At 37.8% G+C, this 144,179-nt stretch overlaps 3 protein-coding genes across 5 annotated transcripts in view; 1 reads left to right on the plus strand and 2 right to left on the minus strand.

Annotated features, from left to right (window-relative positions):
* The first annotated feature begins 43,670 nt into the window (after positions 1–43,670).
* On the plus strand, positions 43,671–74,127 carry Polr2I (RNA polymerase II subunit RpII15). 2 transcript variants are annotated; one of them, XR_011017527.1, is made up of 6 exons: positions 43,671–43,972; positions 44,123–44,177; positions 47,298–47,371; positions 47,463–47,589; positions 49,984–50,239; positions 73,715–74,127. XR_011017527.1 is itself a non-coding variant. In XM_067135318.2 (5 exons), the coding sequence occupies exons 1-5, from the start codon at positions 43,899–43,901 to the stop codon at positions 50,044–50,046; spliced, it is 393 nt and encodes a 130-aa protein (XP_066991419.1). In that variant the 5' UTR covers positions 43,671–43,898; the 3' UTR covers positions 50,047–54,567. The 2 variants fall into 2 exon arrangements, 1 of the variants encoding a protein (XP_066991419.1); XM_067135318.2 differs by lacking the exon at positions 73,715–74,127 and having other exon boundaries at positions 49,984–54,567.
* An 800-nt stretch (positions 74,128–74,927) lies between these two features.
* Positions 74,928–108,837, minus strand: LOC136856996 (AP-5 complex subunit mu-1). Of its 2 annotated transcripts, XM_067135319.2 has the most exons (11): positions 108,678–108,837; positions 108,477–108,595; positions 108,192–108,384; positions 94,817–94,895; positions 94,583–94,705; positions 93,921–94,001; positions 90,113–90,391; positions 87,900–88,253; positions 79,596–79,692; positions 75,305–75,456; positions 74,928–75,214 (listed from the first exon to the last, which is right to left on the minus strand). In XM_067135319.2, the coding sequence occupies exons 1-10, from the start codon at positions 108,734–108,736 to the stop codon at positions 75,347–75,349; spliced, it is 1,494 nt and encodes a 497-aa protein (XP_066991420.2). In that variant the 5' UTR covers positions 108,737–108,837; the 3' UTR covers positions 74,928–75,214; positions 75,305–75,346. The 2 variants fall into 2 exon arrangements, with proteins under 2 accessions (XP_066991420.2, XP_066991421.2); XM_067135320.2 differs by lacking the exon at positions 87,900–88,253.
* Positions 108,838–134,457: 25,620 nt separating this feature from the next.
* Positions 134,458–144,179, minus strand: part of LOC136874474 (anoctamin-5-like) — a 190,700-nt gene continuing 180,978 nt past the window's right edge. The window contains exons 18-20 of the mRNA XM_067148135.2: positions 136,561–136,666; positions 136,262–136,443; positions 134,458–134,766 (exon numbers count right to left, since the gene is read on the minus strand). Coding sequence (XP_067004236.2) covers positions 134,458–134,766; positions 136,262–136,443; positions 136,561–136,666 — 597 coding nt within the window. The remainder of the gene's footprint in view (positions 134,767–136,261; positions 136,444–136,560; positions 136,667–144,179) is intronic.

The following is a 144,179-nucleotide window of genomic DNA, read 5'->3' on the forward strand; positions in this document are numbered from 1 at the left end:
AGTCTCAATCTCAGACAGTTTCCCCTGATTTTGATTCTGAAGACTCCTCTCTGATTGAAGAATGGATGGTTCCTGAAGATGCAAATGAACATCTGCAGCCTGTAACCATTACCAGTATTTCTCCATCAACTAGCAGCACTCCATCCACTAGTGGAGTAACTACTATAAAAAGAAAGAGGGACAGAGACACAACCGCGCAAGAAACAGAAATTCTTAACAAAGTACACAATATTCTTGAGAATGTAAGAAAAACTAAAGAAGTAAAAATGACTTGGATGTCCTAGGAGAACTAGTTTCCATATCACTGAAAAGTATAAAAAAACAGGAAATTGGTTTTGAAAGCTAAAAAGCAGATTTCAGAAGTATTGCTCTCCTTACAGGAAGAGGACATACACGAAAGAGAATTGTCAAAAATAACACATTCTTACAAGTAAGATTTTCGTTTTATAGTATATCACTTTTACAATTTGGACTAAAATTCGTTAAAATCACACATCCAAGCAACATTTTCTCGGTTTTGTAATCATAAAAGTGTACATTTTTACACTATGTACAGTAGGCATATCAGATTCCCATTGCCATGGGACAAATCCAGCAGTATTGAAATATCTTTGAAGTGTATCCCTTATTTCACGAGCTTCATCTCCTGATGTGTGTACACCAACTTTAGATCTATCAATCCTCATAAGACCATTGTTCCATTCTCCTGGAGTAATGACACATGTATCTGTATCTTCCATTTCCAACTGTCCCATTTACTTGTTACTGCATGTTTCCAATAAAAAATTATGCAGTGCACATGCAGACAATGTTATTAATTCTACAGTTTCAACTGGAAGTTCCATTTTTTCATTAAAATTCTGAAATGGTTGGACAATATTCCAAATGCGTCTTCGGACGTTCTTCTTGCCCTGCTTAAACGATAATTGAATACTTTCTGTTGTTTAGTAAGATTGCTCTTGTACGGTTTCATGGTATGTTCATGCAATGGGAAGGCATCATCTGCAACTTGCAGTTTCAGTTCCAGGTAATATTTCTGGAGGAGGAAATTTTTTGTGTTGTGGGTAACAATGTAGTAAAGCGGACTGTTCTTGAATACACCTCCATCATTTATCCTGCCATTACAACCAACATCCACAAAATATATATCTGTACTGTGCATCTACAAGTGCAAGTAATTATAGAAATAAGAGCCCATACTTCTCGGTGGTCGGAATTCTACATGCTTTCCATCTAAAGCACCAAGACAATTCGGAAAGTTTCATAATTCTTCAAACCGCCGTGATATTTGCCTCCATTCGTTTTCTGTTGATGGGAACTAGAGAAAAAACATAATATTACCATACAAATATCAGGTAACCACATAAAATGTAACTTAAAGCATACTAAAATGTAATTAAAAATACGGGCATACATTCATGTACGTTTCCTTCAAGCTGTGGTAAATTGCTGCGCACGTCTCGGGAATAATTTTAGAGATTGTACTTACAGAAATTGGAAATGAAAACATTAAATTCCTGTAGCACTCTCCTGTTGCTAAAAAGCAGAGAGTAAGTACCAACCTATAAAGATAATCATACAATCAATGGCGAGGTTATGTTTCAAGAATACACGGTTCAATCACTCAGAATTTTCTGGCACTTACCTCCGTGAAGCAGAAATACTTTTACGCATGGCTGTATTTTGCTTCGTGAGTTTGGGCGTAACTAACTGTAGCAGTTTGTTGAAAGCCTGTTCATTCATCCTCAAAAAGCTCTTGTAGGAATCAGTGTCCTCTGTCCTCAGCTCATCATTCAGGAAACTGTAATTCATGTCCACCTTCGTCTCGCCGTAATATCCACGGTTTTGTTCACCATCTTCTATTCTTCCAGCGTAATTTACTTCTTCGGCGGCGTCGCAAAATTACCACAGAAATAACAGCTTGTACGGCAGCAACCACCGACTCGATTTCATTATCAGCCATTTTCCTGACAGAATATGTACCATTTAAGGTATCATGCATTCATGTGCTACTGACAGAAGGCATACCAGTACATTGTACAATAAATGGTAACAACAGATTGCGCCAGTTCTGGCGCAAGAAATGTCTCCATCTGCGCAGGGCTTTACAGAAGAATGCTGAAGGTGAGATCGATAGATCGAATCACGAACGAAGAGATGCTGAATCGAACTGGTGAGAGGAGATCGATTTGGCTACATTTGACACGAAGAAAAGATAGAATGATAGGGCACATCTTAAGATACCCAGGACTTCTTCAATTAGTTTTTGAGGGAAGTGTAGGCGGTATTAACGGTAAAGGGTTGGCTATAGTAGGGCCCACGAGAGTTAAAGTCTGATGTATAGCGCCACCGGCGAGAAAAAGTTGACTAACGCTGCTGGAAAATGTTCTGTTGCTTTGGCAACAAAAACAGAGATGCCACATTTAGGAACGCTATCGCCACGTGGGTTGGCTTGCTCTCAGTCGCTTTTGTGATATTCGGTGTGATACTGTGTTAGCTGTGTTAGTTGTTGCTGCTTTATGTAATTATTGACATGTTTGTTTCCTGAATATTATTTTCGTTATTTTTTTTGTAAGTTAATCAGTGGCTAGTTGTACAATTCTATTCTCTGTTTGATATGCACATTTGTTGAGGTTATAGTCAGATTAGTGCATATGAAATCTAGTATTTATCGGCAATGACGTGTTCTGTCATAAATGCCAGAATTATTAACACGAGCTTAGGAACGGGTCAAAGTTTATTGAATTGCATTAGGCCAACATAGTTGATTAAATATTCAGCCTGTATGAAAGGCTGATATGCCGCAGTTTGAGTTAACTATGACAACGCAGCGTACTTCGTAGCTACTGCTTTCGCCGCTCAAATGTCAGACTTCAACTCTTGTGGGCTCAGCTGTAATGTGTAAATATGACAAGCAGATTAGAGCAGATGTAGGATGCAGTAGTTACGTAGAAATTAAGAGGTTAGCACGGGATAGGTTGGCATGGAGGGCTGCGTCAAACCAGTCCATGGACTGATTACTCAAACAACAACAAGAATTTTAGATACATAAAAGAGCAATGGTAATTTTACGTGATATTTATCTAGGAATGTAAGATGCCTACAGCCAGTAGCGAGCATTGAGAGTAGCCTAGTTATTCGGCACCTGCCAAAAGGAATAAAAATAACCTAATTAAATTTGTATATCAAGTAAATTTAGAAATCCTCAAATATATTTACCAATTTCAACGAACGTTGAAACCTTTATGTTCATTTCGTTTTGCCGAGTGTTATGTGCCGATTTCGGATGAGTGTTTTCAGCTGTGTTGTCCGCGGGACAGTGTCGTCGTAGTCACTCGCCGCTCGCCTGTGAAGCTGTGAGCTATTTTGCTTCAACTTTGGCCCTGCGTGCGGTGCTTATGGGCTCCGCAACGAGCATATTGCTCCCTTTCATGGCCAGTACATTTCACAGGCTGGCGCATGCTGTGTAATTTGTATACGTAGCTGCTCGCCGTGAGATATTCCCTGGTAGGCATTACTTGAAGCGCTTTTGGTGGCAAAGTAACTGTAGATATAGTGTTTATTTCAACAGAGTGAAGAATACTTAGGTTGATATTGTTAGATAATGACAGAACTTCGTTGCATCACTCAAGATTAGTTTTACAAATATTCCAGCTCTCGCGATAATCAGCTGTTTCTGCGCTGTTGCCAGGCGCTCACATATGAACTGGGATCAGAATTGAACTTCGATTCGTTGATCTTAGATCGCGAGTCGCGTTGAGCTGTGCGAATCTGTTTTCCTTCGTATTCTGTGTGCCGAAAGAAAGAAAGAGAGAATGACTGAAATGAAGCAGAAAAAAGGACCGTTCTAATTTTTCCGAGGAGTACAAGGATGCCCTAGTTAAAATCGTACCGGGCGAGTTGGCCGTGCGGTTAGGGGCGAATAGCTGTGAGCTTGAAGCCGTGAGATAATAGGTTCGAGCCCCAATATCTGCAGCCCAGAAGACGGTTTTCCGTGGTTTCCCATTTTCACACCAAGCAAATGCTGGTGCTGTACTTTAATTAAGGCCACGGCTGCTTCCTTCCCACTCCTAGACCTTTCATATCCCATCGTTGGCATAAGACCTGTCTGTGTTGGTGCGACGTAAAGCCAATTCTAAAAAAATACGAGGTAACGTCACTCCAAGACCCATACTGAGACAAGGGAATCGTCTTTACACAACCCCAAATGTTCTTTCTATTGCTGACGTGGTTGCTTTATGGGCTCGATTATAAGCTCGCTCTGCAGCTTTTTCAGCATGGAGTACTGGAGTTAGCAGGGAACGACGACACCGATAGCCATTGTCTCCCAGGAGTATGCCTTCTGAAATGTCTCATGTTTCGAACTGAACATGCACTCGTAAATTGCTATCGTGAGCAGATTTTTTGGTTTGTTTCTTGAGCCATCTTGCTGCGATATTTAGGGGCCTGAGCCGAGCATCACAAATAACTTGAACATTTAACGAAAACCATCCATGGCAATTTCTACAAACTTCTGCGTTATCACCCTCAGGAGATATTATAAGTATATGGGTACTATCTATAGCGCCTAGAACACCAGGGAAGTGGTGTACATAGAAAAAATCACGCATGATTTTCCTCACGTCAATTTGTTCGGAAGGCATTTTGATAAAACCGTCTTTCAGCGTAGCAATAAGATTAAATACACGATGAATGGCTCTGCAAAGTGTCGCTGCGTCTACAAGCAGTAAATCACCAACGACTAGCTGAAAACTGCCTGTGACAAGGAATCTCAAAGTTAGTAATAACATGTGCATTGGATTGGAGACAAAGGTTTGTTTCTCTTGGTAGGTTTAACTAGAATATCAAGCAACCTAAGTTTTAGCTGTTTCACGGTATCTTTTACCAAGCGATTCCTCAGTTTAAAATTTTTATAACTCGATTCTGTCATTGGATTTCCTCTTTCACAGAACACACGGGGAGCCCGACGAAATTAATCATTTTCATCATCAGAAGATATATCCGAGAAATCAGAGTAATCAGACATCTGTAAAATACGAACGAGATAAGATAATAACGTAAGCAATTTATCAAGGTTTTGTTATAGAATTATTGCATTACACTGCAATAAAAGAAGCGTAATATTGCCTATATACGGACAACAACTACAGCTAGCAATGTATGAGGTTAGACTTCAGTGTATTTTTTACCATTTATCGTAACAACATAGGTAATATTTTATTAACAATCAGCTGTTCTTGTATCTCAAGTAGAAAACAACTCATTGAACTAAGATCAAGGAGTTTGAGCCGATAAATTTTTGCAGTCAAAGTGGATCTTAGTCCAGTGCGAAGTGATCTCAGATTAACGTATACACAATACAGATGTCGGATTTTTGCGTGAACCAGGATCAATTTCGTCTCTGATCTAAAATCAAACGGTTTATACAATCGGCCCTTAGTGCATGCAGTTTCCAAGTTTTCAGTTTGTTTTTAGTATTTTGACTGCAGTCTGATAAGCTGAACTCTCTTTAGGTTAAAATATTTTCTTGCGGAGAGAAAGGACTTGCAAATATTTATTTTCAGTTCTACCAGTTGCACAAATAGAAACTAAAACCAATTGCTGTGAAATGTTCATCCTTCGTAACGTGCTTTCAGCTGGCAAGTCGCCAACTTGTTTACAAATTTTTCAGCCAAGATTCTTATGTTTTACCATCAACCATTCGTACTTACTGCAACATTCCAAATTTTTTCCCAAATCCCAGCATTCGGGTATATCTTCTGTCACTCTGTTACTCGCGAAAGACATGCCGCTTTTCAATGCAAACGACACAACAAATGACATACCGTATTCAAGAAATTTGGAAGGCACCCGTATCACATCAGACAAAAGCAAGCGATCGTAAGTACCTATGTTAAATGTACAGCCAATATATGGCACTAAAATAGTTATTTTTTGCCTAGATGAATAAAATTTATTTCAATAAGGCAGCAATTACAAAGTTTTAGTCGAGTAGATAACACTATGCAACAGGGAAAAAACTTTTTTCACAAAAGTAGGTGTACTTCATGTATTTCTGCCTCCTGAATTTAAAAATGATACTGAAAATATCGTATCACCCACAGTTTTGGCACAAGCCGTCTACGGTACTTTGTTAATAATGATATCACATATTGAAGTAGTACATATGAAGACATGAATGAGTGCAAGAACTAGATAATGACCACATTTAGCGAAAATTGGCTTTTATTACTATTTGTAGCCATAACTGCCCTCTATCAGCTACTATGGGAGTTGATTTCAGAAAGTACATATTTTTCTCGCTAGATGGCCTTTAAGTTTCAACTGGTTCCTTTCTGAGTGCAAGACTTGGATAATAATCGGATTTATCCATCCAGTTCTTGATCTCAGTTGCCCTCTTGTTGAAGAAGAGTAAGGAAGATGGCTGTATTCAGTGAGTTATTGAGTGCTGCAAAGGCAAGCTTAAATTCAGAGGTAGGTGCCATTAAGAGCTGTACTTTAGTGCGAAATGTATAGAATGTATATTACAGAATATTCAGTTTAATGTTACATTGTATTAAATAACAGTATTTTAGACCTAAATATTATATTCAAATAAATGTGGAAGTTTGAAGCCTTGCTTTTATAAATGATTGCCTTTTTTAGATACCGCTACCGAGCTCTACCGATTCTTCTCCTGTAAAGAGTAAGAAAAGTACAAGAAAAGAAGATAACTGGCAACAAATGTTAGGAAACGAAATATTTTGTAGGGGGAAGAATATATATCAACAACATGTAAACTTGTGCCTGCAAAGACAGTTACTACAGATTGTTTTTGTAAGTGGAAATGTACAGCTTAGTTCTCAAAAGATATTAAAGAACAAATTCTTAGGAATTTCAACGAAATAAGTGATAAGAATGTCACAGGATGCATATCTCAAGGGCTTAATAACCTCACATAATATTCAAAGGTAAGCTTTAAATAAAAGTTTTAGGTATATATTTTGTAGGAGCATTGAACACACAACAATGCAATATATTTTTGATGTAGAAGGCACTCTGATCTCAGCATGAAGTGGAGAAGGAAGAAGAAGCTTGCTGCAAGAAACAATGAATCTGAGAGTGAAGATTAGGATGAAGAAATAAATGTAGAAGTCAAAAATAGAGCTTAATCATTTATATACAAGGTAAGTTTCAAAAAACAATAGCATAAATGAAATTAAATAGGCTTGTTTTGTTTTATTATTATTGTTACCGTGGTTTGGTGGATCAGCAGAGGTGAAAGAAGGTGCCGGGGTGAATGGGTCTAACTGCAAAATTAAAGTTAATTTAAAACTGTAACAAGGTTATATTTTTCGCCCTTTTAAAAGAAACAACAAGTAGCAACAAAACTTAAAAACTTCTAACTAGTTGAGGTAACAATGGTACCTAGCTTAGAAAAATCCAAGATTTCAACTTTTAACACACTTTGGGAACAAGTCCCTAGTTTTACAACTTTTGAACATCCCACCTTACAGAGGAGCATGTCAAGCCTCCTAGAGGCACATTTCCAATACTTAAAAGAGCTGACCCGCTCTCAGTTTTTCAATCCTATTAAAGGCAATACCAGGCTTAGGCACAACTTACACAAAATGAAACGGGGGTATCTTGTACCCAACCTACTGGGCTTTAATAGAAAAAGAACAGGTTAAGTAAATGGCCCAAAGTACAAAAATGAATGGAGGCGTGTACTTGCACTCCTACACATACATTCTTAAAACCTAAGAGGCACTAGGCCGATGAAACAGGGGCTATTCTCAGACTATGGAGGTGACTCGTATAATGAATAAATTTGAAACATTAAGGAAGAGTAGAAAATCAGTTACCAAAACGTAGTCACCTCGAATCAAAATGAAGGGGAGCTCGAGACGGTAAAGCACTCTCTATCCCCGATTTACAGTTAAAGATATATGTTTTAACATAAGCCGGCACAAATTTACATTTTTAGAAAGGTAGGTTACATTGTAAAAGTTTCGGACCTTTCCCGCGGGTTAAACTGCTGAGGTAGCAAGAAATAAAGATGTTGAACGGCCATTACCTTACAGAAGAGCAGCTGCCTGATGACACAGGCGCTTCCCACCACCTGCTACACGTCCATACACTAGGTTAGATGTTAATGAAGTGGCCGAGAGACAAGAAAATCAGCAGTTTTTGTACCCTCGGGGAAGGTTCGAGAACTTTCATGAATAATTAAGGCACACCCACAGGTTTTTATTGGGTAGCTTAAGTTACACATCAAAATCGAAGAAGGACACGATTGGTCAAAAATTAATTACAGAAATTCTGGATTGGCTAAGTTCAAAACTGGCGGAAAGGAAGATTAATATTGCCAACCCACAAATGAAAGAAGGAAAGTTAGTAAGGACAAAAACTTATGAATACGAAATTTCTTCAAACGAAGTTCCTTCACTTCGCATCAGGGTGCATGATCATAGTTTTTTGTAGAGACATCTATGAGAGAATGTCCACACTTCTTGATAAATAGTAAACAAAAACATGTCGAAATTCACACAGTGACATCTTCAGAGGAAAGGTTTAAGTAGATCCAGTTTTAAGTTCACTGTTTCTCCTGTAGAGGAGTACTTTAAGGCGGAAAATTCAAATGTGCGGCGTAGAGGTGTACCACCTGGTACAATTATTATTATTATTATTATTATTATTATTATTATTATTATTATTATTATTATTATTATTATTATTATTATCTTTTCTACATCGAGTTGAGCCTCTATGGACTGCGTGGTAACAACTTTATTTTGTTGTTGTTGTTGTTTGAGTCATCAGTCCATAGATTGGTTTGATGCAGCCCTCCATGCCACCATATGCTGCGCTAACCTTTTCATTTCTACGTAACTATTGCATCCTACATCTACTCTAATCTGCTTGTCATATTCATACCTTGGTCTACCCCTACCGCTCTTACCACCTACACTTCCTTCAAAAACCAACTGAACAAGTCCTGGGTGTCTTAAGATGTGTCCTATCATTCTATCTCTTCTTCTCGTCAAATTTAGCCAAATCGATCTCCTCTCACCAATTCTATTCAATATCTCTTCATTCGTGATTCGATCTATCCATCTCACCTTCAGCATTCTTCTGTAACACCACATTTCAAAAGCTTCTATTCTCTTTCTGAGCTAGTTATCGTCCATGTTTCACTTCCATACAATGCCACGCTCCACACGAAAGTCTTCAAAAAAATATTTCTAATTCCGATATCAATGTTTGAAGTGAGCAAATTTCTTTTCTTAAGAAAGCTCTTCCTTGCTTGTGTTAGTCTGCATTTTATGTCCTCCATACTTCTGCCATCGTTAGTTATTTTACTACCACTTCCTTTAAGACTTCATTTCCTAATCTAATATTTCCTAAATCACCTGCCTTCGTTCGTCTGCACTCCATTACTTTTGTTTTGGACTTATTTATTTTCATCTTGTACTCCTTACCCAAGACTTCATCCATACCATTCAGCAACTTCCCGAGATCTTCTGCAGTCTCAGATAAAATAACAATATCATCGGGAAATCTCAAGGTTTTGACTTCTTCTCCTTGGACTGTGATAACCCTTTCCAAATTTCTCTTTGATTTCCTTTACTGCCTGTTCTATGTAAACATCATTTTAGTGTCTCTTTTTCATGTTCCGGCTTTGACTTCCTGCCAGTATCTTCTGAGCACAGCAACGAATGCGTGTTTAGCCTCTTCAGACAAAGGTCCTTTCCGTCTTCTACTTATTACTGTATTATACTTATTTGTTATTATTTCGTTTTAGGTCTGTATTGCTGCTTCAGAATTCATTCTGTACAAGGCAGGATTCTGCAATCTGCATGGTATAAAGAAGGGTTGATTGGAAAATCTAGCTCAGCACAAACGAGTGACCATTACTTCAACAGATAAACATGGTAAGCATGATACTAGACCAAATAAAGTACAGAATGACATTATACGGCAGATTGTTGAACATATTCAAAGTTTTCCTGCACGATCCACTCACTACTCAAGAAACGCAACCAAGAAGGAGTATTTAAATGCTGACTTGAGTGTAAATAAAATGCATATGCTGTACCGCTATCTGCAGACATTTGAACCTGAAGCTTTTCTAGCCATGGAAAGTGGAAGTACGATTAAACCTAAAGTGACTTATGAATTTTACACACATTCAGTACTAAATTCAACCTTTCCTTTGGCTTTCCCCGATCAGACACTTGTGAAATATGTGACAGCTTAAAATTAAAATTAGACAAAGAAGAAAATGAAGATACATTAAGAGCATTAGAGGCTGAAAGGAATTTACATCTTGTCAAAGCACAGACGTTCTACGATGATCTGAAGAAAACTACTTTGCTCGCCCAGAGGGATGAATCCGTCGAGTCATTATGCTTTGATTTTCAGCAAAACCTACCAGTTCCTGTATTGACAACAGGAGAAATATTTTACATGCGGCAAGTGTGGGTGTATAATATGGGATTATATTCTTGTTCAACTGGAGAATCCAAAATATATATGTATGACGAAACTATAAGGGGTCCAATGAAGCTGTATCTATTTTAAACCATTATGTAGAGAACTACATTCCTCATTAAATTAAAACTGCACATTTTTACTCACAACTGTGCAGGACAAAACAAGGTTATTTTAATGGCTCAGAAAAGTGCACTAGCGGCTTCCGGCAGATTTGTAAAAATATATCACCATTTTCCAGAACGTGTACATTCGTTCATGCCCTGTGATCGTACCTTCGCACAGATTGAGAAGCTAAAACGCAAGAAAGAGTATGAGTGTGTCCCTCAGGGATGGTACGATATTGTTTCATCCGCTTCCCAAAAATTTACTGTGGTGAATGTATACCAGGACATGGTATTCAATTTTAACCATCACTTGGTTTGTTCAAGACGAAACGTACTCCAATATTACATCCCGCCAAGTTCTACCAAGCTCCATTGCCTATGAATAACAAGAAGTACAGAAATGTGATGAAATTGACACAGAAGTATATTCCTCCTGTACGCATGTAATGGTATTCCGATCTCAGATGTGAACGCGAGGATGAAGAATATGGCTCTGAAAGTGAGGCATCACACCACGAGTTCTTAAAAACTCTTTTCAACCATATTTTACTCAATAGGCCTACTTATTATGTATGTCATGTACTGGCCTTTCAAAACTAAATATTTCATCATTAAAACATTAATTAAAACATGTAATGGCATTCATTTTCCAATCTATTCCCGATTTTACATTCCTTAAAACATCTGAGTGCATGAAATGGATAATTCCATCACACATTTTCACGTTGTTCATTATTTCTAAATCGAGTAGAGGGTTAAAAATTGGAACAGTATTGCATATTTACATATACTTTCACATTAAACTAGAACATTTAATGAATTATAGGACTCATAGTTTTAATTTCTTTTTCTCGTTTTTCTCAGAACTTAACCTTTGGTGATTAGCTAGTTCTTGCATTCAGGTCTATATATATGTCACACGAATCATGCTGTTTAAACCAACAACATATAGAAATATGCACACAGTGAACAGATGCATACAGAGAATGTGGTAAAATATGCACTAACGTAATTCATCCCGTGCCTTCTTAGTTGTCATGGCGTGGCCCCTGCTTTTCCTCTTATGGGGCATCTCTGTGTGCTCACGGTGAAGCATCCAGCAGTAGTCGCCCATCATGCGAACATCCCAAGTTCCCTGGCATCGTCATTTTATGTCCTTTATATCCTGATGGAACCTTTCACCCAGTTCCTCACTTACAGCACCCAGGTTTGGAGGAAAAAAAACAAGGTGAGATTGTAAAAAAATGCAACTTCAAACTCATTGAACATTCCAGCATTTTCAACTTCGTCAGCATGTTCTCCACTATGTCGACATACTCTGGGCTGTGATTGTTTCCCAGGAAGATTTGAACCACACACTTAAAGGCAGTCTATGCTTCTCGCTCCACGGCATTCATTGAGTTAAGGAAATCTTGATCTAGCATTACTTTCCGAATATCGGGACCGTTGAACACATCCTCATTCAGCTTAGCATCTGACAGTTTGGGGAACTTGTTACATAGATATTTTAAAAACAGTCGCCACACCTAGGTAATGCTTTGAAAAACTGCTTCATTATCTCCAGTTTGAGGTGCAGAGGTGGCAAGAGTATTCTGTCTCTTTCTACTAGAGGGTCACACTTGATATTTTTGTCCTCTGGAACCAATTCTAACCTTCGGGCCTACTGCTTTTAATCGCAATGTTTGTCACGAGCACGACTGTCCATTCACAGATGAAACAAGGAAAATTGGTATATCCGGTCTGTTGTCCTAGAAGCATACTCAACACTTACAAATCGCCACACACCATCCAATTGTGATTCTCATAATGAATGGTAGTAAGAAGCACCTTCATGTTGCCGTATGTTTCCTTCAGGTGCACAGAGTGGCCGACATGTATTGAGGCACGCATGTTACCATTGTGCAGCAGAACTGCCCTCAGGCTTCTTTTAGATGAATAAATGAACAGTCTCCAATCACCGGGTGCGTACGGAATGTTGAACTGACCCTTCAAATCTTCTACATCACTGCAGTACACTAACACTCATTTTCTTATATTTTTTTATATTAACACCTAGGTACTTACAATGATCCCCAAAAGGAACTTTCACCCCATCAACGCAGAAATTAAAACTGAGAGGATTTTTCCTATTTGTGAAACTCACAACCTGACTTTTAACCCCGTTTATCATCATACCATTGCCCACCGTCCATCTCACAACACTATCGAGGTCACCCTGCAGCTGCTCACAATCTTGTAACATATTTATTACTCTGTAGAGAATAACATAATCTGCAAACAGCCTTATCTCTGATTCCACTTCTTTACACATATCATTGATATATATATATATAAGAAAACATAAAGGTCCAATAATACTGCCTTGAGAAATTCCCATTTTAATTATTACTGGGTCAGATAAAGCTTCGCATACTCTGATTCTCTGAGTTCTATTTTCTAGAAATATAGCAACCCATTCAGTCACTCTTTTTTCTAGCCTAATAGCACTCATTTTTTCCAGTATTCTTCCATGCCCAACCCTATCAAATGTCTTAGATAGGTCAATCGCAATACAGTCCATTTGGCCTCCTGAATCCAGGATATCTGCTATATCTTGGTGAAATCTTACAAGCTGAGCTTCAGTGGAATAACCTTTCCTAAAATCAAACTGCCTTCTGTCAAACCAGTCATTTATTTCGCAAACATGTCTAATATAATCAGAAAGAATGCTTTCCCAAAGTTTACATACAATGCATGTCAAACTGACTGTCCTGTAATTTTCAGCTTTATGTCTATCACCCTTTCCTTTATACACAGGGGCTACCATAGCAACTCTCCATTCATTTGGTATAGCTCCTTCAACCAAACAATAATCAAATAAGTATTTCAGATATGGTACTATATCCCTACCCATTGCCTTTAGTGTATCCCCAGAAAACTTATCAATTCCAGCTGTTCTTCTAGTTTTCAACTTTTGTATCTTACTGTAAATGTCATTGTTATCATAGGTAAATTTTAATATTTCTTTAGTATTACATCCCCTATCTGGACATTATCCTTGTAACCAACAATCTTTACATACTGCTGAATGATTACTTCTGCCTTTTGAGGATCCTCGCATACACACTCCCCTTGTTCATTATTGATTCCTGCAATGACCTTCTTTGAACCTGTTTCTGCCTTAAAGTACCTATACATACCCTTCCATTTTTCACTAAAATTTGTATGACCACCAATTATGCTTGCCATCATGTTATCCTTAGCTGACTTCATTGCTAGATTCGATTTTCTATAAGTTCCTTCTCCTTAATTCCATAACCATTTCTGACTCTATTTCGTTCCAACCTGCACCTCCTCCTTACTATCTTTACTTCTCTGTTATTATATAGTGGATCCTTACCATTCCTTACCACCTTTAAAAGTACAAACCTATTTTTATATTCCTCAACAATTGCTTTATACCCATCCCAGAGTCTGTTTACATTTTTATTTACTATTTTCCAGCGATCATAGTTACATTTAAAAAACTCCCTCATGCCTGTTTTATCAGCCATATGGTAATGCCTAATAGTCCTAATTTTGATACCTTCCTTTCTTTCACATTTATTTTTAATTACCACAAAAACAGCTTCGTGATCACTAATACCTTCTATTACTTCGGTTTCTATATAGAGCTCATCTGGTTTTATCAGCACCACATCCAAAATATTCTTCCCTCTAGTTGGTTCCATCACTTTCTGAATCAGCTGCCCTTCCCATATTAACTTATTTGCCATTTATTGTTCATGCTTCCTGTCATTTTCATTACCTTCCCAATTGACATTTGGTAAATTGAGATCACCCGCTACTATCACATTCCTTTCCAAATCATTTCCAACATAGCTGATTATCTTATAAAATAATTCTGAATCAGCGTCAGCGCTACCCTTTCCTGGTCTGTACACTCCAAAGGCATCAAGTTGCCTATTTTTAAAGAAGAGCCTTACACCCAGAATTTCATGTTTTTTGTCCTTAACTTTTTCGTAGCTTAAAAATTCCTTTTTCACCAGAATGAATACTCCCCCTTCTACCATTCCTATCCTATCTCTACGATACACACTCCAGTTCCGTGAAAATATTTCTGCACCCATTATATCATTTCTCAGCCATGATTCAACTCCTACTACAATATCTGGTATCTATTAAATTACTTAATTCGATTCCTTTGTTTGCAATGCTTCTACAGTTGAGCACTAACATTGTTATGACATCCTACTTGATTTCCAGTTCCCTGTTCGCTTAACACCGCTCCCTAGGCCACCCCGTTTCCCTGAATGTATCTGCCTATAACCCTTCTAAACAAGTTTCCTAACTTATATGTACCACTGCGGTTTAAGTGAAGGCCATCTAGGCGTAGATCCCTGTCTCCTACCCTCCCATTAGGATCTAGAAATCTCACTCCCAGTTTTCCACATATCCACTCCATTGTCTCATTTAAATCCCTCATCACCTTCTAGTCAGTATCCCTCGTACACAGTATTCCACTGATAACAGTCTTCCTTAAAGTTCATCCGTGCTGCATTTACCAGATTCCACACATCCCCAACTATGTTGGTACTTATACCTGCTTGCCTTACGTTTGTTAGTACCAACGTGAAATACTACCACCTTCAACTTTCCCTTATCCTTCTCTTCTACTTTCGTCAACATCTGCCTCAGCCTAATTCCTGGATAATACTCTACCCTGGTTCCCTTTCCTGCACACACTTTCCCCAATAATGTCTAACGATGGAATCCCCCATGACCAGAGCCTCAACCCTACCCACCTCATTTGATCCCCTGCCCTCCTTGTCAGCCCTATCATCTGTCACTGCTGCGGAAGCTACTTCCTCCTCCCTTTTCTCCCTCCCATGACCCTGTTCCACCTGTCCTTTCCTTTCCACTACACTGTATTTCCCTTTCCTACCTTTTCCCTTCCTCCTACTTCCACACAACTCAGCAACAGTTCCCTGTTCCTCATCTTCTCTTGGTTGTCCTACCTGCAGTGACTCATACCGATTTCTAACAGACACCCATCCTGAATTCTGATCCTGAAAGTACTTAGCCTGCAAACTCCTTCCCCTTAAAACTTTAGACCACCTGTCTTCTACAATTCCCCCATTTCCTTCCCATCCCTCCTTTACACCTACTGTATCCTGTACATTATTTGAGGGAGGCCTACTTTCCTTCCTGTCCTCTGAGAGAATACTAATTATCTCCATCAAACTCTCCAACCCCCCCTCATACTCCTTAATGCCTGGTCACACCCACAGTTCATACAGTTGCACTGCTTAGCCATTATTTACGGAATAATGGGAAGAAAAGGAAAAAATAAAATAACTTATTCTGTGCAAATAAAAATGAGAAAAATATTGCGTGAATGTCAAGTCCCTTTTTCTATAAAATGTAACGGACGTTCCGGGTGCCAAGAAATGTATTTCACGCAGTCTTGACACTATGAGCTCTGCTTTATCCTTTGACAGTCCCAGATCACAGACTAAATCATTTAGATCTGGCTGAGTGAACAGAAGAGGGGCCTCATCCTTCTCCTGCACGGCATCAATGTCATCACTGTCATCCGTATCTAGTGTCTGCGGAGGCTGTGGTATAGGTAAATCCGGGCCATGTGGAATAGGACGAATAGCTGAGCGAATGTTGTTCGGATACTCAACAGTCTTCTTGTTTTTCTTGTTGAAATCGGTTACCTTACAAGAGCAGAAGTAGCAGTCTTCGGTATGATCCTGTTGCTCTCGCCAGACCATAGAAATGCCAAATCGTAATGACTTCTTCTTTCCTGCCACCCACCGTCGTATATCTTCTACACACACAATGCACATGACCTGTGGAGCCCATGGTTAATCGATGTCGCCGAGTTTCACCCCGAAATAAGCATTGTAGACCTTTTTCACGAAAGTCCTTTTTCACCACATATATTACAAAAACTGTTAGGATAGTTTACACAACCTCGGCTAGACATTCTGCACTAAGACTAGCCCGTACTTCCTTCCACAACCACAACACAGTAACGGAAAGGCAGCGTCATTTGCAACGTGACAATTCGCTACGTACCACTAGGAGCGCAAGTGTTGAACAGTTGAAAGTGATGTATCGCTTCTGAGCTTCATATGGTATTTTCGTGTCTGTTATAACAAACACTAAAACCTCCTATGAAGCTCGGAATATTATTATAATACCATTAAATTGCATTACCATTAATTACAAATTTATGCGATTTGTGCAAAAACTGTGGGTGATACGATGTTTTCGGTATAATTTTCGAATTCAGGCGGTCGAAATACATAAAGAATGCCTACATTTTCGAAAAAAGTTTTTGTGACCTTAAAATTTGTTGCATAGGTAGTGTAATAATATGGCCTAATGTTTCGATTCTGCTGCTTAGTGAAAGACCGACTCCCATCCTCAGACCGGAATATAAAAAAACATGGCGGCCGAAGAAGCCGGATTGCTGGTATTGGCTGACACGAAAATGTCACATACATATTATATAAACGGCGGTAAATTTACACGATAAATATAACAACATAAGGAAAATCACTTTTACACGTATGAAAACGCTTCGCCAACAAGAATCGCATATATTCTACTAGAAAAGAGACCAACAAGCTGATTATTTAGAAATTTCAATTCGTCAAATAACGCTCTTTCTTAGATTTCACTTCGCTGTATAGATGAAAATACATGGTAAAACTGTTAAAATGATACTTCTAACATAATCTTGAATGTTTCAAAATAAATTAAGGAACGAAATTCCCCGATTTATTCGCTCTCATGAGAACTGTGAATCAAAATTCGTTGCCTTAGTTTTGAAGTGGTAGACAATTTCTTAAATTCAGCACCCAACGAATAGGAAGTACACCCGAAATAATATAATTGGTTTTACGACCCACTGACTAAATTTGTTACGGTTTTTGAAGATGTCGATGTACCGAAACTTAGTCCTGTAGTAGTTCTTTTACATGCCAGTAAATCTACCGGCACGAGTCTGACGTATTTGAGCACCTTCATATACCACCGGACTGAGCCAGGATCGAATCTGCCAAGTTGGGGTCAGAAGGCCAGCGCCTTAACCGTCTGAGACACTCAGCCCAGGTACAGCCGATATGATAATGTTAACCCAATGAACGGCCATGGTAATGTTAACATAATGTTGGTATATGGCACAACAGCACTTCACACAATGATAGTAATCTTAGTAATGAAACATTCAGACACTAAATATACACTGACTGACAGAGCAAATGCAACACCAGAAGGAGTGGTCAGAACTTTATGACAATTGCAGGGTAGACTGACGTCACTGAGGTATGCTCATGCTGTGAAATGCGCCGCTGTGCTGCGCACGTAGCGAACGATAAATGGGACACGGCGTTGGCGAATGGCCCACTTCGTACCGTGATTTCTCAGCCGACAGTCATTGTAGAACGTGTTGTCGTGTGCCACAGGACACGTGTATAGCTAAGAATGCCAGGCCGCCGTCAACGGAAGCATTTCCAGCAGACAGACGACTTTACGAGGGGTATGGTGATCGGGCTGAGAAGGGCAGGTTGGTCGCTTCGTCAAATCGCAGCCGATACCCATAGGGATGTGTCCACGGTGCAGCGCCTGTGGCGAAGATGGTTGGCGCAGGGACATGTGGCACGTGCGAGGGGTCCAGGCGCAGCCCGAGTGACGTCAGCACGCGAGGATCGGCGCATCCGCCGCCAAGCGGTGGCAGCCCCGCACGCCACGTCAACCGCCATTCTTCAGCATGTGCAAGACACCCTGGCTGTTCCAATATCGACCAGAACAATTTCCCGTCGATTGGTTGAAGGAGGCCTGCACTCCCGCCGTCCGCTCAGAAGACTACCATTGACTCCACAGCATAGACGTGCACGCCTGGCATGGTGCCGGGCTAGAGCGACTTGGATGAGGGAATGGCGGAACGTCGTGTTCTCCGATGAGTCACGCTTCTGTTCTGTCAGTGATAGTCACCGCAGACGCGTGTGTCGTTGGCGTGGAGAAAGGTCAAATCCGGCCGTAACTGTGGAGCGCCCTACCGCTAGACAACGCGGCATCATGGTTTGGGGCGCTATTCCGTATGATTCCACGTCACCTCTAGTGCGTATTCAAGGCACGTTAAATGCCCACCGCTACGTGCAGCATGTGCTGCGGTCGGTGGCACTCCCGTACCTTCAGGGGCTGCCCAATGCTCTGTTTCAGCAGGATAATGCCCGCCCACACACTGCTCGCATCTCCCAACAGGCTCTACGAGGTGTACAGATGCTTCCGTGGCCAGCGTACTCTCCGGATCTCTCACCAATCGAACACGTGTGGGGATCTCATTGGACGCCGTTTGCAAACTCTGCCCCAGCCTCGTACGGACGAACAACTGTGGCAAATGGTTGACAGAGAATGGAGAACCATCCCTCAGGACACCATCCGCACTCTTATTGACTCTGTACCTCGACGTGTTTCTGCGTGCATCGCCGCTCGCGGTGGTCCTACATCCTACTGAGTCGATGCCGTGCGCATTGTGTAACCTGCATATCGGTTTGAAATAAACATCAATTATTCGTCTGTGCCGTCTCTGTTTTTCCCCCAACTTTCATCCCTTTCGAACCACTCCTCCTTGGTGTTGCATTTGCTCTGTCAGTCAGTGTATAATAGGTTTTTAGTCATTAAATAACACGAGTGCAAAATCGCTATTGACTTAACATTGATATTTAACTACATGCACGAGCTTCAGTTCGGCGCAGTCTGCTTGATAACAGATAACCAGAGCATGAATCGGAATGTGCTGGTAGTGTAAAACCCTACGTTACAAACCCAGCTAATCCCTCTAAGTCACTATTTCTTCTGTGTAGCCGTATACAGATTGCTCCAACTGTCACGCTTATAAGTTTTGTTATACTCCAAGATCCAGCCAAACACTTCCGCAGGCAAAGCACAGATTATTGTAAAATAAACCTGCATCTAAATCACTCGACACTTTGAAGCACATAGACACGGACGGAATAACACAATATCAATATTCTATCTAAAATTATATTTTTCGAGGAACGCGAATAGTTTGGAAGTAGAGAAACAGCTTCCCTAACCTCAGACTTTTCTCAAAATGATGTATGCACGCTACAGTTTTGTCATGGGCTTCAAAATAATCACGATGTATATTCCTAATCCATTTCTGTCTTAATGTTCTATTCCGAAGGAAACTTAAGAATAGTTGTATGAGAGGCATTGCCATACTTCGACTAAAACCTGGTCCACCTAGTGCACTTATGTTCTTTAATGGGTAAAAACACGATAAAAACAAGCATATTCTCACATTACCGTAAAAAAGGCAACTCCCTTGAGTTATAATACTGACCAGGAAAACTAGTAGAAAGAGCCAGCTGTACTTCAACTAGAAAATGAAACTCAGGAAGGTAAGGAATTTCTAGTTACCCAAGTGCAACAGTCAAGTTTTAGGGAGGAAGAGGGTAGAGATTGCTCTTGGTAAACTGTCAGAGGGTAGTAAATAAACAATTAAAATTCAGTACATTGACGGTATCTTATGAGACTGATGTGGTGATAGGAGTTGAATCGTGGTTGAGAGAAGTGGTGGATAATAGAGAAGTATTTCCAGAAGGGTATACAGTCTATCGTAGAGACCAAGGAGATAAAATGGGAGGGGGGTGTTTATTCTGGTGAAGGAAACTTATTGTTCACATGAATGGTTTACTGATGCAAGGGATGAAATATCAGGGATTAGTTTGTGATAATATGAAGGAGGTGCGAATTTTAGGAACATATTGGCCTGGAAGAAGGAAAGAGACATGGAAATATTTGAAAAAATAATAGATTATACTCATAAAAACAATAATAATGTAATGGTAATAATTGGAGGAGATCTAGGCCCGGTTTCATCAACACATGTTAAATATATACTAACAAGTAGTTAGTTAATACGGAGTTAAAATTTTAACATCTTGCTAGGTTTCTTGCGTTTCATCAAACTTTTCTTGTGACATGTTTCTCCCAATGTTGTGAACTGGTGCGAATCAAGGAGGCAGTGGTACGAACATGCTGTTTTACAGCGCGCTCCGATGCGCTTTTGTTTGCGTACAGCTGTAAAATATGGCGCGAGAAGTGAAACGGAATCGTAGTTCTAGTTTTTCCTCCTTCGTAAAAGAGTTTTAATTGAATTAGTTAGTAAATGTATATAAGTTATTGAGTGCAAGCGCACGGATGGCATGACGATAAAACAAAAGGACGAGGGGCGTGGGAGAAAGTCCGCGATGGTTTCAATGGGGTTAACAGATACCTTTTAGCGGGTATCCACTGCCACCTAACAAAATCACTTCGTTAATTGTCCAACTTCAAACTGTGCTCCGATAAGGGAGTTATTAAATATTGTATTGTCGTGTGCAAAACCAAACCACCTAGCAAATATATCCCTGATTTGGAGGTTAGGCTCATTAATCACCTGAACATTAACAGAGAAATATCCCTTCCGATTACGATATATTTCAGCCCAATTGCCTCCAGGTGATTGGATTCTTTCATGTGTCTAATCTATTGCACCTAGAACAAACACTAGGAAAACGCCTTATTTCATAGAAGTCGCGGATAATTTGCTGACGCTCTTCTACTGACGGGAATGTAATGTTATATGCCTCCTCCTCATGGCTGCTATTGCTGCAGAGACTCGTCAAACAACTCTACTAACAGTGGCTTCAGAAATTCCAGCATTGTCTCCGACCATTATGTGAAAATAACCAGTAGCAAAAAATCGTAATATTATCAGTACCTGCAACATTGGAGAAAGAGGTTAAGTTTCTCTTCGTAGGATATTCTAACCTCACTCGAATTTCGTCAACAACCTTAGCAACGACTATTTTCGATAACCTGTATCTATGAAGAAATTCCGCATCCGTCAAATTTTCAAAAGTCATTACGTCGCTGAATTCTTCTTCGATCAGGATTGTTTTGTAAAAGATCTAAATAGAGCAATTCCGCACCGAAAGCGAGATTCACAGCAGCCACTTTGGAACAGGTTGCTAAATGCTAATGTTAGCCATTTAACATTGGAAACGACTGATGTTAACTTTAATAAGCAGTTTGTTAATGTTAACAGTTGTTGATGAAATGCACATTTTCTTAAATCGTATGTTAAAATGATTTAACACCTTGTTTTTTCGCTAGGGGCTTTACGTCGCACCGACACAGATAGGTCTTATGGCGACGATGGGATAGGAAAGGCTTAGGAGTTGGAAGGAAGCGGCCCTGGCCTTAATTAAGGTACAGCCCCAGCATTTGCCTGGTGTGAAAATGGGAAACTACGGAAAACCATTTTCAGGGCTGCCGATAGTGGGATTCGAACCTACTATCTCCCGGATGCAAGCTCACAGCCGCGCAGCCTCTACGCGCACGGCCAACTCGCCCGGTAACACCTTGTTAAGTACTAACATGTGTTGATGAAACCGGGCCCTAAACTTGCCTGAAGTTGAATGGAATGGAGCTGCAAGTGAAGCCCATGAACAGAAACTGGCAATTAAGTTAATTTGGGAGGGAGGATATACACAAGTAGTGCAAGAACCAACTCTTCTCAATAACTTACTAGATGTATTGTTGGTTAAACCATGGGAAATTGTTGATAATACTGAGGTAATTGAAGGGATACGTGACCATAAGACTGTAGTAATGGATATAGGACTGGTGCTAAAAAGGCTTAATAACAGTGTCACACAAGATACGAAATTGTACAGAAAAACTAAAGTTGAAGAATTCAGAATTCACAATTCAGTTGATGGATAAGTGAAGGGAGTAAAGTGGATACACTTTGGGCGAACTTCAAAGGAATTATTTGGGAAGGATGGAAGAGATTTGTATCTCAGGAAGAGTAAAATGATCTCAGACCTTTATTATACAAAGAAAATAACGAAATGAAAAAGAAAATGTAGAATTGTAAACAGGAAAATCAAAGCAGGTAGGGAGAATAGAGAAACTAGAAAACAGCTCATAACGGAACTTAATAGAGTGAAGAAGGAAGCAAAATAGAATTACATGAATGGCATACTTCATCAGGGTATTGACCTTAAAGGCAACTGGAAAAAGCCATATTCATATATTAGGAATCAAAAGGGAAAAGGAATCCAAATTCCCACAGTGGTGGGAGAAGGGGGTGAACATTTTGTAACAGATGATGAGAAAGCAAATCTATTTAGTAGGGAATTCAGAGATTCAGTAGAAGATTGTCAGGAGTTCGAAACCGAATCAGAAGATAGAGTGGGAGAGACACATAGGGAAACAAGAAGCTTCTCATTCACAAATGAAGATATTTTCATAGAAATCCAGCTGCTTCAGCAAGGAAAAGCAGCAGGAAGTAATCAAATTACTAGGGAGGTATTAAAGACAACGAGGTGGTACATAGTGCCTTATTTAATATTTCTCTTTAATTTAATAGAGCACACAATTTGTGTATATAAATCAATTACATGTCATTTAAACATAAGTCTACTATAGGCCTATTTCTCTTAGAGCATTCCACAACATGGTAACGAGTACAAGTCAAATTACACAGTGCACACACACACAACTATCGTCCGGTTCATGAAAGATCCTAGTTTTGCAGGGAGTCCGGTGCCTTGGGTTCTACCTGAGATTTGTTCTCGCCCACAACTGTCGCTGCGGTGACATCAGTGATACTGACGGTATGCTAAATGATAGTTTCCTTGCAGTAGTAAGTCGGACCCACTTCGGTGGCATATCAAACGCATCAATGCGTAAAATTTCTCTTTGACTATGTCATAAATAACAGTGTAATACTAAAGGAATCGAAGGAATCTATAATAATACCAGTTTATAAAGGAAAGGGTGATAAAAGGAAACGAGAGAACTACAGACCAATCAACCTGACCAGTATAGTTTGTAAAATACTGGAAAGTTTAATATTAAGGTACATCAGAGGGATATGTGAGGATAGAAATTGGTTCACGAGGAGCCAGTATGGATTTAGAAAGAAATTTTCTTGTGAGGCACAACTGGTGGGATTTCAGCAGGACATATCAGATCAGTTAGATTCAGTAGGCCAGTTAGATTGCATAGCCACAGATCTTTCGAAAGCCTTTGATAGAGTGGAACATGGAATATTATTAAAGGAACTGGAGGGAATAGGATTGGACGTAAGGGCTACTTACACGTTGGATAAAAACATTTCTAAATTCAAGGGTTCAGAAAGTCAAAGTAGGAAATAATATATCGCAGGAAAGGAAAGTTTCGAAGGGAATTGCACACGGTAGTGTAATCGGTCCGTTACTTTTCTTAATATACACAAATAATTTAGAGAATATTATAACATCAAATATCAGATTATATGCAGATGACATAATTGTTTATAGAGAAATAAATAACATTGGGGATCGTTCAGAATTACAAAGGGACCTTGGGAGTATCCAACAATGGGTTGAAGAAAATAATATGAAGGTTAATGGAGGCAAATCAACTGTTACAACATTTACAAATCGGAGTTTTAAAACTGAATTTCAATATACTTTGGATGAGGTAGTTATCCCTAAAGATGGCAAGTGCAAGTAATTAGGTGTGAGATTTGAAAGAATAATTTTCACTGGAAGGGTCATGTTGATGACATTGTTGGGAAAGCATACAGATCGTTATATGTCATAATGAGGCTACTTAAAGGATGCGACAGAGAATTAAAAGAAAAGTTACTTAAGTATGGTTCGTCCATTATTGGAATATGTAAACAGTGTTTGGGATCCTCACCAAGATTACCTAATAAAAGGAATAGATAGTGTGCAGAGGAAAGCAGCAAAATTTGTAACAGGGGATTTCAGAAGAAAAATTAGTGTACCAGAAATGTTAGAGGAACTTGGGCGGGAAACTTTAAGTAAGGGAAGGGAGAAAACTAGACTTATAGGATTATATAGAGCCTATACAGGACAAGAAGCATGAGGAGATATCCGTGAGAGGCTTCAGTTGGAAAATATGTATATCGGCAGGACTGACCACAAGTATAAAATTAGAAGAAATTTTAGCAGAAGCGACTGGGGTAAATTTTCATTCATTGGGAAGGGCGAGTCGGTCTTGCTAAGTGCAGAGTTGCCGACATAGAGATACTGATTCGATTGTTCGATTTAATCGAAAATTACTCCAATCTTTCCCGGTTATTGAGAACAACACGTTGACGCAAGACCTACTACAATATATATATACAAGACCGGCTACAATATATCAGACCGTAATATCAAAACCAAGATGGTGGACGTCGTGGGCGCAGTAGCTGCCGACTGATGAAGGTTAGGGTAGCACGCAATAACTTCATTTCGACGATAAACCAACTCACGATTTTCGGAGATGTCGGAATTTCGTCCCAAAGGAGTTCTTTTACCTGCCAGTAAATTTACCGACACGAGGCTGACGTATATGAGCACCTTCAAATACTACCGGACTGAGCCGGGATCAAACCCGCCAAGTTGGGGTCAGAAGGCCAGAGCTTCAACCGCCTGAGCCACTCAGCCCGGCGTCACATTAAATTACTTGTGCTGATACCACTGAAAGAGCTACACAATATCTGGTTCAATCCGCCAGAAATTAAGAAAAGATCACGTACATATTTTGCAAACGGTGGTAGGTAATTTAACATGATAAATGTAACATCATAAGGAAAATCACTGTTGCACCTATGAAAACGCTTCGCGAACAAGTACTCATCGCGTATGATCAACTAGAATCACGCATATTCTGCTAGAATAGATGGACAGCCCCACAGCAAAAGAGAAGAACAAGCTGATTATTTCGAAATATCACTTAGTCAAATAACGTTTTCTCTTAGATTACACTTCGCTGGATAGATGGAAATACATTATAAAACTGTTAAAATGATATTTATAACATCATTTTGAATGTTTAAAAATAATTTAAGGTGCGAAATTCCTCGATTTATTCACTCTCATAAGAACTATGAAACATAACGTGTTGTCTTAGTTTCGCATTGGTGGACAATTTCTAATGTTCAGCATTCGATGAAAATGAAGAAAATGAAAATGATGAAAATGATGAAGTACACCCGAAATGATTATGCCAGCCCAATGAACAGCCCCGGTGATGTTAAGCCTTCCTTACTGGAAACTCTTATATCATATGTTGACATATGATATAGTAGCACTTCCAACCATGGTGGTAAACTTATCAATGAAGCGTTCAGACACGAAATATACAATAGGATTTTCCCCATTGAAGAACATGAGTAAAACAACTCTATTGACTCTAAACAATGATGTCTTTAACCTACATGGACGAGGTACAATTTGGTGCAGACTGCTTGATAACAGATATCCACAGCATGAATCGGAAGGTATTGGTACAATAAAACCCCTGAGTTACAAATAAAGCTAATACCTGCAACCCCCCCTGTGGGTGGGGGCGGTAGAATAACATCCACGGTATCCCCTGCCTGTCGTAACAGGCGACTAAAAGGGGCCCCAGGGGCTATGAACTCTGGAGCGTCGACGGGGCCCTCAGCTGTGTCCTGGCATTGCTTCCACTTACTTGTGCCAGGCTCCTCGCTTTTGTCTATGATATCCGGCCTCCCTTGGTCAACATTTGTTCTTTTCTGACCCCGATGGTATTACGTATGGATGCCTAGGAAGTCTTTTTTTGATTTTCATGCCCTTCGTAGCCCTTGTCTTCCTTCGGCCGATGCCTTCATTTTTCGAAGTGTCGGATACCTTCCATTCTTTCTCTGTAATTAATGTTATATAGAGGATGGTTGTGCCTAGTTGTATTTCCTCTTAAAACAATAATCACCACCACCACCATCCCTGCAAGTCACTATTTATTTTGTGTAACAGTATTCAGATTGCTCCATCTATCACACTATAAGTTTTGTCATACACCAAGATCTAGCCAAATGTTTCCGCAGGCAAGCACAGATTCTTTCAAAATACAATTGCATCTAAATCACACGACACTTTGAAGCACATAGACACTGAAGGAACATCACCATATCAATTATCAATATCTAAATGAATTGTTTTTTCGAGTAATACGAATAGGTCAACCATTTAGAATTAGAAAAAATAGTCTTCCTTAATCTCAGACTTACTCTCAGATGACATATGCACACTACTGTTTTGTAGAAATATTCACGATGTATGTTCCTAATCCACTTCTCTCTTAATGTTTTATTCCTTAGAGAACTTAAGAATAGATGTATGAGAGGCATTGCCATAAGTTAGTTCGATTTAAATTCGGTTCACAACACGATCAAAACTAATATATTCTCACATGACTGCGTATAATTCCAGATCCTAGTGACCAGTGACCCATATAAATACACTCACACACTTATATTCTACATAGAAACTAATACTTATCGTCAACTTACATGAAATTACTCCGAGAAAACTAAAACGAATAGGCTCACCGTTATCGGTTGGAAAGAGATCTTCCCTAACCACAAATTTTGGTTACACACATACCTAGTACGATAGTTTGGTCTTTGACTTCCAAATTTTCCCGGTGAATATTCCTGTTATGTTCTGAACACGCTACTAAATATACTTATCCAGTACTTAACATTACTTTATTAGGAAAATGCATTTGTCACAGCATTGCGTAACTATTCACTACAAAGAATGTTCCAATGAGAAGAACAGCTGTTCTCTCCAGAGAGTATACATCTCTGTGTTGTTACGCTGTTGTTACTAGCGCACTCACTGTATTATTTTTAAATACACTATAGTCTCCCCCACTTAGAAATGTGTTATACACTGAATTTTAAATAAACACTTTGAAGCTGTGAACTTATCAGATAAGAAATATAGACGAATTAAAAAAAAAGGGAAAACCAGATAACCTATTGAATTTTGAAAAAGGTACTTCACTTCTCACAGAACAGTTGAGCTGAGTTGGTTCACAAAACAAAATCACGGAACCGCACAGGCAGTCGAGTATGTCTTGATGATCTGCGGACACGTACATTTGTTGGAACATCGGTATTCTGTCGTAGTGTCTCTGTCGTATCTGGGGTTGATGGATTTTCTACTGGAACAGCTGGATCTTGGCGTGGTGATACTGTTAAATCAGAATTAACCGAGACATGGCATTCTGGAGCTCTAGGTACGTCGTATGACTGGGCTGGTTCAAATGTAACTGATTTAGGTTGAATGAGTGTCCCACGCATTTGGTCAATATGGCGTTTCAGTGTCCTTCCTGATTCGTCCAAAATAACTAGGTAGTGTCGCTGACCATACTTCTTTACAACCTTTCCAAATTTCCAAGTGTACTTGTTATTGCAAAAGAAGCGCACCTGGACTCTCTCCCCCACATGAAACGATCGTCCTGGTTTGGCTACCGATAATGAAGGTTGAGGTCGGGTAGGGAAGAAAGCATCAAGGCGAATCCTCATTTTTCGGTTCAGGTATAACTCTGCTGGTGACTTTCCACATGCAAGGGGTGTAGCACGGTATCGAAACAGAATCTTTTGTATTTTCTCGTATATTGGGACATTATCATCAGAGGCAGTACGGAGACGATTCTTCAATATTTGAACATGTCGTTCTGCTAAGCCGTTAGTGGCTGGGTGACCAGGTGCAATGAATTTTTGAAAAATTCCATTTGTTGAGCAATAGGTGCGAAATTCATTGCTTTGAAAAATGGCTGCATTATCTGAGACAATGCTTGCAGGAAATCCATGAGAAGCAAATATACGGTTTAGCAACATGATTGTGGAGGTACTTGTTGGCGAATCTCGTAAAATTTGCACTTCTGCCCATTTCGATTTGGCGTCCACACAAATCAGAAAGTTGCAGTTCTCAAAAGGTCCTGCATAATCAATATGCACTCTTTCCCAGTTCTCTTTTGGTTCGTCCCATGGATGCACTGGTGATTTTGGTGGATTTGCTCTTGTCAATGCACATGTTTGACATCCTTTTACTAGGCGTTCAATGTCTCGATCAATTCCAGGCCAATAGACGTAGCGACGGGCCAGCTGTTTCATCTTCATGATGCCCAAATGAGTTTCGTGAAGTTCATTTAAAACCTGATCTCTTAGTCTGGAAGGGATAACAACCCTATCTTGTCTAAACAGCACACCATCATTCAGAGTATATTCTGAAACCATCCGTTCATTCTGTAAATCAAAAACAAGTTTACTCAGTTCATGATCTTTACGTGTTTCGTCCTGGATGGTGCGAAATGTGATTCGTTCGCTTGAAATTTGAAAAATTAGGTGCGTAAATAACTGGTTAACTTCATCCCCAATGGAGATGTCTGTTGAAGAATGGACTTGCTGTAGGGAAGCCCGCGATAAACAGTCAACATTTTGGTTCTCTGCACCCTTCTTAAATTGAACTGTGTAATCGAATCCCGACAAGAACGAAGCATATCGTAGTAGACGAGCAGATGTCATCTGTGGTAGAGCTTTGTTTTGCTGAAAAATACGAGTTAGCGGTTCATTGTCTGTCACTAGTGTAAAGTGCCTGCCAAAAACATAGGCGTAAAAGTGGTTGACAGCAAACATTATTGCCAAAGCCTCCCTGTCTAGTTGGCTATAGTTCTGTTCTGATACAGTCAGTGATCGTGATGCATACGCAATCGGCCTTTCTTCTCCATCAATTAGATGGCTAAGGACAGCGGCAACACCTGTTGGACTTGCATCTGACGTCAGAACTATTGGTAATTTTGGATCATAGGGCGTTAAGACCCTATCGCTACACAACTCTGCTTTTAACTTGAGGAATGCGGTTTCACATTCCGAAGTCCATATGTAACGTTGGCCTTTACGGAGCAGGAGCCGTAATGGATATGACATGGTGGAGAAATCTGGTATAAACCTGGAGTAGTAGGTGATTAGTCCCAAAAATCTGCGTAGTTCATCAACGCTTGTAGGATGAGGCATGTCATTAACAGCTCTTTTTCTGGGGACTTACTAATGGTATTATGCTGGATAACATGGCCCAAATATTCAATTCTCTCTTCAAAGAAAGAACACTTAGCTCGGTTGATATGCAGATCAAAATCAGATAATCTCTTCAGACATAACCGCAAATTGTGTGTGCACTCCTCCAGAGTTGATCCATGTACGATTAAGTCGTCAAAATAGGCTTCTGTTTTTGGAAGTCCCCTGAGGATTTGTGAAATGATTCGGTTAAATTCGGATGGCGCTGTTTTAATTCCGAAACTTAGACGATTCATTCTATATGTTCCACGATGTGTAGATATAGTCTGGATTGTAGCACTTTCATCATCAACTACCAAGTGTAGAAATGCTTTGAACAAGTCCAGTTTACAAAAATATTTGGAATCACGTAGGCTGTTCAACACATTATCAATTCGCCTTATGGGGTAATTTGCAGCAACAAGTTTCTCATTTACACCACATTTGTAATCAACACATAATCTAACTCCTCCATCTGGCTTGGGAATGACGACCAACGGTGACCCCCAATCACTTGATGATACAGGAGATATGACACCAGCTGCTTCTAGTGAGTCCAGCTCCCTTTCAACTCGTTCACGAAGTGCATAGGGAACATCCCGTCCTCGTCGCCAACTGTTATGTTCTGAACACGCTACTAAATATACTTATCCAGTACTTAACATTACTTTATTAGGAAAATGCATTTGTCACAGCATTGCGTAACTATTCACTACAAAGAATGTTCCAATAAGAAGAACAGCTGTTCTCTCCAGAGAGTATACATCTCTGTGTTGTTACGCTGTTGTTACTAGCGCACTCACTGTATTATTTTTAAATACACTATAATTCCTTATCCATTTCTCCTGTAGAGATCTATCTCCAGGGAATTTAAAAGCTTCAGCAACGGTATAATTAGATCTACAACCACGAACGCAGCAGGAACGACCCATTTTGTGCTATGTTACAGCACGACAATATAAACGCTATTATACATAAAAAATACCATCATATAAATTTCTAACAAAACACCGTACTGATAAACCGTTATAGATTTCTATTTTACCAAACATATGCTTTATACTTCAATAACTCGATCAAAGTAACACTCTTTAACAGAATGTAAACACAGATATGAACCAACCACATGTCTCAAATGCTCGCCCACGAAGTCGCCATTTTCCTCCTAATCGATAGTAACATTAAGGTCTGATATTATTGTAGTCGGTCTTGATATATATGCAGCTATCGATATGAGCTAAAATGGCGCCCCGATCGGTTTGCTCAAATGTAAACATGAGCATGTGCGAAGCATTTGTTTAGTTCTTTCTATTGGTTTGGTTTGATTAGGAAACGTTATTGTAGTGATGTTTTTATTGAAATTTTGGTTTTAAAACTATTTTGATATATTAGGAGGTGTCGATCGTGTTGCATGCCTGGGTGCAATTCATATTACAGCAGATGCACTTACATTCAGATCAAGTGTACTTAATGCATCGTGACGATTTCGAAGTTACAAGTAATTTATTAGGGTGCATTAAAACACTCGACGATAAATTTGTCAATAGAGAGGATGTGTTCCGTGTACTTGATGAGCTGGTTTTTTCGGATAAGGCCAAAATTCTGTGTTGGTGCCAATTCTTATTCGTTTATGAATTACTATACCTTTTGAGGATTTTAATAGTGCGGTTATAAAAAGTGATAAAGCTATTTATTTATCAGTGAGTGTAGATTATATTCTCTTTGTTAAATTAGAGGACAGGGTATCAACTGATCACTTACAGTACTTATTTATGTTGCCAACGATTTGGGTGTTAAAGTGCTTTATACGAAGATGCATATGCTACCAGAGAGCTTCAAACTGATTCTCCTATTGATTATCTGAAATGAAACAGATGTAGCAGTTTGGTGAATCATTATTAGAATAATTGTTATGAGAGAATTGAAATTCGCGACAAGGTTATGTTTCTAACAAATTTCTTGAACGAGGTAGGCTTTTATATTTAAAAACGTATGGGAATGGAAATGTCATTCAAATTAAATGTATTTCTAAAACAAGTATTGATTTATAGGAAGAAGAATTATGGTCTGCAAAAATTTACCATGGGTTCCCCTACTATGTCTACACCAATTAGACAAATTCCCAACTTCTTTGAAATCACAAAGAAAGACTAGGTAGACGATTGATACGTAATCTGCCACTTGGACGACAGCCCTAAATTCAGATCATCGGTGATTGATTAATTAATTGACTGAATTGAAACGCATCAAATATTCCCCCAGGATTGTAATTTTAGAATGCAATCCTATATTACCTATTTCCTTTACCATAGTAGTTCATACAAATTATTTATATTTTGAATTATCTGCATATTGCTAATCAACATATAGGGTACATCTAGATAGCATTGGTCTATTACCCAAGGTAAAGTATTCTGTTCGTTATTATTGACAGCTTAGCAATTCAATACGATAATCAAACTGTTATGTTTACGTATCACAGGCATGTTTACATTGAACCGATGCGTCGGCCATGTTGTTTCTCTATTAAGGTCTGATATTATTGTAGATGGTCTGGGTTGACGCCAGCTGATCGATTCATTTTCTTTGAGCCAACCAACGAGCTAAAAAAAAAGTGACTGGTGACAGACGAGCGTAATTCTAGGTGTACATTCGCAACGTTTAAATAGTGTTTGAGTTTTCACATAATCCATACAGTGAATGATATATATCCAAAAAGTGTCCCTTCTCAACAGATTGTGTTGTCCATAGTGCATAGCAAGAAAGGAGTGAATTGTGAAGGAAAATTTAATATTTGCTTGCCCCGCTGGGAGACGCCATTTTGGTCAGTGAAATTTTTTAATAGCGAATAACAACTCAATTTTCTTCCAATGAATACTTATCTCATTGGCTCCTGCTGACGTATAGAAATTAAACAGTACATAATAACAGCTTAACTATAATATACACATCGACTGATTCGGGTAGGATTATGCATTTCAATATCTAACAACCTAAGATTAATTAGTTCATTCATCTTTCTTATCTTTAAATTCCAAGCGTCATGTCGGCCAATTCGGACAACGAACCAATCTCAACAAACAAAAACGAATCAAATTGTGGTGCATGCAATAAAATATTTGAATCTTAATGTAATGCTATTCAGTGTGAAGGCCCTTGTAACAAATGGTATCACAAAGATTGTGCGAAAATCACGAACGGAGAATTTGAAATTATGAAAAGAGCAAAGTGTAAACTCACTTGGCTTTGTGACGTCTGCAAACCAGAACTTTTAGATTTTAAAGAGAAAAATAATCCGCTCAATGAAATGAATGAGAAAATAGAAAATATATTGTCCTTTCTTTTTACAGACATGACAACAATAATTGAAAAGACTGTTGAAAAACTTCTAAATCAAAAACAAAAATCAACAATTATAAATGAAGGCCCTAAAAGGCCAGCTCCTACAATTCCTACAATTCCTATCCAACAAATAACTAGCGCCACACAAAATCATGTCCCTCAGAACTCTAAACAAGATACTACTACATCTGCTCATCAAGATTTAAACAGAAAAACGGGAGAAGGAAGAGACTATACAGAAGCATTGAGAAGAAGTGAGATCCCGCGATACCCCAAGGCAACAATAGGCACAATGAAATCAACCGAAGGGGAACTTCAGGCTGGAGCTAAACATGCTTGGCTGTATGTCGGCAAGGTACATCATGATACAACTAAAGAGAAAATAGAACGCCATTTACACAAGCAAGGAATTACCACTGTAATTGAATGTGAAGAATTTGCTAACTAAAGGTTACCATAAGGCATTCCGCATAGGAATATTATTTACAGATCTTGCAAACGTGGAAAAGGCGGAATTCTGGTCCAGAGGTGTCCTTATAAGGCGGTATCGATTTCGACGCTCAACAGAGGCACGCTTTGATTTTTAATCTACTTTTGTGGAATGTCGAAGGTCTAAAAATCTCCTCAAATTGATACCTGACAACTCATTAACAAGACAAGGTGTACTAATTTTTACGGAAACCTTCTTAACAGACGACATGGGTCTTCAAGGATTCTATGCATCTCATGTACTTGCAAAACAAAGAGAAATAGGCAGACCGTCAGGTGGTGTCTCCTGCTATTACAAACCACGTTTCGGAAAATTCAAGAAGTTTTCAATAATGAAAATATTATAATAATACGCTCGGATCTGATTACAATAGCAGGCCTATACCTGCCACCCGATACTCCCATAGAAGACGTTATAGAAACTATAATGGAAATAAAAACAAAAATGGATACATCAAGAAATATAATAATAGCTGGTGTTTTCAACTGCAGAATAGGTATTCAGAATCAGAGAAAAGAGATTCTTTTGCAGACAATGGATGAAGAAATTTTCAAGCTAATCAATAAGCCAGAAGATAACAACCTATTTTGCATTTATTCGAATAGTGTATACCAATTTTATGCACGTTTGTGCGCTCTTTCCTTAATAATAATAGTACAATAGACATTATATTTTACAGAGGTCAACGGATGAAAATCAATTATCCCGTTCAGAAAACATTGTCCAGTATCAGTAAGAGTGGAAAACATATCTTCTGCGAAATAAATTACCCAGCCACATCATTCTGGCACAAGAAAACTAGATGAAACGAAGCTCGCTGCAGCCCTGGATCAAGTGAGTACTATCGAACATCACTTGAGAAATAATGAACTAGACGCAGCGGCTAAGACACTGGAAAATATCATTCTAGATGCAGTTATTCCATATAAAGAGAGGAAATCCAAAATATGGTTTGATTCAATATACTTTCAAGAAAGACAACGAACTTTACTTTTCTTAAGGATCGCAAGAGAAACTAATCGACGAAGATCTCTTAAAATACTCTTTGGCTAAGAGGAAATACAAAGACCTCATACAAAAGAAACAGTTAAACCATTTAGATACTAAAGCTAGAGAACTTGCAGAGGAAGCAAAAAGACCATTTATAGTACTTCGAAAAAGAAAATCACAACATGTTAGTAACATAGACATGCAGACTTGGGAATCCCACTTCTCCAAAATTCTAAACATTTCTGGTGTCCATCTAGCCTTCAATTTAGATTCCAATAATAGTGAAGATATTAATTCACAAGTTTTTACCAGTGCTGAAGTGGAATAAGTTATTAAGTCTGTCAAAAGCAAAAAAAATCTGCAGGTCCTGACCACATATTTAACGAACATATAAAACAAACGGTAGATCTTTTCTTGGACATTTGGACAAAATTATTAAATAAATGCGGTTGAACTTGGAAACATCCCCAATAGTTGGAGGAAATCGACAGTCAAAGTATTATATAAAGGCAAAGGTGATTCAGAAGATCCGAATTCAAAGGGATGTCGCATTGGAAAATAATATATTAAAAATACTTACCAAGTTACTGACGAATAAATAAACTGAAGATCTAGACAACAATTTGGATTCCGTAAAGGCAGAAGCACACTACACGCAATAAAACACCTGATTGATGATATAGAAGAATCTTTGAGACATCCCAAAAGGAAGATCTACTGTGTATTTATTGATTATACAAAAGCTTTTGATCTACTAGACAGACAACTACTAATTCAGAAACTCGAAAAAATTCTAGGGAAAGTACATCCACTAATTAAATTATTAAGAAATTTTCTGGCATTCAACTATGTAACTATTAATGACTCCACATCAAGTTCGTCTGAGATTATACCAACAAATGGAGTCTTACAGGGAGATCCCATCAGCCCACTGATGTTAAACATTGCAACCTCTGACATTGTCAAATCAATTAAGATCATATCAAATTGATCACTGTATATGTATGCAGATGACATGTTCCTTGCCTTAAACAACAAGGAATATCTTCAAAACGGATTGGACAGCATAGTTGCCTGCACAGATTATAATAAATTCAAAATCAACGATAGGAAAACAGTACAAATGATCTACAGAAAAGGGCGAAATTTAGCAGCAAATGATAAAATATTTCATAAGAACAATCCATTAGAAATATTCAACACATTTAAATACTTAGGCATTACTCTTCAAACAACGATCAAATCCTTCAGCATCCATATAAAAGATAGATGAACAACAGCAATAAAAGGTATTCATGATATACAAAACTTACAAAAGCTCTCACTAGAAACTGCCATTAAGCCTTTTTTATGCCAAAATTGTACCCAGCCTAACATATGGCATCGAAATCATATGGCCCAAATTATGCTTCCATGATCTTGCTGCAATGGAAAAAGTGAAAGCTCGGTTTTTGAAAGCTGTTTTAGGCCTATCAAAATATACCCTTTCAAGACTCTCATACGAACTTACCAGAGAAACTTTCTTCATAGAAGATTTAAGGATAACTCACGGTTTGTCTTCTACCGTGAACTATGAAAAAATTAAAGACAGACAACGTAAAAAGATATGAAATATGGAGTGAGTTTTATTCCACTGATGCTATGACAACCAATGATTGGAAGCAAGCTAACTTTAACCCTTCATTTAAACCGCAGTGGTACGTAGGCCCTATAAGTTAGGAAATTTGTTTGGAAGGGTAATAGGGAGGTACATTCAGGGAAACGAGATGGCCTAAGGAGCGGTGATAAGGGAACAGGGAACTGGAAATCAAGTAGGGATGACATAAAATTGTTAGTGTTGAACTGTAGAAGTATTGTAAGGAAAGGAATAGAATTAAGTAATTTAATAGATATATATTTACCAGATATTGTAATAGGAGTTGAATCATGGCTGAGAAATGATATAATGGATGCAGAAATTTTCTCACGGCACTGGAGTGTGTATCGTAGAGACAGGATAGGAAGGGTGCGAGGGGGAGTGTTCATTCTGGTGAAAGAAGAATTTATAAGCTACGAAAAAGTTAAAGATGAGACACATGAAATTCTAGGTGTAAGGCTCATTTCTAAAGATAATAGGCAACTTGATATATTTGGAGTGTACAGATCGGGAAAGGGTAGCACTGACGCGGATTCAGAATTATTTGATAGGATAGTCAGCTATGTGGGAAACGACATGGAAAGAAATGTGATTGTAGCGGGAGATCTGAATTTGCCAGATGTCAATTGGGAAGGAAATGCGAACGACAGGAAGCATGACCAACAAATGGCAAATAAGTTAACATGGGAAGGACAGCTGATTCAGAAAGTGATGGAACCAACCAGAGGGAAAAATATCCTGGATGTGGTGCTGATAAAACCAGATGAGCTCTATAGGGAAACTGAAGTAATAGATGGTATTAGTGATCATGAAGCTGTTTTTGTGGTAGTCTATATATATAAAATAAGAGTTTTGTCTGTACATTGCTCAGAATTTGAAAAGAATGGTATTTCTGTATCGGTCATGTCCACAGTAACAAGAAAATGCATTTTTTACTTTTCCGTATTTTCTGTCTGTCTGTCTGTCTGTCTGTCTGTCTGTCTGTCTGTCTGTCTGTACACGCATCACGAGAAAACGGCTGAAGAGAATTTAATGAAAATCGGAATGTAAAGTCGGGTGATGAACCGCTACAATCTAGGCTATAAATTATTTTAATCACGCTGAGTGAAATGGTAGTTTAGGGGAAGGCCTGAAATTTAATTCTCAAATATTTATGTTATTAGTGGTCGTGTCTTAATGAAAATCACTAGATAAAGATGGGAAATAATTCGCTACAATATCGGCTATACACGCTGAGAAAAATGGTAGTTTAGGGGAAGGCCTAAAATTTAATTGTCAAATATTTATTTTATTAGTGGTCGTATCTTCACAAAAATTGGTATGCAAAGTCGGGGAATAGGTCGCTATAATCTAGGCTATCAATAATGTTATTCGCACTGAGTGAAATGGTGGTTTAGGGGAAGGCCTGAAATGTAATCTATATATATAAAATAAGAGTTTTGTCTGTACATTGCTCAGAATTGGAAAAGAATGGTATTTCTGCATCGGTCATGACCACAGTAACAAGAAAATGCACTTTTTACTTTTCCGTAATTTCTGTCTGTCTGTCTGTCTGTCTGTCTGTCTGTCTGTCTGTCTGTCTGTCTGTCTGTATGTATGTATGTATGTATGTATGTATGTATGTATGTATGTATGTATGTATGTATGTATGTATGTATGTATGTATGTATGTATGTATGTATGTACACGCATCACGAGAAAACGGCTGAAGGGAATTTAATGAAAATCGGAATGTGAAATCGGGGGATGAACCGCTACAATCTAGGCTATAAATCGTTCTATTCACGCTGCGTGAAAAGGTAGTTTAGGGGAAAGCCTAAAATTTAACTTTCAAATATTTATATTATTGGTGGTCTTATCGATAAATATTGCACAACTAATGTTATACAGAATTAAATTTCCAATCATTTCTGTCATACATTGTTACCGTACCCGCTATGATAACACATATATTAATTAATTTTTATTTTTGTTGCTAAGTCCATATCAACACCGAGCCACGAGAAAATGGATTAACAGAATTTAATGAAAATCGGTATATAGAGTCGGGGAATAAGATACTACAGTCTAATTTATAAACAATTTTATTCACCCTGGAAGAAATTGTAGTTTAGGGGAAGGCGCCTAAAATTTAATTTTTAAGTACCGATTTTATTGGTTCCATCGAAAAGTACTAAATAACAAATGTTATAGAGAATGTAATATTCTATCATTTATGTTTTATTCAGTTTTGCCATACCGACTGTGATAAGAGTGGTATTTAGGAGTCGGAAGAAAACTAAATATGAAGACCTACAATATCGAAAGCGCACAGCATTGATCAACAATAACATTACACTGACCATTGTTTGTTGTGATGTTCTTTGTTTCTTACGCTGCCGCTCAACTCCGATAGATGGGATTACTGCTGTGTACCGAGTTTAACAGCCTGACTGAGTATTGGCGGGAAATAGCTGGGGAGTTAGAAAACTTTCTTCTTTAGCACGGCATTGCTCTGGTTCATACATTTTCTGATACTGCTGCTACATAACACACTGGTTCATCATAGTAGTAGTAGTATGACCTGGTCTAGAATTACAATTTTACCGAGCTCGATAGCTTCAGTCGCTTAAGTGCGGCCAGTATCCAGTATTCGGGAGATAGTAGGTTCGAATCCCACTGTCGGCAGCCCTGAAAATGGTTTTCCGTGGTTTCCCATTTTCACACCGGGCAAATGCTGGGGCTGTACCTTAATTGCTATGGCTATTTGCTTTACGTCGCACTGACACAGATAGGTCTTATTGCGACGATGGGATAGGAAAGGCCTAGGAAGTGGAAGGAATCAGCCGTGGCCTTAATTAAGGTACAGCCCCGGCATCTGCCTGGTGTGAAAATGGGAAACCACGGAAAACCATCTTCAGGGCTGCCGACAGTGGGACTCGAACCCACTATCTCCCGATTACTGGGTACTGGTCGCACTTAAGCGACTGCACCTATCGAGCTCAGTGTGTACCTTAATTAAGGCCACGGCTGCTTCCTTCCCACTCCTAGCCCTTTCCTGTCCCATCGTCGCCATAAGACCTATCTGTGTCGGTGCGACGTAAAGCAACTAGCAAAAAAAAAATTACAATTTAACCTTATTCCAAATTATAGAACCACAGTTAGCTAAATAATTCAAAATTCAACACTGAAAGAGTCGTTTCTTCTTAAGAAGAGCTTCTTCCTCTTTACTTTTATTAAATTCTACATTCATTTTAGTTTAAATTAGCAGGGCGTTTCTCGTCTGGCTTGGAGGAATAATTTGCCTCCAAGTCAGATAGATTCTTCCGTCGCCAGTGTAGTGAATTGAGATTTTTCGACTCATCGGGTACTCCTAGTAAACAGGTTAGTAAAAGGGCATAATTACCCTGGAACTCTCCACTATTCGGCCCCCCTCCCTCGAAAAAACTAAGAGTGTTCTCTCGGATCACGGCTGTCTGCAGCCTGGTCATTCCAACTCTGGAACTTTGGACTGTTAGATCGGCAGCGTAGTACTGTTCGTTAAAAGTGAGAAAATAGTTGCTTTTTAATTTTATCGAGTAGGTAGCTTATATGAAAGCATTGCTTTTACTCGCGCCATTCCTACTGACGTCATTGTAAAGTCCTATGTTCGTTTCAATTGGGAAAAACACTAAGAAAGTCTTTCTGAGGATTTAAACAGGCAGGTGGAGAGTGAGTGTCTGCCATTATATTGAAATTCCCCAACCTGATTGTGACTGATGGTAGGCAAGTGGGCCTACCATTACAATGAAAATTCCCTAACCCAGTCTTCATATGAGAAAAGACGTTTGGTGATTTCCCAGTCGCGTGTATAGGGCAACGTTAAGAGATATAAAATTTAATACAGTCTTGCTCACATGGGCGCCCGCAGGATCTTTTCCAGGGGGGGGGGCACATTAACAATTTTCTTGAATATAAAAACCAATATAACGTCAGGAACATTAAATTGTTTACAGAAACTTCCAGTTATAACATATGCTAGATGACTGTCAGTAATTTCAGTTTATGTAATAATCTGGTGTGATATTAAACAATTGAACATCAACATATTTAGAATTCCAGGGGGGGGGGGCAAGCGCCCATGCTTGCTCACAACGTATACACTACCTAACCTAGAATTCTGTATACAATGTAGAATCCCGTAGCGAAGCACGGGTACATCAGCTAGAAAAAAATAAATGTGATAGAAAGGAAGGTCTTAAAAGTAGGACTGTTAGGCAGTACAATATGGCTGATAAAGCAGGCATGAGGCAGTTTGTAAAAAGTAACTATGATCGGTGGAAAGCGGTAAATAAAAATGTAGGCTAAACAGACTCTGGGATGGGTTTGAAGAAATTGTTGAGGAATGGGAAAACAGGTTTGTACCATTAAGGGTGGTAAGGAATGGTAAAGATCCACCTTATTATAATAGAGAAATAAAGAGACTAAGAAGGAGGTGCAGACTGGAAAGAAATAGAGTTAGAAATGGCTGCGGAAGTAAGGAGAAATTGAAAGAACTTACTAGAAAATTGAATCTAGCAAAGAAGGCACCTAAGGATAACATGATGGCAAGCATAATTTGCAGTCATACGAATTTTAGTAAAAAATGGAAGGATATGTATAGGTATTTTAAGGCAGAAACAGGTTCCAAGAAGGATATTCCAGGGGTAATGAATGAACAAGGGGAGTGTGTATGTGAGGATCTTAAAAAAAAAGAAGTATTCAGTCAGCAGTATGTAAAGATTGTTGGTTACAAGGATAATGTCGAGATAGAGGAGGAGACTAAGGCCAAAGAAGTAATAAAATGTACATATGATAACAATGACATTTACAATAAGATACAAAATTTGAAAACTAGAAAAGCGGCTGGAATTGATTAGATTTCTGGGGATATACTAAAGACAATGGGTTGGGATATAGTACCATATCTGAAGTACTTATTTGATTATTGTTTGGTCGGAGGAGCTATACCAGATGAATGGAGAGTTGCTATAGTAGCCCCTGTGTATAAAGGAAAGGGTAAGACATAAAGCTGAAAATTACAGGCCAGTAAGTTTGACATGCATTGTATGTAAGCTTTGGGAAGGCATTCTTTCTGATTATATTAGACATGTTTGTGAAATTAATAACTGGTTCGATAGAAGGCAATTCGGTTTTAGGAAAGGTTATTCCACTGAAGCTCTACTTGTAGGATTCCAGCAAGATATAGCGGATATCTTGGATTCTGGAGGTCAAATGGACTGTATCGAGATTGACCTGTCTAAAGCATTTGCTAGGGTGGATCATGGGAGACTGCTGGCAAAAATGAGTGCAATTGGACTAGACAAAAGAGTGACTGAATGGGTTGCTATATTTCTAGAAAATAGATCTCAGAGAATTAGAATAGGTGAAGCTTTATCTGACCCTGTAATAATTAAGAGGGGAATTCCTCAAGGCAGTATTATCGGACCTTTATGTTTTCTTATATATATATAAATGATATGAGTAAAGGAGTGGAATCGGAGGTAAGGCTTTTTGCGGATTATGTTATTCTCTATAAAGTGATAAATAAGTTACAAGATTGTGAGCAACTGCAACGTGACCTCGAAAATGTTGTGAGATGGACAGCAGGCAATGGTATGTTGAGAAACGGGGTTAAAAGTCAGGTTGTGAGTTTCATCAATAGGAAAAGTCCTCTCAGTTTTAATTACTGCGTTGATGGGGTGAAAGTTCCTTTTGGGGATCATTGTAAGTATCTAGGTGTTAATCAGTGGCGGCGCGTGGATAAAACGTCTGGGGGTTCACTGCTGGGGAAAATAACGTGTTCATATTATTATTGTTACTTGATGTTTACATAGATGTAAAATAGTGACATTCCTTGATTAGAAACATGACTTTGCTTTGCAGAGACACGGCTACAGCTCGAAGAAGTTACCAAAACAATGAAGAATGAAAGGCAGAGGATATGAGGTGCAATTACTTTAAGCTGATCCATTTTCCCCTCATTTTGAAGACGTTGCTTACGTAGGAATAACTTCTTCCAGAACGTGTTAGGCAGACTACTGTTATTTATTTGTTGACGTAATTTGCTGTTTACTTTTCATAAAACACGTATTACTAATGAAAAGTTTCATTTGATTACATAAACTTAGGCTACTTACACCTATTGATGCTATACAAACCGTAGTTAGCAAAATATTCTGGCTCATTGCGGTTAATTACATCAGAAAGGCAAATTCGCCAAATTAAATTCCCTTCAAAACCTACCACATACGGCAAATTTTAACCGCGCGCTCTGACAATGCTTCGGCTAATTTCGGAACTGCTCGATGTAACTCGTGTCTATCGCTGGTCCAGTTGCCAGCGATTCCTGGGCTATGTTTTCCCTGCTCCTCACAGCCCCTCGCCATGCGCACCCTCCTTACGTCTCACGGCTCCGCGCGATCAGACCTGAAATTGAACCTCTTCGCTGGTTCCGGGGAGCAACCGAGTGTTGATGTCAAAAATACCGCTACGCGCGCTGATATACAGAGCAAATTTAAGGAAAAGGCTCTGATAAATCATTTTACCTAGACTTATCTATTTCTAGGGGGTTCACTGAACCAGTGAACACATAGAACGCGCCGCCACTGGTGTTAATATAAGGAAAGATCTTCATTGGGGTAATCACATAAATGGGATTGTAAATAAAGGGCACAGATCTCTGCACATGGTTATGAGGGTGTTTAGGGGTTGTAGTAAGGATGTAAAGGAGAGTGCATATAAGTCTCTGGTAAGACCCCAACTAGAGTATGGTTCCAGTGTATGGGACCCTCACCAGGATTACCTGATTCAAGAACTGGAAAAAATCCAAAGAAAAGCAGCTCGATTTGTTCTGGGTGATTTCCGACAAAAGAGTAGCGTTACAAAAATGTTGCAATGTTTGGGTTGGGAAGAATTGTGAGAAAGAAGAAGAGCTGCTCGACTAAGTGGTATGTTCCGAGCTGGCAGCAGAGAGATGGCGTGGAATGACATTAGTAGACGAATGAGTTTGAATGGCGTTTATAAAAGTAGGAAAGGTCACAATATGAAGATAAAGTTGGACTTCAAGAGGACAAACTGGGGAAAATATTCATTTATAGGAAGGGGAGTTAGGGATTGGAATAACTTACCATGGGAGATGTTCAATAAATTTCCAATTTCTTTGAAATCATTTAGGAAAAGGCTAGGAAGGCAACAGATACGGAATCTGCCACCTGGGCGACTGCCCTAAATGCAGATCAGTATTGATTGATTGATTGATTGATTGATTGATTGATATAATAACAAGGTTTGCTACTCATGGGTTCCACTACAGTACAAGATATGCGCGAACAAACGATTTCACGAACCCGGACAAACGTGTGTGTGTGAAAGATGTAACCTACATTGTACTGTGTATTTAGAACAGAATCTTTGACAAAATTCTGTTCTTCCATGTAAATTTTTGCACATTGTGTGCATTTTCTATTAATAATAAAATATTGGAGACCCCCTAAATGGGGCATCGAGGTTGTCGTTGCCATAGCAACATACCATTTTCGAGCTCCGTCAGTCAACTCTTTCTCGCCGGTTGCACTGAACGTCAGGTCGTTTCGCAATACCACCCTGAACCGATCTGAGTAGTTTATGGTTCCCAGGCATTGTTATTTCGTTAGGATTTAATTGATGTCTAGGTGATTTAATCTTACTAGGTAAAATGGACTAAAGGTACATTTAGATGTAGATATTCAATTCGATAAAATGGTATTACCGTTAATAAAGTATTATTGATACTGCTGTCCAACTTGTTTACCATAATGTACTCACAGGTTGGCAAAGCTGAGTTTTGTGCATGTTACCAAGTTTGTTTTGATTGTAGGTAGGAAGCTCTGTGTTGTTGGTGAATTTTGCGAAATCTTTTAATTAGCAAACGCGCCTCTTCTAAAAATGTCAAAAATTCCAGGATATGACACGCACGATGACGGACCAGGATTTGTGGGAATTCGCTTTTGTCAAGAATGGTGAGAAATAACGTTATAGAACAACCTATAACATAAAACGTAGTTAAAATGTTCATATGACGCACAAGGCTGATTGAATGTTATATTTTATACTCATTTAAAATTATTTCTACTGACCACCCGTCCAATTAAATTTTTCATCAATTTCAGCAACAATATGTTATACCCGAAGGAGGACAAAGAAAACAAGGTTTTGCTGTATGCTGTGAGTATGTTATAAATACTTTTTCAACCTGGTCTGTATGTGAAAAAATACAGCACATCTAATGGGAACAATTACAGTGAAATGCAGTGTTTATTACGAGTCGAAAGGTTATTCTATTTCCAATGTACTATTAGCAGTGTTACTTATGTTCGTCTATACTTAAGTGCCTGCGAACAATGAGACATGTTGTATAACTTAAGAGGAAGTAAAATTCTCTATAAACACTAATCGGGGGGGGGGGGGATGGAAGGGATTCGACATTTGGGAAAAATGAAGGTATCAACCAAAGAAAGACGAGGGCTACAAAAGGCACGAAAACTAAAGACTCCCAAAGCCACGAAATGCTCTGATGTAGGATGGGAGAAGAAACCAAGAGACTAAATTACATGTCATCCCAGCACACTTCTAGGGGGAAGGAAATCCAAGTATGGTATATTATAGTAGCATTCATCAAATCAAATACATGTAACCTAGGTCTATACAAAGTACATTTTGATATTGGATACGTCTTAAAGCAAATATATTATATAAAAGAGATAAATCATTCTGTATAACAAATTGTTATGCACACTATATATTAATCTGATAATTACAGCATCTGATAAACTTTGTGATCTATTTTAGATATTCCTTCATAGAATAAAAACAGTGGTATGCCAGATATGCCTTTAATAATGTTTCAAATGTTTTTATTTTGGGGACAAGATGTCCTGCAGTAGTTTATTGTATAATTTCATTCCTATGTGAAAGGTTCCTGTCTGAGATATAGGCTACCGTACTCGAATTCGCATGAATGTTTTGTTTGTGCCTTGTGTTGTGGTCATTTTTAGGGAACTGTCTTTATTCATTAAATTCTATTAAAAAAACCGAACAATTTCAAAGATACAGATACAAAGTAATGGGAGGATGTTTAAAGGCTTGAATAGAGGTCTGCAAGATTGTCTAGTTTCAACATTCATCATAATTCTAATTGCTCTCTTTTGAATCCTGAAAGTACTGAAAACATCTGGCAACATACCCCAAAATATTACTCTGTATATTAAGTGTGCATGGAAATAAGCAAAGTATGCATTTCTTAATGTTAGCATGCTTGTACAAGATTTCAAAATACATAATGCGAAACACATTGTACTCAGTTTTGAATTTAAATACTGTAGGCCTATGTGATTCCATCTGAGATCAACTGAAGCCAAATCCCTAAAAAATATTGTTACTATCATGTTTTATATCTGGAGGTCATTTAAAATTATAAGTTATTTGGAGTTGCAAGTTTCCTTTTTTGAGTGGAATAGAAATTAAGAGATACTATTTTTCCATAATTTATGATTAGGTGATTGTTTTGAGACCATTTAGATAATTGTTCTGCAACAGCATCAGCACACTGCTGCAGATCCTCATTTGTTTTACCCTTTATTAAAATTGTAGTATCGTCTGCAAACATAATCTTCTCACATGAATCAGTAATCTGTGATAGGCCTATGTGATTTATATACCAAAGGAAAAGAAGAGGGCCGAGGACTCCTGTGAAATTACAATTTTAATGGTACCCTTGTCAGTTAACTGCTCATTAAGTGGAGTGTTTCCACCACCACTTTAGGCTATCAGTTTGTTTCCGTCTAACTAGGAACGATTCAGTCCATTTATTTGCTATATCCCTAATACCATATTGATTTAGTTTCGCAAATTTTTTTTTGTGATTTACAACATCAAAAGCCTTCGAAAATTCCAGAAATATGCCAGTTACATTTAATTTGTTCTCAGTTTTAATATATTATTGTATAATTTCATCCCTATGTGAAGGTTCCTGTCTGAGATATAGGCTACTCGTATTTGCATGAATGTTTTGTTTGTGCCTTGTGTTGTGGTCATTTTTAGGGAACTGTCTTTATTCATTAAATTCTTTTAAAAAAACAGAACAATTTCAAAGATACAGATACAATTAATCAATGAAGCAGGGTTAAAGACATGTTTTCTAAATTCGTAAATTATCCCATCTATCACTTGATAAATATGAGGATACTGTATACCCCTCTGTATGTTTAAAATATGATCACGTTCTTCACATGGTAAATGTTCTATGCTGTACATGTAATGAGACTCCTTTTGTTGTGTGGATAACTTATTAACTCATCCAGCATTAGTACTAGCATGGATACTGCATGTGTGAGAATGATCTTCTACATTCATAAAAGGCTGTGTGTAGATGTAATGAGACTCCTTTTGTTGTGTGGATAAATTATTAACTCATCCAGCATTAGTACTAGCATGGATACTGCATGTGTGAGAATGATCTTCTACATTCATAAAAGGCTGTGTGTGTTGACTTCCCAGTCCTGAATCCATTGTGAATTTGACAGTATATTATTCCTTTTTGTAAAACTTATTAGTCTATTATACATTTTTTTTCAATTATTTTTGAAATGCCAGTCGGTAAAGTAGTTGGAAGTTATCTAATTTATCACTTGGCCTTTTTTTTAATTTTTTAATATTTTTTTAAATACTGGAATGATTTTACAGCGGAGAGCTTTAATATTTCAGTCATAGAGGCTTGACTGAGAAATATTGGGTATTGGTTGTATGTTCATTCACCTAATTGTGTAGGGTTGGAGGTGTGTAAAATAAGTTTATTTTATTGTATTTATTTTCCTATGATTATATGGGGTTGTACGATAGTGATCCTGAATAAAGTGACTAAATCCCATTTGCAGTGTATATTTTCCTCTTCAAATTAAAGTTCAACATCATTCGTCATTTGATATTGGAGATCCCCTCAAATGATGAGTAACAGCATGTACCGGTACGCTTGTGGAGTTTGTTTACTGTTAACTGTAAGGGGCAGAGGAATAAGAAAACAGGAGATAATAGGAGAAGTTGGAGAGGGAAGATGAAAGTATACTACCACAAATGGATGCAATTCTAGACTTCAAACAGAGTTACAAACAAACATATTGCTGTAAATTAAATGTTCAATTTGGTTATATTGTGAGCTAATTAAGTAAAATACTGAATGACAAAGAATTAAAAGTAAGATGTAGAATGAATTATAAAACTAGTAATGCATTGCTGGTAAAATTACATTGCAATGCAATTATATTGACAGTTGTTTCATTTTGTTCCCAGTGTCGAAATTGTGATTACAAACAACTAGCTGACAGTAACTGCATATACGTCAACAAAATTATGCACGAAATCGAGTAAGTAAACTGTAGATATTTGCTTTCCACCTTTAATACAGATAATTTGTGTGAAACTATCATATCTTACAATGTATTTCTTCTTCTTCAGTGAATTAACCCATATTGTATCAGATGTGATCTCTGATCCCACTCTTCCACGTACAGAGGATCATCCTTGCCCCAAATGTAACCACAGGGAAGCAGTATTTTTCCAGGCTCAAACTCGACGTGCTGAAGTAAGTATTAAGAGAATTAGATATTATTATTATTATTATTATTATTTTTTTTGGGGGGGGGGGCAATTTGGGTGAACTCAATTCAGTTAATACTGATCTGCATTTAGGGCAGTTGCCTAGGTGGCAGATTCCCTATCTGTTGTTTTCCTAGCCTTTTCTTAAATGATTTAAAAGAAATTGGAAATTTATTGAACTCCCTTGTTAAGTTATTCCAATCCCTAACTCCCCTTTTTATAAATGAATATTTGCCCCGATTTGTCCTCTTGAATTCCAACTTTATCTTCATATTGTGATTTTTCCTACTTTTAAAGACACTGCTCAAACTTATTTGTCTACTAATGTCATTCCATGCCATCTCTCCGCTGACAGCTTGGAACGTACCACTTAGTTGAGCAGCTTGTCTTCTTTCTCCCAAGTCTTCCAAGTCCAAAATTTTGCAACATTTTTTTAATGCTACTCTCATGTTGCGCAGGTGTAATGCATGTGTGAGAAGTATAGTGATAGATGGGGATTTCATGTGACCATGTCATACAGTCTGTAGTTGTATGTGGATTCTGAACCACAGGAATGTCATTTTCCATTTTGATAACCCTGTATACATTGCTCAGAAGTCAGACTGCAACTGCCTTGGTGAGAAAATAGAGGTAATGTTACTGAACTATCATGCCATGAGGATTTCAAAGGTGATTTCATGGAAATAGTATGCATTAACTGTGATACTGTACTGTTTCAGTGCACGATTGGTAATATTCCTTCTTCATTTTGCTTCAGGCGCTAACTGACAGTGTTCATTTTTGTTTTTATAATAATCAAAATATAATTTTATGATGCACAAAAATATTAATGAATCATGCCCTAGAACGAAATCTTGCGATGCCACTGTTAAACCCTACCCTTCAACATGAATTTAAAATTGTGCTGCTAAGACCCTACATTTGGTTAAAAATTTGATTGAATATTTATTTTTCCTGTTACCTGCTCACTATACTCTTTCACTATCTTGCTGCACTCACTTTGGTAATGCACTGAGATTAATTATTGTATTATTATTTCAGAATTTGAGCCCATTGTTGTGGTATGAAAAATGTATAGGAGATAGATTATGGGAAATGACGCTTATTATAGACTTCATAATACACATAATTTCAGTTACTCTAATATTAAGGGAGATATTAGTGCTTTTTATGTTCTCTTTGTGTTCAGACCTTGCTCTTAAATTCCAGAGGCATACCAATGAAGCAGGGTTAAAGACATGTTTATCTAAATTCATAAATTATCCCATCTATCACTTGATAAATGTGAGGATACTGTATACCCCTCTGTATGTTTAAAATATGATCACGTTCTTCACATGGTAAATGTTCTATGCTGTACATGTAATGAGACTCCTTTTGTTGTGTGGATAAATTATTAACTCATCCAGCATTAGTACTAGCATGGATCAGATTTTCTGTTTCAGTGCACGATTGGTAATATTCCTTCTTCATTTTGCTTCTTCAGTAAAATACTGAATGACAAAGAATTAAAAGTAAGATGTAGAATGAATTATAAAACTAGTAATGCATTGCTGGTAAAATTACATTGCAATGCAATTATATTGACAGTTGTTTCATTTTGTTCCCAGTGTCGAAATTGTGATTACAAACAACTAGCTGACAACGTTCAGACATTTTCAGTCACTTATAGACATGTTGATATGAATATATCATTACGTTCTCCATAATTTACTTATTTTATAGTAACGTTTGGAATTTTGTTTATTGTGATGAAAAATGTAGGCCTAGTTAAAATACCGGTAGTCTTCATACAAAAAGAGTGTTCATTTTTGTTTTTATAATAATTAAAATATAATTTTATGATGCACAAAAATATTAATGAATCATGCCCTGGAAGGAAATCTTGCGATGCCACTGTTAAACCCTACCCTTCAATATGAATTTAAAATTGTGCTGCTAAGACCCTAATCTTACTTAAAATAGCAAACAAGAGTCAGATTAGCAACATATCTGCTGACGCGATTGCTGATTTTTTTTTTACACACCATAACAGATCTGAACATGCTGCCAACATGAAGCTTGTATTAGTAATATTCTTGAAATAACCTTCACATATCCAGAAATGAAGTCGCTCAAAACTTCCGGAGATATGAAAAGGCTTTATGAACTAGAAAAATGTGTGTTTTTATGAATGGTAGCTGAGCTCATATCAGAAATTCTTGTTGGAGTCATAATATTACTGGCAGTACCAGTATGTGAACTTTTTTTCATTTTCCTTTTATTTCCATAACCATGAATGTACGAGGTAGAATACTTGATGGTGATTCACTTGTTGATGATTCATATTTTGGTTCTCATTTTTTTATCTTGATTATATTTTGAAATTGTATTATTTCAGGAAGAGATGAGACTGTACTATGTCTGCACGAATACACATTGCTCCCATCGTTGGACAGAATGAAGATACCGTGGTGATAGATGGATGACTTGTGTATTTTCCTTTCGAGGGAGAAGTTTCATGTTCAAAGTCAAGAACGTTCATAATGAATACATCCCATGGATATTTTTTGTGATCAGTGCTAATTTTAATTCTTCAAGAAGACCTAGATAAAAGAGATTCCTTTGGTGTGAGGAGAAGATAGTTTTGTGAGGATGTAAGTACTCATGCTGAAAATTGGTACAGGAAAACATTAATGCCCGGTTTCACCAACCTTTGTCAAGGGAGATAACGGTTGTCAAATATTTGATGGTCTGTCAAATCCACTTTTTACGTTTCCTCAACATCCATTTTCACCAATTGTTCCTCCACTTTGAAGATTGGTTTTTCGTTCGTCAACTCGCTTGACGATCCTCAAGTTAATTAAAATGGCTACCTAGCTGTAAACATACAGTTATGATTATTGCAATTTGAATAATTATATGGAAATAACTGTTTATCCTTGTTTAAGGGAAAATATAGTGAACATCAATTATTATTGTGCTCATTTTTATGTTAAATTTTATGGTATATGTAATTTTCCAGGTGTAAGGGGCAATTGACTGTAGCAAAACAATATTTTTTTCATTAACGTTCAGACATTTTCAGACGCGAATCTACTGATTAGAAATGTAGTAGCACGATAGCCTGGTTCGGTACATGATAGCTTCATTTTTGAAAACACAGAAATCAGAATGATGTTCGAAACAAGAAGAATACCAGAAGGGCATTTACAGTACAACCTCGATAATTCGAAATCTCGCCTAATTCGAAGTAGCTCTCGTTCCCGGAAACATGAGGTACGGTTTTGCAAGTTATTTAAACAGTTGAATTTGAAATACGGATAATTCGTAATTCGAAGAACAATGTCTGTCCCGTTATCAAAATTCAGACTTGTAATTCGAAACTGCCTTTACATTTTGAAAAAAATAGTATTTTACAGAGTAATTTAAATTTAAAATTTCTCCGCGTCATGAAAGAACACGTCTTCCGGAACATGAAGGGGTAACTTTGCGCACTTTCACCTACTTCGGCGTGTCTACAGTGTGCTTCATATCTGCTATGTTCAAGCGGAATCGTAATTATTTTGTATTTGGCGTTTTTAGGAAAGCCACAATATCACGTAGCAGGCAGTGTGCGGAGAGGTAGAATCCGCGAACAGTGGCGATGCCAACAGTAGTTGGCGAAAAAGCGTGGCTTATAGCCTGTAATCAATTTGTACACACCAAACAATATTGTCAGTGCCAATGAAACTGCATTGTTTGTTTTACTTTTTAAATGCTGAGGCCAAACGGACTTTTGGTTTTAAAGGAGAGAATTGCCAGCCGGCAAAAGTACTGTGTTTTTATGCAGTGTACACTGCACAATGAAGCAAGAGACTTCCTTCCCCTGTCATAGGAAAGTTCGAAAAGCCACGATGTTTTAAGGGCGTCGGGCACTTTCCATGCCAGTACAAGGAATCTAAAAATGCAGACAGTACAGTAATCCAAAAGATAAAGCATTTGCACAGGGGAGCCAGCTTAATTTTTCCTCGTCTTTGAATCGTATTTTTCTTCCTTTCGTTGTGTGAGGTTATGTTTGTCATTGTTTTATACAAGAGCATTATTTGAATAATGTAAATACACCTTGTTGGATAAATTTCTGAAATAGTGTTTTCCATGGTATTTGAAAAGTTTAAACTGAGAATCAAGGTGATTGCATGTATTAATGGGTCTTAGAAGTGCCATGCTGGGAAATCGTACGAGTACAGAATAGTCACTGCTCTGTTGTTATAATATGGACAGAAGCAAGAAACTTTCTCCCCTCATCATAGGAAAGTTCGATAAGCCGCGATGTTTTAAGGGCATCGGGTACATTCTTTGCAAGCACAAGGCATCTAAAATGCATACAGTACAGAAATCCAATGAATAAAGCACTTGCACAGGGGAGCCAGTATAGATTTCTCCTCGTCTTTGAATCATGTTTTCTTTCTTTTGATTCCATTGCGTGAGGTTATTTTTGCTGGTGAGTTATCCAAGTGCATTATTTGAATACTGTAAATGCACCTTCTTGGATACATTTTGAAAATAGTTTTCTCCGTGATGTTTGAGAGCTTTAAACTGTGAATCAAGGTTAATTGCATGCAGTAACGGGGCTTAGTATATATTGTGACGCCGCAAGGGTTGGCATTTCTGAAGTACGTGTTGGTGGTTAATTCGAAATCACGTAATTCGAAGTCCTATTTTTGCATCCCAACGACTTTGAATTAATGAGGTTTTACTGTATTGGGTAATAATGGTTACTGTTAAGCCCGTATCTTCGAACTCCCTTTTTGAATCCAAGAAAACGAAAACAAAGCTCGTGTGGAGACGAGAAACACTGTGGAGAGACAGTATGGGTTGTGGAAAAGGGGGTTTCCTGTGCTATCTTTAAGGATTAAGAACAAAGAACTGCATTAACCATCATAGTAGCCACTGCTGTTCTTCAACATATTGCAGTACAAACTAGAGAGGAGGATGCCCCCCCCCTAGGATCAAGAGCTTTGTGAGTATTTGCAAGAGAAAAGAGCTCATGACAGAAATTACCGTATATTTGATGCGGTACCTGTCCCCGTCGTAGATGTTCCTTGTGACGGTGCGCCTGCTGCTATTCGTGAAATGATTGTCAAAACTTATTTCCTCTAAGAAAGTAGTCCAGTTAAACAAACAAATTCGCCAGCATTTTAATAAAATGTTCTTAATCAGTGATATGAACTTATTTTCATTACATTTTAACTCATTTGCTTTCAATTTACTGGCAATTTAAATTGTGCCTACATCAATGTCATTTTTGTTAGTCACTTCACTTTCACCTATAGTCCTGTGTATTTTGTCACATAATGCAGACGCAAAAGTCGTTATTCTCTAGCATTTAGAATGATCCCTTATATGGGGCGAGAGAAAAATTAAAAAAATGTTTAAATACTACTGATATTTCCATTATTAATACATAATTACTTGTTCAAATAATTGGCAAGTTTTGCTTGTAACACAGATGTTTTAAGCTTTTCATTTTTTTCTTTCATGTGTTCAGTTTTCCCTCTTCATTTCAAGAAGCTGCATTTCTAAATCATGTTTTTCTTTTAAGTTCTTGAACTCTAGGTTGCATAGTTTTCCTCTTTCTTCAGACAGTTCGGAAAGTTTTTCACGGGTTTTGGCTGTTTTGGTCTTTTTCACTTTATTTAAATTGGGTCTATTCCTTGCACTCCACGGATTCCGTGAAGTAGTTGACGCTAGTTTCGGCTGCGATATCTGTACTTGCTTGGTAAAAACAGGAGTTGGAGAAATAGCTGACGTCATTGATTCTTCATGAGGTACGATCTCCAACATAGCAGAGAGTTTATGTCGTATTCGTCTTAACTCCATCGCATCGTTCGTAACCGTGCTGTGTATTTAATTTCTGTAGAAAGCGTCGCAGTCAAACTCATTAGGAATAGGCTCCACTTGATCACAGATAATAGATAATAATTGGGAAGAGTTTTTACTTAATGATGAGGTTTCAGCTGCTCCACCTCCCGTTTTATGCATGTTGATCTTATCCTGGACCTTCTGTTGTTTCGACCTGCGCTTAAAATTGTCATAAAATTATTTTACTGCTTCGGTCTTTTTTTAACAAAATCTCTAGCATTAAACATGTCTGTTAATGTTCCCAAGCTCTTTCCTTCTCTTTTACAGTCAATACATCAGTTCTCTTATTTTCTATTACATCTTTCTTTTCAGCAACTGACTTTACCATAAGTTCCATCTCTTCTTTGGAGAAATTCTCGCCCCTTTTTGAAATGTTTCTTTGTTGTCCATTTCTTCTTAGTAGTTAATCAAAACATTGTTAAAGTAACTAATTTTTCTTTTTATTTGCTTTACGTCGCAAAAACACAGATAGGTCTTATGGTGCCGATGGGACAGGAAAGGCCTAGGAGTGGGAAGGAAGCGGCCGTGGCCTTAATAAATTAAGGTACAGCCTGGTGTGAAAATGGGAAACCATGGAAAATCATTTTCAGGGCTGCCGACAGTGGGGTTCGAACCCACTATCTCCCAGATGCAAGCTCACAGCTGCGCGACCGTAACCGCACGGCCAACTCGCCCGGCAAACTAACTGACTTTTAGATATGAGTTTAATTCAGTAGAGAAATATCATTACATAACTCACGAGAACAGAATTCTATTGCTTTTTAACCTTCTTTTGTTGTACTAGCAAATCAGAAAGGCCACCATATATTAGTTTGTCATGGACATCTAAATATTATTCTGATGAATCATCAAATTTGATGAAACCTTCTCATTTTAACGAATCGTCAAGCCTTGATCAACCGTCATATTTGATGTTCGTCAGTACATTTTGATGAAGGTTGGTGAAACCGAGCATAAGAGTTAATTGCTTGAAGTGGAGTTTTATTACATCTCTTACAGTATAATTTACAAAAAAGGAAATTATAGTGTTCATACTTCACTGTATAATAGTGAAAAATAAAATTGTACTTTTCATGGTTGGCATCAGAGTGTGGTTCAGTATCATCCTTGTATTTCAGCAGTATTTCAATCAATCAATCAATCAATCAATCAATCAATCAATCAATCAATACTGATCTGCATTTAGGGCAATCACCCAGGTGGCAAATTCCCTATGACATTAAGCACACAGCACAGAATATTTCAGAAGAACTGAAGAGGGTTGTCCGCGAGTGGAAAATTGAGAAGAAAATTGTTTGTGTCAATAGTGACAATGCCGCTAATATTGTAGCTACAATACGTCTGACTGGATGGAGGCATATTCCTTGTTTTGCTCACAATTTAAATCTTGTAGTGCAGTGTGGTCTCAAGTATGTGAGGGATATTCTATCAATACACACAGTTTGTTATACATCGCACCAACTTAGATAGGTCTTATGACAACGATGGGACGGAAAAGGGCTAGGAGTGGGAAGGAAGCGGCCGTGGCCTTAATTAAGGTACAGCTCCAACATTTGCCTAGTGTGAAAATGCCCTGCGTTTCTCATGCTCATCAAAGTACCATATTTACTGTTACAGTACTGTGTGGAGAAATTTCGCCAAGGCCCTATGCTCCAGAGGGAGCAACAGGAAATAAGTAAGTCAAAAGAGAGTAGATGTATGAGTTTTCAGTTAGTTCAGTTAGTTTTATTCAGTCAACTACTGTGCACAGTAAGATGCCTAAAGTGAAAGAATATCAACGTGTTAAATTGAACTGACTTGTTTCATAGCAAGGAGAAATGTTTTTTTTTTCTATTGATGGTCAATATTGTTTTGCAAGGTATGTGATATTCGAGTAGCTACTGAAAAACTATTTACAGTAGAACAACACAGGTCATACATATGGTCTGCAGCGACTTCAAAATAAAGATAACAGAAGCCTGCAGTAGATGCTTCTTGGAAAACAAGTGCAACATTTTCACCATTTTATGAGAAAATATGCAGAGCATTTTTATGTGTCGATATTCCATTGCATTCACTGAATCATCCAAAACTGTGAACTTTCTTAGAAGAGGAGACCAGAAAATCAATACCAGATCCCAGAACAGTGAGACAAACTTATGTCGACAGATGCTATGACTAACCTATACAAGAAATAAGGAAGTGAGGTGGAGACAAAAACATATGGATTTCAGTGGATGAAACATCAGACTCTATAAGACGTTACATAATAAATGTTGTGGTTGGAATATTGGATGCAGGAAGCCCTGGAGAACACTTCTTACTACATTGTGAACAGTTAGATAAAGCTGATCACTAAGCAATCTGCAGTTTTTCACCTGTCAATGAGATAAAGCTGATCACTCAGCAATTTGCAGTTTTTCACTAGTCACTGACAATACTGTGGCCTGACGGCATCAGAAATGATGAAGTGCTGCAGTTAATCACAGACGTAGAACCCTACAGGGTGCATGTGGTATGTTTAGCACCGAGCGAGTTGGCCGTGCGGTTAGGTGCGTGCAGCTGAGAGCTTGCATTCGGGAGATAGTGGGTTTGAACCCCACTGTTGGCAGCCCTGAAGATTGTTTTTCAGGTCTCATTTTCACACCAGGCAAATGTTGGGGCTGTACCTTAATTAAGGCCCCGGATGCTTCCTTCCCACTCCTAGTCCTTTTCTGTCTCATCGTCGCCATAAGACTATCTGTGTTGGTGTGTCGGTGCGATGTAAAGCCAATTGTAAGCACATGCATTACACTGAACAGCAGAGGAGGTGCAAGCTAATTTTCCTGAAGCTGATAGATTGATTGTATCTGTTAATAAAGTTTTCAAGGAAGCTCCCTCTCGAGTTCAAGCATTCAGAACAGAAGCACCAGACATTCCATTACTATTTTCATCTGTTTTAATGAGATGGGAAACATGGATTGACACCTGCAATTATTAATGGCAGAACTTCGATGTTTTGAAGAAAGTAAGTGATTCCTTTGAAAACATTGCTTCTGCTGCAATCAAAACAACACAAGAACTGCTGGCTGATAAAGAAATTGTGGGTGCACTTTCTTACATCAAAACAAATTTTGGGTTCCTTCCTGATGCCATAACTGCTCTTGAAAAATCACGAGTGCAACTAGTGAATCAACTACAAGTTGTGGATAGAATGGACATGTTGGTCATGCATGGAGTGCAACTAGTGAATCAACTACAAGTTGTGGATAGAATGGACATGTTGGTCATGCATGGACGGATTTGAACGAAACCATCAAGGCCATGGATATGGTTGCCGAAACAATGATGGCATTTGAATCCTAGAATTTGCTGAAGCCTGGGATCTGTCTGTAACAAACACCTTTTTTAGAAAGCGGAATTCGCACCTTATTACTTACTATAGAGGAAGCCAAATGTCCCAAATTGACTACTGGATGACAAGATGAAGGGACCTTGCGATGGTCAAGGATACGAAAGTGATTTCATATGACAGCGTTACTCCTCAACACCAACTACTTGTACTAGATGCCACAGTCCATATAGATTATGTATTTGTGAGGCCCAGCACAAAGACTGAACGCATTAAATGGTGGAGACTAGTAGAACATTGAGCTACCATCAAAACAGCATTACCGGGCGAGTTGGCCGTGCGCGTAGAGGCGCGCGGCTGTGAGCTTGCATCCGGGAGATAGTAGGTTCGAATCCCACTATCGGCAGCCCTGAAGATGGTTTTCCGTGGTTTCCCATTTTCACACCAGGCAAATGCTGGGGCTGTACCTTAATTAAGGCCACGGCCGCTTCCTTCCAACTCCTAGGCCTTTCCTATCCCATCGTCGCCATAAGACCTATCTGTGTCGGTGCGACGTAAAGCCCTTAGCAAAAAGCAAAACAGCATTGCAATCATCGATTTCAAATTCTACAATGTCATCCGTAGAAGATGGCTGGATCACATTTTCTGAATCCATCAAAACATGTGCCACATCCACCCTAGGTGTCACCAAACCAAATCGATACCTTATTGACAAGCAGACCGGGTGGTGGAATGATGATGTGCAGCAGGCAACCAGGGAAAAGAATGCTGCTTACAAGACATGGCACCAGACACGCAGCACGGAGGATTTAGAAACAGGGCTCGTAAGTCCAGTACAAAACAAGCTAAAGCAACACATTATAAAGTCATCTACGACGAGCTGGATAAGCCTGGTAGCATGAATAGAATCTACAAACATGCCCGCGCTCAGGATCACGCCACACAACATCTAGGTCAGGTTATCAACACCAAAGACAGAAATGGGCTCGTCCCACAGAAGAGACATGACATACTACGTCACTGAAAGGAGTATTTTGAGGATACATGCAACAAGGAGTTCCCTCATCCACCTCTACCTACAGCTGATCCCATTCATGACCCAGTGTCCACTATCATTATGGAAGAAGTGTCCACTGTCATCAACAAAATGAAGCCTGGGAAAGCGCCTGGTGCAGATGATATCCTAGCCGAAGTACGGAATCTTCTGGAAGAACAAGGTGAAGCATGGCTTACTGACTTTTTCAACAAGATTATTAGGGAGGACACAGTACCCGAGGCCTGGAGGACCAGTATTACAATTCTGATTTGGAAAGGAAAAGGAGATATACAGGATTACTCAAATTACAGGCCAATCCGCCTATTATGCCATACTATGAAATTTTTTAAACATGTTCTTGATGCAGGATTATGAAACATCACCACTGTCTCATTTAACCAGTGTTGCTTTAATAAAAACAGCAGAACAACGCCATCCATGCACTTCGTGTATTGATGTAAATTTGTGAGAAATAAATTGACAAGAATGTCCGCCTTTCCAGTACAATATATCGAGTAAATAATATTACATCAGTCTCGAGACTAGTTTCAGCCACTGAGTGGACATCTTCAGCCAAATAAAAATTAAACAGATCATGTGATAACTAAAACATATGTATACAAGACAAGACTAAATACATTCTTCATTGTATTTAGAGATGTTTTAATTATATGTTATGTTAACCAGCTGAGGATGGCCTTCAAAGGGGTCGAAACCAGTCCTGTACAATAATAATAGATAAATAAAGTATTGATTAGGTGGAAGCTTCAAAACTTCTTATTTGTGAATATTAAATCAATACGGACATGAAACTAATAGATTATGATGGTATTATATTTTTGTATACAATGCCTTAAGCTTAATAATAACAAGAAGTTGATTAAGAAATAGTTCAAGTAAACTGTATGCAGTTCAAGGATTTTTAAAAATGTTCATGTAATCCATTTGTTAATATATATACATTCACACTAGTAGACAGAATAATTAAACATGATACACATATGACATCAGGAAAGCTTGAGCGAGTGGCAATTGTTGCAGTGTGGGAACAAAAAGAGCATAGTTTGCATTACCACATCGTATGACAGACTACTAGGTGGCCACAATTGTTAGGCCATCAAGTTATACAGGCCTGGTTTGAGTCCTGTTAGTGGAAAACACTTTTCACCAATGGAATGTTGGCCAGCAGGGTAGGAGAGGTGGTGGTATAAAATGCCATCATACCAAAAGCATGGGTTCAATTCCAAACAGGATACGATGCTGTTGGTAGTAGTTTGTCTATCAGATAAGGATGTTAAGCCTTGGGAAAACCCCCTGGTGTTATTTCAACAGTAAAAGTCTATGACCCAACACTGGGTTTCACCCTCTCCCTATCTCCTCTCTCTCTTACACACATGCACAGGTTACCCATGGGCGCAAAATAGTAAGATCTGCTCTAGGCCTTTTGGGGAGGCCACACTCAATCATTTTATCTATCAACATTGTAGGCACCGAGCTCGATAGCTGCAGTCGCTTAATTGCGGCCAGTATCCAGTATTCGGGAGATAGTAGGTTCGAACCCCACTATCGGCAGCCCTGAAAATGGTTTTCCGTGGTTTCCCATTTTCACACCAAGCAAATGCTGGGGCTGTACCTTAATTAAGGCCACGGCCGATTCCTTCCCACTCCTAGCCCTTTCCTGTCCCATCGTCGCCATAAGACCTATCTGAGTCGGTGCGACGTAAAGCAACTAGCAAAAAAAAAAAAAAAACAAAACAAAACATTGTAGGCAAGGATATGGACAAATCAATTTGAATAAGGCTACATTGAGAATTTCCACTACAGGCTAAATGGCTAAATGGTCAACGCAGAAGCCTTCTATTCAGAGGTTCTCTCAAGTTCGATTTCCAACTGGATCACATCTCTTCATTTACTTACTATACTATCAACACCATGGAAACATGTAATATTTTAATACATTCCTACATAAAAGATTTGCATTAGAAAGGGCATCTGGCTGTAAAACTAGGCCCTGTCTACATATGCAAAACAGATCACCATTACAACTCCACTAGGATGAGGGAAAAATGTAGAGAAAGAAAGATGATCTGCATTAGGCTGGCTGAGGAGCTTGGCATGGATTTGACTCTGTGATAGAGTACTTTGTAATGATTCTGGTAGCATTGATCTAGATGTGATAAGCTGCACTATTCATAAGTGCTGTCCTGCCATTCAATGATGATGGACTGCAGTTAGGGCATCTTCTATCCTGTCTGCTTCTGGTATGGCTGCAGGAGTGGTACCGTATTGCATTACCTCTTCAGACAAGTCGTATCATGGTCTAATGTCTCAAAGGTCTTAACTAGCACCCTGCGCACATTCTTTATCTTCACTAATTCCCTACGCCTCAAAAATGATTATGTAGAATACTATCTGTAATCCAGAATATGTCTTATTTTTATGCAAGCTTGAATAAGAGGGCTATGATTTATCACATAAGTTCTACTACCCCATTTTCTACACTCTGTGGTGTATGTCATATCTCATATGGCATTCTACAGTATGGTGGTGCATATCATCATACTGTGGTGGTTGTGCAACATGGGCATGATAGATGAGTACCACTGACTTCTCGCTAAAGCAGTCACAGTTTGAATTATGACCAATGCATACGCTACAGTTTGAATCATGACCAATGCATACATGATTTTACAAATGAAATATAACTGCTCCACTCGGAAGACAATTTATTTTATTTCGCACTGACACAGACAGGTCTTATGGCAATGATAGGATAGAGCAAGGCCAGGATTAAGAAAGAAGCAACTGTGGCCTTCATTAACGTACAACCCAAGCATTTGCCTGGTGTGACAATGGTAAACTATGGAAAACCATCTTCAGGCTGCCCACAGTGGGATTTGAACCCAACATCTCCTTAATGCAAGCTAACAGCTACATGACTCAAACTGCGCAGCCAACTTGCTCAGCGTGAAGACAAATGGGACCAGTCAAAATTCTGTTTTGTCTGCTTCTATGCTAGTGACCTCACCAAATACGTACAGAACTCTGTGTAGTTAGAAGAGGAAAGGTGGAATGTGCCTCAATAATATTCAAGCCGTATGTGACTCTACCTTGTTGAGTGTTCATCTAACACTAACATACACTCATGAACAACTGAATTATAGCTGCCGTAGAGGGGAAATGGTGCTGTGCTCAGCCCTGCGAATGTAATAGGAAGGCACTGCATATAACAGTGAGGATGTCAGACCTTGTACGGGCTGCATGAGTAACAGCTGACTACAGGATGGGTAGGACACAAGACCTCAGCACATTTGATTGCAACCAGATTGTCAGCACCAGACGTATGGGCCACTCCATCTCTGAAGTTGTGCTTTCCAAGGGCCACTTGTATCAAGAGTGTACGCTGAGTTCATGGATTCAGGCAAAACAACGCTGCCAGGGTTGACTGTTGTGGTGTATGACGGGCTGATGACAGTGATCACCACCGGCTATCTCAGATCATACGAGCAGATAGATGGGCAATAATGCAGCAGATCACTTGTCAATTCAGTGCTGGACAACGATGTATGAGCAGCCATACTGTCCCAAACCATCTCCTCGCCATGGGGTACAGAAGCATCGCATGAAGGTACCTTTGCTCAACACCCGACAACTGACGTGGGCAAAGGAACACCACCATTCGACACTTCATGGATGGACAGAAGAATTAAGGTAGCCGTTGGTACATGCCAATGGCCATGTACGAGTGTGTCGTTAATCACGAGGCAATAGATCCCTCTTGGGTAGAGTTTAGGCTGATGGTGATAGTATCCTCGTATGGCGACTGTTCACATGGGATGAAATGGGACTCCTGGTACTGAACCATATCACTGGGTCACGGTTCAATTAATATACCTATTATAAGAGCAATGGGATCTACAGTATATTTCATTTTATTCACCAGTTTCTATCAGCATGAAAAGTGAAGAGAGGCTGGGTAAGACTTGCATTGTGTGAATTAGGGAGTGCCGCCTACGCAGGTACATGCTAACGGTACAAGATAGGTGTGGTGGACCAACGTTTTGGAGCTCGTTGAGTTTAAACAATTTTAAACCAAACTGGCGAGGATGAGATCACTGAAGTTTGAGACAGAGAACTTTGAAAGTCGTGACGTATAAGAGAGACTACCAACCTGGCGCATGGAAATATGAGAGGTCCAGGACCGATAGACTGTCATTTGTTCTCCTCTTTTTATTATCAGGAGCAATAGTTAATGCCGATCTGACCAGATGCTGCATGCTGGTAATTTAGGATTTTGATAAAATATCACCTGCCGGGTTGAGTGGCTAAGACGGTTAAGGCGCTGGCCTTCTAACCCCAACTTGGCAGGTTCGATCCTGGCTCAGTCCGGTGGTATTTGAAGGTGCTCAAATACGACAGCCCCGTGTCGGTAGATTTACTGGCACGTAAAAGAACTCCTGCGGGACTAAATTCCGGCACCTCGGCGTCTCCGAAGACCTTAAGAAGTAGTTAGTGGGACGTAAAGCAAATAACATTATTATTATTATTAAAATATCTTGATTAATAAATTTCATGATGTTCCGTATTGATATCTATAGTATGTCATAGAAAGAAAGAGATCCACCTTATCAATACTAAATGTAATGTTGTTATTTAAAACAGGACCGGTTTCGACTTATTACAAGTCATCTTCAGCTGTCATTTACATACACATTAGAATACATAATCAAACAGTTGTATCTTACAAATAAGCATATTTAGTCGACTAAAAACAATGCAATAAAAAAGTCCTTTTAAAGAACTATTATTAGTAAAACTCGAACGATAATGCTATATTCAAGGTTAGGTGTAAACAACAAATTTTATCATGTGTTGTAATTTTTTAATGTGTTAAAGATAGATATCTTTTTAATATTCTTGATACTTTAAACCTAGATGTAAGAAGCAGAATTTCACTTCTAGACATATTACCTAATGTCTATCAAACAAGACATGTTTATTTGTAAGATACAACTGTTTGATTATGTATTCTAATGTGTATGTAAATGACAGCTGAAGATGACTTGTAATAAGTCGAAACCGGTCCTGTTTTAAATAACAACATTACATTTAGTATTGATAAGGTGGATCTCTTTCTTTCTATGACATATTATTAAAATATCATCTCGATGTGAATAATTTAAGCATCATGAAATTCAAACGAAGCAGCGGTTGAAGAGGCAACGGTGATACTACAAAGAAGTTTCAAACGAACCTAACGGAACGTATGAGTGAAGCGTCCCAAGCCTGATTTGATAAGAGTACAGAGTCGTGAACCTCAAGCCAGTCTGCTGTAGCTACTTGTCGTTGTCGGTTGAAGTGATCAGTTGCGCCACGAATGTACTTTCCGTTGTGATATCCAGTGTGCTGCGCAAACTGTCCTCATAATATAAGACCGCGTGCTTTCGTGCAACAACTCAAGATAAACATTTGTATAAGCATCATAGATATGATCCATTCACGCAGAAATTAGACTGTGATTCGTTAATTAATAAACTGTGATATTAATTAATATAGTGTTAGGAGCTCATCCGAGAAACAGTGATAGGTGGAGACATAAGGGAAGCCGTCTTAAGGGAATTCAAGTGCGGTTTGCGCATAAATTATTGCCTTCATAAACTAAACTATAATCGAATGTCTCTAATTAACGTGAGCACTACAAGTGATAGCCAGTCCATTATGTGAGATCGAGTATAACAATCTCGTAATGATCAGTACATAATAGGCAAATTATATCACTGTGTTCGTGTTCCAGTCAACTGTACCTGTTATCTATGTTCAAGAAAGAAGAACTTCCTGTATTAGTACAAGAAAGAAAACCCAGAACATGATCCAGACCGTCCCGGGGATTGAAGACCATCATTCCAGACCAGACGTCTCCAGCAATACGATGGGCTAGACGAGACACGAGTCCCGGCTATTGAGCCGGAAGCGATGAAGCAGAAGTTGGTTGAGTTTGATCCACATTTTTTTTGCATGCTAAATAAGATCGTTCGGATTGTGCCCTATCTTATATTAAGTTAATTTGTAAATATGCATGATTAGTTTGCTTTACTTTGATGCCTAACGCATACATGATTTTCTTCATCAATTAATTAGTACTTGGGGCTAACAATCCATTTCTTTATATTATACTTAGTTTTGTTTATCATTGGTTAAAGGGAACGGTAGTTTAGTCAGTTATCGTGTTTGTTTACAATATTCCTATGGCACCGTGTTGCTGGTGCAAGATTATACCGAAGTCATGATCATTTTAATGTGTGGAGGTGCTATGACCTCAGATGTTGTGCAGGGAATGAAACCAGAACAAGAGATAGTTAAGGATAGGAAGGATTGTGTTGCATGTTTCTACAGCTGGTACTTCGAGCAGAGTGTATTGAACTATTTACCACCGTTGTAGCAAGATCTTCTATATGATTAAGCGAGGAACCGAACCGTACCTAGGGATATGAGATGTGATTGGTAGGGACATATTTAGATGGCCAGGATGCGCCATGTTATATTTACACTGCTGCGGAGATACAGATATTGAGTTGCGTGGCAACGAGGTGAAAAGCCGTGACATGGCCAAGTTGTGAACCGCATACTGTTGTGAAAGCCGAGAGCGCTGATAGAGATTTTGTGTTGGCCGTGAGTGCTAATAAGAAGATATGAAATAAGGAGCCCAAATGATGGCTGATATTTCCGGAAGGGATAATTTCCGAGGAATATTTTTTTATTGTAATTTGCTTCTGCCTGTGAGCAGGCAGGTCCCGTTAACTTATTCCAAAGCAGAGGGGAGGTTCTGACAGCTGATCACTTTCACATTCGCCATTCATTTGCGCTCTCCAGCTGAGACCTTGTTTTGGTTACTACAGAGACACACCGAGGGGGCGTGCCCGCATACAGTCGGACATCCTGGAGGATGACTGAGGAACGTGCCAATTGTTATTTCAGTGTATATTTACATGTATTTCCCTTTCAGATATCTGTGATATTGAAGTGTATGTTTGTTTTTGTGATGTTGTCATGGTGTGCAGTCAGCGTTGTATTAACTTATGGGAGACAGTACGGGCTGTTTTGCCGGGGTGGAAGTTCTGACTTCTCATTTGCATATGGGCCGTCCTTATTTAGCTTCTGTGTTATTGTGGGGTTAGTGCCGTCAGTCCCAAGACTGCATTGTGTATTTATGTTTACCGATGTATTCGGTTTTCATTCATGTAAATATTTGGGTGTTACAATACGAATGGTATCTTGTTTACGTGCGTTTTCTTTATATAACTTTCTTAAGGCTTTACGCCACTTGCGAATCGAATTCAGTTAACATGAATCTGAACAGGCATATTGAATCAGCTGATTCACCACTTATAAAGACTGTCACTTTGAGTCTTATACTCACAACGAAGGGTCACACTTTGTGATACCGTGTTATATTTGTGCATATTCTTGTAAAGTTTGTACGTTGACGTAATTTTCTCATGCATTTTTCATAATTAAAGTTTTTGTGTGATCTTTAACCCTAGTTTCTCATTTAAATACTATGTATTTCTTAGATCTGTCCTCTTTGGTGCGTATATTTACTTTGGATAGAATTTTGAACCCATTTTCCTTTTTTTCGGACTAACCCCGTGTCTCTCCATTGAGCTAGGCCCTAGAAACATGGACAGGATCGGTTACAGTACATCTAACAACGTCCCTTACTAGTTAACATTACAGGAACCAGATCATGTTCATCTCTTTGTTAGCCTTCTGCACCCTGCAGGCGATCTGTACATACAGCAAGACAATTCTCCAGCGCATTGCTCCTAAATTGTGGCTGACTGGTTCAATAAGCTCTCCACAGATGTGAAAATGCTTTGCCTGGCCCCAAAGGTGCCCTAATCTTAATCCCATTGAGCACATCTGGGATGCTGTCAAGAGGGATGTGCTTGCCCTGGAGCCTGCTCCAACCAATCTTTGTGGATTTGGCTCCCAAATACTTTCGATGTACTGTGGAGTTCATGCCATGCCACATCGTCACCGTTATCAAGGCGGAAGGGTTTGCTACACGTTACTAGCCAGGTATATTTAATATGAGTATTGGAACATCCATAATGAGTTCCTCGTTCACTGTGGTAAAAACGCTACAAAATTGTTTGCTGACTTTTTTCATCCATCCAACGCACAGGACACCTGCCACCGGAGTTCAAGAGATCAAAGATCACTGACTTCATACAAGCACTTGCTCATCAAGACGTGCACGTTTACTGGGCTCTGGTCCACAAGCATTGACCTCCTCGCTGATTTCTTCGTCTCTTTCTTCCACTAAGGTGTCAGGTTTATAATACAGCTTCAAGTTAGCAGCGATGTGAACTGTTACATTAGCGCCGTCCATTTCTCCGTTTTTCACGTTGAAGTGCCTCACTCTCAGCTCCGTCACATCCTTCTTGCGCCTCTCTCTCGAAAATTGCCTCCTTCTATTGTTCCTTCTCTCTTTCCTTCCTCGCTAATTCATTGAGGTATCTCTTCGATTCTCTTCGTCTTTCCTCGATCTCCTCTCTAAGTGTACGGCTCAGTGTGTTGCACTCTCGTCCTGCAGCTCTCGTGCGGTTAGTGAACACTCTTCCATTTCTGTAGGGGTTGCTAGAATTTTCTTCCCTTCTTGCTGGTCTCCTATCCTGCCATCTCTGATGTAAGGAATGTGAGGACGATGAGAAGCTACGAAGACAACTACGACTTTGTTGCAAGCAGGCGCTGGAAAAAAATACACGTCTCAAGGAAGAACACCAAAATCTAATTTTAGTGGAGGAATTCAAGCAGAAGCAGAAGGATGCTCGGGAGGAGACAGGAATCATGCCCAGTTGAAAATGAGATACCATGGAGAAAGAAAACAGTAATCCCACGATTTTATTTTTTGCTGAAGTATGGAGGATATGAGCCATTATTGAAGTGTTCATTTATTTAATCAGTCATTTATTCGAATGTTCAGAGAATATTTCATTTTTATTAAGTACTAGTAACTGGCAGAGAACATTTACATTCAACAGTACATGTCGCAATTTCTACAGGAAGCTTGGAGCTCGGGTTTATTTGCTCGGCAGCTAAGTTTAGAAGGAGGAATTTCGACACGATGTACACAGAGCAGAACAAGGAAACAATAGAACTCCAATGGACAACATTTCAGAGGTCAGGCAAGAGGCTACAGGAGCTGGATATATACGTTTGAAGTAAGCATCACGAGCGCGATGTGCTGGACCAATGACATGATAGCATCACAGTCATTTTGGCTAGGCATTGGTCTATGCGAGTGATGGCCCCGATCGAGCGTACAACAGCATCTCAGAGGACGAATTAACAAAAGCGATGAGCGCGTGGGCTAGCTACCCTATTATTTGGCAAGATTTTGTGCAGGTAACATCGTGAGAAGTATATTTATGAGAGTGCGGGTCAGAACTTATGTTTCTTGATCGTGTGGGGACTTGAAATTTGGTTTAAGACGCTCAGTCTGCATTTCAATTCTTCAAAATGTTAAACTTTTGAGAATAGCTTTTATTTTTCGATTTCTGGAGAGAAGAACAGTTTCCAGATAGTCATTCAATGTTTAGTAGCTTGCTGGTGTAAACAGATTTTACGAGGACATCAAATTCAGTAATTTCCAGTCCTGCATTTAAATATGAAATATTTGACCTAGTTGTGGGATTAAATAAGAAGTTGTTCCGCGACATAATGGGAACTGGTTTCATGGTCAGTGGAAATTATCCCAGCTATAGTATTCTAGCAACTGGTGGGTTAATCTTGACCCAGTTTTCTACACCATGAACGAGGGGATGTTTTAAACAACACCCAGAAGCAGCGACGGAGACTAAAAATTCACCACTTCAACGCCAGGAGAATGGAGACACAAGGACTGATCCAGTTCTTTACTGAAGGCACTACTTTCGATATGGCTGGCTAAAAAGATGGGTTGCCAGCTGTCCTGATGGCTGGCAGCAATAAGTCAACGAAATAGATGAGCACAGAATTTTCAATGTCCTTTTTTTTTTTTTTTGCTTTACATCGCACCGACACAGATATCTCTTATGGCAACGATGGGATAGGAAAGGCCTAGGAAGTGGCCGTGGCCTTAATTTGCCTGGTGTGAAAATGGGAAACCATAGAAAACTATCATCAGGGCTGCCGACAGTGGGGCTCGAACCCACTATCTCTCGATTACTGTATACTGATAATACCAATATAAATGGTCCGTTATTGGACATTATAAATTTTCCAGCTAACTCATTCCTGGTTGCCAGCATTTAGCCCCCGTGTGAGGCTGGGCTCATCAGTTGGTACCAAGCACACCTACCAAGACGCTAGCTAGTGCATACCGTGGAGGCCACTGCGTAGGCTAATTGTAGCCACCAGCAGTGCCAATGCACTACGAGAGACATTGTCTCATTACCAAAAATTGATGCCTGCTTGGCTATCAGATGATATAGAAGTTGATTCCCATAGGGAATCTGAAATATTTGTTCCGAATGAGTAAATTTATAATACCAATATAAATGGTCCGTTATTAGACATTATAAATTTTCCAGCTAACTCATTCCTGGTTGTCAGTGTTTCACCCCAGTGTGCTAGGCTGGACTCATCAGTTGGTACCTAGCACACCTACCAAGACGCTGACTAGTGCATACCGTGGAGGCCACTGCGTAGGCTAATTGTAGCCACCGGCAGTGCCAATGCACTATGAAAGACTTTGTCCCATTACCAAAAATTGATGCCTACTTGGCTATCAGATGATATAGATGTTGATTTCCGTAGGGAATCTGAAATATTTGTTCCGAATGAGTAAATTTATAATACCAATATAAATGGTCCGTTATTGGACATTATAAATTTTCCAGCTAACTCATTCCTCGTTGCCAGTGTTTTGCCCCCATGTGCTAGGCTGGGCTTATCAGTTGGTACCTAGCTCACCTACCAAGACGCTGGCTAGTGCATACTGTGGAGGCCACTGCGTAGGCTAATTGTAGCCACCGGCAGTGCCAATGCACTATGAAAGACTTTGTCTCATTACCAAAAATTGATGCCTGCTTGGCTAACATAAATGTGGAACGATTGCATAAGGTTGCAGCTTGCCTTTCATTTTATTCAGATTTTTTTTTTTTTTTTTTTTTTTTTTTTTTTTTTTTTTTTGCTGAGTGGTTAGCGTCATTTCTTTTACAAGTCAGTTTCTTATTTTATCTCATTTATTTTGATTTGTTTTTCTCTGATGTTTGAGACACAGTGTACGTCTCGGGGCTTAAATGTAAATAAGGATTCAAATTAGTCAGGAAGGCTTAGAGTAAAGTATTATTAATGGGAGCTCAAAGTGTACGGAAACATGCCGTCACGTTTTCTGGGGTTTATTGCATGATGTGTGATTGAGAATGTGTGAGATGGTGAAGTTTGGATCCACAAATTTTGATAGCGTCATCTTCACAACTGTTTTGAATATCAAGATGAGTGTAAATTAGTAACTGATTCACGAGTTCCTCAAACCTAGTTTCGTATTCCAAGTTTTGAATAGTTAGAATCAATTTTTTTTGTAAAACTTTATTATTATTATCAATGTGAGTTTCTTGAGTTGCGAGATTGAGATATTTCAGTAACTTGCAGATGTTCAGACACGATCGATTGTTTATGTGGCATTTTCTTAGTTTCAAGTTATTGTATTATTACAGAGCTGGCCAGTTCATTATTCATGTTTAACTTTACGAGCGCTGATGCTTTAATTTGTGACAGCACGGTTTGGTTTCTTTTCATGAATGTTGACAATGTCATTTATATTTGTATCAGTTATTTGCAACTTTAGGACATGAGATATTATTTTGTGTGATTTTGAGTAAGAGGACGCGTTCCTCATTTGAAAGGCCTGCACTTTTCATGATTGTGTGACTTGCCTCAGGCAGCAGCGTGTGCAAAGTTTTGGACCCTGTGTTTTGATGTTTGCTGCTTTATTTTGGGAGACTGAATCTCCGCTTTTGTGTCATTCCGCCATGTGTTGGTGAGGGTGATATGTTTGTCTATCGAGGAGAGTTTTATTTGAGCAGCCTATACTTTGTGATGATTTAATTGTTTTTGTCTATGTCACTACAGTTGTTGAAGTAGACAAGATAACCGTGCTGAGGAACATTTGTGTCATGTGATTTATTTCAGGAACCAACGTTAAGATAGGTGTTAAAAGTTAAAGCCTACTCCGTTATTTTTTATGAATTTTTGTGATGTAATTTATTTCAGGAATCCACGTTGATTTGTGCGTGTTATTATAAAGTCCACTAGTTGATTGCTTTTGTGTCATCTCATTTATTTCAGGAACTTACGTTGAATAGGATGTGTTGCTTAAAGTGTAAAATTATGTTTCCTCATATTTTCCATCAAGGCTTTGTGTGAATGAGAGTTGCATGAATGCCCCATGCTTTTCTTGGTGAGTCCTGAAAAATATGACATGTTTTTTTTTGTCTTTGATTGTGTATATTTGCCATTTATGCGATTTTGTAGTGTGCGGTTCCGATCCACAATGTTTGTTGTGCTCATGAGATTGCTCATGATTCGAAGTGTATATAGTACATTCTGGTAGGATGCTTTACCACTCGGGGTGTTAAATATAGTGCAGTTAGGTTAGTTTTCATCTCCCCTTTTTTTGCAATAAATCACGTCTTTTCTTAAGGTTAGGGACCCCCCACTTTCATGTCAAAGGTGCAGGAAAGGGGAACGTACTCATGTACAGCTGAAAGTGTTAACAAATATAAAGCCAGGTGCGTGGTGCGAGCACGCACGCCTATGTGTTAAAATCAATGAAACTTCAAGATTTGATTTGATACGTTAAGTATGTGTGTCGGCATACATTTTTATATTTGTATGATTTCTATTTTTATTCTCAAGATGGACTTTATCAAGCTGAAAGAAAAATTCTGAGTCATGTAAAAATTTGGATCATTTGATACTTTTTGCTATTTTTTCATATTTTTCTTGTTTATTTTATTAAACAGATTTTCTTCCAAAACTGACGTCATGATGCACCTTACTTTATTTGTACTGTGGATTTATTTGAACCTTACAGGCTTTTGCCCAATACATTGCACAAATCCATAGTAGCCTAATCAAGATACAGAATGCATAGACTGTCATGCATAAGAATAATAATGAATCAATAATAGTGATAATAATACAACATAACAATATGATAATTCGAATAAACAAAACAATACAGTATTTAGAAATAAATGGCCCACGGTCAGCTAGCTTCTAGAGAGCCATTAGCCTTGGCAATAAGGCAGAAACAAAAAATAAAATAAAACATCAGCAGTATGGCACAAGAAGGCTATAGACCTTCACCTCTCACCTGGCTGATCTCGCAGACCTGGCACATTCCATCTCAGCTATTGCCCTAACTCCTGACCTAGTCAGTTTGCTGAGCCAGCCACCACCTGCCATGCTAGTATGCCACAAACGCCACACGTTGCAATTACCACATGGACTACTTCCTTGTTGCCAGACAGCGTTACCTAACTTCATCTCCAAAACAATGTCTCAAATAAACATAATCACTCTTACATTTACTTGTAATTCAAATAACTCTTGATCACTATGACCAGCCTCCATCCACATTACAGCCAACCATCATTACCTCACCAAGCTTCCACTCAACCTCTTCGAAACAATATCCTCTTAATCAATCATACTCACTCTTACGTTCACCATCCATAATTACCAACTAAACATCACTACCTCTCTTACCATTCAAGCATACTAACTCTGATCACTCTATGACCAACCTCCAATCACCTCTCCATACAGTCAACTATCATTTAACTTCCAGACCATACACCTTAACCAAAACAAAGCTCTACCATTAACTTCTATAAACACCATCTAAATTTACTACCTCACTTATCATACCTCACTTACCTTTCAATTTCAATTTACATACAGTTAATAAAGATACAGCTCAACCATACAGTTGGCATCCAGTTCCAAAGACACCGATCCACCCTTAACTTAAAATTACCATACCCGACTCTACACCAACAACTGAACTTATCATTTCAACATATTGCTTAGCATCCTTACTTCTTACGGTTGGCATACAGGTATCAAAAATACCAATCCATCATTAACTTAAAATACCGTGCCTGACTCTTAACCATCAACTAAAATTCATTACCTCTCTTATCATCGCTCATCCCTCTCTTATCATGCAGTTAACAAAGACACAGTTCCACCATTAACTTCACCGTGTATCATATACTTCTCTTATCATACAGTTAACAAAGACACAGCTCCACCATTAACTTGTTAAAATATCATCCCTAAATACTAACTTAAATGATCATACCCGACTCTTAACCATCAACTAAACTTCATTACCTCTCTTATCATCGCTCATACATATTAATTGGCTTTCTTGCTTCTTGTTACTATGCCCTCCTCACTATTGTTTTTCTTACCCCACAAGTCATTTACACTTAGGCTTTTCCCTTTAGTCACAGTCTGTCTTCTCTTCGCCCACTCACTCGTATCTTCACTTTCATTATGCCTTGAGCCAAGTACCCTTTCTTAGAGTTCTGCCATCTCCACTTGCATCCTTCTTGTATCATTTATTGTCTCATCAGGTCTATCCATAATAACTCTGACCGGAGTTAACTCAGATCTTGTCTCTATACTAGACTCACTTGGCACACAACCTCCTATTGCTTATCTTCCAAACCAAGACCGTCTTCTCCGGGACTGTTTTCTGAAACCTGCCTTTCTTCCACTCTCACTCCCATCTCCTCTTCCAGTGTCTTGAGTTTGGACACTGACCACCTGCCTGTCCATTTCCCATTGGTTACTACTAGTATCTGGCCCCTGATTTGCACCCTCAACCCTTGCAATCTTGCTCTCACTAGATGTTTCCTTAGAGTCTTGTACTTCTCGTTGCCATCTCTTTTTATGTCCCTTTTAATCCACATCTTATCACCCTGCAGATTTCCAGCATTCCTTATCACTATGTCCGCCATCAATGCGGATAGCAGTGTCACCTTTACTGGTCTACTCCCCCTCATTTTACCTACTCTCACAACGTCATCTATATCAACCTCGCTGAAGTTGTTTTTCATTTTATGTTGAACAATATCTACCACTTTATAAATGATATCCACCTTATCTTCTGTCTTCTCTCCTTCACACCATAAATAGATATGGATTTTTCTCTATGTTCTTGACTGGCGTCTGCTATTTCCTGCTTCAAGTTCCTCACCTCCTCTTCCAAAGTTTTTATTTTTCCCCGTAGTGATACAATTTTCCTATCACTGCTTTCCATTTTTGTTCTAGTTTCCTTCATGATCTCCTGGAACCATTGCCTCGTCTTTTCATGCTCCTTAACTTCCTCCTGTAACATCCGTTTTAACTGATCAAATGGGCAGAGCTCCTCCACTACTTCCTTAATTATCTTCCTTATAACTTCTACATCCTCCCAGTTCATGTTATCACTGATCTGAGGGTCTGGATTAACTTCTATGCCCTCAGTCACCAACAACACCAAGACCACCGCTGCCACCAAAAGCAACTCCCCCTTCAGACCTAACTCCACTTTGCCTTCTTTTCTTCTGGCTGTTTTCTTTATTCTTCCTTGCCATCTTCCTACAGCACCCCTAAACTGCTCCATCTTCCTTGTCACACTCCGTTTGACCCTTCTGCTCCCCCCCTCTACTCCACTCTTCTCAACTGGCACACTCGCCACGGCACGTCTGTTCACGTCACTTGCTGAGGCTAGACTGTTACTTTATTTATAGCTTTTAGTTGACCTCACTGTGTCCATATTAGTTATATGTTCCCATCAAAATCCAGGGTGTATGTAATTTTAGGGCAATTATTTTATAGTTCGAACGGAGCACCCCTGGGAGTGGCTGACTAGTCTGGGGCAAATTACCTTGATGGTAGAAACGGGTACATCACCACCTTCAGATGCCCACACACAGCCTTCCGTGGAACTATCGATGACCTCCAGACAGCTTCAACAACGGCTATTCAATGACTGCAACAACTGGACATCCTAGTTTAGTTTTCATTAGTTAATTTATGTAATTACTTATATTTTACATCATTTCTGTGTTCTTGTATTTTTGTATTTTTTTCTATTTTTCTGTACTGTACATACCTCTCTCGATTTTTACTGTATGTTTTACCTTGACTTTTTGTATCTATTCTGTTTTGTAAATTATTTGTTGCTGTTACAATGTTACTCAATTTGTGCTTGGCTTAACTTGTACCGTAAGCTAAATAAATAAATTGGAAAGGAACAATCAAGAGCCTTGATTTAAGTCGTATACAGAGAGATAGGAACAAGAAAATTGCTTGAGTGTAAAATATTGTGTTCAACACCGCAATACTGCTCTCTTGTCTCCCTCTTTTTTTTTTTTCCAATATCTTTTATGTCGCACCGACACAGATAGGTCTTATGGCGACAATGGGATAGGAAAGGGCTAGTAGTGGGAAGGAAGTGGCCGTGGCCTCAATTAAGGCACACTCCCAGCATTTGCCTGGTGTGAAAATAGGAAACCAAGAAAAACCATGTTCAAGGCCTGCCGACAGTGGGGTTCGAACCTACTATCTCCCGGATGCAAGCTCACAGCTGTATAATTAAAACACTAAAAGAAAAAGAAAAAATACTTATTATTATCAAGATAGGTAAAGTGTACATTAAATGCTGACTCAGATAATATCAAGGCCTAACTTTAACAAACTACATGAAACTTACACCTGGCAAGTAGTAACATACACTAATCAGACTAGGATAATAATAATTTCGTGTGGCTATTACTAGCCGATTGCAGCCCTTGTAAGGCAGACCCTCCGATGAGGGTGGGCGGCATCTGCCATATGTAGGTAACTGCGTGTTATTGTGGTGGAGGATAGTGTTGTGTGTGGTGTGTGAGTTGCAGGGATGGTGGGGACAGCACAAACACCCAGCCCCCGGGCCAATGGAATTAACCAATTAAGGTTAAAATCCCCGACCCGGCCGGGAATCGAACCCGGGACCCTCTGAACCGAAGGCCAGTACGCTGACCATTCAGCCAACGAGTCGGACATCAGACTAGGATGAAAACACAGAATGGCCACCATATCAAAATTGACACAACTATTGCACAAATACTTTATAATACAATCTAAGGTTACAAAATTACATATATGTTTTCTTAATTGGCATGGGTTTTAATTAATGGATTTCAAAATATTATGCTTAAGAGAGTTGGTTTGAGAATGATCAGTACCACAATATATCTTGGAGAGGTGTGATCACATCTCTAAAGACTGCTGGCCTGAGGAGAATTCAAACTGTTCTCTGTATATTGTAGACAGTCCTTGGTTTCCATCACTTATCTGAAGTAGATAACAAGGCTATAGTACGTTACAAATAAATCTTTGATTGAAACAAAATGCATATCCATAATGGAAAATATTTATCTGTACCTCAAATGTTGGATCACCAAGCCTTCTCGCAGAATCTGCACATCAGCTTTGTTTTAAAAGCACTTTCAAATCCTCAGCAAAAATGCTTGCAGGAACTGGTACTTCACCTTCACTATTCCACAATTTATAGACTTTGGAGACAAATTCAGATGCTGTAAAAAGGAAATGTACACAGAGAATATTTCATCACACCTACAATCATTAAATTGCAGCTTAGCATGTTTTCTTAAAATATATCAGGATTGAGATTAAGCAAGAATACCTATACTTAAAATGTATTTTGTTATAACTATGTTTTGTAATCTCATCGTTTTGATCTTTTCTAAATCTTACTGGATAACAAAAGCAGTTGTATTTTATATCTAGGGAACATATTTTTAAAAGTACAAGGACTATGGGTATAATTAAAACAGAACTCAATATATTTGAAAACATAGGTTTCTTTGAAGTTGTTGAATGACAGGTAGATGATAATGAGTGAGCTACAGCATGGAACTGTTAGCCACAGTAGTCAGCAATTGGTACTCCATAAAATGTGAACACAATGGGTCCCTGAGTAATTCCCACCAACAAATGATGAGGAAAACTTTTGCCTATCAATCCTACAATAATATCCTATTAGCAATCGCACTGATGTGGAAAGTGTGCACCGTTTCAGCCGTGAAATGAAACGCCTGAAGGTGGTTGCCCGGTATTACTTCCTCTTAAAACAATCACCCAACGAAATCCATAACCATGCATTAGACACGAACAGGCTCCCTGCCACTAAAAAAAGTTAAGTCATCCTGTCAACTGACAAGGGTTGGGGATCAGGTTTAGTTGATACAAAAAGAGCATGCAGCTGATTTGTTGGAACTTATACTAATGATCAATGTAGTTGTTTTACTGGAAATCTGCCATTCAGTGGAAATGTCTGTATGCTAAGTATTAGGAATGTTGCTCCTCCAGACCAATACACAGCCACACACTGTCACTGTAACTTACAACTCTTGACCGGATGAGTTGGCTGTGCGGTTAGGGGCGCGCAGCTGTGAGTTTGGATCTGGGAGATCGTGAGATAGAATCCCACTGTTGGAAGCCTTGAAGATAGTTTTCCGTTGTTTCCCATTTTCACACGAGGCAAACGCTGAGGCTGTACCTTAATTACAGCAAAGTCATGGCCACTTCCTTCCCACTCCTAGACCTTTCCTATCTTATCATTACCATAAGACCTATCTGTGTCGGTGCGACGTAAAGCAAGTTGTGCAAAATAAATACAAATTCTTGGAACACTTTCCATGGATCACATTAAAATATCTGGCATATAGTCTTGATCTAGTACCAAATGAGTTTCATCTGTTTGCAGCTCTGAAGAGGTTTTGGAGTTATGATAATGTTGAGACAGGGGTAAAATGCTTCCTGAATTTGTAGACGACCAAATTCCTATGAGGAGGATATTGAAAAACAAATTAATTTCAATAATTTCAAACATCTGCCACTACATTAACCATTGATACAAGATAAAATTAACTGTACGGAAACATATAGATTCACTTTTCAAGAAGCCAGTGAAGGTAGGCCTTTTCTTTTCTTTTCGATACAGGGCTTGCATTGGGAGGGAAGCAGCTGTTGTCTTAATTAACCCCTCAGCGCCGACCTCTATACGTGGTTTCGCATTTACGGCTATAGCGCGAAGAGTTTTCGAGTTATGGATATGCAAATTGTTTTGTTTCCAAGAAGACATTTTCATGCTTATCAGTGTTGTAAATAAGAATTGAAAAATCTTTAAAATGAAGTTGTTTTTGCAAGGATTTGTCAAGTAAGTCTGAGCACTAATCTCTGCTTTTTAATGAAGTCTGTTTGCTTCATTCTTTCCCACAGAATAAAATAAAGAAATGATATTCTGAGAAGTTTTGTCTTTTCGTGTGATGTTCTTTGCTCTAATTTTACATTAAGAGTGCAGTTTATTTATTATATTTGTCTTTATTTCTCAGCTTGTAATATTTTCGTAACTCTCCACGAGCGCACTGTGAAGGCATGAGTTATTGCTGCTTTCTGTCATACGATACGAGAACCAGTTGTTCATGGTTTATATCTTGTCTGAAAGACGATGTATCGACCTTTTATCTGAAATATGTATCGAGTTGGGTTTTTTGTCATAAATGTTATTCCTCTTATTCAGTTTCATCCTGCTCTTTTCGGTCTTGCTGCAGCTTGATCAGTCCGTGTGATGCGCCGCGCTCAATGGCTAGCTCCAGCCGTGGTTTGACTGACAGTAACGTGCTTGAAATATTGTATAATTCAGATGAAAGTTTAGTCGGAAGTATTAGTGACAGTATTACCAGCAGTGATAATGAAATAGATGATATGGCTGTGAAGGATGCAGTGGTAAATGATGAGAGTGATGATGAGGAGGAACCAGTACTTGGAAATTTCGTGTGGAAGTCTATGGATAATTATACAGGTCAAAGGGAAGTTTTCAATAGTGAATTCTGATTCCTGAATTCTCTAATAATATTCGGACAAGTCAGAGGGACAAACATTGAGCAGTTATCTTATCAGGTTCAGCTGATGGAAGGTTTGTTTACAAAATACGCTCTCTCGGGCGGGGAACGAAATATTCAAGGCCGGCACGCATCAGATAATACAGTTCCAAGGTTGTAGGAAAGACATTTTATCAGGAAATTAGCACCCAAGAGTGAGAAATCCAAACCTCAGAGATGTTGCATCGTATGTTCAAAACACGGCGAAAAGAAGACATCGGTGTACTGATGCCAGGAGTGTAACTTGGGTCTCTGTCTCGAAGAGTGCTTCAAACTCTATCAAATGAAACTAAATTACTAAGGGGAAATCTGAAACAATTATGTAATTATCTGCTTGTACATAGTTCTATCATAAGGAATTCCAAATTTCGTGAATATCGAGCTTCTCTTATACTTGTAGTAACGCTTGAAGTGAATCAATGTATTTCAGATGTGCGTAGTTGAAATCTCATCCGGCCGCGGGGTAGGAAGCTCTTTAAATGGCTGCGACGCTGAGGGGTTAAGGTACAGCCCGTATATTTGCCTGGTGTGATGGAAAACCATCTTCAGGGCTGCTGATGGTGGGATTCAAACCCATCATCTCCCGAATACAAACTCATAGCTACGCGGCACTGACCGAACGGTTATCCCATATGAAGCATCTGTTGTCATTTTATTAGGGACTTGAGGTACTCTACATCATCATCATTCCCAAAAATAACAATTTTCTTCAGAATTATTACTATTATTTTAATGTATGTCAAAAGAAAGCTGAATTATTTGCAATAAAGGTAAGTCACTGAGAGGGCACTGATAATGTAATATTAGTTATCACTAGAGCAAGTAGTGGAGGATGGATAAGCTCCGGAAATGTCAATACAAGTGAGTGGAGTACATTTAAAAAATAAAATACAAATTAAAAAAAAACAAGAATTCAGCCAGAGGTTTGTAGTATGGAACACATTTCAATGCTGATAAGCAGCAACTTAGGACTCTTTTTCTCCTTCAGGGCTTGTAGTATGTTCCATAATTGTTTTCATCACCTTTATATTTTTTTCATCCCTTTTCCTATGTTAACCCGCTCTTTTTCTTTTTCTTTTTTTTTTTTTAATACTCATCAAGGCCGATGAACTGTCAAAATGGCCCTTCAATCAGTGTAGATGCCTCACCTCCTGAGAAAGCTGGGACACAGAAATTACCTTGTAATTGGTTGAGAAGAAATTAATGTAGAAAACTAAGGATTGATGAGGAGAGAGCCCATCTTTGTGAAGACAGCAGTGTATTGTGATTTAGAGACTCTTTGTCACTTGGTATTTTCATGTTTGTCATCATCTCTTCTCTGATGCTCCCTCTTCCCATACTGACCTATCATTGTATTTATCCTAATGTGCATTCCTGTTCATGTTCCTATTGTTCTACATGTCACATGTTTCTTCTTTTCCATTTCTTATATACTGTATTTATATGAACTAAAAACATGCCAAACTATCTTGCATTATGAAAAGAGCTACAGTATATTATGTTTACATTTATTAAATTTACTGATGGCTTCATACAGATGATCAATTGTGTTATGTTATATCCTATTTAAAAATATAATTAGTTACAAAATGTCTAATTATATTTGTGATCTCAGTTCAATACGGAACCAAACATGAAATTTATAACCCATGATATCCTGTTTAAGCTATTTCATTAGCTTGGTAACTTATAGTTTAATTCTTCTGTCCATCAACAGGGTAAACTACTGGGACTAATATTACACAAGTTACGCTAACTCCTTTACTTACAGACTGAGCAGCGAACTTTGGCAGCTGTTGACACCACAATAGACTGAGGATCTATTTTAGTACCACTATATGTAAAATCTGCTATTTTAAACAGTACCTGTAATGAAAAAGAAAAAAAAGAAAAACATCATTACTTCATATGGCTAAGTAATAAAAACATCTCTAGATGCATTTAGGTCTCTATTCAGTAACATACTTGCCAATTTTACTATTATATTTTATTTTTAAGTATGTATCTCTCCTTTTTCAATGAGGTGTGCATGCATTCTTACAGTGTATAAACACTAGGGGTGTACAGAAAACAATAAACCATTTCAATCTGTCAAAAAAATTTATACTCCATGTAGTTATTGACATGTTAAAGACCTCTGGTGGCATGCTTGGTGTCACCTGACTAAAATTAAATCAACCAAAGGAAGTGTTTGTTGCTAGATAGGAAGAAAATCAGAATGTTGAAATTGGCAGGCCTAATGGGACTACTTCAAAAGGACTGCAACTGGATAACCAAGACCATGCGATTATTATTATTGTTCTTCTTCTTCTTCTTCTGGGATTAGGGCCTACTAGGGACCACATTCCAATTTCAATTCTTCATCCTTTGTTGTTGTTCCTTCCTTTTCTTCCACTATTCCTTCATTGTTTCTCTATGTTTCTTTTTTTCCTTCTTCAGACCACTTTGTGCCAGTTTTCTTTGCCTCCCTTGGAATCGTCCCATCTTTAAAACTTTCTTCCTGAAAATTTCTCTTTCCATTACTTCTTCTTCTCTGATGCTGTTTCATTCCAAGTCTTTTTTGATCTCTTGAATCCAGGTGGTTGTTGACCTTTTCTTCCAAAGATATGTGAAGATCTTTTTGGTTAGTCTACTGTCATCCATTCTGTAAATATGTCCAAAAATTAGCAGTCTCCTCTTCTGTTCTGTTATAAATATGTTTTATATGCTCTGATCAATTTTGTCAACTTAATTTCCAAAATTCTGTAGTTTTTAGAGGGCCTAATATTTTTCTTACAATTCTTCTTTCTAGTACCTCCAATCTTTCAAGTTTATAATTGAGTACTAAGCATTTGTTATACCATATGCTCTTTCCATTTTGTGTATCCTTACCTCTATAGCAGATTTTTCCAAACCATTTCCTTGGATTGTTTCCCCCAAATATTTGAATTGCTTTACCCTTTCGATTGAAATTTTGTTTTCTCTGCCGAAATTCTTAAGTCTGCCATGTTGGCTGTCTCTTCCAGAAGATTTACTTGTACTGCTGCATTAGACAGGCTTTCAGAGAATATGGCAAAATCATCTGCAAATGCTAGGCAATTTATTGCAACACCTTTGTTCTTTCTCCCCAGCATAAGTGGTAATATATTATGGTGCTTCAGTTTTTTGTTCCAAATTCTCACAACTTATTCCAAGATACAGTTGAAAAGGAGTGGAGATAAGCCATCACCTTGTCTGACACCTGTTTGTATTTTAAAGGTCATGATATCTCACCCATAAATTTAAATTTTCAGACTTTGTAAGGGTTTTCGTGGATCAGGTTTGCCAATTTGGTTTTAACTCCAAAGTCACGTATGGTTTTCTCTATCGACAGAGTCAAAAGCTTTTTAAAATCGATGAATGTAACGATTATGTCTTTCGAGTTCATTTGTCTGTGATCAATTACTGACTTAAGTTGAATATCTGTTCAGAGCAGGACCTGCCCTTTCTAAATCCAGCTTGATATTCACCCAGTTGACTGTCAAGTGTAGATTGTACACTGTTGAGTAATATTGTTGTGAATAATTTATAAGCAATTGGTAGAAGAGAAATACCTCTACAATTGTCGACATCTTGCTTATTACCCTTCTTATGAAATGGGTGTATAGTATGCGCACTTTTTAGTGATAGATTTTTGTACTCGTTGGAGAAGTAAGAAGGGTTCCGTTAATACTGCCAACTGAATGGAAATGAAATCTGAATTGAATCGATAATATAATCGATCGATATGAATTTTCTAAACCTTTATTATTTTAAGCAAACAACTGAGTCACACACACAATATATAATAGTATATAACATTTCCCGTTGCGAAACGTGTTCCTAGCATGAATTCTATAGTTTGGCTTTGCTGTGTAAACGACAACAGTACAAGTACTTAAAGTGTACGCCAGATGGCGCACAACGATGATAAGCTATTCTTAGTTTGTGTTTCAAAGGTTGCCAATACGAATCTCGAAGATAACCAAAGTCGACCGCTTCAGCACTAGGGTGTAAATCTATCACTAAAAAGTGCGCAGATAGTACTAGAGCCACTTTCCATTCTTCTGGTATCTTTTTTGTTTTCCAAATTTCTTCAAGAATTATTTGTAAATCTTCAATAATTTTTGGTTCTGACCATTTCAAAAGTTGAGCTGTTATGGAATCTTCCCCATTAGCTTTATTATATTTTAGAGATTTAATTGCATCTTTAATTTCTTCCACAGTTGGTGGCAAATCAGATTTTAGGTTTTCATGAATGTCTGGAAATTGCAATTTGTGGTTTGGTTCTGGACAGTTCAGAATGTTTTCAAAGTGTTTTGCCAGTATTTCACAGTTTTCGACATTGTTAAGGCCAGTTTTACCATTTTCATCTGTGAAACAAATACTCGGAGCTTGATAAACCCTTCAAGTTATTTTTGAAGGTTTGATAGAAGTTTCGTGAATTATTTCATTTGAAATTATCCTGTATTTCCAGTAGCTCAGTAACTCTTTTACTCTGTCTATAATTGAGAGATAGCACACTGATATCATTATCAGTATAGAAAATATCTTGCAATATAAGAATCTCACATTTGGGGTGTTCGGTATTGACTGTATAGTCCTCCTTAGTCAATACACATGTGCGTCTTAAAAGAAAATTTAAGAAAAATCACACAGTAGGTAGGCATACATGTTTCAGCCCCACTGGGCCTTCTTCAGCTTTAAAAATAAAATTATGTGTACGTTCAGTCCTAAGCCCGAAGGCTGGTTAGATTCTCAACAGCTCCACCATTAGCTGCGATGATCGCCTAGGCGTCAATGAACAGGCGTGCAAGGGAAATGAGGAACGAGGTAGATTCCCGTTGCCTTCCTCACCGAACCAGAAGTTGCTATTACATATCAGTCTGCAAAGCCCACTGAAATGCATGCACCAATCAACCCCATGAGCAACATTTTCACACCATTCATAGCAGGGACTGGCTACAAAAGGAATGGCATTACTAGTGTTGTTCATTCCTTAGTCGCTATCATATTGTCAAAGCCAAGGATGAGACTAAGGCAGATCAATGAAAGTAACAAAATTGCTCTAGCCCATACCAGAAGACACAGTGCATTGTAAACACTAGGTCTTGCCAGCAAAGGCATGACTGAAAATAAAATAAAATAATAAAATTACACTTTTATTTTACTTTTAAAGCTGAAGAAGGCCCAATGGGGCCAAAATATGTACCTACTGTGTGATTTTTCTTAAGGTTTCTTTTAATACACATTTTTGAATTGACTAAATGTGCGTCCACACCAAGATGTTTCCGTTAACATTGTTAATAAACACTGTTAATGAACAACGTTCATGAACATTTCTGTATGTTAATAAACAAAATAGCGTGTTCTTTAACTTTTTGAGCGCGTTGATAAACAAAATTTAACTTTTTTTTTGGCCAGTGGCTTTACATCGCAATGGCACAGATAGATCTTATGGCGACGATGGGAGAGGAAAGGCCTAGGAGTTGGAAGAAAGTGGCCGTGGCCTTAATTAAGGTACAGCCCCAGCATCTGCCTTGTGTGAAAATGAGAAACCACAGAAAACCATCTTCAGGGCTGCTGACAGTGGGATTTGAACCCACTATCTCCCGAATGCAAGCTCACAGCCGCGCGCCTCTAACCGCACAGCCAACTCGCCCGGTTCTTTAACTTTTGTGAATGAAACTTTTCATTAACATTCTGTGTTCTTCTTTAAAAATAAGGAAAAACATATTTTTTTGTTTTTGGAAAATACCAGTAGTAGGGGGGAAAAAGGATGAAAAATGGGTTGAATGCCTTTAATCAGGATACTGGCACTTATATCTCAGAAACTGAAGATATTACAGACCTGAAAATTGGTACTTTTGATCTTTTTTAAAAATAAAGAAGCACATATTTGGTTTTGGAAAATCCAATTAATGGGGTGAAAAGGAGCGTGAATTTTTAAAATGAGTGAATCTATATCTCAAAACTTTGAAAGTTTACAGCTGTAAAAATTGGTATTTAGAATCTTCTTTAAAAATAAAGAAACACATATTTTTTTGGAAAATCCCAATAGGGCTGGTGAAAAGGGGTGAAAAAGTGGTTGAATGCCTTTAATGAGGACGCTTATATCTCAGAAACCGAAGATATTACAGACCTGAAAATTAGTGTTTGGGATCTCCTTTAAAAATAAAGAAACATGTATTTTTTGTTTTTGGAAAATCCAATTAATGGGGGGTTGAAAAGGGGGTGAGTTTTTAAAATGAGTGTATCTATATCTCAAAACTTTTAAAATTTATAGGTGTAAAAATTGCTATTTAGAATCTCCTTTAAAAATAAAGAAACATGTATTTTTTTGTTTTCGGAAAATCCCAATAGGAAGGGTGAAAAAGGGGGTGAATGCCTTTAATGAGGATACTTATATCTCAGAAACTGAAGACATTACGGACCTGAAAATTGGTATTTGGGATCTCCTTTAAAAATTAAGAAACATAAATTTTTTGTTTTTGGTCAATGCTATTAATAGGGGGGGGGGTGAATTTTTAAAATGAGTGTATATATATCTCAAAACGTTTAAAGTGTACAGATGTAAAAATTGCTATTTAGAATCTCCTTTAAAAATTAAAAAAAAACATATTTTTTGTTTTTGGAAATTCCCAATAGGAGGGTGAAAAAGCGGCTGAATGCCTTAAAGAGGATACTTAAATCTCAGAAACAGAAGATATTACAACCTGAAAATTGGTATTTGGAATCTCCTTTGAAAATAAAGAAACACGTATTTTTTTTGTTTTTGAAGAATCTAATTAATGGGGGTTAAACAGGAGTGACAAATTGGGGTGAATTTTTAGAAAGACTATATCTACAGTACGTCTGTAAAATGTTACAGACGTAAAAATTGGTATTTGGAATCTCCTGTAAAAGTAAAGAAACATAGGTGATTTGTTTTTGGAAACTCCACTTAAGGGGAATTAAAAAGGGGGTAACATTTTAAAATGAGCATTTCTACAGTATATCTCAAAAACTTAACATGTTACCGAAGTGAAAAATAGTATTTTTTATCACTGTTGAAAATAAAGAAACATGTATTTTTTGTTTTCTGGAAAACCACTTGGGTGGAGGGGTAAACGTGACTGAAAATGGGGTTGAATTCTTTTAATTAGGATACTGATATCTTAAAAGCTGAAGATGTTACAGACGTGAAATTTGGTATTTGGAATTTCCTTTAAAAATAAAGGAATACATATTTTTTGTTTTCGGGAATCCACCTAGAGGGAGGCGGGAAATTGAAAAATTAGTTGAATTATTAGTACGAGGATACTATTATCTCAAAAACGAAAGATTATGCAGACGTGAAAATTGGTATTTGGAATCTGCTTTAAAATTAAACAAACATGTATTCTCGGAAAATCCAATGTGAGGGGGGGGGGGGGGGGAATTGAAAAATTAATTGAAATAATTGTACGAGGATACTTACATCTAATAAAAACTAAAGTTGTTACAGACATAAAAATTGATATTTGGATCTCCTTTAAAAACAAAGAAATAAGCGTTTTTGGGCGAAGTCATTTTGGGGGGCGGGGGTGAAAAGGAGTTGAATTCCTTTATATGGACACATATCTCAAAAACTGAAGATGTTAGAGTCGTGATAATTGGTATTTAGAATATCCTTTACTATTAAAGAGACAAGTATTTTTAACAGAAATTTCACTTGGGGGGGGGGGGGTAGAGGAGTGTAAAATGAAGTGAAAAAAGTGAATTCTTTTTATGGGGATACTTATATCTCAGAACTGAGGGTAACAGATGTGAACATTGGTATTTGGAATCTCCTTTAAACATAAGGGCCTTCTTTTTTTGGATGGGTGGGGGTAAATCAACTTAATGGCAGTGGGGTGAAAAAGTAGTTGAGACTAATTGATTTTATTGTTCATAATGTACTTATTCTGATCATAAACTGATCATTTTTAATCTTTCCTGAATTCGTTTTCAAGAACAATCTTTTCTTTTGGAGTACATAAAGTTAGATTACAGTAGATTCTTCTGGTATATAAATAAAAATTTAAACACATTTGAAATAAACGATATGAATGATATTGACCTTGCAATTGTTCTCCTCTATAATAAGGTCAATCATTCACGGAAGTATATAATTCGTGTCGCCAGAAATCTCGCGCACTTGCCTACGCGCGACGATGGTGCTGGTCACATTGTCAGCAATGACAATGGCAGAGGATGTAATTTACCACCAAGTAGCGGTCTTGCATCTTGCTGTGGGTTCCAGACCATCAATAATAATAATAATAATAATAATAATAATAATAATAATAATAATAATAATAATAATAATAATAATAACCTAAATTCAACTAATATCACCCACCTCAATAATAATAATAATAATAATAATAATAATAATAATAATATTCTGGTCCGTCGTCAAAATGTGTGGACCGCGCTGGAAACGGGTCCTGGCCGGGTAATGACTATTATTGCAGTCCGGCTGCCGGTTCAGTACCGCCAAGGCACCCAAGATGACACTACGCCGGATCTCTTCAAGGATTTGATCCATATTAAAATGCTTATAGGGAAAGATGGCAAAGATTTAGGGATCCAACTGGCCGGCTGGAATACCTGGACCTAGCCCGGGAAGTACGAAATCAATTGCTAGAAAGAAAGATTGAAAAATGGGGGAACTTTGCCATAATCTCTCAGAAAACGTACCAGATCACGAAATTTGGCGGATTCTCTCAGAAAACGAGTTAGATCGCGAATTTTGCGGATTATATATAAAACGTTAAGCATTCAATTATAAATTTCATTATAATACCGTAGCGAAGCACGGGTATCTTGCTAGTAGGTATATAAGTGAAATGTCATCAGTTGCTAGGAATCTTTAAAGATATAGCCTATCTCTAAAAAAAATATATATTAAAAAATCCTGTCATTAGTGGAGCCGGCTTTCTGATAATCTGTATCATTACTTGTAATTTCAGACCCAAATACTGTCAACAAGAACTGAAAGTCATGTGGGGGCATTCTCAAGAGAATTTTGAAAACCTGCTGCATCATGAATTAAAGGTTCTGAGATAAGTGTTCTTTCCAAACTTAATTCTACTCGCCTTTCCAGTATTTTTCTTTGCCACACTTCGCATCTGCACTTTTCTCTAATTGTACTCACTAAAATAATGAAAGCTGCAGCTGTAAGTATTTTCTTCTTCCTGACCCTATCAATTGTAACCTCACAACAGCAATTTTGGTGTGGACACAATGTTGAAGAAGTTTGTTAACAAAAGTTTATTAACTTGTTGAGAAATGTTTTCATTAACATAGTTCATTAACTTTGTTTCATTAACATTGTTTATTAACTTTGGTGTGGACTAACCAAAAGGTGGACCGATTAAACAATTTTCTTTTAGAAAATATCTGGCAAGTTTTCATTGCATGTTTATTGTACCATTTGTTGCAGCCATTTCCAGGGTAGTAATTCATGAATTTAAAACTCTTAGTAAGCTGTGTTTCAGAGTCCTAGAAATTATTTATTGATATAAATATTTTCCATCAGCACTCCATCAAATTTCATTCCATTCTGTTCAACAAGTGGTTTCCAAAGATTCCACAGCCTGTCAAATGGAAGTAGGAATCCATTACTCCCATAAGTCTGAGGTTTGCTTAAAACATTCTGAGCTTGATAAATTTCTATGGCGTAGGATGCTACCCTACTTACATGTAGTCCAAGTGAAAGTCTCCACTTTAATGGTTTAAGGACTACCATTGGATTGTACAGTTATAGCCCCACAGCACAAGGGGGGCCATGACTCAGAATACGTCCTGACTCTCAAGACCACTTACTAGACCACTCAGCCGTTGTCCACGGTTAACGAACTATGTCGTGACAACAGTGACCCACACCATGAACCACATCATTAAAATACAGCATTAAAATATGTTACTTTTTTGTTATTGTTTGAGAGATAAATGTATTCTAGATTGAATCTATGACTAAATTATATCTTTTAAAATATGTTGTTTCTTGTTGTTTTGAGATTATCAGTTGAAAATTTATTTTAAATGGAGGAATAGCTCACAGAACTCACCAAAGCATATGCAGAATTCATGTTTCCTGAGCTGTTGTCACTGAAGGTTGTACTACGAGTATCCACAGAAGTAACTGTATCCAAGCTAGCATTATTGCAAGGTTTCTGAATTCTATTCAACTTCACTGCTGCATTTATAGTAGCAGTTAAAGTTTTAGAAGGAAATTTTGAGCCTACATTCCATGTTACTATGTTCCTGGATTGGATTTTGACTGATCCTTGAGAATAATTTGGTCGCACACTTTGAATGACAAAGCCTGGGAATGGTACTTGTACTTCAAGTTGTTGGAAGAGATTTTTAACATTGTTCCTTAACTGGAGTTGTAAATTGATAGTAGCTACATTGTCATTCATCTGGAAAAATAAAAATTATTAAGAGTTATATACAGTATATTACGTTACTACAGAAATATGGCCTCTTAAAAAAAGCGGTGCAGGACGCAGTGGAAAATCTCCCGCCCCCAAAAGTAATTTCATTTCTTGAGAATTCACCTTGTCAGTGAATGTTTCTTAGACTGACTACAGAAACTGAAATTGTGGGTATTTTAAAATCCTCTAAGTATAAAGATAATGTTACATACGATGGAATCAATAACGTCTTTTTGAAAAAGTGTAAAGAGGTTGCTGCATAAATGGCTTGTGGAAAAAACATTTATTTAGTTTTAGAAGTATTTAAAACAAGATTATTTCCAGTGACCCATTGTAGGAGAGTACCTAAATCTCTTTGTACTTTATCCATTATTTGTTCTTCAGTGTCATCTTCGTTAAAAAAAGAGGAAAATATCATCTGCAAATAACAGCAATTAACCATATAATGTCAGTTCTCCTACATCATTTATATCAGGAAGAGTATTGGTCCTATTACTGTCCCCTGAGGGATACCAAATGTAACTCCTGATTCTAGTCCGATTGTATTCTTCAAACATACATATTATTTTCTTGCTATTAACTCTGGAACCACCTATGTGCTGTTCCTCAAATTTCTGCTGCTGTTAACTTATTCAACAAGAGCGGATGATTAACTGTATCAAACGCTTTTGCTATGTCAATGAAAAGGCCTGCCGCAATTTTATCGTTATTGAAGAAATTTTGTGTCAAAGTCACTATGTCCTACATAGTTAATTCAGTGGTGCGATATGGAAGAAAACCATATTGATTTTTAATGAAAAAGTGACACGATTTTAGGTAATCCATTAATCTTACTTTTACCACTGACTCAAGTAATTTCGCAAAGGAAGACAAGATACACACTGGTCTGTAATTTTCTGGGTCTTATCTATCTCCACTTTTAAAAATTGGTACAGTCCTAGCAATTTTACATTACATTTGTCTGGTACTACACCATTTTTAACAACATGTTAATCAAAAGGATAAATAATGATAATAAATGATCACCACACTTTTTCAAAAAGACGTTATTGATTCCATCGTATGTAACATTATCTTTGTACTTAGAGGATTTTAAAATACCCACAATTTCAGTTTCTGTAGTCAGTCTAAGAAACATTGACTGACAAGATGAATTCTCAAGAAATGAAATTACTTTTGGGGGTGGGAGATTTTCCACTGCGTCCTGCACCGCTTTCATTTAATACAGATTAAAGTATCACATATATCCCTTTTAGAAGTATAAGTATTATTTCCAAATTTCAATTCAGAGATTTCTTGAATGTTAGTAGATTTTCTGAGAATATCCCTAACTGTAGGCCACATTTGTCTGCTACTGTTTCCCTTTGCAATTTTATTGCAGTAATATATATTTTTCTGAGATTTTCTGAGAATATCCCTAACAGTAGGCCACATTTGTCTGCTACCGTTTCCCTTTGCAATTTTATTGCAGTAATATTTTTTTTTCTCTCCTCAATTTGATTACTTGTCTACTAAACACTTAATATATTGTCCTTTATTTTAGCTGCTGGGTTTTTATATTTTGTTTTTGCATATATTTTTTTTTTCATTTACAAGCTTAAGAAATGCAGAAGTTACCCAAGGTTTATGGAAGACTTTTCTTGTTGAAGTCTGTGTAATATTTAAGTGTGAATGTCTTAAAAATCTGGCCACCCTGCTCTTTAAAAACAAGTATGTAAACATTACAGAATACAATTACTGTTCTTGGTTATATCTGTCTGAAGAGTTTTGGAACATATCAGAGAACTAAACAATAGTAGGGCAAAGTAACAGTAATTATCATAAAAGAAAAAAACTATATTTACCTTAATGGAGAATGCTCCAAAAATTGGAGGATCAGTGATGAGCGGTAAAGAATAGTGACACAAAGGCTGAGAGTTTGAAGGGTAGAATCTCAGGCGAAATGATGTCTGACTTAAGTTCTCAACATTGCATACTCCAGGATTAACGACCAAGCCACTTCCATTGCCACCTGCTGACTGAATAAGCCCAAGGGAAATTTCTGGTGCATTTCCTTCAACTTCAGCTCTGCACATCACTGTTCCAAACACATCTACGGAGTCCTTCATTTCAAGGTGATTGAACTATAAAAGTATACAAAAATATATTAATTTACATATAGTGTTCACCACAAAGACATCTGGAATTTAGATGCCAAAACCAAAAATACACTTTATTAACTAGTAGAAAAGTGGCAGCAATATCGAGCAATGAGAGTTCAAACACCTTCTAAAATCACACAAATCAAGGAACTATTTCATACACTGCATACACTTGTAAGCAATTGAATTGGAGATACCTGGCTAGTAGCATGTAACATCACATCTCACCTTGATGATCACTGCGATGCGATGTGGTATGAACTCCACAAGACACCAGAAGCATTGGGGAGTGTGAACAGTCCCCATATGAGGATACCACCACCACCAGCCTGACTGTACTCTGCTGGCAAGAGGGATCCATTGCCTCATGTGGCTGATGACACACTCATACCCAGCCATTGGCATGTACCATCTGTCCAAGCTACCTTTTTTCAATGCTTTGAGTTTGCAGTGGCAGTATTCCTTTACCCATGTCGGATGTCATGCCTTGCACCAAGTGTTGAGCAGAGGTACTTTCGTGTGATGCTTACTTCTGTACCCCATGGCGAGGAGATAGTTTTGAACAGTATGGTTGCTCACACATTGTTGTTGTCCAGCACTGAATTGATGAGTGATCTGCTGCACTGTGGCCCATCTATTCGCTCTTACAATCTGAGCTAGCTGATAGCGACCACTGTCATCAACGCATCATACAGCACGACAGTTGACCCTGGAAGCATTGATTTTGCCTGAATCCATGAACTCAGGGTATACTCTTGATACGGTGGCCCTTGGAAAGCACAAGTTCAAAGATGGAGTGGCTGATATGTCTGGTGCTGACAATCTGGGCATGATCAAATGCGCAGAAGTCTCATGTCTTACCCATACTGTAGTCAACTGTTACTCATACAGCCCGTACGAAGTTTGTCATCCTCACTGTTACACGCCACACCCTCCTGTTATAATAGCGCCATTTCCCCATTATGGCAGCTATCTCTAATTCAATAGCTCATAAGTGTATATCTACATTACAGACTATTATGCCTTTTAGCAATCATTCTGCAATTCTCTATCAATTAACTAAGGGTCTTCACAATCCTCTATTAACAACTAGCAACTTAGACTCGCTCAGTTCTACATGCCTTATCTCTGAATCATTAAAAACTAAGTCTAACCTCGTCACCTTGGTCTCCCTGGTTCTCTTACGCTCTGAGGTCGAGTCCATTATTCCCTTAGGTAACCTATCCCCCCCCAAACTGTCTCACATGACACCACCACTGAAGATTGTTCATGTGCACAGTTTCAAACAATGAGTTCATTCCTAACTCAGCCTTTACCTCCTGATTTCGACTATCATCCTATCATTGTTCCCACTGTCCGACTCATTGGCTGAATGGTCAGCGTACTGGCCTTCGGTTCAGAGGGTCCCGAGTTCGATTCCCGGCTGGGTCGGAAATTTTAACCTTCATTGGTTAATTCCAATGGCCCGGGGGCTGGTTGTTTGTGCTGTCTCCAACATCCCTGCAATTCACACACCACATATAACACTATCCTCCACCACGATAACGCGCAGTTACCTACATATGGCAGATGCCGCCCACCCTCATCGGAGGGTCTGCCTTACAAGGGCTGCACTCAGCTAGAAATAGCCACACAAAATTATTTATTATTGTTCCCACTTGTATGTACCAGCAGTCATTCTTGCTATATTCATGTCTGTAACCTCCACTATATGAATAAGATATTCTGAGTCTGCACAGCTTTATCTCTGTCTATCTCTTTGACCAAATTCGGTTTGAAAACAGAAGAATGTTAAAACAGTTTTGTCCAAAAACTCACTTTTTTCTCACAGAATATTTTAGAAAGCTACTGTGAACTCACTGCATTACCCTTGTCACTCCTTGATTCAATATCACTTACTGCTGTATACTACCACATTTATAGATCTAACAAAGACATACGATATTGTTCCCAGGGAGACGGTCTGGGAAACCATGGTCAAAAAGAGAATGGGTACACAAACTGCAGAAATGGTACAACCAATGTACAAAAAATGTGTCAGCAGCATACAGACTCTGTTTCGAAAGAAATGAAACTGGACTACGACACGGGAGTGTGCTGTTGCCCCTTCTGCTTCTAAAGATTATGGACAAAATTGTAAAGGAGACAAAGGAAGCAGGTGGGAATAGGTTGATGAAGTTATTACTATTTGCAGACAATATTGTGGTCTGGGGAACAAACAGCAAAGAAATACAAGAACAACTTGATGCACTGAACAAGAAAATTGAAAGTATGGTATGAAAATTAGCACAGACACATCACCATGGTGATATCAAGAAGAGAAAGACAAGGGAATGGCACTGTGAAAATTGGCAGTTAAAGCCTTGAAATTGTTGACAGTTTTAAATACCTAGGGAGTGAATTAATGCAGAATACAAGGCCGGACTTGGAGATTAGCAAGAGGGTACAACAAGGCAGCGCATTCTACCATTGTACCTTGTCTGGAATAAGGAAGTACCAAGGAAGTGTAAAGAGATAACGTACAAAATGTATTATGCTCCCATATTGACCTATACGGCTGAGACCTTGAGACCTGGACAATGACAAGTAGGGAGGAGAATAGAATTCAAGCCAGCAAAATGAAATAGCTAAGAAGTATGATAGGAAAGACAAGGAAAGACAGACTGAGAAATGTGAAGTTCTAAGAAAGGAGGCCAGAATGGAAAATCCAAATGAGAGCATTGATAGGAGTAAACTAAGATGGTTTGGACATGTAAAGAGAATGGAGGAGGAAAGAATACTGAAACAAATGATGGAGATGAAGTTTGAGGGAAAGAGAGGGAGACCTAGAACAAGCCTGATCGATTCAATAAAGAGGAGTGCAAGAAGAAGGAACCTGGACTGGGACAAAATTATAGAGGAATGTTGGAACGAGAGAGGAAGGTGGAGATGTGCTCTAAATGCCCTGATCTGGCAAGAGCTGGATAAGGGGAAAGAAGGCGGATGATGATTACCATCCTGGAACAAAACACATCCTAAGTACTTGAAATGACCCACCTGTTCCTGATTTGTATTTCCTACCTGACATTCTACTTACTTTTTTTGTCTTTAGTATTGGCAACTATTTGGAAAAGGGAAATCTGACACAAATATCTTATTATCTCTTACCTCTTCAGTTTCTTCCCTTGTCCAAATATCTAGCACATCCAAACCTATCCTACTTGTTGATTCAAAGAACTCTGTTTTCCTCCAGTAACCCATTAATACAGATAACTTCCTATCAGATGCATATTTGTTTGTGAGAAATACCAGATCTCAGGACAAGTTACTATGCTGTTCAGAATTTATCCAAAGTTCATAAATTGGGATATGATTATACGAACCCATACCATGCACCACTAATGAAAAAACCAAACTACTAGGGTTTTTTTTTTCAGGTTGTTTAGACTGCATTTTAAGAGAAGAATGCTGTCTCAAGAAATATGCTAAATTTACACAGCACAGCTCTAGGAAACTAAAGATCTTTACTTACCTGTGTGGATCTCACTTCTTCTTTGATGTGCAGCACAACCTGTGATTTCCCTTTATGTGGCATAGGATTCCATGTAGGCACCTGAGAAATTTATGTTATTTTTAAGGATGCTACATTTTTAGTTATGCACATTGTATGCAAGTTCTAAGAATTATTGGTATTAGTGACAATACAGTGAAACATGAAATTTCAAATTATGTAAAGTATGTTTCATGCAATGCTTTTTTATGACTACCTCACCCTAAGTATGAAGAAAACAGGTCTCTGGTATTCTAATTATTAAGACAAGGAAATAAAGAAATCAAACTATCCATTACCATCAAGACAGACGATGGTGGCTTTTTAAAAACTATATTATAACAGCAGCATGTTCTAACGTCTATTTCAAATATTCAGAACAAACCATTGGAGAGCAAATTTACTTGAAAATGTATAAATTTGCAGTAGATATACTTTTTCAATATACTATAATAATTTTATGTTGGAACTTAAAGGCTGTAATACATAAGTTAAAAAATTATCAATGTACAAATATTCAAAATAATAAATCTACATTACATTGTACATTTATGTTTATTTCAAGTCATGTACAGAAAGGTAGGAACATGATAAGGAACACATAATGGATATACCGACAGGTCAATATTTTAAACATAACATACTTTTGCTTTTCCTTTTACAACAGATCCCAGCTGACCACAGACAGAAATATCACAACTTATGGGCCGACCAAATGGAAGGGACACATTCACATATTGTATTACTTCTGTCATTGGAAGATTTCCCTGAAATATATTAAAAATAATGTGAAGTAACAGCATCCAATTACATTACTTACATCTTCAGATATCGGTTAAAATTACATAAGGCTGACTTGGATAATCTTAATTACCTACCTCTGCTGATGAGTTTTTGCTGTTAAGAATGCACTCTGCTAATCCATTAAGAACTTCTAGGGCGAGAGCAATACTAGGCCTATAAAAGAATAGAATATTGCTTGCAACAGATCATAGATGTAATTCCTCACTTAATGGGCTCTTTATTTGGTAATGATTACAGGGCTGGATATGATTAAAGAGGAAAGGAAATCTGATCTATGGGTTAGAGCCCAGAGTACAGCATTCAACTTCTCTAACGGTTACAAGCTACTGACACTAGTAACGGGCATGAACTATAACCTATCAGATTTCCTTTAACCGAGCAAGTGGTTTGGGTCATGTACCTGTCAGCTTACATTTAAGAGATAGTGGGTTCAAACTCTACTATCGACAGCCCTGAGAATTGTTTTCCATGTTTTCCCATTTTCACACCAGGCTGTACCTTAATTAAGGCCACAGCCACTTCCTTCCCAATCCTAGCCCTTTCCTATCCCATAGTTGCCATAAGACCTATCTGTGTCTGTGCAGTGTTAAGCAAACTTTAAAAAATTAACATTTCCTTAAGCACTCCTCTATACTGAGACATAAGTTCTCTATACAAAGGAAAGATACCATTACAACACTGTAGTAATGTAAAAGAAAAATATTAAACTTTCTTTTTTCCATAATTTTTGACAATTTCATTCTCTTTAAATTCTAATGTGTACAGAATTCACAATGTTCATAGTGCATATTTTTGTTTGAACAGAGCAGCTGATGACTATCCACTTCAATACCATATCTGGAGAAGTGAGATGAATTCTGGAAATTGAAGTTTGTTTATTTTGAGCATAATCATGGCATTTCATTAGACCAATTTCATACAGACTGTTCCACCTTTCTCCCAATAGCCTGCAATCTTATTTTAATATCTCCTACCTCTTCAGTTTCTTCCCTTGCCCAAATATCTAAGCACATCCAAACCTATCCTACTTGATGATACTCATCTGCTTCAACACAACTTTAATACTGAGTCTATCATCTCCTAAGTTTCTCTCTACTTTCCTTACTCTCCATTGATGAGTTAAATGGTAACCTACTCCTGTCCATTTGTCTCATAAGATCTCACTGCAGAACCCAGTCAGTATGTATCACTTCATCCGGTCCGCCTCTGCAGTGTAACAGTTAGTGTGATTAGCTGCTGTCCTCAGAGGCCCGGGTTCAATTCCTGGTACTGCCAGAAATTTAAGAATGGCAGGAGGGCTGGTATGTGGTTGAAATGGTACATGCAGCTCACCTCCAATGGGGGTGTGCCTGAAAAGAGCTGCACCACCTCGGGATGAGGACATGAGTTTACTTATTTCATCCATTGCGTTAATTCCTAATTTAATAATAATTTCATAATTAGAAATACCCCTCTTATATTGCTCCTTCCTGTTCAAACCAGCAGCCATTCTTACTGTTTTCTTATCTCTTACCTACAATCAGCCAAGATCAATTTCTGGTGAGATATTGTTTACAGGGCACTATGTCACCTCAGACTAGGGGGGGAAAAAAAATGTTTACTTCCATTCATGTGTCTCAGTCTCATCCTTGACATTGACAATATGACAGTGATGAGGTATGAGTGACGCCATTCCTTATGCAGCCACGCGTTGTGGTTAATGGTTTTAAAGTGTAACTCATAGGGTCGGGTCAGTTGGTGGGTATATTTCAGTGGGCTTGACAGACTCGTATGTAATAGCATCTTCTGGCTCAGGGACGAAAGTAATGGGAAACTATCTCATTCCTCATTTCTCTACTACGTTTACGTTCTTCAGTGGCACCTAGGCTGTCACTAACGATAGAGCTGTTGAGGATATGACCAGCCTTCGGGCAGAGGATTCAACATATATCACCGACAATCTACCCAGCTTGAAAACAGAGTGATGTAAGGATAATCTGTTATGTAAAATAATCGAAAGGGAAAAAAACAAGTGACAACAGATGGCTAAGTACTTGAATATAAACATGTTATAGGATAAACATAATGAATGGAATGATTGGATGATACAGCAACAAAAAAGAGGAAATAAGGACATCAATCAAACATCACTGATATGCATTTAGGGCGTCACTCAGCTGGCAGATTCCCTATCAATTATTTACGTAGTCCTTTATTAAAGAATTTCAAAGAACTTGACCCTTGGTAAATTATTCCAATCCAAAATTCCTCTTCCTATATATTAATATTTGCCCCAATTTGTCCTCATGAATTCCAAATTTATCTTCATAACTATCTTTTCTACCTTCAAAAAAGCTCCACTCAAGCCTATTCGTCACTCCATGCTATTTCTCCACTCAGAGCTTTGAACATACCACTTAGGCAGCTTTTCCCCTTACTCCCAAGTCTTCCTAGCCCAAGTTTGCAACATTTTTGTAACACTACTCTTTTGTCGGAATTCACCCAAAACAAATTGTGCTGTTTTCCTTTGCATCTCCGCCAGTTTCAAATCGAGTAATCCCGGTGTGGGTCCCATACAGTGGAATCATTCTCTAATTGGGCTCTTACCAGAGACGTATGCACCCTCTCCTATTTAATACAACCCCTAAATATTCTAATAAACATATGAAAAGATCTGCAACCTTTTCTAATGTGATTTCTGTGATTTCCTTAATGAAGATCTTTCCTTATATTAATCCTTAAGTACTTACAGTAATCCCCATGACATGCATTCACCCCATCACCACAATAATTAAAACTGAGAGGACTTATCCATTTCATGAAACAACCTGACTTTTCATCCTGTCTACCATCATACCAATTGTCTGCTGTCCATATCACACCATCATTGAGGTCTTGAGGTCTTCTTCTTCTTTTTTCTTTTCTTTTTTTTTAAATTACAATTCTGTAACTCATACTATACAGCATAAATCAGCAAAAAGCCTTGTCTGTGATTGCAGGTCTTTACTCATATCATTTACATACATAAGAAAATATAAAGGTCCAATAATACTGCCCTTTGGGACTCTCTCTTAATTGTTACAGGATCAGATAATGCTTCACCTACTCCAGTTTTCCGAGTCGTGTTTTCTAGAAATTTAGTCATCCACTATTTTGTATACCCAAGCAGCCCAATTTTTTTTTTTTGTCAGCAGTCTTCCATGATCTCCCCTATCAAAAGCCTTGAATAGGTCAATAGCGACACACTCTATTTGACCTGAATCTAAAATATCTTGCTTGAATCCCACAAGTTAAGCCTCACTGGAATAACGTTTTTGAAGCTCAAACTGCCTCCTATCAAACCAGCTAGTAATTTTACAAATGTTTCTAATATAATCAGAAACAATGATTTCCCAGAGTTTACATGCAACACATGCCAAGCTGACCTGCCTGTAATTATCTGCATTATGTTTTGCTTTTTACAATTTTCTTTACGTTACACCAACACAGATGGGTCTTATGGCAACGATGGGATAGGAAAGGCCTAGGAATGGGAAGGAAGTGGCTGTGGCCTTAATTAAGGTACAGCCCCAGCATTTGCCTGGTGTGAAAATGGGAAACCATGGAAAACCATCTTCAAGGCTGCCGACAGTGGGGTTTGAACCCACTATCTCCCAGATGCAAGCTCACAGCTGCACGCCTCTAACCGCAAAGCCAACTCGCCTGGTGCATTATGTTTATCATCCTTTCCTTCATACTCTAAGGCTACTAGAGGAACTCTCCATTCATTTGGTATGGCTCCTTCATGCAAAAAATAATTAAATAAATATTTCAGATATTACAATATATCCTGACTTATTTACAGTTTGCCTTACGTTGCACTGACAAAGACAGATCCTATGGCGATGATGGAACAGGAAAGGACTAGGCGTCGGATGGGAAGGAAGTGGCTGTGGCCTTAATTAAAGCACAGCTCCAGCATTTGCCTGGTGTGAAAACTGGAAAAAATGGAAAACTATCTTCAGGGCTGCTGACAGTGGGGTTCGAACCCACTATCTCCTAAACAGCTGTGCAACCCAAACCACAAGACACATCTGCTTGGTATATCCCCAGAAATCTTGTCAATCCCAGCTGCTTTTCTAGTTTTCAACATTAATTTTTTTTGGTAAACATCTACATCATCATAGGTAAACATCAGCATTTTTCCAGTATAGGTAATCTCCTCTACCTGGACATTATACTTATATCCAACTATGTTTACATACTGCTGAAAGAAAACTTCTGCCTTCTGTAAGTCCTCACATATACACTCTGTTTTTTTATTAATTCCTGGAATGTTTTTTCTGGAACTAGTTTCTACTGTAAGTACCTGTACAATCCTTCTATTTCTCACTAAAATTCATTCATATGACTGACTATATAAAGGAAAGGGTGATAGACATAAAGCTAAAAATTACAGGCCAGTCAGTTTGACATGCATTGTGTGTAAGCTTTGGGAAAGCATTCTTTCTGATTATATTAGGTAGACATATTTGTGAAATTAATAACTGGTACGACAGAAGGGAGTTCAGGTTTAGGAAAGATTATTCCACTGAAGCTCAACTTGTAAGATTCCAGCAAGATATAGCAGATATCCTGGATTCAGGAGGTCAAATGGACTGTATCGCGATTGACCTGTCTAAAGCATTCGATAGGGTGTATCATGGGAGACTACTGGCAAAAATGAGTGCAACTGGACTAGACAAAAGAGTGACTGAATGGGTGGCTATATTTCTAGAAAACAGAACTCAGAGAATTAGAGTAGAGTTTTTTTTTAATAGGGGCTTTACGTCGCACCGACACAGATAGGTCTTATGGCGACGATGGGACAGGAAAGGGCTAGGAGTTGGAAGGAAGCGGCCGTGGCCTTAATTAAGGTACAGCCCCAGCATTTGCCTGGTGTGAAAATGGGAAACCACGGAAAACCATTTTCAGGGCTGCCGATAGTGGGATTCGAACCTACTATCTCCCGGATGCAAGTACACAGCCGCGCGCCTCTACGCGCACGGCCAACTCGCCCGGTCGTCATGCAGTGAACATCGGTGCGGTGGAGTGACGAGCACTACTCGCATGGTACACGCGTGTACTGTACTGTAATCTAGTGCTTACAATCAAAGCTGTTTGTATTTTAACTCATTTCCCCTTGAAGCAGAAGGTTTGAGCTTTCAAACAATATATCTTGATCCCCATTTCGATAGTGTTTGTCACTGAAATTCAAGTGATATTTCAAGGAATGTTTATTTCTGCCACCAGGGGCAAGCACTGTTTTTGTCTGCTATCTGGTGACTACTATGCACACTTCTTGCATTATACCTTCATTTCCTCTTGGGGAAGAAGCTGGCTGTCAACAGAATCATAAATTTTGTCTATTCAGGGCTCTCTTGAGACTGTTTTTTCTGTCCTTTTTCCTCATCACACGCTGTCTTGCATTCCACCGGTCTTGAGTGGAAGTGCCTTTTATAAACAAATGTGAGTTATCGAGCTTGGAAACAGAGGATATTTTAGAACAGTTGAATGGTTCTGACAAAAGTTTGTTAGATTCAGATGGTGATTATTTGAGTGATGTGGTTGACACTGCTGTACACGAAGTCCTCGGTTCGGAATCAGATACGATTGATAGTGCACAGAATGGCAATCTGCATGATACGGCTAATACACTTTGGGGGGAGAAATCATGTCTAATTACATGGGTCAAAGGGAACAGTTTATTGGGAACCCAGGACCTCAGAATGAAGCAGTTGGGAAATGTGATGGTGCGACGGTTTTTAAGACGTTCTTTACGGACGAGTTAGTGGAACTAATACTTTGTGAAACAATTTTATATGCAAAGAATCTGATCTAGGGGCTTATTACCACTTTGTTATGTGGGATTGGAAGCCAGTCACAAAGGACAAGATATACGTTGTGATTGTTATTTATATGCATGGCTATAATACAAAAGCCTACGCTGCAAAGCTATTTTTCTAAAAGCTCTATTCTGTCCACTCCAATTTTTTGGTCTGTTATTTCAATGGATGTATCTGAATCAATTAGTAATTTTATGCATTTCAACAACGAGGCACTTGATACATATCAGGAATCCTCCAAACTTTTCAAAATTGATCTGATTATGTCGTGTGCTACAAACAGAAAATTCAGAGAGAGAATGTTTCAGTGTCCAGACTGCAAAACGAGTCTCTGCGTTGAGGGATGTTTCAAGACGTTCCACACCAAACTCAAATATTAAGTAAGATAGCATCATATTTTCCAAAAAGAATGGAGTTTTCTAAACATGTGTTTGAAAGTTTTATTGAATTCTGTAAAACAGTACCAAAGTTGTGTTGCTTTGAATAGAGCTTTGCACGAATCTGGGAAAGTTTAAACACCACGCTCAGAGATGACAGGCATTTAAATCCACCGCGCTGAGGGGTTAAGCGAGTAATTCCTCAGGGCAGCATTACTGGACCTTTATGTTTTCTTATGTACAGGTATATCAATGATATGAGTAAAGAAGTGGAATCAGAGATAAGGCTTTTTGCAGATGATGTTATTTAGTACAGAGTAATAAATAAGTTAGAAGATTGTGAGCAGCTGCAAAATGACCTTGATAATGTTGTGAGATGGACAGTACGCAATGGTATAGTGATAAATGGGGTTAGAAGTCAGCTTGTGAGTTTCACAAATAGCAAAAGTCATCTCAGTTTTAATTATTGCGTTGATGGGGTGAAAGTTCCTTATGGGGATGATTGTAAGTACCTAGGTGTTAATATAAGGAAAGATCTTCATTGGGGGGTAATCGCATAAATATGATTGGAAATAAAGGGTACAGATCTCTACACATGGTTATGAAGGTATTTAGGGGTTGTAGTAAGAATCTAAAGGAGAGGGCCAGTAAGTCTCTTGTAAGACCCCAACTAGAGTATGGTTCCAGTGTATGGGATCATCAACAGGATTACTTAATTCAAGAACTGGAAAAAGTCCAAAGAAAAGCAGCTCAATGTGTTCTGGGTGATTTCCGACAAAAGAGTAGTGTTACAAAAATGTTGCAAAGTTTAGGCTGGGAAGACTTGGGAGAAAGGAGACGAGCTGCTTGATTAAGTGGTATGTTCTGAGCTGTCAGTGGAAAGATGGCGTGGGATGACATCAGCAGACGAATAAGTTTGACTGGTGTCTTTAAAAGTAGGAAAGATCACAATATGAAGATAAAGCTGGAATTCAAGAGGACAAATTGGGGCAAATATTCATTTTTAGGAAGGAGATTTACAGATTGGAATAACTTATCAGGGGAGATGTTCAATAAATTTGCAATTTCTTTAAAATCATTTAAGAAAATGCTAGAAAACAACATATAGGGAATCTGCCCTAAGTGCAGATCAGTAGTGGTTGATTGTTTGAATTAAGTTTGCTATCATGTTATTCTTAGCTGATTTTTCCTTTTTTGCTAAATTCAGTTTTCTAGTAAGTTTTTTAATCTCTCCTCACTTCCACAACCATTTCTAACTCTATTTCTTCCTAACCTGTACCTACTTCTTAATTTATTTATTTCTCTGCTATAATATAGTACAGTACATCTTCACCTTTCCTTACTACCTTAAACGTACATATCTGTTTTCACACTGCTGAACAATTGCTTTAAACCTATCCCACAGTTTGTTCACATTTATATTTACCATTTTCCACTGAACATAGGCTCATTAATTTGTTTAAACTCCCCCAGGCCTGTCTTATCAACCATATGATATTGCCTAATAGTCCTACTTTTATAACCTTTCTTCCTATTGTATCAATTTTTAATTATGACAAAAAAATAGCATCATGATCGCTTATACTATCTATCACTTCAGTTTCTCTATCCCCTCTAGTTATTTCCATCATATTCTGATACCTGTCCTTACCAAATTAACTTCTGTACCATTTGTTGGCCATGCTTTCTGTCATTTGCATTACCTTCCCAGTTAACATTTGGTAAATTAAGATAACCTGCTACTCTAACATTCCTTTCTGTGTTGCTCCCCACATAGCTTATAAAATATTTCTGCATCAGTGTCACCCTTGCCAGGTATGTAAATCCCAAAAGCATCAATTTGCCTACTATCTTTAGAGATGAGTCTTACACCTAGGATTTCATGTTTCCCATCCTTAACTTTTTCATATATTAGAAATTATTTTTCGATCCTGTCTCTACAATAAACACCCCATTTCTAAGGGAAAATTTCTGCATCCATAATATCACTTCTCAGCCATTATTCAATTCCACCCTATACTCTCATCAACACTCCCTAGTCCAGCCCATTTTCCTAAATGTAACTCCCTATAACTCTTCTATACAAACCCACTAATTTATACATAAGATACCATTGCAGCTCATGTGAAGGCCATCTAAGCATAGATCTCTATCTCCTACGTACCCATTGCGATGTACAATTCCCACTCCCAATTTCCCTACCCACTCCATAGTTTCAATTAAATCCCCGATCACCCTCCAGTCAGTATCCTTCCTACAGATCCCACTGATAACAATCTACACTCCCTTAAACTTCTCTCGCGTTCTCATAACCAGATCCCATACATCCCCACCCATGTTAGTATCTATTCCTGCTTGCCTTACTTTGTTGGCACCAATGCAGAAAACTACCACCTTCTCCTTACCCTTCCCCTTCCTTTCTACTCTCCTCAACATCTGCGTTATCCTAATTCCTGCATAACACACTAACCTGGTTCCCTTTCCTCTAAATACTTTCCCCACAACCCTAATAATAGAGTTGCCCAAAACCAAAGCCTCAATCCCACTCAACCCATTAGATCCCCTCTTCTTCTGGTCTCCTGTAACTTCCCTGATGCCTGCACACATTCTCCACCTCTTCATACACTGTTGTTTTGAAACAAACAGGCTAACTAAATTTGATGATGCCTGTGTCTGTAAAATCCTAAAGTGGAACTGATGAAGAGATGAGTCCTATTTTATGGAAACACCTACTCTGGGTGAACCAAGAAAGGCTTACACAAGATATTCTATTACACTTTGATGTGAAAAAAATTGTCTACAGGGAGCTCACTGAAAACAAAAAGATATGGAGAAAATGAGCATTGGCCAATCACCTTGTAGTTAGGCCTATTTAAAACAAAAGCAAGAAAACAGCACCACGAGGTATCCAGTAAAAAAAAAATGGGAAAGAACACTCAAAAAGCAATGTTTTCAGAAGAACGTGTAAAATGTTGGTAAAATATGAGAGCCAATGGAAAAAAGAAAAAATATATATATATACTGTATATACAAATACAATATAGTAAAGTTATTATTTCACAGTCTATATGACTCAACTTGATTTTAATAACAAAAAACCTTGTTAATCTGTTTTCAATTCATAGGTTTCCTTTTTCTCTGATAAAGTTACAGTTCCTACAATTAATATTTACAAACAGTTCAAGTCAAATGGAATAATGGAAAATATTTATGTTTTGTGGTACCTCCAACATATATATGGTATCAGATGGCTTCAGATGTAGAATTCTCGTTAAATACATCTTTAAATATCTTTAAATACATCACAGTAAATGTCTCTATGAAAAGAAATCTTTAATAACTCCAAATCAAAAAATAACATCATATGAACTATAGCAGTATATGTTGGGGCACCACTTATGGCTAAAATCGACCCCAAGGATACTGAATGGGCCCAGCATACAAACCAATAAATCAGCAACATACTACCTTCCTGTTTATTGACATGATTCTAAGCTGAATCCTCTTCTTTTTGTTAGTGTTATAATTTATTACCATAATATTATAGAAGGTACTGTCTTCATCCTTAATGTAAAACTGTAATAGACTACCAATACTTGATTTCAATATTTTCAATGTACTCAGTCTAACAGATATGCCCAGATTTAATTGTGTATGCTCACAGACACTGTACCGTACTGTCTTATATAAGGCAGTCAGGTTCAGAATAATATATCTCTAATTTTTACCCTCCTTAATTCACTAAGTGAAAAGAACAATCGCCACCATCACTAATTAAAGCATAATGTGATTTAATGGCAAATGGAGGAGGATAGGTTACCTAGGAGAATAATGGAATCTTCATTGGGGTAACCACATAAATGGGATTGTAAATAAAGGGTACAGATCTCTGCACATGGTTATGAGGGTGTTTAGTGGTTGTAGTAAGGATGTAAAGGAGAAGGCATATAAGTCTCTGGTAAGACCCCCAAAATGAGTATGGTTCCAGTGTATGGGATCCTCACCAGGATTACTTGATTCAAGAACTGGAAAAAAATCCAAAGAAAAGCAGCTTGATTTGTTCTGGGTGATTTCTGACAAAAGAGTAGCGTTACAAAAATGTTGCAAAGTTTGGGCTGGGAAGACGAGCTGCTCGACTAAGTGGTATGTTCCGAGCTGCCAGTGGAATGAAATTAATAGACAAATAAGTTTGAGTGGTGTCTTTAAAAGTAGGAAAGTACACACTATGAAGATAAAGTTGGAATTCAAGAGGACAGATTGGGGCAAACATTCATTTTCCTAAAGTGGAACTGATGAGGAAGAGATGAGTTCTATTTTATGGAAATATCTACTCTGGGTAAACCAAGAAAGGCTTACACAAAATATTCTATTACACTTTGAAGGGCTTATGTGTACAGCTTCATCCATCGAGTTAATTCCTAACTTAGCCTTTATCTCCTCATTCTGAGTCCCCTCCTGCCATTGTTCCCACCTGTTTGTACCAGCATCATTCTCACTACTTTCATGTCTGTTACTTCTAACTTATGAATAAGATATCCTGAGTCAACCCAGCTTTCGCTCCAGTAAAGCAAAGTTGGTCAGAAATCATACCGATGTAAGGATAGTTTCATCTGGAAGCTGACTTCCTTCTTACAGAATACTGTTAATTGCAACTGCGAGCTCTTCCAAACAAACCTCCTAAATTATATGCACCATTGTGGTTCAAGTAAAGCCCATAGATCCTTATCTCCTGCTTTTGCTGCACCTTGATTCAATCTCACTTACTATATTACCATCCTGGGAAAACACACCTCCTAAATACTTGAAATTATCTACCCGTTGCAGCTTTGTATCACCAATCTGATATTCAACTCTCTCAGATTTCTTACCTACTGATATCAATTTGGTCTTCAAAAGGCTAATGTTCATACCATACTCATTGCACCTCTTTTCAAGTTTCAAGATATTAGACTGCTGGCTTTCGGCACAATCTGCCGTTAAGAACAAGTCACCAGCATAGGCCAGAGTGCTTACTACATTTCCACCTAACTGAATGACTCCCTGCCGCTTTATACCTTTCAGCAGATGATCCATGTAAACTATGAACAACAAATGTGAAAGATTACAGCCTTGTCTAACCCCTGTAAGTACCCTGAACAAAGAACTCATTCTACCACCAATTCTTACTGTAGCCCAATTGTCAACATAAATGCCTTTGATTGATGTTAATAATCTACCCTGATCCCATAGTCCCCCAGTATGCTAAACATCTTTTCCCTCGGTACCCTGTCATATGCTTTCTCTAGATCTACAAAACATAACTGTCTATTCCTCTCGTAGAATTTTTCAATTACCTGGCGCATACTGAAATCTGATCCTGACAGCACCTCTGTAGTCTGAAACCACACTGGTTTCCATCCAACTTCCTCTCAACCACTGATTGCACCCTCCCTTCCAAGATGCCAGTGAATACTTTGCCTGGTATATTAATCAATGACCGGGTGAGTTAATCATGTGGTTAGGAGCGCGCAGCTGTGAGCTCGCATCTGGGAGACAGTGGGTTCGAACCCCACTGTTGGCAGCCCTGAAGATGGTTTTCTGTGGTTTTCCATTTTCACACCAGGCAAATGCTGGGACTGTACCTTAATTAAAGCCATGGCCGCTTCCTTCCCATTCCTAGACCTTTCCTGTCCCATCGTCGCCATAAGACCTATCTGTGCTGGTGCAACGTAAAACAAATAGCAAAAAATTAATCAATGAGATACCTCGATAGTTGTTGCAATTCTTCCTGTTCCCTTGCTTATAGATGGGTGCGATTACTGCTTTTGTTCATGTTTCTCATCCATAACTTTTTCATATATTAAAAATTTTGTCACCAGTGTAAATACTCCCCCTCCTATTGTTCCAAACTTGTCTCCATGATAAACACTCCAATTACGTGAGAAAATTTCCGCATCCATAAGATCACTTCTCACCCATGATTCAATTCCTATTACAATATCTGGAAAATATATATCTATCAAATTACTTCATTCTATTCCTTTCTTTACAATACTTCTACAGTTTAACACTAACAATTTTATGTCATCCTTACTCAACTTCATGCTTCCTATACTGTCATCAACTGCTCCCTTGTCCACTTCGTTTCCCTGAACGTACCTCCCTATAACTCTTCCAAACAAACCTCCTAAATTATATGCACCATTGTGATTCAAGTGAAGCCCATCTGAGCATAGATCCTTATCTCCTACCCACCCATTAGGATCAACAAATCTCACTCTCATTCCCAATTTCCCACATACTCATTCCATAGTCTCATTTAAATCACCAATTACCCTCCACTCAGTATCCATCCTACAGAGTATTCCCCTGATAACAATCTCTGCTTTCTTAAACTTCTTCCATGCTGCTGTAACCAGATCCCAAACACTTCCAGCTATGTTAGTACCAATTCCTGCTTGTCTTATGTTGTTGGTACCAACATGGAAAATTACCACCTTCTCATCGTGCAACAGGTTTTGGCAGCCGGCACAATTCCAATCCTTGCCGCTAGTTGAGGGCTTTTTTCTTTTCATTCCTGACACGGTCGAATGACTGGAAATAGGCTGTGAATTTTCATTTTTCTTTATCCTCTTCTCTTTCTTCTATTTTCCTCAACATCTACCTTAATCTAATTCCTGGATAACACTCTGCCCTGTTTCTCTTTCCTCCACATAGGTACCTGACAATTGAGTCACCCATGATGAGAGCCTCAACCCCACTCTCATTAGATCCCCTTCACTCCTGGTCTCCCTTTATTTCCCTGATGCCTGCAGAACTCACTTCCTCCTCCCTTTTCTCCCTCTCACTATCCTGTTCCACCTCCCTCTTCCTACCCTGTGCTCTATGTTCCCCTTTTCTCTTGCCCCGCCCCACCTCTGTAAAACTTCCCTGATATCCATCTTCCCTCTGTCGGTCTACTTGCAGTGACTCATACCGATTCCTCACCGATACCTCCCTCGGGTTTATATATATATATATGACTACGTCGTGTATGTATGAGCACAGTGAAAGATATAGGCTGCCTACCATTTCTAAAGATGAGATGAGAGTAGGGCCTATTAAACGACGGGGAAACAAATATGAAAATCTTTTCCACTGGGGATTGCCAATTAACAACAGTGTATTAAAAGGTTTCCTTCAAGAACTTCATATTCTTCCAATCTGGCTAAAACATAAATAAGTGTTATGAAAAATGTAATTATACTTACATATGACTAAGAGATACTTGACATATAGGTGGAATAATCTTTGGATTATTGTCATCATGAGGCAAAGCGCATAAAATGAACCCTTTACATTCCATTATAACAACAGGCCATAAAATGCCATGTTCAGTTTTCAGATGGAAGGCTGGATATACGACTTGTTTGTCACAATTATCCCTCGATTCTACGAAAGTGCCTGAAAAATAAATAAAAAATAACGTTTAACTTGCATGTTAAAGAGAATTATGAAAAAGTAATACCTATGAAATAAAATATGAGTTGTATAACCTCCTTCTCTTAGGCCCACTTCAATCAAGAGTTCTTTGACGAATTCCCTTTCAGGTGGAATTTTTACGAACAAATTCCCTAAAGTTGATCTGGAGCGCGCTTCCACACTCGGAAAATACCTTTAAAAAAGAAATTATAAAACTAACAGTAAACTCACAAAACTGTCATACAGAAGGCAATATTTATTTTGTCATTCAGCACCTGGAATATATAGGGAGATCAGACTTCGCAGAAACAATCCAAACAGCTCGTAGACTCATTGCGAATGTAATTCACGGGAGCAGTACAACAGTTAAAGGAGATATTTCGAAAACATTCACTGACATAATACAAGTTTACAGGTTATGTTTATATTATGGTAGAAATGATGCTCATTTGTTTTCAACCTTTCCTCTTTCTTCTTGAAACTCATGGAGCCCGGAACAGCTGTATTCGAGAAGCAACCTAATTGGTGGGAACTCTGGCGGGCTACTTGAAAGGATGAATTGAATTGTCGAGTTCAAAATGCTTTATAACACGTCGTTCCAGCTTTTTTTTCTTTTCTGAAATATGTGATTAATACGAATTTTCTGCAGAGATGTATTCTATGAATTGGTTAAAATATAATAAGTATCGGTACAATCTATTGTGTTATCCCGTACCGATGTACTCATACCAATTATTTCAATTACGGGAAATGGAAAGTAAAAGAAAGAAGATTAGAAATTATTTTTCAGTTATTTGAAGAATAATAAATATTCAGTTTTATGAAAAAGAAATTGTATTTTGCTATTATTTCCTTCCATTCAATTTTTTATATGCAACTCCAATTCTTATAGACAGGATTCAGAAATAATTGCTATAGATCCAATAAGCATTCAAATAAAATCCAGCATCCGTATCTTCGACTAATTTTGAACCTCTCCTAAGAAATTCCAACTTATGATTAGTGTGTGACGACCACATTGCCCTGGTTGAGACTGGCATTACATCCACTAGTTTGTCCTAGAAAACTTCTTTCATGGTATCTCTACTGTCTGACTTCACTTAGCTCCAAAGGTATTGAAGTTCCTAGGCCCATCCCTTATTTTCATGGAAATGGACTGATTTCCAAATGGAAATGAGACAAAGTCTCTCATAGTGCATTGGCACTGCCGGTGGCTCCAAGTAGCCTACATAGTGGCATGGATCAGTATAGCAGCCCGCGTGTATGTGTGACAGTCGATTTTCATCTCAGAACAACAATCTAACAGACACTTTGAGAAGCTTCTAGAACATTCTCCAATGATGAGTCAGCCTTCTAGAGTACCGCCTGTCTCTCCGATGCCACCGCCGACAGACATGGATGCAGATCAGCTGAAATTTAGTCGAGGCCACCTGGAGGCTAACTCTCCTAGCCCTGTCTCCGGCCGCAAGAAGCTCCGTGCTGAGGTTACTCCAGACCGTTCATCTGGATTAACTTACACCCCAGCCAGCTCAGCTCAAGATCAATCTGGAGTAAAACCCCTTTGAGCCCACAACCAGCTCTGGGTATCTCGCCTCTTAATATTATGGCCTCTACCAGCTTCAACCTTCCAGGCCTACATGCCTGCCAACATAAGGAGTTACGCTCAGGCTGCACAAAATCCTGCACTACCTCTCCATATCCGTAATCGGAGTGTCGTCACTCTGTCTACTTCATCAGCCACTTCTATCCCAGCACCTTTCTATGTTATCAAACTTATTCACCTTGACCCAGATAAGGCAACCTCATGCTTCATTTATCAACTCCTTGCTCGCTTTACGCCTAATCTTCATGACTTCAAACCAGAAATCCAGAAAACCCGAGAGGGCTTCAATATCAAAACAGTCAAGCCTAACTATGATCATTTCATGGCCAACATTGGAGCACACCAGCTTGGCTCACACTGTCATGCGAGCAACCTGACGCAGCAGCGCCCAGCCAGATGCCCGGAACCACCAGCCAGACCGGCGCCCATTCTCTCCATGGTCGCCTACACCATTGACCGTGATTACACGGAGGATGAGGTTGAGGCCCAGCTTTAGCTGAATGGTCACATGATATATCGTGTAATCCGGATCCAGAACGCCCAGGGTCCCACCAGCCTGGTCCAGATTCTCTCCCGGGACGTCGTGACGTTGGACGCCCTGCTTCGAGACGGTGCCGTGGTACAACCACTTTCACGGACAGCAGTGTGTGCAGGCTGAGGTATGTGCTATATGCGCCAATCAGGAGCACCCTACTAATTATTGCCTAAATAAGTCAACCACTAAGTGCATTAACTGTAATCAAGCCCATCCGGCGTTCAGTTATAAGTGTAGAGCAAAGCTAGCTCCTGAACCTTCCCATCCCGAAAGTGTTATTCCCGTCACCTCTCAGGACCTCCCCACCCCTGATTCCTCCTCCTCCCTTCCTATCCCTAGTTCGGAGAATATCATTCGTTTCATTACGATGGTATTACAGAACGTCCTTCCCTTCCACAGGTCCCATATCCTTACCCAAGTTCAATTGGCGGCTCGTTTGGTACTTCATACTCATGTGAATGTTTCTTACTCAGGGTATAAGATGCATTTTGCATTTTTTTAAGTTAGTGTAATGAAAATATATTATGCTAACATACGCTCTTTGAAGTCCAACCGACCGCTGTTTGACACGTCCCTTTCTTTCTATACCCCGGATGTGTTTGTATTGAAAGAAACCTTTTTGACTTGTAGACAAAATCCACAGTTCTCATCTTTCACATTTTACTGTGCAGACCGCCCCTGCCACAAGTGGGGCTATTGGTGTCCGAAAGGATCTTACAGTTGTCCAACATACTTTCCCACCGTTTGTCAATTGTTTTCATGAATATCTTATCCTAGAAGTTCTAACCTCTCATAAAGCTTTAACAATCCCTACACTTTATCTCCCCTCCCTCAATCCTGTTCCTGCACGATCCTTCGACAGTCGACTCGACTTCTTGCTAGGAGCGACATCTCCGAGTGGAACATAAAAGCTACTCCTTACTCATACATTTTTTCTCGGCCGGGTGGGTCACTATCTTTACCTCAGCTACCTCGCCGACTCTAAAGAGTATATTGGCTGACACCTAGTTGGTAGTCGGCCTCCCCGCCATGCTTACCTGCCTACTCCGTAACGTCAACCTCGCTCTCTCAGATGACGACATCGTCCAACAAATCCGCAAGGCAGGCGTTCCAGTTCATTGGGCCACAAGACTACTAAACAGTTCCGGACTGTCACCAGATGTCCTTCTATATTTCCACACAGAGGACGACGTCTGCCGCCTCCTGAACAATGGCGTCTGTATTCATCACATCTTCCATAGTGTGGAAGTTACTCCTGCGTCACTCATGGATCAGCTCATAGCCACTGATTTTACTCCACCTGCAATGGTCGCGCCACCACAGGAGACTTCCTACCAGCTGCCTTCGCTCCGAGTGGAATCTACGCCGTCAAGCCAGCCAACATCACACGCCGTTTCTACATCGCCGATAACTACCACTACCACCACCATCTCCACTACAACATCAACCTTCAACCCCTCCCCTATTCCCATCACTGTGGTTACAACCAGTCGTCCTGCGTCCATAATGATTTCTTCCCTCCCTCTTCCTTCAACACCTGAAGAACGTCATGCCTCATATATGCCTCCCGCAACATCTGCAGCACCGTCGTCTTCGTCGTCTTTCAACGCCGCCGAAGAAGCACCACCCTCATCGCAGTCATCACCGTCCCGCCACACCATGTATAGCTGTGTGATCCGTGGAGTGGATCCTGCTCACACAGAACAAGCCATCCTCCAACAACTTCGAGCAGATGGCGTACCCGTCTGTCGAGTCTTCAGGATCAAGAACACCTCCAGTCTGATGTACATGGTCCGCATCCACCTCCCCACTGCCGTCGACGTTCACCATCTCATCGCCAATGGAGTCTGCATCTTTGGTCATCGCTACAAAGTCGAACCATCTCTTTCACCACTCCAACCTGTTCTACATAACACCAACAATGCCCGTCGTCACACCCGGCCACCCCCTCCATATCGACCCCCTCCACCCGTTTACCCTCCCCTCCCACTACTACCGAGCTCGATAGCTGCAGTCGCTTAAGTGCGGCCAGTATCCGGTATTCGGGAGATAGTAGGTTCGAACCCCACTGTCGGCAGCCCTGAAGATGGTTTTCCGTGGTTTCCCATTTTCACACCAGGCAAATGCTGGGGCTGTACCTTAATTAAGGCCACGGCCGCTTCCTTCCCACTCCCAGCCCTTCTCTGTCCCATCGTCGCCATAAGACCTATCTGTGTCGGTGCGACGTAAAACAACTAGCAAGAAAAAGACCTCCCACTACTCAGTTTCTTCCCCCCATCAGCTCCAACACTCGACATCTTGCGATTCCTAACTTCCTCCCTCTATAACATCACGGCGACCCTGCACCTCCTCAGTTTCCATTTACAGCCTGGTATCCTCCTTTAAACATTTCACTCCTCCCGCACACCCTCATAACCTCAGCCCCATAGCCATTCATCCAAATGTTCACACCGTTTTTCCCTCTTCTTCATTTGAAACATATCACTGTTCTCTCCACATCTCCCGGCCCGAGAGATCGCGACACGATCTAGGGGGCCCGCCCCGTCCTTCGGGCGGGGAATGAAAGCTTTCCAGCAGCAGCAGCCTGTTCCTGTCGAGTTTATTAAATTCATTGACACTAAATTCAATTACTATGTCATCCTCGCTGATATTGTTTATATAGCCTACATAGGAAAACATAAAGGTCCAATAATGCTGCCCTTTGGGACCCCATATTAATCAAAACCTTATCTCTGATTCCACTTCTTTACTCATATCATTTTCAAAAAAATGACAAAAATATTAGTTTAATTATTTACATTTTGGAGTACTTTTACCAAAGTCAATAGACACTTTCATGACATTTCTCCATACAAACTTTGAACCCCTCTATTATCCCTGTATTCTGAATATTGGGATGCTGCCTGTAAATTTCTGTGTATGTCCTCACTTAGGCACCACTCATGTATATATTTCTCTTAATTAATGTAGATTTTGATAAATATGAGAATTTACTTATCTTCATGATTTGTAACTGTTAGGTTCTTCTTCAGTCTGTCAAAACTAATTTATGAATAAATAAATAAATTTATAAATTACCTAGACAAATAAAACATATGATAACAGAATTATACCTGAAAAAGAAAAATTAAAACAGAATTTCGTTTTTCTGGTATAATTATGTTATCATATGTTTTCTTTTTCAGGTAGTTTATAAATAAGAAACAACTTAATTAAAAATATAATTCCTTTTCAGATATGATTCTGTTATCATATGTTTTCTTTTTCAGGTAGTTTATAAATTTATTTATTCATAAATTAGTTTCAGCATACCGAAGAACCTAACAGTTATAAATTAACTGATTTGAAACTGAAAAGGAATGGCTTCAAGTATCAAAAATTGAAGATTGTAGAAAAGGGAAGTAATATCATTATGTAATTGCCATAGCTGTCAAATTCAGGAGGAACTGCTCACACTATGTCAATAGATTCAAACAAAACATATTACCAATGCTCTTCTCATGACACTTCTGTGAGATAATTGGTTCTAAAACAGATGATTTAAATGCTGTTAAAAAAAAAAAAAAAAAAAGCCCCATTTCTGTTCATACGTACCACATACTGTACATGGAGCAGATGTGAATGTTTAACAAGAGTTAATTCTGCTTTATGTTTCACATAAGTTATGTATAATTTTGACAAATAAATATTTTTCTGGTATTTACTAAGCAACGTGTTATCGTTCTATGATATATAAAGTTACATAATTAATGGTAGATAGGGACTTTTTTAAATTTCCCTTTAGGAAAATCAATTGATCATAAATATGTTGTATTTCTCAGTAATGGCCATCCATCAATGGTTCAAGATAACATGGCATCACACATTTTTGACTATCAGCCATAAGACATACCTTACACAGTTGCTAGGTAACATAGCATCACACATTTTGTACCGCCCTCAGGTATAAGACATATTTTTGTCAAAATATAAATGATAAACTGTTCGATTTGTTCTCTCCTCCCCTAATTCAAGGCAAATAGTAAACATTTGCACTTTGAATTAATATATATAATATCACAACAATTTCTTTTTAACCATTTATGCACAGCACACCCAATTACATGACAGTAATACTACATGCTTTGAGTAATATTACAAATGTAACTTAATTTTTGAATTATATGTGAGATACTTTCTTAATTGGTTGGCTGTTATGATGGAAATAAGTAAATAAATAAATAAATAATGTAAACACAACTATACCCTTTTTTTCACAGTTGTTCAAATACAATTGAGTTCATAAAATGTAAGAACTGTTTAAAATATTTTTTATATATTTTTTTTTTTTTACTTTTGTTCACTGGCCATAACTCTGTACCTGAATTATCTTTAGTTAAAATGCTTTTCTTTTTCAAGTAATTCACAATGAAATAATGAATGGCCAACAGTTTGATCACTAGCGTTGCATGGACATAAGGGACTATCTAAAATTTTAAAGTGATGAAAATAAGCTCTTAATTTTCCATGACCCATTACCATTGCGGTGAAATTTGGCATTAAATCAATATGTTGGGAAAGTCTGTCTATTACACTGGGAAAAAAGAGTTTGTTAATGAACTCTTCATGGTTTGATCCCATTCAGTCTGACATTTTCTCAAGCTCTCATCTCTCAATTCTTTAATGAAAACACTTTTGGGAATTTTGCTGTAACACTCACCAATGTCATTGCCATGTGCTACTTCCTTGGTCATATGATCTGCGAGTTCATTACTGTAGTTCCCAGCAGTGTTGCCAACTTAGCGGGTTTTCCACTAAATTTGGCGGAATTAGAAAACTGTCGGTGGAGAAATATATCATTTAGCGGACAGCAGATTTTTTGGCGGAATTCTAGATTTATTATAGCGGAATTTAGTGTTTTATCCATTTTACATTTTAAAAAAATTTGTACTCCAGTCTGTCTTCGAGCTTTTCCGTATTTAATTGTCAAGAGCTAGCAGTCACATGAGGAAAACATGTTATTTGGATTTGATGTTATGAGATCATGGTATCATAAATTTGTAATGCGTGGGGAAAGGTTACTTACCTCTTAGTTGACGAATGATGACAGATAATGAAACTGTGAGAGAGTAGCATTTATATTTATGCTATGTAGGAAGACCGTTTAATGAACTGGCCTGTTCTGAGTGTGGACCTAGTTTGCACCCGGCTCGCAGGCAGGGGATTAATCCCAGCAAAACTCACAGACCAGGTGAGTGCAGACATTTACTTTTATTATTATTATTATTATTATTATTATTATTATTATTATTATTATTATTATTATTAGTAACTTTTATTGCTCATTATTTGAGATCGGATTTCTTGGTGGAATTTTAGTAGTAAATAGCGGATCTTGAAAATATAAGTTGGCGACACTGGTTCCCAGCATGAGCCTTAATCCATGTGAACTCGATTTTCCACTTATTATTTGCAAGAATCTTCGCTTTCATCTTCATTTGGCGAATAAGGTAGTTATAGTCGTTACATCTTATTGAGTTTATTGTTATTTTACTATCAGTGAATATCATAGCCTTCTACAAGATATTTTTCATTAATACCAATGCTTCAATTGATTCAAGTGTTTTCAGAATTGCCAGCTGTTCTGCTTGATTATTCAAACATCTTTATCCAGTTTAAATTTTAACTGTCCTATTAGTTTTTTTCCAGAAACACACCTACTCCTTACCCAACTCCGATGTCACTTTTGGTTCCATCCATGAATATTTGAATGGCGTCATTTTCAGATTCATTAAACTCATTAATTGCGATGTTTTCTGCTGGATGTAATCTGTGTTCAATTCCCACTGCAAGTTTTATTAAATTATTTTGTCTCATTTCTTTCAAAACAGTGTATAATTTTGCACTCTCTTCTGCTTTAATAACATTAAGTGTCAGTCCTGTAATGATACACAGTGCTTCATTAGATATAGTCCGGAAATCTTTCACAACTTTGATGTTAATAAGCCTTTGCACCTTTACGTAAATTTTCTGGGTACATTCCTGTTCCATAGCTCCAATTCGTACAGGTGCACTGTACAGCAGCAGAGGTTGTATTGCTCCTTCATATATTACCTTAAGAACCTCATGTTGATGCCCCCCAACATATTCTCACTGATTTTGACTGTGTGAATTAATTTTATACACTTCTCAGCTAAATGATATATATATGGTGCTTAAAGTTAAGTTTGTGGCCAAATATTATCCCCAGGTAATATGGACGACATCATGCTGCTTTACCATCTACTGTATATGTACATCTTTATTATAGACTGTTATGCCTCTCAGTGTTTACTCAGCAAGGTTCTGTGACTGAACTATATACCTACACTCCATGGCCAAGTTAATTATTCTACTAGGTGACCTATCCTCCTCCATTTGCCTGACATGATCACACCACCAAAGCCAGTTTATACATGGTGCTCATCTGTCAAGTTTACTCGTAACTAGCCTTTGACTCCTCATTCCAAGTAACCTCTTGTCACTGTCCCCACCTGTTTGTGCCAAAAATTGTTCTTGCTACTTTTGTGCCTGTTACTACCAACTTATGTATAAGGTATCCTGAGTCTACCCAGCTTTCATTTTTACACAACAAAGAAGGTCTGAAAAGAGATTAATGTAAAGATAATCTTGTTTGATAGTTCACTTCTTTCCTACAGAATATATATGTCACAATTACAAGCTCACTGCATTAGTTTTGCTACACCATAATTCAGTTTCACTTGCTATACTACCATCCCGGGATAATATACATTCTAAGTCTACAGTAGAACGTCGTTAAGTTGGTCCCCTTTAATTCAGATCTGTGGATAACCAAGACTGATTTAAAGGAACAAATTTACAATATATGAAGGAAAAGAAGCTTTACATGATAATCGGGAGAAAGAGCTAAAGCTTACAAATATGTGGTAGCATGTTTGTAGACTGTGGATATATTTCACACATGTTTTGTTTGATATAAAGAGAATTTTCTGCAAGTATGTTTGTTGACTTTTATTGACTTCCCCACATTCTCTGGTTAACCTGAATTTTTGTTAGCCTGGATCAACACCAGTCCCAGTTGATCTGACTTGATAAAGCTCTATGGTATTTGAAATGGTCCATCTGTTTCGATTCCATATTTCCTACCTGAGATGAAATCCTAATAAGGGATGGAAAGGAACAAACAAGTGACAAATAAGGTCAAGAGAGGAACATGAAAAGGAAAAAATAATAGGATAAACACAATGGCAGGTCAGTGTGGGAAGAGAGATCAACAGAAAGAGGAATCTCTGCAACATCTTACACTCCCATCTTCACATGACAGGTTCTCTCCTTATCAATCTCAGTTCTTCTACATTAATTTCTTCTCAGCCTCAGACGTCAGATGAGCAGACTTCAACATTCACCGAGAGTCCATCATGACAGATCTTTAGTCTTGATGTAGAAAATGTAGGATAAGAACAAATCTGGATGAAGGCAGGAAATGGGAAGAGAAAAGGATAAATATGAATACAAGTAGTAACAAGAAAAGGAACACATAATAGGACAAACACAATGACAGGTCAGTGTGGGAGGGAAGAGGGAACACAGAGAGAGGAGACAAGGACAAACTTAAAAACACAAAAGTACACAAACAATCTCCACATCTTTACAGACTGCCGTCTTAACATAGATAGGTTCTCTCCTCAACAATCCCATTTCTTCTACATCTACCTCTTCTCAGCCCTTGAAGAGCTTCTTTCTGCTTCCCAGCTTAATCAGGAGAGTGGGCATCAACGCTTATTGAGGGGCCATCTTGACAGATCTTCAGTCGTGATGCAAGAATTGTAGGTTAAAAAGAAAGTAAGATAAATACAGAAAAAAGGGAATGAACACAAGATAATACAGGTCTTAAAATTAAGAACACAGGACAAATACAAAAAAGAGGAAATGATTCCATCGGTATAGTATAAGTATTTGAAAGGACCTAATAAATGTCAAGTGTCATATATATAACTTGATTTGACACTTGTTTGTTCCTTTCCAATACAGGCGGTAAAGAGACTAGGAATGCTATAGTCTATGCGAAATGGGAAACTGGTTTTTTCCTTTGCAGCCGTTTTATGTCAAAATATTTTAATACATTGAAAATTTTCACAGAGTGCAGTGCATGCAGTGTATGGGACAACACATCAACAAAGCAAGCCACTTGGCTGGAAAATTCTCAGTAGCCTCTGAAGACCGAAGCACTTCCCATTTGACTTAGACTATTGGGATAATACAGGAAAGTGATGATTAGCATCTTGTGACTTCCTACTATATGATTTAGAATGTTATTTAGTGACTGAATAGAACTTCATAGTAGAAATGGTTCGGATAATTTTACATAGTCATAACAAAATACAGAGGGCTTGATCTATCTAGAAGTATACAAGTGTTAGCTCTCATACTGTTATTTGAGAAACCTTACTCTGGAAATTGACTAACAAAAGACTTCTATATGTTGCCTTGCCTACAATTATGCAAATGAATGAAATCATTGCTATGGCTTGCCATGAATGTGGTTGAGAATAATTGCTTCAACGCCTGCGTGAACACAGGGGTGATACTGATAAAGTGATAAGGAATTTTGGGCATGACACAGAAAAATAATTAAACAAATGCTTCAAATCTTTTGCTTATTAATAAGCAAACTTTTTGTGATGCTTTATTCACAAATTATAAACAATAGCACAGTACATACATATTTACAATAGAGTGTTAATAATAATTGTAGATAGTATTTGTTAGCACCATATTGATAATATCTTTTACATAGACATATTGGTAAATATTAATCTGTCATGGGTCTGGGTTTTACGAGGGCCATTTCAAAACTTATACACCTGTGCATCTGTAACAGCGGAACAATTTTTGTGCGCAAAGCGTCAGTTGCGAGCCAGACTTTCAGCTATCACCGCATGTTTCTCAGTGTTATGATGATATGTTTTCAGTGAGAAATTCTGATCTGAAATGGAGGGAGAAAATGACTTAGGTCAAATCTCATGTAGTGACCAGTGGTTTTACATCAAAACTGAAAGTTTGCGGGGATAAACACCTACCAAAATTTACAATGCTCTAGTTGAAGTTTGTGAGGATAGTGTATTAGATCATAGCACAGTGTCACGGTGAGGTTCTCATTTCCGCAAAGACAAGTACTGAAGACAACCCAGGAAGTGGGCTCCCGGTAATTGCAACAGACTACACTTCTGCTGTCATTGTTGACAACAACTTGCAAGAAGATCGACACAAAACATGCAAAGAAATTGCACATGAAGCAAACATGTCTGTCTCTTCAGTGTTCAGAATCATAACTGAGAATCTACATAAAAGAAAAGTCACTGCAAAACGTGTTCCTCATCATCTAAGTGAAGAGCAAGAAGCAAATTGCAAGAGAATCGCACAATTGCTTCAATGTTATGAGGCAGAGGAAGATCAGTTTTTAAACAGGATTGTTGCCATAGATGAAACATGGATTAGACATTTTGAGCCAGAATGGAAAGATCAGTCCTCCCAGTGGAAACATCCTGACTCTCCTTGCTTAAATAAATTGCTGTCGCCAACAGTCCTAAGTCAAGCTGATGACGATTACGACTTATGACAAGAATGGAGTGATAACAATACATAGAGTGCTCCAGGGCATCACTGTAATAGGGCGATACTAGACAGACTTTTGCAAAATGTTTTGCGGCCAAAGATTCACCATAGAAGGTCCGACACTTTCCCAGCTAGAGTGCTCATTCTGCATGATAACATATGACCGCATACTGCCAAACCAGTATGCAGAGTTTTGGAGAATTATGGATGGGAAATCCTTTCCCATCCACCCTAGGGTCCTGAACATGAGCCCACCAGACTTTGATTTGTTTCCAAAACTCAGGAAACCACTGCAAGGGAAATGTTTTCAAACCGTTGAGGAGGCTTCTGATGCAGTGACTCGAACAATCAGACAGATCAACAGACATGGTATCCTAGCAAGAATACAAGACTTGCCGAAATGCTGGGCTGCTGTTATTGAGAAGAGTGGAGATTACACTGCAGGCCTATAAAGTCATTTTGTAAAATAAAATAAATAAAAAAACAAACAAACAAACTGAACCATAATTTTATGGTGTGTAGAATTTTTGAAGTGACCTCCGTATGTTAAAAGGAAGGTGATAATGATTAATGCCATTGATTCTTAGAGCGTACCATGACATACCTGAAATTTTGTAGGTAACTCAATACATTTTTACAAAATCAAAGTATGTATGAAGACTCTAGTATTTTAATTGATGGAATTAACCGACACAAACCTGCTTTGCACCGTGATATACATTCTTGAATCCATTAAGTGGGTATACTGTCATGTTCATCATTCCAGTACTCTGCTAATATACTGTATGCAATTATGACACACAGTGTTTACATTTTGCCACATCTGGTGATTACAATGCACAGGCAAATTTTTAAAATTGTAAACCAGGACATCAAGGATGTTGTATTTCTCATGCTTTAACATAACAATTTAAAGATTAAAGCAAATATTTCAAAATACCACTAATGCAAATTACCCTTACTCATGACAGATTTTGATTTTATCATTACATAAAATCATGGTGTACTGTAAATAATATATATTTTAACATTAGTATACAGTATATATATATACATATATATATCTTATGAATTTCGATGTAGTTATATTATCTAACACATGATGATAAACTTCTTCCTAGAAAAGGAAATATATCACAGGAATAATGAACACTGATTTGATTTTGTACTTCAACAGGTCACTTGTGAAGTGCATCAATGTACTTTATTTGCAAAACATATGTTTTCAATATTTCTGCCATTAGTAACCTTGTATGAGTCAGTCTCTGAGTTTAACAAACATGTCAAAACTTAGACATAAACTAAACCTAATATTCATATATCTTAATTATGTTTTATCATGAAACTGCATCGTCCATAGCTCACAAATGATTGGACATCCCTTCTCTCAGTACCAGTTCTTGTCTTATGAAGAACATCAAGTATTCTGAAAAATCCTTAGAAATTAATCTTAAAGAGAGGCAAACTGAACGTTGACTTAGAAATAGGGAAATTAAAATCATAAATAATTCAGATTATGTAGAATATATTTAGTACTATTAGCTTAATTAAACAAAATATGCTTTTCTCAATATGTTATGTTTTGGTGTAAAGCAGACATATGAGATAAACATAATTTGTACAGTACCGTATATAGAAAATTCCTTACACAACTTGTGATACTGTGTATTGTAAGTAGAGAAGAGCCAAGTAATACATACTCTTCCGAGTAAATGATTAAGTTAGAAAAATTGGTACCAGTAATAGGAACATTTAGAATTGTATATGGGCTTCAGCCTAGTAATGTACACTGTAGGAAATGGTTCATTTATAATTAGTGCATATTAGGTCATTTTTAATAACAGTATACTATAGTTAGATAAAAAATATTACTTTAGTTTCAGTAGTATCAGTACTAAAATCATTCCTTTAAGTTATGTTACCTCGATGATATATAACAGCAGAAAGAAATTCCTTTCCTACATGATGTGATAAAAGTTGTCACAATGGAATAACTGGAACTGAAAGGAGACTTGTACGATGTTAAGCCTTTAAGTAATTGTGAAAAAATATATTTTAACGCCTCATGACTTGTATGAATGAACTTAAGAATATATCATAAACATTAAAATTTGCTTATACTCACAATTTGGTCATCACACTTCCAGAAAGAAAGAAAGAAAGAAAGAAAGAAGGAAAGAAAGAAAAATAAATAAATAAATAAATAAATAAATAAATAAATAAATAAATAAATAAATAAATAAATAAATACATCAGTTTGATTTACATTTAAATATGTGCTACAGTGATATGAAAGCAACACAAATTGACTACATCCTCATCAGGCATCCATTACCACAGTTAGAAAAAGCTGGATAAAGTGAAAGTGCCTGTTCATGAAACTGCAAGTGCCAGTTTTGTAACAATGAAGTGAGGATGATGGTGGATCAATAACAGCTCTGGATAGGTGACATCAAAGATGGGATAAGCAATTAGAAAGCATAGTTTCACAAGTTTCTTGACAATTAATCATTGACTCATTGTGCAAGCAGAACATTTCCTGACTTATTAAATCAAAATATAATAAAATGAGGACATCCAACATTTCTATGGGATGAATAATGAGATGAGCAGTTTGCTGCTCAATAAGAATAAAGCTAAAGAACACTGGCAAAGTAAATCAGAAGATCTTGATTGAAGAATCCTCCTACTTGCCAATCCCAAAGAGTAGAGCTATTGAAAGACTCACAGAACAAATTGAAATTACTGAAGTCATGACTGCTTGGAAGCAACTGAGCTAGAAAGAGTACTGGCCCAGACGACCTTATGACAGAGCTGCAGTGCTTTCAAGGATGGGATGCAGCAGATTGGTTAATATTATCCTTCACCAAATCATTAAAGAGGGATGAATACCAACTGACTGGCAACAAAGGATCAATGTATCCCATCTTCAAAAATAATAGAAGTCCTACTGAGTGAATTAATAACGGCTTGATCTGACTTCTGAGTCATACGATAACGATTTTCAAACGTATTCTCGACAAATGTATTTGCAAAGAGTGTCAAACTAACCTAAACCAAAGTAAATTTGTGCAGAAATTGCAGCACTCCAAACTGCATGGGACCTAGTTAAGAAACTCCATACCATGAACCTACTACGCTGGCGTAGCAGGGGGAGAGGTGATACTCCCACGTGGTGCGCCCCAGGTGGTGGATAGGGAGTCCTAACCGCCTGCCAGCGGACTTGAGGGAAATAAAATACCTCTCGTGGACCAAACACGCTACCCCCTGTGAGTGGGGGCCGCAGATGAAGAATAAACCTATGGTATCCCCTGCCTGTTGTGAGAGGCAACTAAAAGGGGCAACCAAGGGATGATTGTATTAGAACCATGAAACTACTTTTAATTAGTAGCATCTTGCGGGGAACACCATGAGTTGCCTTTACTTGTGAGTAGTACCACTATATTAGGTACACCAGAGGTTTGTGATTAGTAGCAGCAGAGAGTGGTTCACTGTGGGTTTCCAGAACCCGTGATTAGTATCTTTGTGAGAAACACCACGGGTCTGGGCGTTGCCTGTGATTAGTACCACTATATGAGAGACATCGTGGGTCTGCGTTGCCTGTGATTAGTACCCACTATATGAGGAACACCACGGGAATGCCGGCGTCCGTGATTAGTGCACGTAGGTGAGGAACACCATCGGTTTGCATTGCCTATGAGTGGTGCCATTATATGAGAAACACCATAGGTCTGCGTTACCTGTGCAACGTACAATACTTGTGAGCAGTACCACCATGTGTGGAATACCATGAGTCTATGCTACTTTTGATTAGTACCCCAGCATGACAAATACCATGGTTCTACTTTACTAGCAATACCTATCATTATGAGGGGCTGTTAACCTGGATTTTGGACCCCTTTAGACAACAAGCATCCTCGATTCAGGATTGTGCTTTAGAAGTGGTCCCTTGGTCAGTAATACTATTTTTTATGATAGTTTTTGGGTCGGATCCACTGATTGTTTTAAATTCATATCCATCCATTCATTCTTCATGACATTTTTTATTTTGGTCAGTACATGATTTTGAACTTTTAATTTTTCATTACATTTTGTACCATTAGGGGCCAATGACCTAGATGTTAGGCCCCTTTAAACAACAAGCAAAAGAAAAAAACTCCATAGAAGAACAAATTGCTCAGTCTTGCCACCCTAAACCTTGAGAATGCCTTTGATTGTGTATAACATGAGCTGATTTGGCTAGCACTTCAACAATGGTGCCAGAATACCTTATCAGTTGGGTGTAGCTGCTTTCTGCAGAATTACAATGTCTGGAAGTTACATCTAAGCTGTTGCAGAAGTAGGCCTATTGTTCAACATCTACCATGGCCTTATCACCACTTCTGTTCATCCTAGTATTTGACAATTTTACTAATAACCCTGCACCGATTGATAACTTTAACTCTTCTATACACTGATGATGATATGCTGGTCACTGAAAACAATGTTGATCTCCAATGCTAAACCCAAAGGTGGAACAAATGATAAGCCTGTGAAGTGTCTAAAGTAAAAACAAATAAGAGGTATGTGACAACAGACAAGAAATTGGAGTGATCCTAGCTGATGGTGAAGACATGCTGCAAGTGAAGTTAAAACATCTTGTATTACAACTGTTGGGAAGTTCAACTCCATAGCTAACTGGATAGCATGCCAGTCTCTGGCCCAAGACGTCCTGGATTTGATTCCTGGCTGGGTAAAGGATTTTAACCTTCATTTGTCAATTCCTCTGGCTTGGGGATTTTGTGTGTGTGTGGGAGGGGATATCTTCAACATTATATTTTTCCTAGGTGTGTCCATATGTGTCAATTTGAAAGACCTGCTCTAGACCTCTCTAGAGGCCACATGCTATAATTATTATAACTGATGATAATGAGATGTCAATCAGAATTCAAGGGCAAGTACTGTAACTTATTCTGTATTTAATCAGTAACTATTATGATTATATTACTGTGATGAAAATAACCCTTCAAGATGGCAAAGATTTTAAGATATTTACCAGTGTCAAGAGTTTGAATAGAATAAAACAAGAAAGAGATCATATTTTTTTGTTTGTGCAGATCAGTTAGATTTTACGATACTAAGTAGTTTGAATGACATAACCTAGAGCTGGGTTCTCTATACTTTATGATACCTTGATGCCCTCAACAGATAGATTTGCAAAGATTGTCAAACTAACCTAAACCAAAGTAAATTTGTGCAGAAATTGCACCTTCACAAATAGAGTTGCACATCCGTAATATTCAAATTTAAGGAATTATCTTTTATATCTATCACATATTCCATATTTTACAGAAGAATTACTTATTTTTTATTAATTTTTAATAGTTCATAACAGAACCTATCTAGTGAGTGAGTCTTATGTTCTTTCAAGGCCATCAAATTCATTCAGAAGCTAAAAGCAACCAACATGTATTTTTTTACTGTCTCTTTACTCATTCTCTCCATCTTCCCACAATGACTCCAGACAAGTGTAAGGTGTGTTAATGATTTTGATTAGCTTAGTTTATCTTACTTTACTAATTTCTGACTTGTTTCTTAAATGACACATGACCAATGAAGCATAGAATAGAATATATTACACTTGTCAATACTCAGGTGAGAAAGCTGACAAGAGTGAAATACTATTTATATGTGTAGGAAACAGACAAAGAGTAGTAACTTACCATGCAAGCATGCAAGGTGAAAGAAAAACATGGGTCCAAGTGTTTGGCTGCAGCCTCCGTCACTGGAGGACAAAATAAGGATGGTGGCTATCATTGTTGAGAAGTAGATGTTGCTGTGAGGGAAGGAGTCACCTATCTAGTGAGTGAGTCTTCTGTCCTTTCAAGACCATCGAATTCTTCCAGCACCTCAAATCAACTGTCATTAATTTTCTTCCTGACATTTTACTTATCCTTTCAATCATATGATTACATTTTACAGTGATATAGGACACATGTAGACCTTTTTTAACATTTAACTCACTTGTCAGCATTTGCATTTGCATTTGCATGTAATAAAAGTGCAAAGAATCCACACACATTAAGTACTATGCTTCATATTAATGACTCGCACACTTCAATAAATCAGTATGAGATATTAATATCAATAGTATGCATATGTAAGTCAGTTTATAAATGGAAACAATATATGTATAGGCCTATCATAGAATTTTATGGATGTTCAGAGTAAGTTATTCCTGAACTGAATAGAGAGAGTAGTAATGTAAGAAAACTTGAATTTCTTTTTTTAAAGATACAATATATTGTGATATTTTAAATAGAATTTGCCACAAGATTATACAGTATATTAATACACCTGAATGGAATGCTCCCTTTTTACACATCATAGTGGTTGCAGTAGGGGCTGTATAATCGAAGCAGTAAAGGTGTGCACAGTTCCTTTGAAAGGATGTGGGTTTGATTTCCTATTGGGAGGGGAAAAAATTAGAAACAAGATTTCTGCTTCTGGAGTGACACAAGGTTTACTTAGCCTACAAGAACTAGTTTAATTCCTGGGGGTAAAGGCAGAAGGCATAGAAATAACCACTCTTTCCCACTAAGTATCATGGTTAGAGATAGTGGAAGCCTTCCACTTCTCCAAAGGCCTTCATTGACTGCGCTCAGATGGGTTTAGTATTGAGGTAGCAATACTAATACATTGATCATTCCTTTACCTAGCGAAGCAGTTGTGAATTTTTCAATTAGTCTGGATGTTGTCTTCATTGATCATGATTCATTTGACTAATAAAAGAAACTCAGGTATCTAAGTACAGAGGATAGCTGTTCAAATAGAAATTTGCATACATCAAATTTGGTATTTCCCTTCATTGTTCTGTTATTTTATGGATAATAAAAATTTGATGTGCAGCAGGTGAATTACCCCACAATATGATACAATGGTAATTAGATATTTACAGTGTGTAAAATCAATACTAAGAAGAGTTGACTAGCTGTTTGAATGTCATATTATTCTTCCTGCATAACAGTTGAAGCATCTCTTTGCAAGCTCAGCAGTATGGAAATTTCAGTATTATTGCAACTGTGAAGTCACACATTAATAAAACATTTTGAACCTAGATAATTCATGTCCACTAGAAAGTAATTCTTCATCTCATGTGTTACACCAAGTGATGGAGAGCAAAACTAGTGATCAACTCCAGTAAACCAAACAGGTAGCAGTTACTAATGATTTATAGACATTAAACAGTATTATAGAGCACTCTATAACAGGTATTTTCAACTACTGTATGCTAAATCTGTATAAATTCTTTAAATACAAATCAGTCACACAGGAGATGAATTCAGATTTTCTCTGAGAACATTAACATTCAGGGATTTTCTAAGTATGGTGGTGGCTGTAATTCATTGAAGTAGTTATACTATAAAGATTACCAAGTCTAATGGGAACTTCCTTCATCCATCCTGTATAATAGAGGGCAATTCAAAATGATGGACCTGATTTCATAAATTTATTCTGTGAAATCTAATAAACATATCACAACGTGAGATCTGTGCTAAGAACGGTAAACTCTCAAAGTTTTTTTCAGTCATATCACAAGTGTTCTATGTGAGCACCTCGCATAACATGACATACATCAAGCCGATAATCTATCTCCTGCCAAACCTTGTGTAGTGTGTCGCGGTCAATCTCTGCGATGGCTGCTGTGATGCGGACACGAAGGTCGTCCAATGTTAGTGGAAGATCCTTAAGTTGTGCCTATTCACAGTCCCGGAAAGGTGAAAAGTTGCTTCATCACTGAAAATTACCCTTTCGGAGAACCCATCCTCTTCCATTAATGCGAGAAAATCAGCACAGAAGGACGCTCGAGCAGCATAATCAGTGTCTTTTAAGGCCTCCACCAGTTACAAGTGGTAGGGTTTCATTCGTAAACGTTTCTGCAGAATGCGACAAACAGTTGTCCGTGGAAGTTCAAGTTGCCTTGCTGCCCAGTAGGTAGACTTCTGCCATACAGTAGAGACAATATGTGACACTTCCGGATTTAGCTTTGTTAAAATGGGAGACAATTCATAAGTGGCGCTCCTAGTGGTGTGACCTGGAAATTTGTGCTAAATTCAAATATCAATGGAAATGTATATATGGAAATGGATAAAGAAATTACGTCTAGAAAGAAAGTGTAACTAAAATATTAACTTCAGAGTTGCTAAAGCAATTCTGGATAAATGAATGAAGAATTATTTAACAGGTTATTATTTAAAGAATGAAAGACATTAAAGAAAGACATATAATCACGATGTGAAATGGACTGCTGTGAAAGGGCTTGATCTTTCATTTATGAATTACATTTTTAGTTTTAGCATACCTGCCTGAACCTTCATGGCTAGATTTGTCTTTTTTCTCATTTAAAAGCATTGTATCATCACATTAGGACACTTGTCAATAAAAATATTGGTACATTCCTTACACACATGATTCAATGAATTTACATTTAAGAGCTGGACAATTTTCCTTTTAACTTTAAGCCTACTAAATTTAGCTGCAAAAACATTCAAAATTTCCCTATAAGCAATACTTGCCATTACATTAGGGTAAAGCAAATTTGCATCATCATATTGTTTCAACAAAATATGTACATTTCTTAAATCACTCATATTTTCTTCAGTGCTTGACAACGCATTACGGCATTCCCAATGGGGTAACTTGGAATGCAACCAGCCACACACATATGCATATGCATTTTCCTGAATTAAATCAAAACCCACAGATCACACCTACAACAACACATCGGTATAGAAGGTTAACTGCTGCACTAATACAATAAAATAAGCTTATTGGGTCACGCAGGTCAGAAGTTTAGGAAGTACTATAAAAATATCTTTGTAACTGGAAGAATATATATGCAAACACAGTATTTACTTACATTTTCTTGTCACGAGTGAAACAGAAGAAAGACCGTGAATCCTTCTGCACTTCACAGTTATTGCAGCCAAACACAGCACATATCTTTCCACTCATATTGACAGGAAATATAAAGGAATGACACACGCTACTGTTTACTTATGTCAACTTAATGCAAACGCATAAATAACGCCAAAAACTTCACAAACAAATACACGTGCTCTTATGACAGAATCAGTAACTCCAGGTCACTCCACTAGACAGAGCTCTAATCGCTGTCCCTCGATATCTCGCAGAGGGTTGCGTATTGTCTCTACTGTATTTGCTTCTGCGGACTCAGCACGAAACTGGCGTGAACGCATTCCACTGTCTCTTCTCCGGTCGAAGGACGGTCAGTCGACTTCCGCTTACAGATGCAGCCCGTGTCTCTGAATTTTGCATACCACACATGAATGGCTTTTCCAGTAGGTGAGTCTCTTCCATACCTGGTACGGAAATGCCGTACGACTTCTGCTCTCCAGCCGCAGCCATTTTCTTTACTCGCTTCCTGCACGCTCTTAACGGCTGAAAATGAAACTTCATGGGATGAAATCTAAATTGAACTAAACTTTGAGAGTTTGCCTTTCTTTACACATATCTCACAGCATATGTTCATTAGATTTCATAGAGTAAATTTATGAATTTGGGTCCATTATTTTGAATTGCCCTGTATGTACTTTTCTACTTTTGGTAAAAGAGGAGGGACTATTAAATAATAAAAACATTCAGCACATTATAAATTGTTTATGGTGAAAAATGATCATCAGTTTTGAACATCATTAAAAATCTACCAGAGTACTCAAAGAGATCTTAAGTAAATTTCATCATCTTATAACGAAAGATATGTCAACACAATAGAAACCTATCGTGAACATGCTTCAAAGAAACAATTTCTGCCAATCTTAAATTACCAGTTCACTTCTTAACTGTATGGTGAAAAACTGGTCGACAGGGCATCATTGAAAGTTAGTTGATCTAATGCAGTGGTCTCAAACTCAAACTATTTCAAAGGCCATTTGCAGATTTTGTAGGTTCTTGGGGAGAGGGGTTGCATGCATAATTAATCAAATGAAAACAAATGAGTGTCACTTGGGTCATTCTTGAAAACAATTGTTCACATGAATATGTTGTTCTGAATATAGACATAACTTGTGTATCTTGCTTGTGAGAATGTATTTTGGAAACAAACTGGTAGAATTCTGTAAGACTGCACATGTGGATTTTATCCTTTTGCCAAGTTCAAGTTTTTAAGGTGAATCAACACCATAGGAAAATGGAGACATGAATATATTTAAAATATTTTTAATATCCTGAAGCATTCAAGCCACTGGTTAAAATATTCTTTAACATAGTCATTTCTGCACAAACATTACATTGACTAAATAGTTATATTGAAAAAATGTTAGTCAATTTTTATTATACACTAAAATAATTATAAAATGTTGAGAAAAATAGTAATACAGATTCTGAGGGACTCTTTACAAATCATTCATTTCTAACCTGAGAACTTTATTAACATTGATCCTATCACCCCCACCCCCCTCACACATGGAAAAAAGAAAACAATAACAACATTAAAAACATTATAAATTTCCACTTTTTGATGTTTTTACATTCTACTGAAATTGTAACCTGATTGTATTTCCGGATCCAAATGGTCACCCTAATGGAAGGATGGACGATTTATTATTTCTTTAATAAATCTCTCTCTCTCTGGTGTGTTACTTTTTAAAATAAAGTTAAACATGTTTTGTTTTCAATTTCTGTTTGGCTTTTGTGATCAAGTATTTTCAAAAATTTTGTGATGTTGTTGCTTGGCTGGGGGCAAGCATCTGCCACATATGAGAAACTGCGTGTTATTGCAGTGAAGGATAACATTGTATGCAGTGTATGAGTTGCAGGGAGTGCCCATGTGAAGTGAATTAACCATTTAAGATTAAAATCCCTGATCCGGCTGGGAGTCAAATCCAGGGCTCTCTGAACCGAAGGCCACTCCAAGGAGCCAGACTGTGATAAATGATGAGCGTACTCGAGCCACAAATCATTATCTGTCAGACCATATGCAGCCTTTGCACTGTGAGTTTGAAACTGCTAATCTATTATATGAATTGGATGATTTGGTTGACTGCATACTACTCTGAAAGGGAGAGACTGCTAGATATTATCAACTAGGGAAGAGATCTAGTAACTCTTAAGATGAGAGATGTTTGTATGTCTAATAAAGATAAAAATGCAATGTTATATACTACACATTACTTTTACAATAGCATTAAGTTATTTATTTACTACAATTTGAAAGGCTGATAAATAATAAGAAATAAGGACTACAATTATTCACATTTTAATTGAATTTGCACTATTTATTGTAATTTCATGATTATTTTTGCAATTACCAAAATAATTCTCATTTGAAAATGGTATTTTTGGCTTCCAATGCCTCAGAGTACAAAATATTACTTGGGGTGTGTGAGAAAAACTGCCTACTAAAACCATTTCTATGGGGCAAGAAAGATTGTTTTCAATGTTAGCATACCTTAAGAGCTACAATATTAGTTAAGATAATTTTTCATTATTACTGAACTGGAAAATGAAACAAGAATGGCTCCAGAAAGAGTGGAAATGCTTCTTTTCCTGGAGAGAGCCTTTAGTGAAATAAAGAAAAACCACTTAATGTATTTAAACACAACTTGATGTGATGTTTGGAATATTTTATTAGCATAATTTAACTACATTTTCTCACTTTCCAAGAATATCCATGCTGTAGAAAAATTAAAATTTTATAATGTTGTATGAATTATATTAATTTGTTTTGCACTGAATTTTCAGTTTTAATTTCTAAAATTGTAGACTTCAATGTTAAAGTATACAACAGGCATCAATATTAAGAATTGAGAAATTGAGTTATCAACCCTATCTAGGTTAACATTATTTTATATCTGTGCAAATCATATATAGAGAGATAGGAACAAGAAAAGGAAAACATAATAGTAGGAACATAATGACAGGCCAGTGTGGGAAGAGGTAGCACCAGACAGGTAAGACAAGGATAAACATGAAAACATGAAAGGACAAGGACAATCTCCACATTTTCAAGTACTGACATCTTCAAATAGATAGGCTCCCTCCTCATTAATTAATCAATTGCTACTGATCTGCATTTAGGGCAGTCGCCCAGGTGGCAGATTCCCTATCTGTTGTTTTCCTAGCCTTTTCTTAAATGATAGCAAAGAAATTGGAAATTTATTGAACATCTCCCTTGGTAAGTTATTCCAATCCCTAACTCCCCTTCCTATAAACAAATATTTGTCCCAATTTAATTTGTCCTCTTGAATTCCAACTTTATCTTTATACTGTGATTTTTTCCTACCTTTTTTTTTCTTTTTTTTTTTTTTTTGCTTTACGTCGCACTGATACAGATATGTCTTATGGCGACGATGGGATAGGAAAGGCCTAGGAAGTGGAAGGAAGCGGCCGTGGCCTTAATTAAGGTACAGCCCCGGCATTTGCCTGGTGTGAAAATGGGAAACCACGGAAAACCATCTTCAGGGCTGCCGACAGTGGGGCTCGAACCCACTATCTTCCGATTACTGGATACTGGCCTCAGTTAAGCGACTGCAGCTATCGAGCTCGGTCCTACTTTTAAAGACATCACTCAAACTTATTCATCTAGTAAAGCCAATCCATGCCATCTCTCCACTGACAGCTCAGAACATACCACTTATTAAAAAGTTACAAATAGTTTATTAATATCCACCTATTCAATACAATACAATCCATATAATTAGGATACCTACAATTATTACATATTGTTTAATGTGGGACATGTTACACTTGACATGGCAAGCATCTTCAGCCATTAAATACTATAAGTTAGGTCAGGGCCATGAGTCAGATGTTATATATAAGACTATCTCTTAAAATTGAATAATTTATAATAATATTGTAATTAATGGTCATTAGTTCTCCAAAGTGGTGGAAGTTATGCTAATTTTAAATTAAGTCATAAAACTTTAATAAGATAGTTGTTTTGTTGACTTCATATGTAACAGAGAGAAAAAGTTTTTACAGTGTCAAAAATTATGTAAAGATTGATTCTTTGATTTTTATCTCTGTTACATATGAAGTCAACAAAACAACTGCCAGTATCTTATGAAAGTTTTATGACTTAATTTAAAATTAGCATAACTTCCACTGCTTTGGAGAACTAATGACCATTAATTACAATATTATTATAAATCAGATTTTAAGAGATATCTTATATATAACATCTGACTCATGGCCCTAACCTAACTTATAGTATTTAATGGCTGAAGATGCTTGCCATGTCAAGTGAAACATGTCCTACATTAAACAATATGAATAATTGTATCCTAATGATATGGATTGTATTGTATTGAACAGGTGGATATTAATAAACTATTTGTAACTTTTTAATACACTAAGCTTCAGTACGATCACAATAATGAGATTAATTACTTGTAACATACCACTTAGTCGAGCAGCTCGTATCCTTTCTCCCAAGTCTTCCCAGCCCAAACTTTGCAATATTTTTATAATGCTACTCTTTTGTCGGATATCAGCCAGAACAAATCGAGCTGCTTTTCTTTGGATATTTCTAGTTCTTGAATCAAGTAATTCTGATGAGGGAATCCCTGTTCTTCTATGTCCATTTCTTTTTAGCACCAAACAGGCTCATTTCTGCTTCCCAGCTTCATCAGGAGGGGCTGAGAAGAGATGGATGAAGAACAAGGACTGATAAGGAAAGAGCCTATCATTTTGAAGACAGTGTTATTTAAAAATGTGGAGTTTCTCCTTGTCTCATCTTTCTGTCGCTCCCTCTTCCTACATTGACCTGTCATTATTTTATTTGTTCTATTATGTTTACCTTTTCTTGTTCTTATCTCTCTATATATGACTTTATTTTATATCCATTATTTGTCTAAAAAAACAGTCAACAATTTAGCAAACAGGATGAAATTACAACAGCACTTCAAACATAATAGATGATGTTACAGAATTAATCATCGTAATTTCTTCAAGGCCTATGAAGTATTTACTGTAAGTCACATGAAGGAAGTAAGAATTGATCACAAAATTATGAATTCAGTACCAACGATATTGGATATCAAAGGCATTTCAACTGTTCCTATTAATAATAACTATATTTTTATATGTACAATGGCACAAAGTATCTTACAGGTAATATTGTTTGGTTCCTTCTGTGTTTAATTTTGGAAGTTCTTGTTTTTGAATACTGCACTTTAAATGAAAAGTTTGGAATGATACTCTCCAAAAATATCCACAAGAGAGGGATATAGTTATGTTAGAGAGATCATTACCAAGCCATTTTAACTGAATTCCCTCCATTCGGTGGATTTAGTATATATCATGGTTCTTCCTCTAAAACACTAGAACTCTTCACTTTTCTTAATCGGGTACTATTCAAATCTAGGCTATCTGACACCTTACTCAGTCTTCTACCCCACCACCCTCGTGATATAGTCCCTTTTTCACTGTCTCGCAGGAAGGCAATAGGGTCTCCATCTCCTTGGTGATTTTCTCTTTGCTGTTTCAAACCATCAGCATATTTAGCTTCATTTTCAAGTAGTTTCTCTCTTTGGATTTGAGTCTTCACTTCACTAGGAATGTCAGGAATGGCATATGCCATAATACCAGTCAGTGCAAATACAATATGCTGAAACCAAATGATTGTATCATTAAATTATATCAGTACATGAAAATTTATATGCTATTCAAAAACCTTAAACAGCATGTAAAATAGTCATTAAAGTTAGTCAGACTATTTATGCTTTTTGCTGCAAATGCTTTAAATATTCAGATTCAACAATAAAGCAAAGCATTTGCATTCTGGAACTCAAAATATTCATGGATTGCATGAAGCTAAGAAATGAGCACTCCAGTTAATGATTCAGTTACTTAAAAGAAAAAACAAACACATATTGTTTCAGTCTCTCAGGACCATGATTAACATTTGTCAGCCTTTCTGGATTTCCAGTACTCCTTCATTTTGATGGAGAATGGTTCTTCAGACCACTTTGTGCCAGGTATTGTCTCAATCTTTCTGGAAAATCCTTTATTTCATGAATCCAAGTCCTGAACTTACTTCTTTCTTGAACCAGGGTCTTAGTGATACCAAGTGAACCTCGTTTACTGCAGTTTCCCATGGAGTGTCCGGCTCCATGGCTAAATGATTAGCATGGAGGCCTTTGGTCACAGGGGTCCCGGGTTCGATTCCTGGCAGGGTTGGGAATTTTAAACATAATTGGTTACTGTAATTTTGCTGGCACGGAGGACTCTACTGGGTATGAGGGCTGGTTTGTGGTTCACTCAGCTTATGTATTAAGAACCTATCTGATGTTGAAACAGCAACCCAGATCTTGAAAGCTCAGAATAATGGCTGAGAGGATCTGTTGTGCTGACCACACATCACCTCATAATCTTCAGAGCTTTGGGCTGAGCAGCCACCACTTGGTAGGCCAAGGCCCATCAGGCCACCAGTTTGTTTTTATTTCTTTACATGATAATGCTTTTTTTTATTGCTTTATAAAAGGCCTATGATATTGCCACAAGTACAAGAGTTTGGAAAGGTTTGGTCAGAAAGGGACTGGAATAGAAACATTAAAAAAGATGTAGATGGTATTTTTATATCAAGCAGCTGTGTCACGATACAGGTGTCAGAGGCAGGATGCTTTGAAATTGAAACCAGAAGGAATAAGTTAAAAGAAGTTCACTATATCTTTTTGATATCTAAAGGAGAATTGCTGGGTGGTATTTGATTTGGAGAAAGGATGAGAGGGAAGTACAAGAGCAATTTGATACAGTAAAAACAAAGGAATGCAATGCAGAGAGAGAGGGAGAGAGAGGGTGAGAAAAGTTGTAGAGAACTTCAAGTGAATTAATAAAGAATCCAAGACCAGATATGGTGGTGGTGGGGAAGTACATGGCAATTTATGCAATAACTCTTATGACATATGAAACTGAGACCTTACTGGAGAAAAAGAAGGATGAAAACCAGGTACAGACAGCTGAAGTTTCTGAGGAGGTTGTTACAGGAAACAAGACTCGCAAGAGTGGTAAATGGGACAAATGAAAGAAATAAAGGTGCAAAAAAATGAGCATGTTTCATTTATCGATGAAACAAACACAAAGTATACCGTAATAATACTTACTTCAAAAACTACCACAAAGGCTAGCCTTGCAGCAAATACATGCCAGTACTGTGGACTCAGTTTGTAACGCAATTCTGTAGTAGAATTATGGCTGTAACGGTAGCCTCTGTACTGACATGTTGGTGGAATTTTCTGTGGATCTTCATCTAAGAACTCTGGCGCATAATCTGCCGTGCTGAACTCTAGACATAAACCCAAGAACCAGAGTGAAATTAAATTATGAAAAATGTAAATCCATTAGAGTTTGCATTGGATTGTGAAAAATGCATACTCATCAAAAATGTATTCCAGTAAATTACCTGATAGAGAAGAGTCGATATATCCCTCAAGAGATGACGTGTTTGAATAGCCAATTTTGTAGACCATCCTTGGAATAAAGTCACTTGTATATCCAATAACGAATGCCTGTAACATCAGAACAATAAAGAGGAAGCTCAAAGTAGAACAGATTCTCCAACCCTCAGAATATATTTTAAGAACAAAGATTTATATATTCATCATATCTGTAAATATATTAAACAGTAATTATTATCATACAGAAAATCTGATATTAAGATAAACTCCAAAGTGATTTATCCTGGACAAGGAAGGTTATTTAAACTTCAAATAGAGCATGTATGTAAACTGGGTGGGATTATGATAAAAGAATCCTTCACTGATTTTTACAAGCTGATATTTCTTTACCTAATATGAAAAGAGAGGAAAAGATGTCTTAAACATGGGAATCATATCCTTCTTGACAAAAAAAGTGATCAGCTGAAAATTTATTAAGTCCCCGGTTACAAGCGTGATCAAAATAAAGGATTATAAGAGGATCCAATTTTTTTCTTTATAATGAGGAAATGTATCCACGAACATACTACGCTTTTGTAGCAGGCAGAGAGGTGATACTCTGACGAGCCACATCCCCGGTGGTGGATAGGGGGGTCCTCACCGGTTTGTTGGCGAACTTGACCAAAATAAAATAGCTCTTGTGGACCAAACACACAATAGCATCTCTGGTTAACAACTGTAGTTGTAACTCGGAGCTTCCTTCATACAAGGTTGACTACCTTTGAAAGTCAAACATAGAAGGAAATCTTTTAAGGAGAAATCCACCTCCTGGTAATAGCTAAGGAAGAATGCACTCGGATATGGTGGACAGTCACTTGAAAGATAACTTAGATGAATCAGAGCATCTGAAAATGTACAAGACTGACAGAATATCAAAAAGACTCAAGGCAAGACAGGACAGATAAACAACATAGCAACACATTATAAATTCCATCATACAACCAGGGAAACTCAAAATTTTGACAGACAAAATGAATCACAAAGGGATTCTAATAACTGGAGTTCAAGAAATGAGAAACAATGATGAGGAACAAGATGGAATCACAAGGATATAGGAGCTACAAGGGAATACCAGGAAAAAAAGTAAAGAAGCAATGTCCACAATTTGAATTGGGATTCATGATCAATCTCAAAATAATTGAGTCCATAATAGAATTCAAAGCACAATCTCCCAGGCTCTCAACACTAACTATAAAAGTTACAAATATAATGCACACAATAATAAATTTCCATGCCCCAACTAATGATAAAAATAATAAGAACAAAGAAAAGAAGTGGATGGATGTTGGGAGCTTCTAGATCAGGTGATAACAAACATAAATAAAAATCACAACAAAATTTTAATTGGAAACTTTAATACCCACTTAGGAAGGGAAAAGAGATGTAGAGATGTAATAGGGATGGCCAGCACAAAGAACAAACAGGAATGGCATAAGACTGGTAGAATTCTGCAGAAACCATCACATGATCTCAAAGTCACATACTTCAAGAGAGGACCAAATAAGCTCAAAAAATTGAAATATCCAGACTGGAAAAAAAGGAGAATGGCAACTGGATCATGTTTGTATGGATAAGAATTACCACAGGGAAATCTACAATGTGAAAGTCCTGAGAGGGACAGATACCAAAAATTAAATTCATCCCACTGACAAAGAAAAGATCCCATCCCAAAAGGAAGAGAAGCTCGACCCTCATAAACTGATAAATAAAAATGGATAAGAGGAATGAGTTAGGAATATAAAAAAAAACAGATGATCAAGAGGAAATAATTCCCCAATCAAAACAAATAGCTAAACAAGTAGACCCAAAAAATCCAAGGAAAGATAAAAACCAATGGTGGTACAATAATGTGATGAAACAGTGGAAGATAGACACCAAGCCTGGTTAAGGTATCAGAGTCAAAGCACAGAAGAATCACACTTGGTACTTACAAAACAAAGAAAGATAACACAAAAAGTAATACAGAGGGTTAAACACTAATACCAAAAAGACATACTTCCGATGACAGAAACAAATAGCGAGAAAACAAACTCAAAAGATTACTACAAAACATTTAGCAGGCAGCTACAAAGATATAATCCTCCAACATTAATGTTAATAGATTAAAATAATAAAATGGTCCATATCAATAGAAAAAATACAGAAATTTTAGCAGAAATATTTAACAAATTAACTTACTAAATTGTAAACATCCCCTAGAAGTTCTTCAAATAAATACAGAAACTGCAATTAAAACACCAGCAGAAAACATAAACCCACTCACAATCCATGAAGTTTACAAATCTTTAAAAGAGTTCAAAACTACAAAGCAAGTGGAGAAGATCAAATATTTGCAGAACTTTGGAAATATGCAGCAGAACTATTGAAAATACATTATGTTATCATTATAAAAATCATTACACCAATGCATAGTGAAAATCTGGAACAAAGAAGAACTACCAAAACATTGGATACATCCATGACACAAAAAAGGAGAAAAATCAAATCCAGGCACTATAGAGGAATTTCCCTTTTGAATTGCACAAATAAAGTCATGTCAAGAATTCTGTACAGTTGTTAAAAAGATCAACTGAACTGGAACTAGGAGAATATCAAGGAGGATTTAGGCCCTGGAGAAGCTGCCCAGAACAGATAATCACATTAAAATTAGTAATAGATATCTACAAAAGAAGGCAAAACAACATCATAACCTCTGTAGATTTCAAAAAAGCATGTGATTATATCCACAGATCTTCAATAATGAAGATACTAAGGAATTTTGGACTTCATCCCAAATGAATAAAAATGATAAAATTAACCGTAACAAATACCAAATCCAAAGTATAATTCAGAGAAGAGATATCTGAGCTGTTTACAATTAAAACAGGGTTAAGACAGGGAGATGGTTTATCGCCAATATTTTTCAACTGTGCTCTAGAGTCCCTGACTTTTAACACCACAAAATTAATCATTGGTGCTGTATACATTCCACCAAAGTCTCCTGTCCAAAAATATTTCGAACATTGCAGTGCTGTTGAAAAAATTATGTCAAATCTCGACAACCATCTATTGCTCATTGTTGGTGAGTACAATCTACCACATCTTAATTGGATAGTAAATGAAGAAACATCTCCTGGCCTTATGTCAGTAGGTAACCACACTATGCAGTCCAGTTTAGTTATAGACACTTTTTCTTATCTCTGTTTAAATCAGTTTAATGCTATCCCAAATTTTCTGAATCACTTTCTTGATTTGGTTTTCAGTAACTCCAGCTCCATTGAAGTAAAATCTAGTAATGAAAGCATTGTCCCCCTCGATAGACACCACCCAGCTTTAGAGATTTCTTTACCTATAAATGAGCTATACAATTCCTTGCCTGCTGATAGTTTTTATTTTGACTTTTTAAATGGTGACTAAATGGACTAAATTATAATCTGTCACAGTTCAGCTGGAAGGTAATGTTTCAAAATGTATCAATTGATAAAGCAGTAGAAACCTTCTATTCAGTACTACATTATGGCATGGAACTTTACATCCCTATACGGAATTTTAAGACTCCCAAATTCCCAAAGTGGTTTAATCATAAATTGAAGTCACTGATTATTGAAAAGAAAGCACATAAGCGATACAAAATATCAGGTCTCAATAGTGATTATCAACATTTCTTGAAATTAAGAAATGAATGCAAGTGTGAATCTAAATCTTGCTATACAATGTATGTTTCCAACTGTGAACGAAGTATTACTTCCAATTCACAGAAATTCTGGCAATATCTAAGTTCTAAAAGGTCATGTAATAATATTCCTTCAACAATGCATCTTAATGAAGTTACAGCAGATTCTGGAGAAAATATTGTCAATCTTTTTGTTAACCACTTTTCATCTGTTTATTCTTCTTATCAGAATAGTAGTAGTATGTCATATGATTATCCTTTCTCTGTCAATCTATCAGTTATAAACATTAGTAAGGCAAAAATTTACAACAAACTGATATCTCTGGAATTAAAGAAAACTGTAGGACCTGATGGTGTTTCAACTTACCTGCTCAAGTACTGCTCATTTATTTTATGTGAAGCACTCTTTTATGTGTTCAACTTATCATTAAACCAAGGTGTTTTTCCAGTGGAATGGAAGAAAGGATTTGTTAGTCCAGTTTTCAAAAATGGTGATAAAACTGACATAAAACAATATAGACCAGTTATAATTTCTTCTCATATTTCCAAAATATTTGACTCAATAATTCTTGACAAAATCACACCTCTCTTTAGAAACATCATCATTGATGAGCAGCATGGATTCTTTTCAGGACGGTCAACCTGTAGCAATCTTCTTTTATTCTATCAGTTCTTCTTGGATGCAATAGAGAACCACTCCCAAGTGGACTGCATTTATACAGACTTCTCAAAAGCTTTTGACACTGTCGATCACGATATCTTGCTGCAAAAACTAACGGGCTATGGAATTAATGGGCCTCTCCTCTCATGGTTTGAATCATATCTTAAAAATCGCCTGCAGATTGTTAAAATAAGGAATCATTTTTCTGCGCGTATTATTGTTACCAGTGGAGTTCCTCAAGGGTCTCACCTTGCACCCTTACTTTTTACTCTCTACATAAATGACATTAAAAATATACTTAAGAATTCTAAATTGCTTTTGTTTGATGACGATGCAAAAATTTTTATGCAAATTAATTGTCCACTTGATTGTTTAAAACTTCAAGAAGATTTACATCATCTGGAAAAGTACTGTATTCAAAATGGGTTGAAACTTAATCATGAGAAATTTAAAATAATATCATTTTTTTAAAACAAGAAGAAAATATTATTTCCGTACAAATTTAGTAATAACAACATTCTAACTTCTGTTTCACAAGTTAATGACCTTGGTGTTTTATTCAGTTATAACCTATCATTTAATGAACATATTGAAAATATTTGTAAGAAAGCATTTCAAAGATTGGGTTGCATTAATAGATATTCTGGGGAATTTTCAAACTTAGCTACCTATCGATTGCTGTATGTATCTATGGTACGCCCTATACTAGAATACTGTACACCTGTTTGGAACCCTTCTCATCAGACCTCTATCGATAGATTAGATTCAGTACAACATAAATTTCTTTGTCTATATTCTTTTAGAGCAGGATTCTGATATGATAATGTTGATTATACATCCCTACAACAGTCCTTAAATCTGCATAGCCTGTCACAACGCCGTGAATTATTGGATACACTCTTCATTTTTAAATTGCTTCATTCCTTGGTGAATTGTCCACAACTCCTTGCAAAAATTAACGTACATGTACCAGACAGACGCACAAGGTTCAAAAATTCATTGTCTACAAATTGGCATAGAACGAACTATGCATTCAATGGGCCAATTGAACGAATGTCAAGATCTCTAAACAAAGTGGATATTGATATATTTAACTGCTCATTGTCAAAATTTAGAACTCATTTACATAATCTCCAGAATTGACTATTACTTTCCTGTGCTTACTTGTAATATAACCTGTGTATATATCTGTACATATTTTTTCTACTTATACTCTATTGAACTTTCTTTTTACTGTGTTTTGTCTATACTTCTCTACTGTTATGTAAAATGGTATTTCCGTTAATAAAGTATTATTAGAATACGTGATGGAAAATTAAAATTGGAACCAAGAGAGATCAAATAAACTTAAATTGCTTGGGTTTTGCAGATGACTTAGCATTACTAGCTAATAACATTAAAGAAACCAGAAATCAAATAACAAGTCTACAGAATATAGCACCAAAAAATAAGTCTCCAGATGTCATTCAAAAAGACTGAGATAATGGTAGCAGCTCTACTAGTAATAAACCATATAACAGTAAATAACAGGAAAGAAAAAATAGTGAAACGATTTGAATACCTAGGAGAAATTATTACATACAACTTGGATAAGAAACCTGCATGGCAAGAAAGAACTAATAAAATGATAAAAGCTCAAAAATTAACATGGTCTACATACAATGTAAAATGTCAACCGATCAAAACAAAATTAAAACAGTAGGCCTACAAGACAGTGGTTCAACCAGAGGTGACATACAGAAGCAAAAGTCTTTTTTAAGTTACTCAGAGAAAAATAATTGACAAAATCCTAAAAGTAGAGAGAAGAATAGCTAGAACATGCATAAATATAAAATATCAAAAAGATGGACAATGGTGGATAATGCCAAATGAAATGGTGTACAGAGAGCTGAAGCCCATCACAGATACTATACGAAGAAAAGGATTTCTTTTGGGGGGGTCACATTATGAGGACACCAGAAACCAGATTATCAAGAAAAATTATAGAGAAACTCTGGAATCTGAACCAACAAGTAGGATGGATTAAGGAAATTAGAGAGGATAAGGCAAAACTAAAAATAACTCTGGATGATTTGCTAAACAAAACAGAAAATTTAAGGAAACTGAAAAACATAAAGATAAGATTTAAACCAAAAATAGACAAATGATATGCAATGAAAAGGGTATTTACAGATGAGGAAAGACAGAAAAGATCAGAACGAATGAAAAGCTACTGGGCAATTCGGAAAGAAAACTTATCGAAGAAGATGACCAGAAAATGCTTGACTATAATGGTCTAATGAGACTGTAAAATCAGGAGAAGAAGAAATGGAAATGCACACCGTAATGAAAGTGTTATTAACCACTGGTTTGTTATTGTTGCCCTTCATCTTGTTTGTATTTCTATAAGTTAACATATCTCCTCAGTCTAGAATCAAATATTACACAATGTTATGAACCGTGAATAAATGTTATTCAAAGAGGACTTATTCTCACATCTTTGACAAGTACCTATTATATTTTCTCAAGATGACCAAATAAGCTGAAAGGCTATTTCAATTATTCTCCTATTGTCTATTGATACTAAACCCTTACTGCACCTTGATATATACCACACCTGTTATATTTATAAGATATATATTGTTATTTTTTTAGATTACAAACAATAAGCTGGCTTTTAGAATCTATAGAATCTATAAAAACCCATACAAAAGAAAACTGCAGCTGTGACTTCCACCCTTCACATGATGTTCATAATGTTGAGAAAAACAAGTTAGTATCAAAGTGGCTGTTTTTTTAATCATCTCAGTTAAATTACAAAGAATTACAGTATATTATTCCACCAGGAAGTAATTGCATTTTATTGGCATTTTATCCAACCTGCATATCTCTGTTAAAGATGTTCTAATTAGCTTCAGTAGTGTGTCTCTGTTCACCTGGGTTCCAAGAATGGACACCTTGTCCCTGTTGGATAAGATCTTTCCTGCTGACATTGTTAATCTGTTTCACCTTGTCCTCACCACCACATATTTCAGTTTTCATGGTGCAACATATAAACAGTTACATAATATTAGCTTCATATCCATATTGACAATGCTGAATTATACAATTATGAGTCTTTATTCAATCCTCCTATTCAATACACAATTCAAACTTCTGTGAAGGTGTCAAATATTCATGTCAAATGTTAAAAAATCATACATGTTTCAACCCTTTTTTATGGGCCATCTTTAGTATATTTTTAGCTTAAAAATACAAATGTTTCACTTAAGATTGTACCTAACTAAAAGTTT

This window comes from Anabrus simplex, chromosome 1, assembly GCF_040414725.1.
Source record: "Anabrus simplex isolate iqAnaSimp1 chromosome 1, ASM4041472v1, whole genome shotgun sequence".
Classification (NCBI taxonomy): Eukaryota; Metazoa; Arthropoda; class Insecta; order Orthoptera; family Tettigoniidae; genus Anabrus; species Anabrus simplex.

Coding starts and splice junctions, on each gene's coding strand:
- Polr2I (XM_067135318.2), top strand. CDS start 43,899: ATGTCAAAAATTCCAGGATATGACACGCACGATGACGGACCAGGATTT. Junction 43,973..44,122: donor ATTCGCTTTTGTCAAGAATG/GTGAGAAATAAC, acceptor CATCAATTTCAG/CAACAATATGTTATACCCGA. Junction 47,372..47,462: donor AAAATTATGCACGAAATCGA/GTAAGTAAACTG, acceptor CTTCTTCTTCAG/TGAATTAACCCATATTGTAT.
- LOC136856996 (XM_067135319.2), bottom strand. CDS start 108,736: ATGAGTCTACGAGCTGTTTGGATTGTTTCTGCGAAGTCTGATCTCCCT. Junction 108,385..108,476: donor AGTGGGCCTAAGAGAAGGAG/GTTATACAACTC, acceptor TTTATTTTTCAG/GCACTTTCGTAGAATCGAGG. Junction 90,392..93,920: donor AAGAAGTGAGATCCACACAG/GTAAGTAAAGAT, acceptor ATACTTTTATAG/TTCAATCACCTTGAAATGAA.